The sequence below is a fragment of the Sparus aurata genome, chromosome 19 (assembly GCF_900880675.1).
Source record: "Sparus aurata chromosome 19, fSpaAur1.1, whole genome shotgun sequence".
NCBI classification, from domain to species: domain Eukaryota; kingdom Metazoa; phylum Chordata; class Actinopteri; order Spariformes; family Sparidae; genus Sparus; species Sparus aurata.
Genome location: NC_044205.1, coordinates 16,328,583 through 16,437,136, shown reverse-complemented (window position 1 = coordinate 16,437,136; position 108,554 = coordinate 16,328,583). Strand labels below are relative to the sequence as shown.

General features: G+C 41.8%; 3 protein-coding genes across 6 annotated transcripts; all 3 read right to left on the bottom strand.

Moving 5' to 3' along the window:
• Window positions 1–911: 911 nt before the first annotated feature.
• stau2 (staufen double-stranded RNA binding protein 2) lies at window positions 912–90,971 on the bottom strand. Of its 2 annotated transcripts, none has more exons than XM_030399026.1 (15): window positions 90,818–90,971; window positions 88,871–89,078; window positions 87,578–87,708; window positions 87,096–87,255; window positions 84,665–84,815; window positions 67,766–67,925; window positions 63,395–63,502; window positions 55,790–56,002; window positions 55,235–55,372; window positions 50,777–50,905; window positions 48,285–48,342; window positions 41,087–41,448; window positions 29,075–29,188; window positions 3,915–3,980; window positions 912–2,500 (listed from the first exon to the last, which is right to left on the bottom strand). In XM_030399026.1, exons 2-15 carry the CDS (start codon window positions 89,067–89,069, stop codon window positions 2,465–2,467), a joined length of 2,025 nt encoding a protein of 674 aa, XP_030254886.1. In that variant the 5' UTR covers window positions 89,070–89,078; window positions 90,818–90,971; the 3' UTR covers window positions 912–2,464. The 2 variants fall into 2 exon arrangements, with proteins under 2 accessions (XP_030254886.1, XP_030254887.1); XM_030399027.1 differs by having other exon boundaries at window positions 84,665–84,800; window positions 90,818–90,932.
• Window positions 90,972–92,883: 1,912 nt separating this feature from the next.
• On the bottom strand, window positions 92,884–104,500 carry ube2wb (ubiquitin conjugating enzyme E2 Wb). 3 transcript variants are annotated; one of them, XM_030398415.1, is made up of 6 exons: window positions 104,336–104,500; window positions 103,383–103,474; window positions 98,090–98,192; window positions 95,544–95,699; window positions 95,365–95,440; window positions 92,884–95,264 (listed from the first exon to the last, which is right to left on the bottom strand). In XM_030398415.1, exons 1-6 carry the CDS (start codon window positions 104,348–104,350, stop codon window positions 95,251–95,253), a joined length of 456 nt encoding a protein of 151 aa, XP_030254275.1. In that variant the 5' UTR covers window positions 104,351–104,500; the 3' UTR covers window positions 92,884–95,250. The 3 variants fall into 3 exon arrangements, with proteins under 3 accessions (XP_030254275.1, XP_030254276.1, XP_030254277.1); XM_030398416.1 differs by lacking the exon at window positions 104,336–104,500 and adding an exon at window positions 104,044–104,292; XM_030398417.1 differs by lacking the exon at window positions 104,336–104,500 and adding an exon at window positions 103,854–103,931.
• Window positions 104,501–105,226: 726 nt separating this feature from the next.
• eloca (elongin C paralog a) lies at window positions 105,227–108,082 on the bottom strand. The gene is made up of 4 exons (XM_030398418.1): window positions 107,952–108,082; window positions 107,411–107,438; window positions 107,043–107,186; window positions 105,227–105,682 (listed from the first exon to the last, which is right to left on the bottom strand). The coding sequence occupies exons 2-4, from the start codon at window positions 107,412–107,414 to the stop codon at window positions 105,492–105,494; spliced, it is 339 nt and encodes a 112-aa protein (XP_030254278.1). The 5' UTR covers window positions 107,415–107,438; window positions 107,952–108,082; the 3' UTR covers window positions 105,227–105,491.
• Window positions 108,083–108,554: the final 472 nt, after the last annotated feature.

The window sequence follows — 108,554 nt, the reverse complement described above, 5'->3', positions numbered from 1 at the left end:
GAGTAGTTCTTTCCTCAAGCTGTGAGACTCCTGAATTTAAATCATTTTGTTATTATCAGTAGCAAAAAAAAAAAAAAGGCTACAACATAATTTCATGGTACATGCCTGAAACGGATCCTGAATCTTGAACACTTGCGTTGTGTGAAGACAACTGGGAAAACTTTACCCGCTACTGAAAACTGGTTGATTTGGTTGAAAGCGCTGCAAAAAGCTAGTAATTTGACCTTGATTTAAAGGGCAACTCCACCAATTTTATACATTCACGTGTGTTTACGGGTCTTCGGGTCTACAGTCCTGCTGCTTGTGTGACAACAGTAGTATGAAGTCTTTTGTGGCTCCAGAGGAAGCTGCATGTGATCCGACAAAATGCCTCAGTCTTTAACTGCATTCTGGGTTATTGTAGGCTCAAGAAAGAGAAAATGTTGCGTAAAAAAGGAGATCATTCTGGTCTTGCTGTATCAATTTGGATCAATGTCCATAATGAGACCAACAGTGTTATAGGAGGCCAATGCTAGATGCCTACATTACCCACAATGCAACAGCCACAGAGCAACATCACCACAGCTTCCCCTCGATCCACACAAGGCCTTTGTCACATATGCAGCATTACTCCTGAAGACCTGTAAACACATGTTAAATGTGTAAAATCGGTGGCATAGCCCTTTAAGATTCCCTTTGGAGTGTTCAACAGCTGGTGTGGACAGCCTGTTTATTCTTTAACACTACATGCGTTGGTTGTCGACACCCCTTTTCTCACTTCCACAGACTTGCATGTATTTTCCATTCCATCTCATGCCCACAGAAAATGTACTAAAAAAACATTGATTTAATTAAGAAACAGTGCAAATCTCAGTTGTGTAAGGCGGGTTCACACCTGCACGGACGAGAAAATAAAGACACCAGGAAACAGGTTTTTTTTCCACATGAACTGAGGTGTTTTTACTGCATTTCAGTAACAGAAACAGCCTTTATTACACTTTGCACTCACAGCGAAGAAGAAACAAATCCTCCATGTCAGTGAACAAAGTGATTCCAAGAGGCCTTCGGGGTGGAGGGAGCCCGCGGCCTGGACGCAGGCTCTCTCCGCTCAAAAAAAGATGCACTCCAGAATGCAGGCATTAAAAGCACCCAGTTGATGCCTTGGCGGGTCAATACAACACACACAATGGGTGTAGATGTGATCGACAAAACTGTGGGGAGGGGGGGAGGGGGAGAAGAGAGAGAGGGGGACGATCCACTGACACAAAATCACTGGAATGGAGAGAAGGACATGCAGTCACGTCCGTACAAAAACTCTCTGGAGTTTGGACTTAAAACTTTACTGGCATCAGAGAATGTGCGCAAAAAACCATAGCTAGCCACTGTCAGCGCAACTGGCCTGTTTTTTTTCTTTCTTATTTAGATAAAAAGTACATCTGTCGGTGGCCCCTATTGCCTTCGCTGTTTGTCAGGTGATGCTCCAGTGATGCTATGCCAGTGTGGGGTCATGTTAAACGGGAAAAGTTAGACCCTTCAGGAAGTAAAAGGTTAGTCCAACCTTCCCCTCCTGGGTGGTCGACACTTCTACTGATTACTGCTAACACCAGTTTTGTCCTTTTTGTCCACATGAAAAAAAACTTTTCCGTGTTATTTTTCGGAATATGATACTCTTGCAAGTCATACACATCCATATAGATAGATGAACTCTTTTTTTTTTTTTATGTCAGCATACAAGGTAAGCTGGGTGACTATATATGAAGACAACAACTACAACTTTCACAGCACTGGCATTGGTTAATTTTAAATACAGTACTCAAGCATTGTTAGATTCATAAAATAACAAAAGAAAACAAAAGGAAAAAAAAAAAAAAAAAAAAAAAAAACAGAAACATAATACCCCCGAAAAAATAAGCTACTGTACGCAAGTTGGTTTCTCCCCTAAAATGTTTCTTTTGTATTTCAATGGCATGATGTACATATTTGATTTAACCATACCAACAGACATTGATCCAAAGGGAAAGTTGTCTATGCAGTGTATCACTTTGGATTTCCCTTGATTTTTCATACAGTACCATGCATTCATCTCATTAGTTTGTATTTTATGTATTTATTCATTTTCTTTTTTTCTTTTACGACTAAATTTTGACTGAAATCATCAATAAATGTGTTAGGATAGCGTTGTCTTCACATAGACTCAGGTAATGGTGTTTTAGTCGGTCATATCTCGGTGCACATCCACCCTATTGCATGTTGACAGGTTTTGCAGGATACAGTGGCAATCGTGGGTGGGTGGGAGGGGCGGCGGGGTGGGGTTGTGGGTAGTGGGGACACTGTGGGTTGTAGGTTATGGGAGATCAGGGTGAAGGGGGTGTGGTTGGTCGGGTTTGTGTACGCCGAAGGAGGGAGGGGGTTCGGGGTTGTCAGCTCCTAGACGACAGCCTTTGAATCCTTGCAGACCTGAGTGGTGGTGCCTGAGTTAGTCTGTTTAATGTCCATCCTCCCTCCCACATGGTTCACTGGTCTGTAAAGACAAATACAAGTGTGTTAAGGCAGAGATTTTGTCCAAGGACTAGCGCAATCAGTCCTACATGTCTGTAATTTGTCCTACTTTTTTTCCCCCTCAGAAAGATACCGGGATTCACTTTCAGTAATTCCTTCAAAATAAGATAAGTGATTCTCGTAAAAGAAAAGTCTTCTGGAGAAAATGAAAGTGCTGCCACTCTCGACACTTAACAAGTCCTTGACCTCAATCTGTTTCACACTGTGGCTCCTGTTTTGTTTTTTTTATCAGAATCGAGCAAGAGCGAGAGGTTCATGTGTGGGGGTACAGCCAGAAGAAATACAGCTGATTTGACGGAAAAGGGTGTAAAATCCAATCATCTTAAAGGGGCACTATGTCGTTTTGGAGAAGAAATTCAAACTCAGCGTTTCAATCTTTACAATATTAATGAGGTCATAATACAAACTCAGAAATATTTATTGTTTCTATAAGTGAACAAACAAGCTGTTCTCAGAGGAAAATAAGTTCCCCAGAACACTGTTTGAGGCTAGAAAGATGGCAGGGTCCGCCAAATATAAACGCAAGTAAAACATGAAATTGTGTGGTCCTCTTAGGTCAGTTTGTTTATTCAATTTATTCCGTGAGGTAAACGAAGAGAGTTTGTTTTTAGTTTAAAACTACATAGTGTACCTTTAACCCTGATGACCAAAAATGCATTAACGGCCAAGTATGGGTGAGTTAATCAGTTCTCGAGAAGCAGAGGGGAGGGACTGCAGCGAGCAATGAGTGATTAACTACTCAGGTGAAAGTGCAATTGCTGCCATATTTGCCCCTCTCTTCGGATAGTGACGTAAATTAAGCTAGGGTTGTCGTTCCTCTCTTTGTTCCTTTACTCTCTCTCTCTCTCTAAAGGAGAAATAAAACAGCCCTTCATAAACTTTATTTATTTTTTTTTCCCAGGGCACACCTACTATGAAAATACTCAAGAAATGCTTGATTTCCTCTCTGGTTTCCACGACCCCCCCCCGGTGTTCTGACTTTCCTACTTTATTCTCCGCTGTCATCCTTCCTCCTTCCTTTCCTCCCTTCCTCGTCGTGGAGGAGGAGACCGATCCTAGGTGCTGATAGCCATCATGCAAAGTGTGGAGCACTGACAGGAGGCTAGTGCATGTAAATACATACGCCTACTGTTGCTTTCCTTACGGAGGGAAAAATGTCGAGCGGAAATGTTGGGACGTGTGTGTGTGGGTGGGATGGGAGCTGATGATGGGGCTCGCCTGCAGCGCTGAGGATTTGCAATAAGCCAGATTGGCACACGCACATCTGGCTCCTCGCTAGACAAGCATCTGTCCGCCCCGATCGGCCGATTGGTTGCACATCCACAAGCGAGCGAGTGCGCAACGTGTGAGGTTGGCGTGATCGCTTCCTACCGTACCTTGATGGGGCCATCCACCGGGTCCAGTCCCTGCTCCGACAGCTGTTTCAAGGCACTTAGAGCAGCCTGAGAAGAGAGGGAACAACAGATGGTCGAGTGAGGGAGAGAGATTGGGTGGGAGGAGAGTGAGTGTCACCCTTCAGCTGCTTTTCAAATAACACTTACTCTGGGAAACCTGATGCCAGCAGGACACTTTCCTTTCACTCTCTGTTGTCTTTGGCTCCTCTCCGCTCACTGTTTATCTAAAGTTATTGGGTTAACATTTCCACTTTATGTTTTGGCTGCCCTGCATTTTCCTAAGTCAATCAGAGAGCGACATCTGTATTCTCAGTGACCACAGCTAAACAAATAGCAGCACGTCTGAAATACCCGTGAATCATAAGCGTAACTCAACACGGAGCTCATCTTCATAGCGCAAAACCCACATTAAATGACCGTAAGTGAAAATAAACGCCCGTGCACGAAACATTTGTATTGTTAATTGTGTAATGACTTCATTATGCTCGATTTGTGGTTGGGAAAAGAGGCTTCAAATGAAAAATGACACTATGAAGGAAATGGTTTCAAATCACAACCAGCCATGTGTGGCAATGTAATGCCCCGTCATTAAAAAAACTAAATCCCGTCCATTATTCCTTGAATTCACACTACTCAGCTTCAGTAATTCTCCGAAGCCTTGTGCCAAGCCTCTATCAAAAGTGCCATGATGTCATTTCCTTCCCGCTCATCGCCTGCCCGTCTGCGCCAGCTACAGGCGCTGCCGGTGATGTGAGGAGGGTCCAGCCTGCTATCATAATAAAAGCAACATGTGAGGGAAAACGAGAGGCGTAGTGTAGACTGACGCGCGCTATGTAAAGTAGGACCGGCCCCGACATTTGTGTTATTGCACGGCAAGTGTGACAACAGCCACTGAGCTGAACCGGTGCTACCAAACAATTAATGTCACAAACAGAAACCACTTGTGGACCACTACAAGGAAAGAGCTGTGTGAAGCCTGTTTCCACAAAACACTTTGAGTATAATAACTCTGAAACCAACATGTAACCTGTACCAACATGTGGGTAAACCCAAAAATATGTGTCGCTTTTCCACCACAGACGGTTGTCTCAAATGTAGGCAGGGTTGTTTTCTCAGCAGAGGGTTAACCAGACAGAATGGCGTGTTCCTGCTGCCACCATCCACAACTTTTCCTAATGTGGAATGAAATAAACTGAAGTGGAAAACTGGACTTAAAGGAACAGTTCACTCCACAATATGAAAAACATATTTTTCCTCTTGCCTGCAGTGCCAAGTTTCAAAATATCAGCCGTAGAGATGCCTGTCTTCTCTTGAACATAATCAAACTAGACGGCCCTCTGCATTTGGTGCTCAAAGTGCAAAGTCTCTTTCCAGAAATCCTGACCTGATAACAGGATAATCCTCAGACCTTGTTTTGAGCAGTTTCATGTAGGAGCTATTTTCTCTCTAGCGAACTGCACCTACCAACCGAATCACAGAGCAGAAGGAAGCGTACATCTACTCAGGAATGAGCGATATGCATTTCTGATTGTGGGGTGAACTGTCTCTGTGAGCACCAAGGTTAACTTGTCAATCCGATCTTAACCACGTCCGTGGGTCGGTCCTGAGACAGATCCTTCTACCCTCCTATAGATCGGCTCCAGATATGTTTGCCCTCTGTCCCTCCCTCTCTTTCTCTCATCATAACTCTACAGTATTCTCATTCAATCTTTGAGCAGCTCTGTCTTTTATTGTGTTTTCATGTCTAACAAGCATTCAATTGTCCTCCAAAAGCACCGCCAACTGTTTTAACCATGTAATTATATTTGTTCTGTCAAAGTGGGTGTTAATGTCTTTCTGATGCTTGACGATTTCTCATGGAAACATTTCAGTTGCTTGAGACTAGATTGATTTGTATCTAAGTATGATCAACTATGAATCAATATCCAGAAATGTTAACTAACTCTGTAGTGAATTATCTTGAACTCGTAAACGCACTCCATCATCATTGCAGCGGTGTCTGATTAAGTTCTAATTTGATTTGGATGAAGATTTGTATAAAGTAGAGCACTGGCTCACACATTCTGATACTGAGGATGTTGAATCCACCTTTCCGAATCATGCTGTGAGGTCTACTTATATAAGAAGTATGAATACTACTTATTATAAAGTAGACATTACCTTTAAAAAAAACAAAAAAAACAAAACCATCTATCATTAAAATAAGGAATTACATCACCACCCACAGTCCCACTTTATTTTTTTACGCACATCTGGTACTACAGTGGTCAGAATCAGCCTGGATCCTTCACACTCCATCACCGGTTAATCAGAGGCGAGATAAGGAATCCGTAGCTCTGCTCAGTAGATGAGTGAGATGTGACGACTGGCTGAGTTTTCCCCATTATGGAGCCCACCTACATCAATCTGCGCTTTATTCTTATTAGTTATATCAGCTAAGCGGTGCCAACGAATTAAACTCTCCTCATGAGAGAATCTGAATGGGAGACATTTTCCTGATACTTGCAGACACACAGACAGAGACGTCTCCGGGTGAATAACGATCTGTATTTAAGCTCGCGCGCGCCGAGGGGAAACATTCATCACGGTTTAAACCTGAGAAAATATAAATCCCACCGCATGGTGTATCAATGTGTCTGTATGGAATGCAATATATAGAGAAGGATGTTACACACTATTATCTGAGTGCTTGCGCCCGAAAATAATTTTCAAAGCGTTTAACTTGAGATTATGAGTAACATAAACCAGGAATCATAATTTATGACCGACAGGTGCAAGGGTCAAAATCTGGTTTGTATCCATCAAATTCAGAGAAAAAACAACTAACGCTTACAGGTACTGAAAAATCTGCAACAATATAGTAGGACTGGTTTGAAGAATTGATACTCGGGTTATTACTTAAGCCTTTCTCCAGAGACTCAGAAATCAACCGGAGCCCCTCTAAGTCTGTAACAGACAATTTATGGTGCAGTGTGTTTTTTTTTCTCTGTGAAGATCTGACAGCCAATGAGATTTAGGGCTTGAATATACTTGCAGAGATTTAAGGTGACAACCCTGTAGAACATGACAGCTGAAGGAATGTTTTCACAATTACACTGTTAATAAGCGTAAATCACGGGGGACTCTGCATACAACCGTTATCATATAAATATATGCAGTACCGTCATGCCTCCTCACAATCGCCAGGGCTGTCCACACATACTGAAGCGGAAAAAAAGTAATTAAGATAAGATGGGGACCTAACGCGGCCTGATTAATCTCGGACACATGATTAGGTCACACCTGATGAACAACAGCGACTGGATCTCCATTTTCTCCAGCGACCAATAAATTGTAATCACAACCAACTTCCCCATGATTGCCTCTTGTTTGTTGTACTTCATTGGTTTGGGACTTTTCTCTCCCTGAGTAAATAGCCAGAGCCCATCTGTTGGAGGGTATGGGGGGGTAGGTGACTAGAGATAAACAGCCATAAATCAGAGGCTTGACGGTGGCAGCGCTGATATACGACAGGCAGGCATGAGGGCCGTGGCAGCCAGTCACTGGGCCCAGCAGCTCAGCGAAAGAAATAGAGCCTAAGACAAATACTGGGCCTATCTGTGGGAATGGCAGCCAGTGAAATCATTATTTTTCTAATGAGATAAGTTGGCCACCATTAGGAGGCAACCGCTGCACTGATGCATCAACACCAGGAGAGTATGTTTAGTCTGAGGCCGTGACACGCAAGGTGGAGGTGTTCCATCTCTGTCATGGAACAAAGAGAGAGTAAGAGGTGGGTGAGGAGACAATGTGCAGAGAGGATGTAGAGTGATTAACAAATGGGAGACCTGTTGGTGGAGGCTTTGGGAACTGATGGTTAAAACGGAAAGAAATGGTTAAACGGCCACTGAGAGCTCTAACACCTCTCCGGGTCGAACTAGTTTGTTCTTTGTTATAGCCGAACAGCCACACTCGAAGGTCGGTATCTTCCATGCACTCAGCAGAGTGCTGTTTGGAGTGGGTTTTTGACGTTAAAGGAAATTGTCAACAGAGCCCACTGAGTGCTGGAAGAGTGAGTGCAAGGGGGTTTCTCCAGCCATTCGACCATCGACAAGCAGATCTGATGGAGGGAAAAAAAACAGCACCTCATTCACTTCAATGAGACCACTGCCTTGACACAGCAGGGGCACTGATGCAGGGGGTTCCAACAACAAAATGCAGGGTTGTTTGGCAAAAAGGGTTACCTGGGAGCGCTAATATGTACAAGCGAACATTCAAGGTAGAATAGCATGAAATAAGAGCAGCATTATGCAGCCGTTACCTGGCAATCACAAAGACATATCAAATAAGTATTCACTGTTAAAACTTTCCAGGGTTATAAATCACCTCTCTGATAACATTTCAAACTCAAAGCAGATTTCCTGGATCATCTTTCATCTTCACAGACGAACTTTTGACGGTACGCCCATACCACCGCAGATCCTTGAATTTGCTACGGAACAAATCACCCTCATCACTACGTTCTTCACCTATCCTGTCCTCGCCCCAACTTCTGATAACAAACCAGCACTCACCATCAATCCCAGACCAGGGAGCCAATTTGAAGCACCCCACAGTCACTTCACACATGGGCTCATTCATCTATCTACCTAGCTGTCCCTAGTTCAAAGGCTTGGACAAACAGCGGTCGAATGTGACGACGTCTGAGGAGGATCGGCGACCGTGGCCGAGCTCCTGATGTGGAGTGACAAGGGCGGCTCATTTTTCTGGGCCTGCTGCGATCTTAATGGCTTCTCCGACAGAGCCTTCGCTTCCATCAGCGGCTAAGCTAAACAAAGGCTCAGTCCCACAGGATTCCCTGGCATCAGCCTGATGGATCTCATGGATCGCTTGATCACACCGACCCTGACAAATCAGACCCCTGTGTCAGCTCTCATTGCTGGACTACTTGGTTCTTGGGAAGAAATTAAGACATTTTGGGGAATGGGATGCTGGCAGTGAAGAAAAGGTGTAAAAAGAACAAAGGGAAAGAGACAGCAGAGGGTAAAAAGAGAAAAATAAATGTTTGGTGGGAAAGAACCAGAGAGAAGGGAGGCTTCAATCATTCGATCTCCATTGCTTCACCCTCTGGCCTTTAGCAGCCATCAAAGACCTCAGGGAGGTCCTAATGAGGTGAAGACCACCAGCACATCATTCAGTCTCACATACTTGCATCTCCTTCTCTCCTCCTACTCTGTATCTTCAGAGTAGAAGAAGAAGAAAGGGAAACATTAGCCTAGTTTGCATGTTCTCTTGGCTTTATCAGATCAGTTGCTGTCTCAGCTCTGCTGGAGGCCTGATGAAAGCACAGACACCGGCTTAAGATTTAACCCAATGACCCAGTCTCAGTCATACAGTGTGGTATATTTCCCTATGCACCAAGCAGATCCAGGCTCCCAGGGCTTTCTCTGTACTGTCCAGCTGGACTACTCAAGCAGTTCTCTTATCTTAAGTCCAGGCCAGGAGCATCAGTAGCAGCCTTCCCTCTTTGATCCTGCGCCTTTGTCATGTGTTTGGATGTCCACATTATCCAAAGAAGCAACAAGGCAGCAGAAAGGGAACGATTGGTTTCTTCCTTGGAAACATTCTTAGTGTGGTCTTTGGCTGGACAAGAAACCTACCCTCAACAACAGGTGCACTAAGCAGATGCATGTGGGCATGTACACAAAAATAAAACAAAAAATAGTCAGAGTTGGACATTAACTTGTGAAGGCTCAGTGGTTTGGGGTTATGTAGTGTCAGGCAGTCCTACTTGTTGGATGGACAACTTCACGTTTTTTGTTGCTGCTGTGAATATTTAATAGCATGAGTCTTTTATTATGGCAAGGAAACGGAACATTGCATAATTTATGGAAACAATATTAGGCAAGACACACTTCCCCACAGCCAAGCACCACTCCACCACTGATATATACAAACCACAGCACTGTTTCACTACCACATCCATAAGCGTTTCCTCATAGAACTTGAGACAACGCTGGCTGGGGCGGATGGGCCGTAACCTGAACTACTTGCTTTTGTTTGCTCAATTGTACAATCACCATCCACCCTCTTATTCAGTAATAACACACTTGCTGTCAGACCTTAGTAATGCTAGAAATAGTTTTATCGTAAGAAAAGAATTAATGTTGGGTGGCTGATTCTTAGCTGCTGCGAGGCAGGAGGGCGGGGGACTCAGAACATGAAGGGGATGCAGGACGGCTGCAGATGAGGATGATCTAAGGGACTTCCACTAGACTAAACAATGACCAGAGTAGATTTCAAACAGGGTGTTTTACAGGGAGGACCTGGGAAGTTGGAAAAATGAGTGCTCTGTTGTCAGAGATGTTCTGAAGCTGGATATATTGTTCTGGAGAGGGCTTGTTCTGTTTTCAAAAGGCCACATAAAACCTTGACAGCGCTCCCTCTTTTTTACACTCACTCCCCAAAGCACAAAGAAATATGAGATACTAGGGAGGAGAACACCCCAGCCGTCTTTTTGTCCTGTGTTAACCCTGTTGTCACTGCCGTGCCATCACGTCCCATCTTTCTCTGATGTTCATGAAATTCTTTTAATCGTTATCTATTGCAGATTCTTTTCTCTACCTTTTTCCCTTCTGTCGTCTACGCTCGAGCTTCTTCTCATCCCTTGGCTTTCGTTTCCTCCAAATTCTTTCTTTTCCTTCTACCCACATCAAGACGCTGGACAGGGATCACTAGAACATTCCCGGATAGCTCGTGGAGAACACCTGTGTGTGCATGAGTGCTGGCAGTCTATTTGTCCATTTGTTAATGCGGTGCGATATGTACATGGATTCTTGAGTAACTACAGAGAAAATGTATTCAGATCCTCTTACTAAATCTCTTCTTCACTCCCTCTCCAGATTTCACATCCTCTCCCACATCAGAGGGATTGATAAAAGAGGCAGTGTGTGCCTGGCAGTGGCCTAGATGTAGCCTGACTTGACGTTAATTCCTTTGAAATAACACTTCATATGTACCACCCCGCTTCTTCTGAAACAGAGTAGCAACTGTGAATGTTGCACAGCTGAAAAAACTTATCTTTGATGACATGTATTTGATTTCTGCATACTTCTCAGCCATGTGTGCACACGGCCACATTTTGGTGATCAGAACTCCTACAGTGGATAGGGTGTGCATTCCCTTGTGTGTATCCCAGGCCTGAGATGAGCACTGGAGGCTGGCTTGGCGGGTAACAGCCATGGGGCTCCCCAGGGGAGCAAGCCTTCGCTGACATGGGAAGCCATAAATAAGGGCCCAGGGCGCAGCGCCATGTCATGCGTCATTTGGACCGGAGAGGCCTGCTTTATTCCCTCCCATCACTGAGCTGCTGAGGATGGCACCTCCTAGGGCGTAATACAAAACATATGGGCAAAGGGCGAGGGGCAGAAGCACCTCAGCATACCATACTCCTGCCTTGTCAGCAAAGCTTCTCGGAGGAAAAGCAGATACAGCTGAAGAAAGCCTCTATGCTAACACTGTGCTAGCATGCCACTATTAAACTTTTATCAAGAAGCAGTAAGCTTTTACTGAGCTCGATTATTTCTGATGTCATTACAGCACATTAAAACAATAAGATAACAGCAAAAAAACACTGACCAAGTTTCACACTCTTTAGTTTCTGTAACAACTATACAACCAATACATAGAATTTGGTTTGTTACACCCGATGCCACATCATAATGTAGCTGTAAGTAGAGTGTATATTTAGTGTATTTGTCATGAACTTTAACTCCTATGATGCATCATTTGTTGTATAATCAGTCACTTGGGCGTAACAATGACAAAAAAGCTGTTATATATATATCCCTATGGGTATTGCAGAGTTGGTAATTTCCTGGGAAACGCTTTAAAAATGTTGATGGCTCATCCTACACTCAGATGCTAAATTAGTGTCCAATAAATGCATTCTTAAATTTTATGTCGCTGCTATGAATGTATAAAAAGAAGGATGGGGAACATCTAGAACTACATTCACATATTTAGGTGTAACCGGATCATATTTTATGGAGAAAAAGTTATACTACCAAGGGGAGTGTCCTGATAGACAGATACCAGTAGCTTTGTTGCTTATGTAAATGCTAACCTAACTGCTGCTAAATGTAGCTGCCATAAGGTAGTAGGTTAAGTTAGCCATGTAACTATGTGAAGTAAGCGGTCCTTGGTCCTGACCCAGACCCAGAGTACCAGGAGCCAAATCCAGCAAGAAAGCCAGCAGTCCCCGACTGTACTGTATTATCTGTCGTCACACTCACCCCTGTCCTTCTTGGAGGCTGTGTTGTGGGGTCTAATGCAAATGGTGCTAAACTAGACATTTCATGGGAACCTAAATAATAAAAGTAATAGTTGTGTTCATACATGGTGATGTTTTAAGTACCTTTTAAGAGTATATATGTAAAGTTGTATGTAAAGTTTTCAACCCGCATGTAAATGTGCAGAAACAGCTATATAACACTGTGACACTATAGAATTATTATAAGCCATTTTGTACATCTGTTGAAATTGCCTGAAATTTACAATAGAATTAAAATGTAAATCACAACACAATAAATACTTAAGAATTAACGTCTAATTTTTATTTTTTGGTAGAGATTGGAACCATTGAGCTCCAGTGTTTTGCAGCTTTATCTGTGAATGCAGTACTTTGCCTTGACACCATAAAGCAATCTAGGTCAAGAGTGGTTGGAGCAGCAGATGACGCATTCTTTGACCAAGAAGTGTGTATGACACTTTCCCTTTTCATCCGTAGTGTAGACAATGAGACATTTTCATTGAGAAAGGAATCTACCGCCCACAGGAAGCTACGCAGGGGAACCCATGTTTGTCTATACGCCGTACTTCTAACTTATTCCAAGGTTGCTGGTGAATCAGTGGCTAAATACAGAATGAGATGAGATATAGGGCATGAAGAATGCATTAGTGATGGGACTACAGCCTGTGAAGATATTGGGTAAGAAGAGAAAAACAGCCTCAAGGCCAGTGACTCACCAACATGACCACTGACTAAGCTGAAATATTCAGGAAAAAAAAGAGAGGCCCTTGAATTCTCATGGACCCCATGCACAGGAGCAACCTTACTGATGAGACACAGTCTGGATGAACTATTCTTTATGACTCATCCAAATGAACCACAGTCATTTCATTCACAATTTAGACTTCGCGTGTATAGATGACATTAACAGAAAATAATGTTGCTTCATCACCAATAGTAACTCATCCAAAGGATCAAATATGCGTAACATGGGGAAGTCGAGAAGATCATCGAATATCCTCCTGAAGATTCACCTTCTGGGCTCTTAATAAAGTCATGGTGGAAGATTTGGGAAATACCCTCCTGGCCGTCTTGTATGGCTCATGTCTGTTTCGCTCAGGTTTCGCCGGTGACTCCGCAGCAGTGTTACATCACCTCATCTCCACCTGCAAAGATCCAACTTTCTATGCCGAAGGGAGAAGCTTCTATGATCACGAACAATCGGACTCAAATTGCCCAGGGGATGTATAAAAAGCTGTGGGAAGAAAAGCCAGCCTTCAGGCACTCGCGCTCTTATCGCCAAGAGATAGTGATCGGTCTCGAGGGAGGTCCCGTTTCTCTCTTTTCTGCTTCCTAATCTCCCTTTCCTCTCCACTTTTCTCTTTATGTCAAAGATCGACCACATGATCCTCTCAACTGCTCTTTTCCTGCCAATTTTCATTGTCCTGGATTCAAAATGACAAAATCTCTGCTTGCTTGGTGATGAAGTGCACAGCCCAGTTAAAGTGGGCAGTGGTACAAGCAGAGCCTGGGTGGGGATGCAAATGTGATGGCTGTTGTTGTTGCCTGGCTGCTACACAACCAGAAGAAAATAGACCAAGTCAATGCGTAGCTAGGAAGGGCAGCCCACACCAGAGGTAGGATCCAAGGTCTTTATAACTTTCACCCATTTGCATAGATAGTGAATTTAGTAAAGATACTGCAGTGGGCCATATCAATTGCTGGTGAGGATATCAGCCTGGATGTCAAAGACCATTGCTGGCCGTTATCAGCCCTTCTGTTAAAATTGGAATCCAATTATTTCTGCATCGTTGGGCAAGGGATGGAAGCTAAAATACAGTCAATTAGCAGATAGGTCCAATGAGTCATCAAAGCAGCAACTTTACAGAGAAGTTATTAAAACCCCCTATTACGTCAGACTGAAAACAGCTGCTTGTTGCCTTGAGCTCAGAACCTCAGTATGTGATCAGGCCTGGGGTTTGCTTAGAACAATGCAGTTTGTACAAAACGCAGCTTGAACGCGACTGAAGGAAAGTCTTACCTGTGCTGAACAGGAATACTTGATTCTATAGCGAGAGATGCGATGATGGGTGATACATTAATGGCGCAAAATACATTGGTCTCTCGTCAAAGGCATTAATCACATTGCAAATGTTTCGTGCTCAGAAAAATGTTACGGAAGCTTTTGTGTGAAGAATGCTTTTGATGGCTAGGTACTCTGTCAGACAGGTATGGGGAATGGGGTTTAAGACACTGTTCTGTGATTCAATAAGCACTTTGTTTGAAGTGTACTGACCCCTTTAGGCTAACAAAAAAGAGTGACATGATTTACAAGAGACTTACAGGTGTGGAAAGTCAAAAAACAAGATCTTGGGGATGTAGCATAGGAAAGGGTTAAGATGAATTGTGAAGGGAGAGGGGCTAAGTGTCTCACTGTGACAGCCGCCAGCTGCATGCAATAATCCCAGACTCTCCGTCACGAGCCCTTTATATTTTCTTGTCAGACACGGCGGTGTGTAAGAGAGAGTGGATGTCTGGTGGACGAGGACATCCGGTAACAAGAGAGGACGCGCAGTCAGACGGCGTTTTACACCTTCTTCCTCTTGTCTCTTCCTCCTTGTAGCTCCCTCAGCTCCTTTCTGCGTTGACTTTTAATCACCTCGTACACATGAGGGATACGCCTGTAAAACCTGTTGCAGTGTTTTATAATTTGCTATGGATCCCCACAAGGCCTGTGACTGTTTCTCATTACCCAGCATGCTCGCTGGGCCTATAAGACATGGATGGATATTTTGTCTTGGACCTAAATCCCAAGAAAAGCTGACTGGGGCTGCAGCTCAGTGTGTGATTGGAGTCGATTGAGACCCATCATACCTGGGGGAGCCCCTGAAGTGTTATGAAAACCATACTATGTTTCTATGGCAACTGGCAGTGTGTATCACAGTCAGATTATGTATAAGACATGTTTACTGAAAACAATAAATTCCAGTATGCTTATATCAAGAGGCAGGCCTTACTGGGTATGGCTCCTACAACCAGACTGGTTTTCTGATGAATGGGTCTGGAGGCCAACCTAACTAGCCAAAGATGGAACGCGACGGGGATAAACGTAATGATGCACACTGAAAACATATGTCTTTACAAAAATGTTTGCATAATGCCATTCCCTCAACTAGCTGAAAGGCGGCAGGGCAGGAACCCATCTCAGGAACAAAGCCAACCTGGATTCATTCTGCAAACACAGAATGGCTGACATGATGAGCAAAGATAGATTGTTGAGGCATGCAGAATGAAAGCAGCGTGACAGGATCTTCTCTTAAGGCGTTCTGGCTGCTCATATTGGATTTCAAAGTCACTGTTATGTCACTTAAAGCTTGACACACAGCGACGGAAGTCCATCACAGGGGCTATATGAGCAGAGCTGTATGGATGACAGCAGAAAGGACAATAGTCCGTGGAGCCAAGCTGAAATAAACCCTGCTTTAGACTTGACAGTGTGGTTGTTTGGAGGGGAAGGTGATGGATCTATGTTTCTCATGCTTTAATGTCTCAAGTAAAACCATGCCACCAGCATCCGTAGTGACTAGAGGTGTCAAAATTCTCCAGATCCAATTTGATTTACTACGATTTTAAGGTCACGATTCAAATTTTCAATAAAAAACAATCTCAGCACTGACAGCTATGCTATTGTTTTAATTTTGTATGAGGGGCACTTGAACACACCATGATGTCTCTGTTGTCGCACATATCCTTTGCACATATCCTTTCCTCGAGCATCTCAAACTCCAGCACAGAAAGACAGCAGAGGAGAGAAGCATAGCTAAATCTAAACCAAAGTTAGCACTTGGTCAAATGTGGGCATATTTTTCTCTAGCCAAATACATTTCTCTATTATGGCATAAATAAGGAGCAAAATAAAGTCTAATGGGATTCAAATTAAATGACTGGAACTTATTTTCCAATTTTCCCAGAATACTGTAGCTAGTGTAAATAGTTTAAAGATGCAACAATGTCAATCTCTTCCACTGTACAACCCATTATTTGTCACTGGTGCTGTGATTTTGTCCATTAAAGGAGAGTGAGTACTTAATCCTCTGTGGGTGAGTTTTTACGAGCCACCTCACACATTTTTACAGCATGGCAAACAGACAGTAAACACCAGGAAGGTGCTGCGCTTTAACACGTGATTAAGACACAGCTAATTAGATTGCGGACAGTAAAACTGTGAGAGCGATCGTAAAAGAGGGAGCGGGGATGGGCCTGAGCGAGGGATCAGGTACAACCAGCAGACGTTTAAGTCAAGACACCACAGGCCACTGACAAATGACCAAGCTTGGGTTTCTCATTTCTGCTGCCTTCTCAGCAGTGAAAATGTAAATAGCAGACTTTCTATGGTACAAAAAAAGAAAAGACCCCCCCCACACACATGCCCCCCATGTCCACCATCCATCCATCCCGCCATTCTTCTCCTCCCTCTCCTCCTATGCAGTGGTTGGTCCCATGAAACAGGGGTCAGGGTACTAATGGAGGACCTCATGGCCTTGTGTGCCTCTGGAAACAACCCCCCCATTCCCTGCTCTCTTATAAATCAAGCAGGCTTCATTGAGAGTGGCAGAGTCCTCTGATGTCCCAGCCATGTCTCATTTCAAAGTCCTCCTGAAGGCTCACACGGTTCCACGTTTACTCACTGGGCACAAGGGAGATGTGTATGTGGCGGTGAGACTCAAAAGAGAGAGAGACAGGCAGAGAAAACGGAGCGTAAAAAGAAAGAGAATGAGTGTGGGTTAAGTGAGAAGTAGAGGGGAATTAGGAATAGAGAAGATGTCCCAGAGGAAAAGGGGGCCTCTAAAACAAATGTTTATTTAGTAACTATGCAGCATTAGACCTCTCACTTGAAAGAATGTACAATAAATCACACCGTTTTGGGAAAGTCATTACAGCATCACTCCAACACAATGTGTGTGAGATGAAATGCCTTCCTCTGTTGCACATGTACAGTTTACACAGGACCTATAGAAGTTCATCAAAACATAATTTTCTTTCCACTTGTGGTAAATTGGGGTATACATTATATAGAAGGATAAAAGTCTGTGACATAATGGTGTTCTTTGGTTTCCTTTAGTTTATGCAGCCATGACAAAGCCAGATGACTTACATACGGATTTAAAATTAAGGTTTTCCTGACAAAAAGAATTGCTGTTACGTATACACTACGGTCTTTCTACACATCCTCTGATTGATGCTGAGAGCATCTAATCAAAACCAGTTACATATACAGACACTCCTGAGGCATTGAAAGGAACATGAAGACAATACTTTTCTCTGCAATCAATATAATTGGCACAGACTACCATGGGTAGAATTTCAGGAATCCTAAAATGGAACTTTGAGGGACACCCCGGTTAATTATCATTATTATGTTAAACCACTAACATTCTGGAAATACTGACATTCTTTTTCTTACAAAGAGTTAAGTGACGCCATTCTCACATCTGCACAATAGAAAGCGGAGGTAGCTGCTGCTTAGTTTAGCTTAGCACAAAGAGTGAAAACAGGGAGAAACCGCTAGAGGGTTTCTATAGGCTTATAGGTGCTTGTAGGCTATTTCGAAAAAATCTGCCTACAACCACCTATAAAGCTCATTTATTACATTTTATCTAATTTTTTGTCAAATTTATACTCAAAACAAATATGGGGCATCCTTACATCCTTTAGACCAGGATGGCCCGGGGCCTAGCTGCCTAGCAAGCTCACTTCAGTAGAGAGTACAAAGACATTATAATTTCATCACTGTTTATTATTCTTGTTATGTTGATCATTTCAGTACACTTTTGAATGTTTTCAACTAAAAATCTTACAAACTGAACCTTTATTTCATAAAAAACAAGTGCAAAACGGCAATTAAACATTTTATGGGGGGGGGGGGCATTTGCCAGACTATTTCTTGGCTTAAAGTAGTTTCCAAGCAACCAGCAGAGAGTCCAAGAAGTCCTGGCCAAGAAAGAGTAAAGCACAGTGACTCCCTGTAAAACCGCTGTGTTATTTTACACTTTGCATACTCATATAAAGGCATATAAAATGGTCTAACAATGAAATTCACATCAAAATGTATTAATCAAAACACAAAATCACATTCACGATAAATACTTGCTAAATCAGCAAAACAGTAAAGCTTGTGAGAGCTGTCATAGGCAACAGAAGAGAGCAGGACTGCCTATTCTTCAGCCAGCTAAGACATGCAAAAGAACAATAATAATCAAAAAATTGCAATGCAGCTCCTATTTCACTTGCTGTTGCGATTTCTTCCTCTCACAGTTAGGCAGTGACAGTGTGGTTTGCCTAATCCGCCCTTATCTCCACTGAATGCAAAAGGTTGGGCTGAATTTGCATGTAAAACAGAACACAAGCTGTCACTTGTGACTTTATTTACAGAGGAGATTTGGAAGATCATGAAGATACTGAGATACTGTTATGAGGCAGGCTGACACACACACACACACACGCACACACACACACACACACACACACACACACACACACACACACATACACACACACACACTGTGTGTTTACTTAAACCGCAGGAGTGTGTGACACCTTAGTCGTAACTGGTGTTACCCCCGATGTGGCTGTTGTTTTGAGAGTTTCAAAATGTCTGCTGTTTGAGGCCTGAGAATGCGTTAACATCCAGATGAGAGGAAGGTGGTTGTAGTGGGAGGGAGGTGAGGGGGGTGGGCTCAGACAGACAGAAAAACATTCCGCAGTCGCTACGCTCATCTCCATAACTCAGTACGCAGCCACAGAGCACTGATCCTAACATGGGACATTAACGACCTGACTCCCACCACTGGAAGCGTCGTTACCTGCCAGTGAACAGTAAGGGTCATTTAGGGCCCGATTCATGACTGCCATGAAACAAAGGCTCATCTTTTTGCCTCATGGTAGTCTTGGGGGTTAAATAAATCACTTGCAGTAATTCTGTGTCAGGCAGGAGGAGCCTCGTCTTGTACGGCTACGGACCTGTCAGCGAAATCTGAGTGATGGCCTGTAATTTTAGAAAGATGTACCCTAATCACATTGTGTTTGACTGAAATCAAAAACAACTTTTACAAACAAATAGCCTCTGAAGATCTGGGAGATCTGATTTCAGTAAGTCAGGAAAGCAACAAAAGAGTACAATTACATCTAACAATGCAGGTCATTGTGCAGTGTGTGTGTATATATATGTGTGGTTGTTTTTTATACTTGAGAGGTGCGTCTGCAATTACTGTCAGTGTGTGATTTGCTCATGAAGATTAATTCTTAGAAGTTTTTAACCACAAGGACGTGTGTCACATATCAAGTTAAAGGGCTTTTTAAAACGGAGTTGCACAATAGATGTTGGATGCATTGTGGAACTCTCTAAGGGTGGGACAAGATCCTCTGTTTAATCTACATCCACAAGCAGTGCGTTTACATGCACAGCTTAGTCGGATTACAGCCGTAATTCGACTATGCTGCTCAATCAGACAACTGCAATTGTCCGAGTATACATGCCGGTGAGAAAATCTGATTATTGGCCGGAGCATGTCATACCCCGGTATGATAGGTGGCGCTGTACCCATTTCAACTAGTGGTAACAGAACCACCTCCGGCTGACCTCTTTACGTCACAAGCAACAACAAACTGCCTCGGCATTCAAGAAAGATGGCGTACGAAGAGTGAGACGAAGCTACATCTTTGTACATTTCGTATATGGCGTACATGATAATTACACAAACTAGATGCACAATGGCGCTCTTTCTCACGGTGATTTCAGGGGTAAGACGCTGCCGTCGCCGTCCTTCTACTTCCAGCTCACGGCCCCGGGAAAGAAATCTCACGCCTGCGCAGAACGCAATATCCGATCCGATCTGATAGAACATATACATGCAGGAGTAATGCGACTATCCATCGAATAATCTAGGTGTTTTAATTCGACTATGAGAAATCCGATCCGGTCCGATTTTATTCAGACTAAGGTGTATACACGCATCTTAAAAATCCAATCATAGTCGGACTAACCCAGTAATTTGGTTTTCATGAGTGTCATGTAAACACACTGAAGGTGTTGTAGGGAGCTGCAGACACATATAGGTGAATATTCATTAATGCGCACTTTGATATCTTTGAAGCAAAGGGTGAACCCCTCAAAATACCTCCTTAACATCCCTCTACTGTAGTATAGTTTGTATATTAGGACCATAAAATACAATGGGAGACAGTTAACTAGTTTGCATAATGCTGATTATGAAACACAGGAGACATGTTAACCTTGTGAAAACCTAACTGTGTTAGAAAAGGTGTTTTCTCCACAGGTGACATATCTCACACGTTGTCACTGGGAGAAGGCAACGCAGAGGGAGAAGATTAAATACCGGGCCCTTATCTCTGGGACCTTTTCAGCAAGGCAAACTATCACTCAGTATCAAATGGCATTAAGTTAATGAGCCGGAGATGCTACAAAGAGCGGTAGGTAACGAATTAGCAGCCCAGCTCGCTGATGCCTCCCACGGGGACGATGACTGAAGAGAGGTGCGATTGGTTAAGGGACCTTTATCCACGCCAAATTTGTGTGTGTGGGAAATCACACACAGAGCTTGACAGCACTGAAGGTTGCAAGGCCACTGCCAAAACATCTTACTGCTGTTAGCATGGAGGCGATAATGAATGTAACGCCTTTGGATGCCTTAAGGCAATCACCCTGGTCTGACAGGTCTGAGAAACCAACAGGTCTTGAGGACACTTATTTTGAATGCAACATATAACTAACACCTTTAAAAAAATTCCATTTACTTTCTACAATAACAGAACTGGATTTAAATTATGTTCACAAATTAAAACCAAAACATCTAATGTCTTAATCAAAACTGGCAGGTAGCGTAACACTATTGGTCATGCTCTCCATATATTTGAGCGTCTGACAATTTTACACACCTCCAACTACTAGAAAGTGTCGAGTTACTTTGTAGCACATACTTTACCAACACAGGCCAGCAGCCTGGAGCGCAGATGCAGGCATTTCAGTTTTGTTTTCATAAGGACCGAGCAGAATCCTCTGTTATCATCTAGTCAGCCAGCATTTGTGGGTAAATATTGTTTCATGTGAGAGATGCCTGCTTTCACACATGGCACACATGCAATCTGGCAACCCAAGTGACATGCTTTCTGATGGTATCCTGTACGTCAGTGTTAATTCATGTGACAGGATGTCAGCGGCTTTGTTTCAAATTGTTAATGGTCATTTACCAATATCTTTGAACTGTATTCAATTAAATGTAATATTTTTTGTTAAAAGTAAATAAGGTTCAGAGTATGCGTGTGTTCACTTCACACCATGTCAGCTCTTAATAGACATGCTAATGTTCCAAGGGGCCACTTGGAACTATCAGCACATCCCCTAAGGGGCAAGTTCATGTTTATTCTCTCCCCGTTGGTCACCACAGGCGCAAAAAAGAAAGACAGGTACTTCTAGCTCCAAATTTTCCCAATCCCTGTCCTCATCAATCTCACGTATCCCCATTCAATCAATTTCCCTCTCTCTCTCTCCCTCTCTGAATCGTTTACCCCCTCTTCCTCCTCCTCCATCATTCTTTCACTGCTCCTCTCCTCTCCCGTCACACTCTAATCTCCCGGTCTGAAAGGTGTTTCCTGAGGAGGGCATGCGGGAAGACAGGCGGGAGTGATGGATCGCTCCGTGGATGCTTCACTTTGTCCTCTCTCCAGGGCGGGAACGGATTGGGCTTGGGTATGGGGAGCAGCAGGGGTTGGGTCGGTCTGACGGCAGGAGTGCTGGTCGAGGCGGTGTTGGGGAGGGAAGCAAGGTACAAGCTCCTTTGAAAGGTGGTGTTGAGGGGTAGCAGGGGAGGTGTCTGTGACTGCTCCTCCTCTGGTTCCCTATGATGCGAGCTAATTATAGTGAAGAATGAGGGCTCTACAAACATGTGTCTCCTGCTGCAAACTCTGATCTTTACCATCATATTATATACTCAATTCTTGTTTTTAAATTGATTTCTTTAAAAAAAAAATCCCTGAGGCAGACAGAGCAAGTTAAATGCTTCTGCTCAAACTAGGATTAAAGGTGCAGCATGTAAATTGAGTTCATATTACTCATATCATCAAAATGAATGCTAACTGCTACTTTTTGACGCTAACCTTAGTTAGGTAGTTAGCTAAGTTAGCCATGCTGCTAGTGGTCTGGTCTATGAAAAATGACGGGTCGGGGCAAGCTAGTTAGCATGTCAACACAATACATAGCCATCTTTGACATAATGTCAAAACTCTTACTTCTTCACAACATAATCCCAGTATTTGAGCTTCCCAACCTGAGCTGGATGTAAGAGGATAATGCACGCCATGTGAATGTGGTCTACTGTTATCTTCCGTAGACAATGCGGGGGAACTGTAAATATTTACAGTAATAGCTAGAGGTACATGATCTACAGCTATGACATTAAACTCCCATAATGAGAATAGAATAATAGAATAGAAGCAATTTCGGTGCTTTTACAGCAAGCCATTAAAAGCAACTGGTCCTACAAAGTTAATGAGCTGCACATAATGTTAAAAAAGTTCCAGTTTTTGTAATCTGGACTGTATTGGTTCTTTAATTTCCATTTATGACCTGTTGCCATGTAGCTGAGGAGCTCTTGGGCTGGATCAGCTCACTGGAGCACCAGATGAACGCCCCTACAGGCCAGAGTTTTGGATCATTACACTCAGCTGTGACTCAACATTAGCCAAATATTTATAATGTCCTTTCGAGCATTTGGCAAGTTATGTCCTGACCCAAATATTCCGGTCTTCAGTGTACTCAGAAAAGTCTACTCCACATTCACCGACAACCTTCAGGCCATGTCAATGCAGATTAGGTCTCACTCCCCTGTTTTCTTCACATAACGTGATTTAGGATATGTCCAGGTGCTGCGTTTGGTTACACAACACTGGCACATAAAGAGGAGACAGACAAGACAGATAAGAAGGGAGGAGAGGCTGTCCAACAGCTGCCTGCCTGGTTGGGTAACACTCCTGCGAGACCCCCTGAGAGGAGCCCAGCCTTGGGTAATGTCTGTGCCCCAGTCGGGAAGGAGAGACTTCAAACACGAGGCCCGTACACCCTCCACCCCTCTAGCAGCTCCCTCTCCTGCTGTTCTGCTGAGCTCCATGGGGGATCTCTGAAGACCATCCCAGCAGTCACCACGCCATGAATCAGTCCCGTCTACCCTCTTGCTGCCACAATGCTCTCCCACTGTCACTCTTTTGCTCTCTCATTTTTTGTCAAAGGAATCAAGTCAGGAATGCTGGCAAAATGTAAACAAATGTCCTCCTCACCACTGCTCCTCATTATCACTCCCCTACAGCCCTTCATCCTTTTGTTTCCTCATCACAACTCTGCTTGCAGCAAATTCCACATACCATGGACAAGGTCAGAAGCCCAATTAATTTGAGAGTTTTGTTTCTATAGGGAGGACTGAGTAACCCAATGGCATGGTTATTTTTGTGTGATGGTGATTCTGGTGTAAGATAAAAAAACAGTCAAGAGAGCAAGCATGTGACCAAATGGTGCTGCAGTAAGGTGAAAGGCCTTCCCACAAGGAAAATCATCTCAGCTCATAGGCAGTTATTGGAAAACCTAACCTTTCCTGAGCTAAATTACAAAATGCACATAGAAAAGGGACAAATTACATCTGGCAGGCCTGGTATAATTACATGAAATAAATCTAGAAAAAAAAATATTAAAAAATAGGCCTCATTACCTGAAAGCATGTCTACAACACATTTTAATCCTGATCCACTGTGTTTAACACGTCGGATCAAATCAGCCAAAATGTGCTCTTGCTGCAGGAAATCCAAGCAGCCACAGCTGACAATCTGGGAGACAGGGCCCCCGGGGCCTGGGGTGGCTCAGCTGAGGACATTACTGCACGCAAAGCCACCCCATACACACACACAAACGCACACAGCGTCTGGTGGCAGACAACAGTCACCCTGTCATCTTCGATTGCGGGCCGCTCATGTTGGACCAGCGACACCTCACACACAGCTCAGTGGGCCTCGGCCCCCCTGGTGTCCCACTGCCGCCATGGAGGGACTGCCAGAGAGTTACTTCAGCTCTGCAGAACAAACACAGAAATCAGCCTGTCTAAAAAGCATGTAGTCCTGTCGGAAAAATACGTCTAAATATATATCCCAGTGCGAGGGCTTTCAATTTGGTCTTGCAGCTCACAGATCAATTTGAGCGAGTGCAGATTTAACTGAGCAAAGCTGATGTGACCTTGAGATAGTTTGAGCAGGGAGCAAGTAGTAACCCGTAGCTGTACATTTGAGGGTGCTTCAAACAAGAGGTCACCTAAAAATAAACCTACAGCTGAATATGGGAGCTGAGTTCATGAGTCTGAGGCTGTGAGCAGGGTTAAACATATTGTTTGCACAGTGCAAAAACCCTGTCAACGCTGTGTTTTGTCCTTCTCGTCTACTTGGTTTAAGATACTAACTAAACATACTGTCATTTAGAGCTCACGTGGAGAACATGTTGACAAACATTTTTGGCTCTAGGCGAGTCTAGGCGAGCGTCACAGCCTACGGGCTCACATGTGTTTGGCAGATGGCACCAAGTAGATGGCACATAAGGTCAGAAAGAGCACTCAGCTGTATATCTCTCACACATACAGGCCCTCCAGGAATGTCTACACAAGGCCAAGGATTCTGGCAACTAAGAACTGTGATGTGTTTATGTGTGGGTGCTTCTGTGTGTGTGTGTGTGTGTGTGTGTGTGTGTGTGTGTGTGTGTGTGTGTGTGTGTGTGTGTGTGTGTGTGTGTGTGTGTGTGTGTGTTTGCACCTATTGATAAAGAGCAGACCATTGTAAAGGTTTCACTGACAACACTTCTGCTCTCAATCATTAATGTTTACTGTAAAACAGAAGGCTTTACCCTCAAGGTTTTACCCTGAGATAACCAACTCTGCACCCTCAACAGGTAGTTAGTTGTCCTTCACTGTTCACATCTGAGCCAGTGCATTAAAGATACATAACTCCATTTATATCCAAACTCATCTGAAACATTATTAAACACAAATGTACACAAAACACCACGTGGCTGATGGCCTTAACTTAACTGCAACAGGAGCTAGTTGCATTAGCATGAATTTAATCTAGCCTAGCTTTCAGTTGTGAAAGTTATGCTACCGTATGTAATACTACTGTGACTTTTGTGTTTACACAGTTGATTGTCTTTGATTGGACAGTGCTACACATGGTTTCTAGCAATGGATGTACTAATTCCTAAAGTCATTAATAGCCAAGACATGTGTTAAGTTTTGCTTCTGTCTCAGTCAGTTTAGAGACAGGAAACATGCAGATAAAAAGGGGTATGACAGGCAACAAAGATCGAGCCTTGGACATTAACTAATGGTGATAATGAATGGTTAGCAGGCAGAGAAAGAGCCAGGAGCACAGAGGTGGGAGAGAGCATGCTTTTTTGTTTTAACCAAAATAACAAGCATTACTCATAGTGAGCATGCTTACTGCTTTTGTTTTACAGCTGATTAACTGATCAGATTACATCCATTCTCTGATCTCTAACAATAAGTAAGAAGTTTGACACCATGTGTGCACTTTCCCTGCAACTCATTGTTTTATACTTGTTTGGAGGCTACTTAAATCCGATGATCAGTAACTGACATTTTTTAATTCGGATTTACAGCGCAGCATGTGTTGATAACACCTCTGAGACCAACAACAAAGGCTAAAACAAAGCTTTGTGTTGCCAAATGTAGACAAAACCACAATAGTACACAATAAAACAATTACAACACACAAGTAATCAATTAACGCACAAATGACAGTAATGCCTGTTAGTGTTTGCAAACAACAAAGAGTCACCAACCTGTAAATCAAACTCCTACATTTCTAACGACAGTAAATTAATCCACATCTTGCTTACTTTTCATCAAGTGCTGTTTTGCCAACAGTTATTACTTCTGCCACTAATCTGGAACTGCAGCCCATATCCTATACATCTTTTCCTTCATACATCATGGGCAGAGAGGTGTGCAGAGGATTTCCTTTGGCTGTTGATCGTTATCAATAACTCTGGTCTACCTGACATAAACCTCCCTGACAGCGCTGATAACGGAAAGGGAAATTCCCACACAGATGCAGAACCAAACGCACAGGAGTCTCCACATGTTACCATGCAATTTGTGTGCGAGACATGCTCCAGGAAAGGTTTTTATCACCTCTTAGCCAAGAGATCCCCCCTGCTCAATCTCATCAGATTTACAATGTCTAATTACACAGATAAAAGTGCAAGGTGTATGTTTGTGTGCATGGGTGCCAAGGCCAACACGTGGCACAGGAAACACGTGGAGCTCTGTTGAACTGATGGATTGATCTGAACATGTGCAACAGGATGTTTGAGGCCAATTCCCTTGACTTACAGGTAGCTCTATGGGTCCTATTAACAACCGATCCATCCTCACAGCTGCCAGCGTCCACGCAACATCGCTATCGAACCAAATGTATGACGCCTTCAGCCCTACTTTGTTCAACAAGTGTTTGGGTTTGGGGGGCTGCTGAGGGTGACCCCTTATTGTTAGGTGCTCCCTTTGTGGTCGTACTCCTCACTGTACTGAGAAGAGAAGAAGAAAGGCCTTCTCTAACAGTCGGTCATGCCCCAGTGCTCCTGGCAACAACAGGTCCCGAGGACGCAGACCTGCCTGGCCTATATTGGCTTGGCTCTCAGTTAGCGGTGGCGGCACTAGCCCCCGTCAGCTGTCCCATTCAGGGCCCGGGTCGGCCCTTTATTAAAGCTTTGAAGGCTGCTGAATAAAGGGGCGTCCTATGTTTAGATGATAGAATGTAAGCAACTGGTTTTCTGCTTGGGCAACACAAGACAAAGAGCCTCCTTCTGAATACGGGGAGTATGTGAGAGAGAGTGAGTGAGAAAACCAGAGAGGGAGGGAGAGACAAAGATGGGTGACACCACAAGTTGTAGAGGTACTCTCAAGATATGAGATACGAAATTGGTGGTTGTGTTTGGGCGTCACAGAGGCTTATTAAGAAGAAATACACTGAGAGGTGATCATCACAGGTGGTTCTGCTGATTAATATTAATCTCATGGAGCCAACGCTTTTCTTTTAATTGGCGGGTGAGGCCAAAGTCTCCTCACAACATGCCCTATATAAATACTCACACTATATGATACACTTCACTGAACCAGGATAAGAAGAAGAGTAGAGTCTGTCTAGTATCATCAACCATTATTGCTTTGCCAAAAATGCTGTCTAATGTATTTTTGGACAAAATGCAGCATTAATTGAGTTTTTATTTATAGTTATGACTCAAAAGCACATTAATATTTACTGTTTTTCAAATTTCCAATCAACTTATTACTTGCAGTACGTGCTATAGCACTGTGTTGTCAGACACAAATTTCAGCTTCTTGCGATTTGGATATTACACTTGGCTATATTGTTTCAATAGTACTTCAATTAATTGTGCAGCCCTACTTGACCCAGACATTTCTTTATTACAAAATGTTGGTTTACTTTATGTGTTAATGTGACAAAGAAATTATATTGGATATTATATCATTAGCACAGTTCAGCAGTAACACATTACTCAGTAATATATCAATGTAATACTATTACTTTTCCAATTTCAAAATTGATAGTAACATTACAGTTACTATATTAAGTAATGCAGTATTAATGCATTGCCATAATACAATTTGTTTGTTGTTCAAGGAAGGCTGTTTTATGATGATGTGGAGTTGGGCAGTTTAGCTACAAGCAAAAAATCTGAAGGATGGGGGATGAGGGAGAGAGGTGTGTGTCAACAAGTTTGACCCAGTGCTATAAACAAGAATACTGTGGTTTGTTGCAAACTTCAACCACAAAAAATGCAACATATCAATTACTGAAGCATGTGATACACCAGCACAGCAATGTGAAACTTTTTATTGTTTAAAAAAATCAACAAAAACAAAAAAACACACACACTGCTGCTTGAATTGAGGCGTCTACTGCCAGAAGCAGCATGCACTGGAGCTAAACAACAGAACTGGATTTCAGAACAGCGAAGTCAAGTGGACAAGATCTAAAGAAGCTTGTTGCCAGGTAAGTTATGTTGTGGAGGAGTTGATACCTATGTAAAAGTAATAAATTAGGATAACGAGCAATGCAACTAAGTACTTTTGAAACCAAGTAACCAGTTACATTATTACTTTTTAAAGGAGTATCAAGTGAAGAGAAACTCATTACTCTTATTGAGTAACTTGCTCAACACTGATTATTAGATTTGTATTACTCTAAAGTAACAGTATCAGTACTGGCCTTGAATATCAAGTACTGGCTATTGATCTACTAAAGAGATGAATAGAAATTTAATCTAAGTGACCTGGAGGACTTCCTGTGAACTATCCACAACAAAGGCTGCATCCCCCTATATAAGGTTAAGGGTTAAAATCAATTTAAAAAAAATACTTCCTGGCATGAATTTAACAATTTAATATATAATACCAATGTATGTCCTGTAACTTGAATAAATAAATAATAAATAAACACATTTCAATTTATTATCAACTTGTTACTTGGAAAAATTCTGTGAATTAGCCCAAAACTATATGAAATGTTTGCACCCAGCCTCATGCAACAGTCAAACTGCTGATACCTGGTGACCAGTATGTTAAAATCAGCTCACTGAAACCAATTCATCGTAACCTCAGTTTCTTATGTAGACTTCATCTCATCTACCATATTTGATATTTATGTAGGCAACATGCAACAAACCATGTAGCAGGTGTGACACTCACCCTCCCTTCACATGCATATATACACACTCTCACACACAAACCTGGTCATGGCTGGCTTGGAGGGTGCTCCCGGTGCCGTGGAAAGTCATTTGCACAGGGGAGAGGGTCAGATAGGTCACGAAATCCTTACCACTCTGCGCATCACTGTACTGCACCTGGAAGAGAGGGAAAGCGTAGAGTAAATACAGGAAAACATCAGTCAGAGCACAAAAGTCAACTGAAGCCTCTCAAGTTTACAGTGGGAAGGGCTTGGGTTGAGAGTAAATCTTGCATGTCTAATTGCCACCACAGAGCATTTGTGGAAATTACCCCACGCGGCTGTACGGGGATGGCAAGGGGAATTAATGCAAGGATGTGTAATTGAGGAGGGGGCATCTTGAAAGGGTGGTGATGACATCACTGGTGACCCCTCATCATTGAGAGGTGAACTCTGCAGGCATTCCTAAATGCTGTGCAATCAGGACTGTTATGACATGATGCTCCTCTGGGACCAGCTGCTCCTGAGATCCAAGGGCTTCAGTAATACAGCACACTTGTCTGCCCTACTTCTCACTGCTCTCACTCGGTACGCATGTGTGTATTCGCATGTTTATGTGTGCATGCGGTTGCCTGGCCTACTTATGCCCAGGACAGCTGCAGGCATCTTGATAAGTGACACAAATAACTACAAGAAGTGAAAGAAGATAATCGGACAAAGGACAGAAGGAACATTACTGATTCACAATGGCTTTCTGACGTCAGTGAGCTAATGAAAAAAGCGAGCTCGCAGGTATGGAAGGACACAGCTCTGAACGTAAGAGAGCTTCTAGCTACATCAGCACAAATGGGCTGCACTTCAATCTTAACGGATAATGTGAGTCAGGCATAATAAAAAAATATATATATATATATATGTTTTTAATGTTGTTTAATGTTTAATGTAATAATGTTTTTTGAGCCATTACAAGTTGAACTTGTTACAATGAATACCACAATCAAGATGCACAAATCAATTTTACATTCTTCTGTAGATCGATGAATGACTTCCATTACAAATAATATCATAGGAAGATGTGCTGAAAACATGTTGACGTCAGAAACTGCCGAATTTATATACAATGTGTGTGTTGGTTTGTTGCTGTGTATTTTTGTTGGCTGAGAAGGTTGAAGTAGTTACGTTTTCCTAATCGACAGAAAATGTAACAACACAAAAAGTGTGTGTTCATCTTATTTAGCCTACACTGTTGGCTACACACGCTGAACTCGCGTGTATGCGCACATGCAGGTTGTATACGACCTGTGACTGAAACCTTCCAGAGCGAGTGTGTGAATGTGTGTCTCTCTGAATGAGTTATGATCATATGTGGAAGTGTGTGTGTCTGTGTGTCCAAGCCAGCCAGACGCAATGGATGTCTGCCCATTAGGATGCGGCCCTATCAAAGCGTACCCATGGAGACATGAACATGTGCACACAGAGATATGTGATGTAACGTACAGTACATGAGTAGACACACATATATACTGGTGTGCATGGAGAAAGACACACACACACACACACACACACACACACACACACACACACACACACACACACACACACACACACACACACACACACACACACACACACACACACACACACACACACACACCTGCTGATGAGGAGATGGGCCCACAGTGATAAATTGTGGAATGCTATCTGTTATGTGTATGAATGATGAATGTAGTAAAGTGAGCTGTGGAAAAAGCCTTCTCTGACAAGTTAATCTCTAATAAATTCTCCAGACTTCAACATTGAGGAGAAAGAGAAGAAAAAACAGATGAGGGGGACGCTTTAGGGGTAAAAATATACTTGTTTGGCAAAAAGGAGTTTTAAAAAAATGTATAAAATGTGCTGAAAATACTGCTTCTTCCATAATCTTTTGAATTTACAGTGTATGAAGAACTACAGGACTATGTTTTACGATATGAATCTTTGTGTTTGTAAGTGTAACTTTCCACTATTCTGGTCCATGAAGGCCGTATAAAGGCCTATGGATGGGAGCCTGTGATGTATTGTGTAATCATGCTGCCGGATCGGCAGGCACTTCACTCGGTACATCCATTGCGAGCTGTCAGGACTCCAGCCGAGGGTGAGGCCCTTCCATGGCGCTGGAGGAAACAGACGCTCTCTCAGTCTCTCATTGTAAAGAGATATATGCTTGGATGTATCAAATTTCTAGTAATTTCAAACTTCCCCCATTGTCTGTGTGAGTGTATGTGCACACCAGTGTGTATGTTCAGTTGATGGAAACTACCAATTTCGACGTATCTTTGACCATGAGGGGGCAAAGATCAGGAGGTCTCGAACAGCCGTTGAAGCTTGTGTAACCCAACAACAATGAATTAATTATTACATAAGTTATTCAAAATGTATTATTAGACACTATTTAGCTACGCTTTACAAGTAAGACGTTTGAAGTCTGTGTTTTATGCATGTTTTTGCCTGAAAGCATTCAGTCTGAGGAATTTAGAGAGTGTTTTTGTCTACAGATGATTAACGTACTGTTATCTTACAGCGGGTTTATGATCCCATTACTGTTAGAGAAGCAACAACCGATTACGATTTCTGTCTTTTAAAAGTCTGAACTGCCTGCCTGTTATTGAAATGTCTGACTAAATTTTAGCTACCACTTATAAGCATTTACACAGTGTATACTGGTATATCAGGGACTCTTATTGTGAAAGGTAAAAAAAGAAGGAGTCTGTAACCAAATCAAATGATGTGTGAGTAATAAAAAAGTTGCTGCTATTTCTTAAGGTACCAGATCCTTATACTAGAAATAAATGCGCAATTCATGGATTGCCATGAAATACTCTCATATGCTCATGTGTCCAGTTACCATCATCAGTCAATTCTTTTAATTTGTCAAGACTTTCTTGATTTGAACAAATGTCTGCAAAGCTTCATTTCCCATCATCCTCAACTGTGCTTGGTGTTTAGTGCTAATTAGTAATGCTCACACACACGACTAAGACTATGAACATGGTAAACATCATACCTGCTAAACTTCAACAACACGTTAGCTCAGTTACTCTGAGCTTGTTAGCATGCCGACGTTAGCATTGTATTCAAGGCATCGCTGTGCATAAGAACAGGCTCAAAGGACTCCACTCTTAGTCTGGTTTCCTTATGTGCTCAAGTTTTTCTTTTCTTTTTTCTTCTCCTCTCACAGATCTTTAGATGGGTCTGGGAACACTGCTGTTATCAGCCTCTCATGCCCACTGACATACTGTATGTGATTTTGGACTATACAAATAAACACGACTTGCTCCAGCCACCAGCCAAATTCTCCGTAAAAAACAGCAAATTTGGCATGTCACCAAATTTCGCCTAGTATGGATGTCATACTTTCTTGGTGGCTTGTTGATAAAGATAGTCAAAGTCCCTGATTACTTTGGGGATTTTCCATCGACTCTGACATGCAAGCAGGAAAGACACTTGCCTGATTTGCCAGCATCAAAGAGCGTTGCGTCATCTGAATTGCTGATGATTTGTCGGAAACTAAAATAACGAGCATCTTAAAAGCAAACCGTCTTTTCGCTCATCCAGGCCGTCTGTTTTGAGTGCGTGTTTGGATGGATCTGTGAGTGCATGCATTCTAAAACAGGCCTAACTAATCATCCCAGGTCCCAACTCAGAAAAAACAGCCTCTAATCCACTTCCTTTAGAGACAAAGAAGCAGGAGAGTTACGCAAGGCCTGCGATTGATCGGCGGCACTAATGTGGAACGACCTCTGACATCTGGCTTCTAAAGCTGGATCGCTCCTCTTCAAATGCTCCTCTTCACTCGAACAAACGCGAACATGCACAAACTAAAAAGCAAATCACAGTCATAGCACTCACGTTAAGTGTACAAATATGCATGTGCACACCTAGCAAAGAGAACACAAGTGAGTACGCAAACACACAACTGACTTAGATGCAAATTTCCATATCATTAGGACCGTGAAACACAATGCTGTCAAGGTAACTGTAAAAACAAATACCTATTAGGCATGTTACTCCAGTTAAAACCAAAGAACACGAGCACTGCAGGATTTCAGAATAAGTCGAGTGCAGGCAGAGGAAAGTCAAAAAGCACGGAAATAACTCCTATTTTACTAAAATAAACAGGCCCCCTCAGCTGAGCGACGCTGTCATTGTTCGTGAGAAGCAATTAGAGGTCCAAGCTGAGCCACTTCAGTCGGGACATCAGGGGTCAAGAGTGTTTAAAACACACTGTTAATATACCTTTCACTACTCCAAATGGCAGGAGGTTCAGGGCAAACAAAGCTGCTACTCTAAAACCCTTGAGAGCACTCTGCCCGAGAGAACTCAAAAGAAAAAGGTCCAAGCTCTAAGGAAGCCATTATCTAAAATTCCCCAAATAGATTTTCTAGAGAAACTCTGCGCATTTCTTATGCAATCCAATCAAGGAAGCAGATAATTCCACTGAGTTGATTCTGTCTGTGTCTGTCTATTTTGGAGGCAATACAAGAATGCCAAAAGCAGGGATGGGTGTAAAAGTAATAAATCCAAAAGTAGCTAGTGTCACAAGTGTAGCAGAGTATGCGCTAAACTGTGGCAGAACAGTTGCCTAGTGCTACTTAATTTGCTGTCCTCATTTCTTCTGTAAAAAGATGAGGGTATGTTTTATAGTAAGAAATAGTAAAAAGTCTTCTGTCATCCTTATAAGCTACTTAATTGGCTTGATCCACCTGCACCTCGAGCTGCCTCTTTCTCTTGAGAAAAAATTCCCCTCATCAGGGAGGTTATATGTTTTTCATTCAATGTAATGTGTGGGTCGGTTGGTTTGTCAGCAGCATTACAGAAAAACTACAAAACTGATTTCCAAAGAACTTGGATGGAGGATAGGCCTCTACCCATAACAGACCCAATTAACTTTTGTTGTGGATCTGGATTAAGGGATGGATCCAGGAAGTGTTTTCTCTTTTTTAAGATTAGGCATTATTCAACACTTCTGTTAATTTCGCAGGGAATGATTCATAGATATTGATGAAAAAAAGCATATCTAAACAGCTGGTATCTATGATTAAGTACAAATTGATGTGGAGCCAAATAAAAATCTGGATCTAGTGGATTTAAACTAATTCATTTGATATTTGGTTGGAATGGATTAAAGGGAATTTTTGGTCTTCGTGGGGGTATGCACTCTTTTTTTTTTTTTTTTACCACTCTTGTATGTGTACATTAAAACTGAAGCTAGAACCATCAGCTTAGCATAAAAACAGCTAGCGCAGGTCTGTTAAAAGGACCAGAAAATGTTCCCACCAGCGCCTTTAAAGCTCACTGATTACCATGTTAAAGCTATTTTGTGTAATATATTCAACAACGTGTGTGAAAACTATAATTTGAGGTTCCACTGGGGGTGTATGTTTCTCTGAGGTTGCCAAGCCTAGTGGATTTATTTATCTTTGGACAGGGCCGGGCTAGCCGTTTTTACAGCAAGAGATAATGTGCAGATAATAAAGAGAGAACTGTTTGAATTCCATTCAAAGTGCCAGGTTAACACACCCTCCATCTGCCCATGCTGGCACACAGCTGTTATCACTGCCTTGTGTTGAGAACTACTTGAAATGTGATCAATACAATCAGAACACAAAGAACAAAAGCAAGTTATAAATAAATAAATAAATAAATAAAAGATTATGCTGCATATTCATATTTGCAATGTGCTGTGCTGGCACTTGAGGGTATTTGATTTAAAGACTTGCAAATGGGCTTGATTGTGGTGAAAAAACATCATCACTCAGTTTTGCCAAACATGCACAGACGCAGGCAGACGCACCGACACGCACACACAGGGCCACCATGTAAGCAGAGAGACCGTGCGCCGAGCCAGCACAGCATTAACGGTCTGATTTATACCACCGACAAAACTTGTTTTCGAAGATCGCTCTTCACACAAATATGCCGCGGAGCGCAGCTGGAAACCATCACGCTGCCGCAGAAATCAAACGTGGTGGGATTAGCCATCCCAAAATGTATTTTCTAAGGCAAATCCCAGAGTAAACAGAGAGTAGAGGAATGAAACGATGACAAGGAAGTTGGAAACAAACTGTTAGAGTCTTTGAACGTTTGTACCAGATCAGGCGTTTGATGTTGATACAGAGATGAGAGTCAGCAGCGGAGATCAGGAAAAGAGGAGGGTTTTAAAAAAAAAAAAAAAAAAGAGAGGGCAAAAACTGCCAGGCGGGGTACAAGGTGTAGTCGGCACCATCTGAAGGAGTTTTCAACACGGCCAAAGAAGGAAGCAAAGAGAGAGAAGAACAAACAACGTGAAAGTGTGAGAAATCCTGGGAACTGTACTGAATGGATTTCAACACCAGCCACCCGCCAAGGATAGTGTTTTCATTAACATGGGATTTCCAACATAGAAGTTCTGATTCCAGCACAGCAAAGAGTGCGGGAACCCTCCCTTTTTCTCTCTAAATCCATCTCCCAAGTTAAGCCTGTCATGGCTAGATAACATAGCTCAGCTGATCGCTATCTCTGCTGTGTTATTGCGTTTGGATTTAGCAGGTGGACAGAACTGATAGACACAGTAGATACCATTCAACTCTTCCAGACACAACCTGGGATGTTTACAGTACAGTATCTCTGATCGCCATATGCAAGAGGATATTAACAATTTATAAAACGTTGCAATTTCCTGTGTCACTAAGAGTTAACATCTAACCCCTCATTCATAGGATGCACCCTTCAGAATTATCCACATAACTTCACGTACACTCAAATAACACAAACTAGTCTATCAGGTTGCGCTTTATGCCGGTCATCAAAACTCCACAGGCTGCTTTAAATCTCTGCCACAATACACAAAGTGGTTCTGTCATAGTTTCCATTTGCAAAACCAGAGCAGCACAACCTCAGGAGGGGTGTTATTTCTAATTCATGCTGACAAAGGTGCTATATTCACTGTAGCTGCCAGTTACGTGGGAATATGGCTTATTGTATTGTGCTCAGCAAAAATAATGAGATACACGCTTCCTGTTCTGTGTCATATTGTTTTTTACTGTATGCACCTCTGTTTTCACAAGGTTCATCTAATATATGATCAGTAAACCAGAAGGCAGGGTGACATGCAATTTAAATGTCAAATCGAATTGTCGTCATCGTGGACATGTTTTAAAATGACCACGTAACTTTTGAAAGAAGGTGAGGATATTATCAATATTTACTATGTACTTTTGCAAAGTTATAATTCAGTTTAAACAGAGGTAAGATGAGGAGGACGGATATTTTAACATTAGAGGTTACGTTAGCACCCTGAACGCCATGCCGTGAAAATGTTATCGTTCATCAGACGTGACAAAAGCATCTTATGTCGCATGTGTTTAAGGCCAGAGACATCGTAACTGAGACAGAAAAGCCCATTTGTGGGAGCAGATCAGCTGGACACACAATGTTTTTATCAACCTACCAGTTGTAAGATTCTGTTTACATAGCGTTAAGTTAGCTACCTCACAAATGTTATTCTAAACCCAAAATTAGTGTTTTTTTTGAATTGCTACACAAGTGTTTTATTTCAGCGGTCCCTGCACTTTTCTGTCAAACTAATGGACAATGTGATGCGACTCAGAGTGAGATTCATTTGTATGTTAATTGCACATATGCAATATTTTACTTTTTATTATTTTATTATTTCTTAAACATTTGAAATATATTTGACTAATAATTCCAACAACCCTGACTTTTTTAATTTTTACACCAAAATTAATTTATATATGGGTTTGTTATTTTACCCGTTTACCTGATTGACTCCCATATAACTGCGAGTAAACAAATTTGCCTTTCTGTTTTTTACTTCTGGTGTATCACACTTGACATCAGGAACATGCAGTAATCTTCAGGGTAGAGTAGAAAGCAACATGGAGGCCACTGACAATTACGTTTTTTACATCTTTTTTACTTCAGTCTCTCTTCAAAACTTGCTGACTTCAAAATGTTGGAGTGCTGCTTGAGCGGAGACGAATGGAAAACAATTTACGCGCCAACGTCCTTAACTTCAGTGTGCGTCATAGCATTGTACTCTTTCCCATTGAAGACAAAAGCCAGATGTTCAGTGTGAAAGGGGTATAACACAATTTAGCGTTAATGCTAATTGCTAAGAAAAGCGCATTAACTTGTAGCCACAGTGACTGCTGTTCAGCAAAGTTACATAGTCTCATTTTAGAATTTGGGTTTTCACACCCTGGTGCTGAACCAACCACTGCGTGTCACTTTGGATGAAAGCATGTTTTATTACTCAAGTTATGGATGTAAACAAATTAGGTCCACTAATCCAAATCATAAATCTGGTTTAAAAAGAAAACTATGACTCACAAAGAGAACCAAAGATAAACTAAGATTATCTTTGTCTTTAAATCCCTTCTCAGTATTGGTCCACAAATAAAAGCAGCATGTGATCTCTGTCACACACACACACACACACACACACACACACACACACACACACACACACACACACACACACACACACACACACGGTCTTTCATCCACACTTCCTTTCTCTCTCTGCCCCTTTCACTCCCCTCTTCTTCATTAACTCGCTCATCCACAGAATCACTCTGCCGGTTCGCATTCAGACACGGACAAACAGAGAGAGCGGCTCTGATAAACACTCCAGTCTTCCAAGAACCGAGCAGGTTGGAAAAATAACGTGCGCACAGACCACTGTGAAGGGATGAGAGGGAATAAATCAGCTCTGAAGCGGAAGATTTGTCTCAGTCCAGGTGTGTATCATGGGAAAAAAAAATCATTAGATTTCCATCAATCGTTGATCTTCTATATAAAAATCTGCTGCTTGCCCAAAAGGGAAGTTATAGTTAATAATGCGAAGCGACGGCGGTCGGTGATGACTCTATTAAGTAATGTGATGGCAGAATAAATGGGCAGCTGGTGACTGCAATGCCGGGGTCAAACCCTTCAACTTCTTCAAATGGTGAGAGTTTTGTGGATGCAAAGAGGAAGAAATAAGAAAAGAGGAAGCGATCAGATGAGGTAGAGATGATGAAAGACAGCAAGGACAGAAAAGACGGGAAAAAGAATAAAAGGGAGAATCTGTTACGTGGCTCTTACTCAGTACTTCATCCTTGGTCCATGTGTTGTCTATTACCTCCCGCCTCTTTGTTTCTGCCCTACTTCCAGCGCACATACCCGCCGTGCCAACAACACACCAGCCAAATTAATAGGAAATACACACACGCACACATACATACAAATACGCCAGAGTAAGTGCCAGCATCCTTTCTCCAAGCTGGCACGAGTACAACACACTGTTGGTTATCCAGTCAGAGCTTCCACCAGAGGCTATTTTCCAATCAAATCAAAAGAAGGGCTTAGCAGGTAGGCCCGGGCCTTTGTCTGTGGAGCTGGATGGATGAAACAGACACTATGAGAATGTCTTCGGTACTTACTTAGCTGCTTTAATCCAGTGTTGGCTGGTCAGTGTAATCCGCTCACTTGGATAACATAATTACATTACAAAAACAAAGTTACTAATCAGACAAGGAGATTATTATCAAATTACTTTTAAAAAATTACTTACGGCGGTCGTTAGCGCTCATTTTTTGTCGAGTGTGGCCGGCTCGACACAAAGCGGCGCATGACGTGCGCAGTGGAAAAGCAGACAAGTGCATTTTTTGGCAAAAACATTTGAAATCTGTGGTGGTTTAGCCCACAAAAACACGTAAGAATACATAAGCCTTAAAAGGTCTGCCTAACATGGCTTTGTAGGCGACCAGAGGTTCTCATTACAAACCCGCATGATATGAAACATTCCCTCAATAGAACACATATTGTCTGCACGTCTCAATTACAGCCTGATTTCCTTGCTAAAGAAACACACACACACACACACACACACACACACACACACACACACGCACACACACACGCACACACACGGAAATATCCATGTAGTGCTTTGTGTGTGTTCACTCAGATAAATGCATGCAGAAGACGCACAGACAGTGAATTCACTCATATTTATGCAATATGGTTTGTACTCTATGAGAACGACAAGGACTTAAACTTCACACACAGGCTTAGCCCAACTCTTCCATTACCACTAAACAGAACCTGCTGTGTGTGCATGTGTGTGTGCATGCGTGTGTGTGTGTGTGTGTGTGTGTGTGTGTGTGTGTGTGTGTATGTGTGTGTGTGTGCGCATATGTACAAGTGTGTTTGGGCTTGGCCAGGCAGCAGAGCTCTCTCAGGTTACACACACACAGGAAGGCTCAGAGCAATAACAAAGGCCTTTCAAAGGAACCCTCAGCAGGTTAAGATAAAATGTTTTCGCTCAAACTGATAAAAAGCATCTGCAGCTTAAATGAACAGGCACTGGTATCAGTGGCATGGTATGTACTGCAGATCAGCCGGCACTGATTAAAAAAAGGCACTGGGCAGTCCTCAGAGTGCTAACAGCGAGTGTGTGTTTCTGTTCTGCGTGTGTGTGTCCAGTCTGGTAATGTCAGAAGCACCTGTGAGGTTTAGTTCCAGCTCTAAATCCATCGCCTGCCAATAGTGTCCACAGTGAGAGACAGAAAACGGATAGTGTGTTATCGAGACTCCACACGAGTCCACTTGTTCTGTTCGAGCACCACTTTCAGTGCCCTCTTCTTCTAGGAGAGGGGTTTTCTAAGCACATGTTTTAAACACAGAAAGCCTGCATCTCTTAAGTGGAGAGGTTTGAAGTGATGAGTGTGTGTGTGTGTGTGTGTGTGTGTGTGTGTGTGTGTGTACGTGTGTGTGTGTATGTGTGTGTGTTTTCTGCTTTATAACCACACAGGTTGAGCAGGACATTCTTATTTACAGCAATGGCCAAGAGGTAGATGAATCAGGACAGGAAAGTGTGTGTGCAAGCGTGTGCGCGTGTGTGTGTGTGGTTATATTTATGCATGGTCACGCTAACATCTGTGCCGTCACTTTAGCGTGTGTGCTTACTGTACCACAGGGTGTCTCATACTTTAACCAAGTTTAAATTATGACTTTTATTACCTAATTGATGGCAGTTAAAATGAAATACAAGCCCACATTCCACAAATGAAATAAATGTGAAATCTGAAACAATTGCACGCCTATCAGCAGGGAGGCGTCCTCGACAGGGCTTTATACCAGAAGAAACAAAGCACTACCACACCACCATACACCAACTACCTTACAGGAAAATTCTGATTTATTACAACTAAAGTCTCACCTTCTTAATTTTCTATCAATTCTCTTCCAGTTATAATATCATTATTAGTAATTTAAGATTACTTTTGTGAGTATATTGCTGAGATCTGAGGAAGGAAACACGATATCAGATGAGTGATTAAACACAAAATACTGCTATTTATGAATAAATGCACAGGAAAACTGTGAGTATAGACAACTACAGTAGGCACTGTTTACCGGCAGAGGTGCCCATCCATGCTTGAAATTAAAAGCAGCCCCCCTAACATGAGAAGAAATATCTACATTTTGGTGCAATACAACATCAGAGGTCTTAAGCTTCAGGGAATTACGCAGTGATGCAACTTCACACAACAAAGATAACGTTTAATGAGCGAGTAAGCTACTGTTTGAACAATCACCTCGCAACGATATTGATAAAATTAGATACATCAGGATCTGTCCAATTCAGGTCAGATCGATCACATCATACTTTTGCTTCGAAGTAGTGTAAAGGTGCAATATGTATGAATTGGCCACCTGTTGAATTCATACTCCAAACAAAGTATATCACCACAGTGACTGTAGTAGCTGCAGTTATCTCAGCCAGTGTTGCTGATGACACATCACAACTACTTATGCCACAGATGCTCACCAACAGTCCCGACATTTGGTGTTTCAGGGCTCCAATTGATATTTGTCAACTCTTAACTAGGAAACAGTTGTAAAATGGTGACAAAGTGTAAATTTACATTCACAATGGTTTTCTTTTGACAAATAAGTTTGCCTAACCTGGTAATCTTGCTGTGTTTCCAGTTCTCAGCAGTTTACTTCCTACCAGTCTGAATATAAATACACCCCTGAAGTTTCTTACCTGGAAGCCCTGGATGCGAGCCAGGTAGTCCAGCTGCTGTGCAGGCTGCACCGAGACGCCGCAGGCGAGGGCCGGGTTCTTCCCCTTCATGGTCAGGGAGGCGTCGGCCGTGGGTGACTGACCGTTAAGCAGCAGCTCCCTAGCCATTGTAGCGGTTGGGCTGGGAGAGGAGGCTGAGCCACTGTAGTACGGAGGGTGTCCTGGGGGCAGCGGTGCGGAGCAGGGCCCCATGTCTTTGGATGCCATGTAGTTGACGGAGCCACCGCTGCTGCCGCCGGGGCCTGGAGCATTGCCCCCCTGCTTCCTGCTAGCCTCCATCTCCTGGTAGACATCGGGGCTGAGATGGAGCAGACCCTTCTGGGCTGAAGTTGTTCAAGGGAGAAAGAAGAGAGAGAAGAGAGAAAAAGGGGTGCTATGATTCTCATTATTGACCATTGAAATGATTTGCAGACACATTCCTCTGTCTCTCGCTACCCAACAATGCCAGGGTGTGTGTGTGTGTGTGTGTGTGTGTGTGTGTGTGTGTGTGTGTGTGTGTGTGTGTGTGTGACAAGCGTGTGTGCTGGCTCCCAAACTGGCATTCCATCACTGAACGTAGATGACAGTTTCATGTGGTTTGGCACCTCTGAGCACTATCAAAGTCTCTGCTGGGAAACAGACACACAGCCTCTCTCTTTCTCTTCCTCAAACACAAACACACAGACACAAACGGAGCATCTACCAATATCAACAGAGCCGCTATGACTTCATCATTGATGGGAAACAGCGCTGTCAGCTAAGCGGCATCCTGTTTCACTTTGAAATGCAGACCCAAGAGAATCTCGGAAGCAGGTTGGGTCTCAGATCAAGGTTCTTGGGAGAATTTTTCGGTGGCGCTGGGAAATGAAGGGAGCAATTTGGATCTGAGGCACCTCTGACCAACTTTTCAGTCCAGCTGAGCACAACAGCGCTCCAAGACTGTGTTCCGATCCAGACCATTTGGACAAATCTCAGTCGTTTATGTTGGCTTCATTCACTCTGACATCACTGTCCCGAAATTGTCGTGACAGGTGGAAGCGGGAAACACTGACCGGTTTAGGTTCAACACTTTCATCACTTTGCGGTTGAGGTGAAAGTGAGTGGAAAGAAAATGAGATGTGAAGGAAGACGAAGGGAGAGAAAGGATAAAGAGAGATGAGCTGGGAACCAGTTCAGATGGAAGGCGAGGTGGAGATGAGTGGATGTGAAAACCATGCGGAGCCTCCGAAGCCCAGCCAAGGTCACCAGAGACAGGAAGACCAGCTGTGTGTGCGTGTGTGTGTCAGGGCTTTTGTCTGTGTGTGCTTGTTTGTGTGTGCGTACGGACCAACAGCTGGGAGAAAGCGCTGGAGTGAGCGCATGACTGACAGGCCACTTCCTGTTTGAGTTAACATTACCATCACACATAGATACACACATACAGGGACAGACACTCGGTCTAAGGTTTCTGGGAACCTGCAGACAGTATTTCCCATTATGAACAATGAAGTTTGCGTTCCTTTCCAGAAGAGCAGAGAAGCCGAAGGAAACAGCAATGAAATCCAGGACTTATTACTCATACTACAACAAACTGCCCCATGCCAGCAATGACACAACTGCTCAGTTTTTCCCCCCCTCCTCCCAATCATGATGACAACTTTAATTTGAATTTACGCAAGTAAAACTCGCAGGCTGTGCATTCTGAATCTATCGCAAAAAATGAAAGGTGTTAGCCAACATGACATCAGCTGTGGACACAGAAAACCGGTGGTGGTGGTGGTGGTGGTGGTGGGGGGGGGGCTGGGAAAAGGCAGTGAATGCAATCCATATGAGTGTGTGTGATTGTCTGCCGGAGTGTATGTGGGCGTGCCTGTGAGGATGTTTGCATGTTTGCATGTGATTGAGTGCTTCAAGCCGGTGTCAGCTGATGGCAAGCGAGAGCGTGACAGCAAAAGAGGGAACGGAGGGGGGAGAGGGAGAGAGAGAGAGAGAGAGAGAGAGAGAGAGAGAGAGAGAGAGAGAGAGAGAGAGAGAGAGAGAGAGTAAGTATGAGTGACAGAGTGCGTTTGTGCGTGAGGATGTCGGGTTAGGGATTGTGAAACTGTGTACATGAAGTTGGAGAGGGGAGAAGAGAAGCAGAGTAAGGGCTGAGGAGTGGGGATTGAAAGAGCGAAAGGGAGAGCGTGTGTTTGTGGTGCTGGTTCCAGGCAGTTTTTGGAGGGGTCCCACCCAGACTCGGCGTCCGGTGGGCCAGGGGAGCGCTGGAGGGAAGCCAGAGCCAAGCATGAGACTGATCGAAAACAGATAGGGCCGGAGCCCGCCGCTATAAATCACCACGGTGGAGCAAGACCCTCACATAGCTCGCACATGCACACGACGCACAGACACACATCCACGCACACACAAATATGCACAGCAGGAAATGAAATGTGGCAACTCGAGTGAAAAGCCCTGCTGCAATACCCATGGGGATAGAAGGGAGAAAAATCACTCTCTTCTTACTTCTTTTTCTTCTTTCTCTCTACTCTCCCTTCCTGTCTTCTAAGCTACCCTGTTTGTTGTAGCACTGCATCCCACGGCTCACACAGGGCAAAGGACAGGACTTCAATACACACACACACACACACACACACACACACAAATACAATGAGCGTCTGTGGGTTGCTTGAGGGGTTTGTGTGTTTTATGTGGAAGAGCCGGAAAGGAAGGACAGAGCCATGAGTAAACAGCCTGTGACACATTTACCTATTTTCTTCCACTTTGCCTTACATAATGTAGATAATGCAGCAATGCTCTTTTATGTGGTGTATGGCTGGCTAATCACACCACTGTAGACAGCTGGTACATTAGCTCTTGTACAACCGGCCACTATGACACAACTAACCCAGTTCCTGGATGTTAATTCACAACACCATTGTTTTCATACCTTTTTTTTTCAGAAAAAAAACCCCATTATTCATTGCATCCTGTAAGCGATTCTTTGTTGTAGTTTTTATGGTTACTGCCGGGTTCGCCTTCCCCGCACAGGATTTAAATGACATACCCAGGCGCAAGAGATTCACAATAAACAGAAGACAATAGCCGATGGATGCACGCAATTCCCATAAAGCAAAAGACAAAATTCAATCATGGGTGATGTTGACAATGTGACGATATGAATCCTCTCAGCCCACAGTTTGTTAAGGCACACTGTAAACAAATCATGGATGTATTATAACAACTGGATACCAGACTACAGGAAGGCGCCCATTGAATTAAATAAAATGTCTTCATTGTTTCTTTTACAATAGTAGCCTGGAAACTAGAGGAATCTGCAAATTCATGTTACATTTGCTCTTGCAGATGTGTCCGCCCCCATCCTATTCAGACTGATTGTGACTAGCCAATCACAACTGTTTATCTACTGTCGGGCGGGTTTGATACATTGACTTGGTTTGATCCAACACTCTTTGAGCATTAACAGCGGCACTGACAGCACCCGTTGAAAAAAATCTTAAATTAACTAGACTAGTTCTAGACTATTGCAATGCTAGTCAATGGGGAAAAAAGCATTTTGGGACGTAGAGGATGTTATATGTGGATCCGTGGTCAGCCACTCGAATAACTTGCTCTTCTTATGTTACATCTGTGATGGAGTGGCTGCTTGTCGAGTCTTATTCCCACGATGTCAAACAAAGATACTTTGGGGTAGCGTTTTGGGCCGAATATTGATCTCAAAGCGAATGAGACTCAACAATAAACTATCTTTCTCCTGAACTGCCTTCCCTACCATCACACCAATAACCTCAGATGGCTGAAAAACAACCAGGACTGAAATCTTGACGTTTAGAACTGTAAAGTTATTAAATAATACCTGGATACCTGTATCTGAATCTGCTGCATCTGTAACCACAGCCAACAATGATGTTGCATTGTACAAAAACAAGTATGAGTGCCAAAAAAGGAGTAAAGTCTACAGCTCTCTAGCAAGGTGAGAAGTTAATCCAAAGGAGGTCAGCAAAAAAAAACGGACCGTCAGCTGGTGTTCACTTGAACTTTAAAATCCCTGTAAAATGTTTTTAATAGGGAAAAGGAACTTAGCTGTGTAACAGCTTCAGTATTTTAAACACTTGTAAAGTCTGTCAAGAGCTGACTGTGAAAACATCAACAAGGAGGAGATACTAGCTTTACACTTTGATTGCACAATAATGACTCAAGACAAACAACTTTTTTTCTAAAAAAAAAAAAAAAAGACATTTTAGCAGAAATTACATATTTTTTCATATGAATGATGTCCCAATAATTCTGAAGCCACTGAGGTCTGCAAACCGATGTCGTTATTGCCACTTCTACTCAATAAACTGCATCATCAATCAAAACAACGGACAAACCCGAAACATCTTCCATTCAGCATTTGCAGACACACAGAAAACTGAGACCAGCTGTATCTGTTTGAATGAGTTGTAAATGGTGTTTATGCAATAAACATTATTCAGACATTAGCGTCATGTGAGTGTTGTGTGGTTTGGGCAACTTTAAAGAGGTAATTAGCAGATAGTTAAGCCTCATGCTGAGTGTGAGATAAACTATGAGTGGGAATGGCACCGGACCAAAGGCACGCTCCAAGCCAACAATAGGAACAGACTTTGTTTCCCAGGGGGCTCTGCTCTGGAGGTATTGGGCAACTCCTGGAGCTTGAGCTACCATAGAAACCACAACCACCAAAATAGTTTATCTGAGAGAACAATCATTTATCTGTAAACATCATTTAGATGATATATCTTTTAGAAAATTGGACTAAATCACACATGTGAGTGCTATATAAGTTGTGGCAAGGGCTCAGACCTCATCTGAACCAGCAATGAGCAAACACAAAAGTGAGTGATTAGCTTTACCAATCTGTTTAGTACTTTTCAACACAAGAAAGATGAAACATCACATTCATTCTCCTCTCCGGACTGAAGCTGGATACCCAATGTCAGAGCACCTAAGCCCTGCCAAAAGCCTCCATTAGGGCCGTGTGACGACAGCACATTCAGATCTAATAAGGCTATCTGTTTGTTTTCCACTCCGCTGCTCCACAACTCACACACTGTTCATTTGTCCCAGAAACTGCTCTTTCTCAAGCTGCTGGCATTTACTTTGCTGGCATCCAGAGTGAGACTGCTTGCAGCGCGTCCTTTTATCGAGCTGGGCCATCACAACAAATCACGCTCAGATATTACGATGCACGTAAATCAGCTTAAGCAACACCATGACGCAGAATTTTTGCATTTTTACACCTGTAATAAATATTAACTAATAACTCACACACCATGTGGAGTAAACGGAAAAATAACATTGCCTCTAGACTCTGGAAACCAGACACTGAAAATAGATGTCAAGTCTCGAAATAATGTTTGACTTTGGTGGGAAGACGGCTTTTTTTATTGTTTTTATTTTGATTACAGACAAGACGGCCAACTTGACAACAGATACAGCTGATAGAGAGCAGCTGTTTCCTACAAAATTGCATCCTTCTGCTTTTTAGTTATGAGACCTATCCCCCGCTATAAATGAAACGTCACAAAAGGCCATCACATTCCCATGTAAGTTCATACATACTATAAATCCTGTAATGAAACTATTTTGTGTTTGTCTACAGTTAAAAAAAGTACACAGGTATAGATTTTTTTTCCAAATGAGATGATGACTAAGGAGGCTGTCTTTTCATGACTGCATCTGGTTTCATATCTGACATACACCTGAATAGATGCCTGTTAAGTAAACAGGTTGCCGTCAGCTTACGTCAGCAAGTGGGGATCTGATTCACTGTAGCATAATCTAAACTAGCTTCAGCATGCTCTATGCTCACAAGGACAATGGTATCATGCTGATGTTTAGCTGGTATAATATTAACCATGTTTACCATCTTAGTTTAGCGTGTGCGCATTATAATATTTGCTAACTGGCACTTATGCCTTGTTCCAGTCAACTTCGAACATTGGGATTTCCCAGCTTTACTTTTTGTGGTCGGAGGTTGGACATTTTTGAGTTGTCTGAAACACAACATAAGCACATGGGATGGGAATGTCCTTACACTTTGCTAGTCTAGAACATAGAACCACTAAAGTCATGGTCTGGGGCGAGGTTAACAGGACCAAGGACCAACTAAAACGGCTTATGAGCTCAATTTTAAAAAACCGAGCCACGGTAGCTTGTTTTGACTTCTCCACTGGAGAATAACAAAAATTGTATCTGTGGACACCAAATCGAAGCAACAGTGGTCCGAGGACCAGTCGTGTTTGGATGCCAATGTAAGCATTCAAAAGCCAGGAACAACCCATGCAAAGAGTCAATGTAGTTCACCATAGTTGTTCCTAACAATGCTGGGAAATTGGAGGCATACACAGTGACTGAGTGATCTGACTCTATGGTGGCTCTCTTGCTAGTGGAATGCAAACCGGTTCATAAAAGGTACCAGCTCCAAACCAGCACTTGGCTTTGGCCAAAAGGGAGTAAAAGAGAGCTGCCTCTTAACCCGCGGCATCATGTGCGGTGAAATGCAAACCTAATCAATAAAGACAAACAGCAGCCACGAGCTGATCCAAAGGGGAATTGATAAAAATACAGAGTGCAGTACTATATAAAGTCTTACATACAGTAATTTAAACTACCTTTGTAGAGGAGTTTGTATTGATGATTACGTTTCTTCAAAGTTCCAGTACTTTTTCACAAGCTTGTTATCTCATTTTGTCTACAGCTGGTACTTGAAAGAGACATACAGCTACGTGAGATATTCTTGCTTCAGGATAAGATGTTTCAGAAATAAAATATAAAAATTACATCTTACCATCATATATCCTGCCACACCATTTTGCGTCTCTGTGTGCAGGATTATGGGTATGTGTGTGTGCATCCGCGCTCTAGTGTTCTTGTGTGTTAATCCTGAGTGAAAGGCTAGGTTTTTTTCTGCACAGGAAGGCAGTGGGGGGACTCCCCGGAGGGCCTCAGTGTGCCGGCCCTGTAAGCCCGTGTGAATGAGCCTGAATTCGCAGGCTCCCCACGAGGACGCACGGCCGATTAAGCTGACAGTCAGAAGCCCATTGACCAGTCACAGAGATTAAACGCCGGGCCATCTCGGCAGCTAAAACCACCTGCGGGATGGAGGGAGCAATGGAGAGCCGGAGAGGAGGAGGAGAAGGAAATGGAAAGAGACACGGGGAGACGTGCCGATACTCACTGTTACTTGTCGCTTCGGTAAATGACGCCTTTTGTCCGTTCCAGCCTTTGTTGTCCATCTGTAGTGATGCGGAGAGAAGGAGAGAAGGAGAGAAGGGGGAGGTAAGAGAGATGTAGATTCTTGAAGAGACAGCTTCTTCACGCATGTCAGACGAGTTCCTTCCTACTGTTTGGGCCACAAAGAGACGAACGCTCACAGGAGGGGATGCTTAAGGAGCCTAGTGTCTGTCTAGGCCAGCTACTTAATTAGGGGGGTTGTCAGTGTTTGGTAAGTAAAAAAGGCTCCTATTCAATGTGGTACTTCTGCTGTGGTATGCGTGTCTGCTTGCACAAACACACACAACCACAAACACACGTGTGTGAAACTGAAAAACAAATCATTTCTGATGTGTGTGACATGGCTGTAAACAAATCCGGCCTGCATTTGTTTTAACCCCCACCCAAGTCTCTTCACACTTTTTTCCACAGATCACCCACAATCCCACGGTGGGAATGTAGCACAACAGAGCTCCGAACAGAAAGGGAAACAGGAAAGGAAGAGAGAGATCTAAAGAGAGACAACCTTAGCTGAACAAACACCGTCTAATCATTCCAGAGAGCTCGGGGTCGTCTGAGGATCTAGTGAGAGGTCTAATAGAGATGTTTTCCAATGCAGAGCCGTCTATCAGCCACTAACTCCCTTTTGTCTAAATATTTCGGTGTTGAGTGTTACCAGAAAAGGTCTCACCTCTTGCCAGGAATCAGCTTAAACAGTAAGGCTGCTTATTTCCAGTGCAGCAGACTCTCATTTATGTGACACCTTAGACATCATAACATGGTAGTTTAAAATGGCTTACATACAGAGCATGCAGTGACGCAAAAATTAATTTGATAACTTGTCGACACATGCAACTGGAGTGTTTCCACGCTTTCAAGGACATTTGCTACCATTAGGGATGTACAAAATATATCAGGCCGATAAATTAATGGGAGTCATGTTATCCTAATTATCTAATATTATAAAACTTCATATCATCCGTTATTTATCAAATGGGTGAAATTATATCTGCAGAAGGAGGTGGGTGAGCATTATCAGGAAAAGAAGACAAAGAAGAACATGAAGAAGATGAAGAAGGAGAAGAAGGAGAAAAAGAAGAAGAAAGAAGAGGAAAAGAAGATGGAGAAGGAGAAAAAGAAGAAAACGAAGAAGAATAAGAAGACGAAAAAGGAAAAGAAGGATCGAAGAAGAATGGTTCATCCTTCGTCACCACATCTTTGCCTTTCTTTCCCTCAGGTGTGTTGGGTGGTGGGTTGTCTCTGTAGAAAACGTCCACAGTTATTCTGATAAGAGCAATGTGTCATCCTTTAGCTATATGGCACTGCTGTCTGAATAAGATATATGCAGCAGCACATATCTAACTAATGAGCTGTCTTGGGAGCGATGAATTCTCTACAGAAAGCCTGGTTATGTAACATCATCTCTATCTGAATCTGCTCCCCTGAGCTCAAAAGCCAATGAGGTGAATAAAGATGATGGAGATCAATGGTTGCTTGCAAAACACATTCGGTTCAGAGGAGAAGAACAGGTTGCGTAACAGGTCAGCAGCACTGGAACTCGTGATAAATCTGAGAATCTGTATATTTTGAATCCTGCTCGATGCCGTCCAGATCAGATAGCATGTAGACAGAAAAGGAGCGCTGCAGAGAATTTCTTTATGTAATCCTTCAGTTTACAGCTGGACAGGTAGCCTGCTGCCCTGCTGCCAGCGTGGCTGGAATACTGATTGCAAGACATCCTATATACACCTCAGTGTGTGTGTGTTTCTGCATTTGTAGGAACACTCATGCATAACCTCCTGCAATGGCCTACTTACTTTATGGTCCCTCTATAGTATGTGTTATGCATCAACTGTGACTTACATTTAACACTGTGAGTCACATGAATTCACGTTAAAAAACCCAGAGGCGTAATAATTAATGTTAGAGCCATTGAATCCTGCTCACTCATTAATACCACTACGTCAATACACCAGATATTTCCTCATCAGGATTTATTTTTCCCTGAGAAATTAATGAAAATGTCAAAAAACGCAATGTTAAAAGAAGTTAGGAAGTTAATGGGGTCTTTTCTGGGCCGAGAACCATCCTCCATCCCAGTATTGTTGAAATCTGTTCAGTAGTTTTTGTGTGACCTGACTCCTTAATAGCCTGATGTTTATCTGGCAGGTTAACCTCAACTGTTGCCTTAGCCGAAACAATATCTATTCAAACCATTTTTTTGTTATGTGCCAGTACGCTGATTTCCGCTGGCTGGCACCTTGAATCACTGTGCTCATACCTCATCGATAATGAAAGAAATTGAAAGAAGCAATCCTGTGATCACAAGTTTCTTTCCCTCAGAAGAGCAGTTACAGCACACTAAACATACAAACTACCCACACCTTAAGCACTAAAAATAAATGGCTTTGAAATATATAAGTTGGTGTAAGCAGGAGAAGAAAGTAGAGTTTGTACCTCGGTGGGGTTCTGAGGGACTGTGGAGGCCTTGTAACCCAGCTGCAGGAGCATCGCCTCGGCTGCGTTCCGCTTGGCCACCTTCTTGTTGGGTCCTGTTCCCGTGGCAACCTCGTTATTCACCTTCACCTGCATGTGCACGGATGCAAACGCATGCACAGAAAGCCATGAGATTGAAGACATCCGGACTTATATTACTTTCAGACTAACAATGAATATTATGGCTGAACAGAAAACAAACATAATATAACAGTGAATCACTGAATGAAAACACTTCTCTCACTGCTTCCCGCTTCCTGTCACACTTTCGTTCCCTTTTCAGCCGAGAACACTTTGAGCCGAGTCAGCCGTGCGATTTTACATCGCAACAAAAGGCCTCCGAGTGAAGTGTTTGTTTTTCAGCGATCCCAAAACATTAAATCTGTCTACACAGAATGTAAGCAGATATTTCCAAGAGAATATCAGACGTCGTTATGTTATGCAAACAGACAATTACACTCTACAAATAACATTCTCGGAGCCAAAGCCTGTGAACAGCGAGGCCTTGGTGCACTCGCTAAAAGCGGTCTGACATGCTCACTAAGTGCTCGTCTGAATGCTTCAAATGGGCGCACAACAACATACAATAAGACGCAAAGCCTTAATAAATCACCAAATTCCTAAAAATAAACACAATCAGTCATTTGTAAAAAATTTGTAAAAACTTGTGGGAGCCTTTTCCCTGTAACTGGTGATGGGTTCAGAAAGAAAAAGAGGAGAAAACAGAGACTCATTTCAGCCCGGCTACTTACTGAGGGAAACAATGTGGAAATTTTAGAAGAGCGAGTGGACTTCACAAAAGGATATAACACACACACACACACACACACACACACCTACACACACACACACACACACACACACACACACAGGACCTTATGTGTGTATCAAAGAGGCATGGAGAATAGGTTTGAGGCCGAGTTACTGACCGATGTTAAGAGAAGCTCTGTACTTCTTACAAAAGAAGAGGATTACGGAAAGAGAAACAAAGAGCGAGAGTTTGACTGAGAGGGATGGACACAGAAAGAAGAGTAGGAATAGAAAGACAAAGAGAAGCGCAGTTAAAACTTTGCGCATAAATTAAGATGGCCTAAGCAGCTGTGCTATGCATGTAACAGACTGCTGAGCGTGGCTGGACTTACACATGAACTAAAATAAACAACAACCAAGACAAAAACAAACAAATTAACTAATTTTAAATCTTCATTGTGCCACTATAAATGTTGTGCAACAGTCCTTCCGAGTTAGATAATGCATATTTTTGCATTTCTGCAGACAAAGACTATAAACGGTTTAAGAATAACATGAATAAACATCCCTTGAGGAAGTTGCCATGTCGAGACTGCCAATCTCTGCAAGTTTTGCACAGCTGTATTTACATTTATGTTGGCCAATCAAAGCAGCTTCTCTGCAATCATCATAAATACATTTACTTATGAACTCACCATATATTTTTTTTTCATTTACTTAAGCATTTCCATTTTCTGCCAATTTTTTAACTGTACTTTTTCGCTTAATTTGTTTGATAACTTAATACACAAGTTCCTTTTCAGACAGCATTCTGCATCAGAGCCAAAGAAGAACATTATTAAATAATTTATTTTATTTCATTGGGGGAAAAAAATGCTTTCTATATTCAGATACATGCTGAATATCAAATCTGATAACTGTTCAGATGACGTGTTAATATCAACAGTGATAGAATGTACATAAGTACAAATTTGAGATATTTGGAATTTTCCCTTGAATCTTTCAAATTCCTGCTACTTGCTGTAGCAATTCCACATAAAATTTGCTCTTTATACTTAAATACAAACATTTAGTTGCTTTAATTACTAGCTACCTTTCAGACTGCAAACTTCAAGCCAAGAAGGTGCATTTTTTAGATAAATTATTTTTCACAATTCGATAAAAAGATGCTGATGCCAATAATAATCAGAAACATGTTGAACATTGAATCCTGTAATAGCCCAGGCGAATTATCACTCGACTCACAACAAACAGTAGAACTAGTAGTGTGCGGATCAATACAGATATATCAATATACACCCGATCCCTTTATTCTAGAATTGATTTTCATATCAAAAGCTCGATATCTAAGCTCAGAAATTTGTGGTAAATGTGTATTATACCACCAACAGGGTTACTTCCACTTGTCATGCATGAACCAGGCTCTTAATGTGTAAGGTGCCTCTGACAGAGAATGAATGATGATGACTGATGGCAACTGCTGTCATGTACAGAGTTTTGCTGTCCTCAAAACAGCATGTGATGTGTAAGTGAGGTCTGTGACGTACTGTGGCAACATCACAAACCTTGTTAAGCATCTGAGATTGAATAACAATACAGAATGTGGTGATAGGCGAAACAGAAGTAATCAAGTTATCCAGACACAGAGAGACAGTGGATGTAGCCACTGGTGACTTTTATTGATGTCACTGACTCATGTCTGCCTAGGTTTCAGTATTTGTGCTGATGTTCGAACGACAGGAGTTCCCTGGGATGTTAAAACTGTTGAATGCCGTTTTATTAGGCTTTTTGGTAACATATCGGTATCATATCGGTATCTGTTTTACTTGGTATTGGATCGGAAAAGAAATCAGTGATTTTTTGTCCTCTAATTTTGCATAAACTGTATTATTATCATGCATGTGAGTGCACTAAAAAAAGACTAGCGCGGCAGCTTTTGACTGTAAAGCTGTAAACTGTAAAATCATTGTGATAAAAATAGTTGGGCAATGCCAGATTCAGGATGCCAAGATCCAACCAAAGACGAGAGAGATTTCTCTGAGAGAAATGCGCTAGTACCAGATCTGAACTGTAACGAATGGATCGATAAAATGTGATAACATGTTTTCATGTTGTGGTTCTTTTATGCATGACCTCCAATAGCTCAAGCAGCTCTGAAACTGCAACTGCGGTATCTGATGAGGATCTTTCTCCATACAAAGTCCCTGCTGTTCCGTTTACTGGATTAGTGATAAACAGCAAATCCTCTATAACTTAGTTAAGGGTTAAAGGTCGCAAGAGCTGACATTTTATTCTGTTAATGAATACGAGCTCCTTACTACACAGACCACATTCTAATATCTTTCTGTACCAGAAGACAGTTAGTGGGCTCTCTTTACTCGAAAACAGCTTGAAATGGCAATTTAGTAGTGTAAAACAGTTGGCTGGTCAATCAAGGAAAACATGGCTGTGAAGACTGATGTTAATCTATTCTGAGCTTAATATGCACGCTATAAAAATGATGACTATCTAACAGAACTTTTCAAGAGGGAACTGGGAGGATGAGAGAAGAGCCGGGGGGGGCGGTGAAGTGAGAGGCATGTCCAAGTGTCTAATAGAGTACAGAAGAGAATTTTCAATTGAATTATAAATCATTTACTCCATAAAGAGTGGTCCAGAGCTAAATTTTAAATCTTTGAGCTTTGATAAGTAGTGGAGAGTGGGAAGTGGACATTTGCTTGGACACTAATCATTAATATTCAGTGATGTAGAAAGTTCCTTACAGTCATAAAAGTAAGGATAATGTTAATTATTCCACTGGTAAAAGGGAATGTCACCTATATGCATAGTTACTGAGTAAAAGACTTAAAGTTTCTGATATTTGATGTACTTCAGTCTCAAAAGTAATGGGAGAGATCACAAGGAACATGTTAGCTAAACGAGAATAGATACATCGTAAAACAGAAAGAACAGTAACTGTCTCCGGCCCCCTGCTACAACATGAGGTTTGTTAGTTGTATGCATGACTGAACTGGGACAACACACATGACTGAAATCGGAAACTAGATAAGAGTCCCGGGAGAAAACCAAGAAACTCGTGTTCTAGTGTAAAGAGGTTATATAACGCTGCTGCTGAATGCCTTTCGCCAGACAGACGGAGGTTTCTTCTTGTTCTGCCATTGGCTTGCCTTTAGTCTTCTTGATCAAAAATATAGTCAGCAGTATACCTGCTCTTTAGCTTCCACTTGTCAAGAATACTCACTCATCCTTTGATTTGTCCGTTGCGGCATATTTACACAGGAGTTACATCTATTTTGCTCTCATCACTACAGTGATCGTGTGTTGAGCTTTAAGAGTTGCCAAACAGCTGGTGACCTACACCCAGTTCTGCACCTAAACGCATCCTTCGTGGGGACAGACGGCTTTGCTGCTGCTCACGCTGTGTAGACACGATGTGAGAGGGAACTTCAGCATGTGACTGTTAAGCTCCTCTTCTTCCTCTGAATACATAATCCCCATCCTTTCACCCTTCTCCATCTCAATCCCACCTCATTTAGATTAGACTACGTTAGCTAAAACTTATAACAAATCTCTTGAAGGAAAGTTTGTTCCGTGTAGCAGCGTACAAGTAGTAAGAAAACAGACAATGATGAGAAAATGAGGAGAACTTCAAACGAGACAATTGTTTACCTGCATGATGAACTCCCGGCGTCGGGGCATCCCCCTTTCAGAGAGCAGCAGGTACTCGGGCTCCTTCTCCTTCTTGGCCTGCTGGATCTGGGCCAGACGGCTGATCGGGTTCATGCCCTGGCCATAGTCTGGTCCCGTCTTGGACAAAACGATGAGACACAAAATGGTTGATTAAAATTATAGCATTCTCTTATCATGTTATAACAATCATCTGCACCTGTTGACTAAGCTATACTGACAATAATATACAACAGTACTGCATATGAGTGAATGGAAATTGGTCATCTGCAATGGTTAGATGAAAAAGATACGGAGGACACAGGAAATTAATTGGAACAGTATCTCGCAATATCGTATTTCACACAGTTTTTGAATGAGAGTGGCACTGGGGCTGTCAACTGTTACAAATGTTTCAGTCAGAAAATGGTGACAATGAATAATTCTGCCAAGCTGAGTGTATTATGACTCAGATGACTCCGAGGTGTCTTGAGTGCGTCTTAAGCACTCCGCATTTGAACACATTATGTCTCTACGCCTGGAGCCCATCTGCAATACCTTGAGGATGGTCTTGGTGCGTTTCTTGTAGTGCGTCTTGGGTTTCTCCACAGCGGGGATGAAGGGCAGCTTCTTCAGGTCCTGTAGGATGGACAGAGCGGCACGCTTCTTAGAGAGCTTCTTGCTGTTGCCCTCGCCCTCAGCGGAGAACTCTCCGACGGTGACACGGGTCAGGAAGCTTTTCATGTGTGGGGGGCCGCTCTCCTTTAACACCTGGGGGAAAGATACAGGATGGACAGGTTGGAAATGAGGGACTTGTGTAAATGTAACTTCCAGTTACATCTGTCTTGCACCAGGGCTGTTGCACAGACAGACACGTCAGTACAAAAGACCGAAATCTGAGTGATTTTGCATGATATGTGTGAGGGAGTGTGTGCAGCGTACTCTGCAAACAGCTAAACCAGGTGGTCCGAAACATCTGTTCTCGATGGTCACAGCGCTACCCACCCATATGTGTGTGTTATTCATATACAAAGGGCGCACACACACACACACACACGCAGACTGAAGTCCAAGCACACACATGAAGAGGAACATGTTCCTAGATGACAGTCTCCAGTGTTGAGGGCTCAGTTTCCTTCCTCTAGCCTCTGGTCACCTGGGAGACCTAAAACAAACACCGGCTGGCGTTAGGTCATGCTTCTGCAATCACATCTACTTCCTGTGAAGTCCGAGAACAGTGTGTGAGTGTGTGTTGTGTGTGTGTGTGTGTGAGAGTGTGTGTGTGTGAGTGTGTGTGTGTGAGTGCGTGTGTGTGTGAGTGCGCGTGTGTGTGTGTGTGTAGCAGGTGGGGTTCTCCCCAACCTTATTTAGGAAAACACGCTGGAGGAAGAATTAGGTTTCACACACTTACTGAGTCCAACAGTACATGTTCGGCTGATGCGGACGCCTTTTTCGACTAATGGCTCGCCGACTTTCTCCATCGCTCGCTCTCCCTCTAGCCACTGTCTGTAAATGTACTTTCTCAAACCCCCCCAACCCACCCTCTCCTCTTTTTCTCTCTCTCTCTCTCTCTCTTTTGCTCCTGCTCTCCTTTATTTGAGCTCAATTTGTGGTGCAGACAGCACAAATTGTAGCAATCAGATGCAATCAAGAAACAGTTCATTTGAACCCAGCGACCGATAAAACAGATTAAACTGATAAGCGGAACCTTGAGCATTCCTCAAATGCTTCACACATCAACACAGACTAATACCAGACCTTGAGGAGAACAAAGGATAATGTGGGCAAACCCCTCCACCACCACTACATAACTATACCCCGACAAACTTGTGTCTTGTTTAATAAACATCCTAAAATGACAATGACTATCAAAGTCTTGTGGATAAAAACCAAATAAAACAGACATAAACACTATACAATGATGCCAATAACTCCTACAACAATCAATGCTGAAACATATAATGCACATAGAGCGGTTTAAATCATTCAATTGCTGTGAAATTGCAGTCAAAAGGCAAAATAATAAGGATATATTTACACTTCTTCATAGTCAAATAACTGCAGGACACTCATCTTAACATGGCTGACACTAGCCTCATGTTTGCTGTCGATGTACCTGTTATCCTGTCAGCATTCCTGCACAATGACTTTAAGTATATGTATGGATGAGTGCTGTAAGGAAGCCTTGGAGCACTACACGTAGCTCTCCAAGCTCCAACAGTCAAACTCACTCCCACCCAGGGGATCTGCTCTGGTCTCGCTCATCACTAGAAAAAGGAAATGTAACATGTCAGCTTCTTGTGCATTACAACATTCAGTGGGACTAGATGCATCCCATTCTTGACCCTTTTACTTTGTGTCAACGGTGCTGATGATGACACTTCGGAATCAGCCACTGGTCAGCTAAGCTTATGTCACTTAGAAAAGGCAATCTATTAGCAGTATGAAGGGATAATTGTCGTGTCTAATGTGCAGGATGGGAAGCCTCTTCAGGTGTCCTCAGTTATGCAGCTGTACTCACTCACTCATTCTGTGTCCATCACAGGCTCTTATAAACATGTGTTACAATTCCACTTATGTGGTTGAGCAAGATGGTAAGCTGCCCAAGAAATAAACATATTTGCATTCTGGTGGGTGACCACAACATTCCTGGTTTGATTCATACTACAAACCTCTGTTTGTCTGTCAGGCAACCAGCGGATAGTTACTGGTCCCAGTCCAGCATAAACCAACTTCCAATTGTTGTCCAAATGCTGAAAAATATCGGCATAAATAGTTGTTGTTGTTTGCGACAAAATTAAATGAACATGATTCCAGTCCTTGAGCTAAACTAAGCAATCCAGCTTAGTGAACAAAAGGTGGCTTTAATCTTGTCCTCTTAATCGGGGAAAGAAAGTGAAAAAGCCAATTATCAATGTCAAAGTGCTCCATATGAAATATGTATAGCCTATATAGTGCTGTGGATGACAATTCTAGTCAAAACCTTTTGGATTAAGATGTAACACACACACACACACACACACACACGTTTTACTTGGGTGAGTCACCCAGGTACAGCTAAACATTTAATAGGCTAATTTCTTTTTTTTTTTTATCCGTCTGAGAGTATGACAACATCCACGACCAATTAACTAGTAGATAATGTGCTGTCCCTATTCCCCTACCATCAACTGTCAATCAAACATGCTCTGCAGAGTGTTACACTCTGGTGTTACATCCATCCTGGGAACACTGATTCTGATTGGTTTTAACCTGTCACATAATTAACAATGAGCTTCCGCCACATGCGGCTCACCTGCCGTTATGAAGACGAAACCCAAAACCCAACTTTATAACACTTTCTGCTGATGAAGAAAGCAGATAATGATGCTGTTTTACACCTCAAGTAATTAACGAAAATGTTTCATTGCTAAAGACAGAGAAACATTCCTGTGTCTGGATCTGCATCAAAGGTTAAGGGCTCTATTCTGAGCTCATGAGACTCATCCTCCAAGTTTTGTGGAAAACCGTTCAGTAGTTTTTGTGCAATCCTGCGGACAAAACAACCAACCAACAAACTTGTTCCTGTGAAAACAAATCTGCTTGTGGCTGATTAAATGATTAACATAATTTAAAGTTACACAATTTCCTTTACAGACACAAATGGTCCAGTTGACTTGTTACCAAATCAATTCTCTTTGGTTTTGGGCTTTTAAACATGTCTGCTTTCCTTTCTGCTCACGCTAAACACTTGTAAGGCTATGGTAGAATGAGTGATGGACTGGATGGGATGAAGTCTTGCAATGAGATGAGATTCCCTCGTGCTATCTAAAGTGAAAACATGCAGTAACTGAAAGGAAGCAGAAAAATAAACATGGCCTGTATAGATATATGGTGCAGTCAACAAAGTGTGTGATACCAAGTGTGTGTCTGCGCACTCATGTCACACACTCTTGGCGCAGGATGGCGGCAGACGAGCTGCAGTCAGTCTCCTGGCAGACGACACGGGATCTGCGCCACACCGATGGGATTTCAGCACTTCCATTCATTTACACGCACACCCACACACACATACATGCAAACAAACACACAAACACACCCGTCTACCACCTGATTATAAGGATCGGGTTGTACACAGGAAACACTCGGTAATTCAATGTTGATTTCCCACCCCCCCAATCCCCTTCTCCTCTTGTCTCCTCATCTCATCTTTTCTCTAACATGGGAGGCCTTCTCTTCGGCTTCTCATCGTGACATCAATACCCTGAGCAGTCGGGAGGATCCGTGCATCCAAGACCTCAGGTACTCTGGAAGAGGAGGCTATGGGAGCACGGTAGGACAATGGTGGGGACTGGTAGAGGGAAGAAAGGCTCTTTTGTGACGAGCGGTGGATGGACAAGCCCTGAAGGAAGCTGCTTCTTGTAAGATGGGTGGTTCTTGGCTCGGACCCTCTTCTCTTGTGTCCTCCTTGGAAAGGGAGCCTCTGATCCAACACACAAGCTGTGATTTATAGATTGGTTCCTCTTTGATGCTGACATCTGTTTGATATTGCCTGACGGGGGGATTAAATGAGCCAACTGGCTCTCAGGGTGGCGGCGACCCTCATCGTTGCAGAGGGATGGGAAAGCAGACACTAGTGAGCGGTGACTCACGGGTAATTTCATGCCCCAGTGAGAGCAGGGATGAGATGATGTGAAAACATGGCCGCTTGTGAAAGGCGCTCACATGAGACATGACCGTTATGGTTTTGTGTAGGGTGCATGTGTGCGTGAGTTTAAGAGATCGTCTGTTAGTGCGGGTGTGGGAGTGTGCCATTTCTTCTGGGCGCATCAAAGAAGACACGGTAAAGGGGATGTGACACGGCAGGCCAAACTCTGTTTAAGTATAATGTAATGGACCCAGTGGGCAAGAGAAGACCCACAGAGACACAAGTTATTTACACTTGGTATCCAGCCACAGTGTAGTGGCAGTGTGAGAGCAGATTGCATGCAACGCACTGATTGAGGATGAAAGTGAATCTGCTGGAGAGCCGTCAGGAGTATGGGGGAGAGAGAAAGGTATGTTATGCCATGAGAGGGAGAGGATAATTGCCTGAACACAGCCTGGCCTTCGGAAAGTTTAGTTTGATATGGCACCAGGGAGAATAAACGCAATCAAATCTGTCAGTCGCCTCTCTGAATTCTCTTTTTCTTACTTTAAATCCATTTACAGCACAGAAAAGGCCAAACACGAATAAAAACTTGTGCAATCGTCAAAGAATATCAACTGTAGATGGGCAGTGAAAGAAAGACAAAGTGGAGAGAGGTTACTGATTTACTGCCCATCAGACAGCAGTAATGAACGGCAGTCTCCAGAGTGACAGTGAGCAGAAGAGGAAAGAAGTAGAGGAATGTGGTTGTGGTCTGCTCTTAAAAACCGCCGCTGTCAGCTTCCAATTTTGAAGGACTGAAAATGAATGAATTGCTAACAGTGACACGTCACATGATGAATCACATCAATCCAGATTTAGCTGGCTGAAATTATTAATAGCAGTTCCAGGAAGGATCGCCATGTCATGCTCTGATGAGCACATTTTGAGAACAAAGAAGGGGAGGATTGGATGATCAATTTTTCCAATGTTGTGTAAACTTTCATTAGCAAGCAAAGTCAACAGACTGAGAGGAGTCTCCCTCCCTTCCTTCCATCCTCGCCTCTTATTTCCTCTCACCCGCTATCCGCCTGTCCCCCTAGCCTCAATACGCAACAGCCCTCTGTGTGATTTTTGGGAGTGATGGTAGGAGAGGTGGAAGGCAGGGATTCTGTGGAGGAAGGGAGGGGGCACGCAGAGTAAACTGAGCCTCCCTTGTTTTTGGCACCTTGCAGAGTGCAGTAGAAGAAGAGGCAGGCGATCAGGGAGTGAATATTGGATGAGTCAGCTGAGATTTGATGAAAGCCAAGGGGAACGGATCAAGCAGTTCATGTAAGGACACAGTAGACTTCATTGTGGATTTAGAAAAAGTTAGAGGAGAGAAATGGTCAAATTCCCTGTAAGGTCCAGAGGAAATCTTCCTAGATCAAGACAGTTGAGTCTCATCTTATCCAGTTGGGGATTGTAGCAGCACGGGGCAGCTCCCAGCTGAGTTTCTCAAGGTCGCCAACCTTCTGCCGCGGGAAGCTTTTCTCAGAGGCAGCTGTCAATACGAACATGTTCTTACCAAACAGAAACCACGATAGCAAAACAAACAGAAGTGCAAAGGTGGTTTTGGATTCATTTCCTCGTATGGTCAGTACATGCTGGGTGTTAAACTGACTAAGAATGTACTGACGTGAAAAGGAAAATCCCAAAGAATCCACAAAGCCCTGGGGTTTCAATATCAACATCACACACACTTCAGGAGTAGCTGCAGCTGTCCACTTCCACTGAATTGATGACCGCTTTTGCTCAGGTTTTTAAGAAGCTTATACACTAGGGCTTTTTACACAGCAGAAAACATTTTTCGACAATAAAAGATTAGATGCTGTTAGGATTTGCAAGACTTTGCTCAGCAGATGACAGTGATTGATTGGTTCGGAAATGTTGGAGTAAAACAGCTCAGTCACAGTCAGCTGCAGGTGTCTGTGACAAATAACACACGTGAGAGAGTAGAAGATGGAACTGAAGTCAGTTTGGTCTGACAATATCCAGCTGGAAATACTTTACATGTAATGCACTGAGATTGACGTAATTTAATGCTTGATATTGAGCAGCTGGACTGGTATTTTCATGTCAATGGCTCTGTATTGATTGCTTCAATGATTCTCATCAGGAGCTGTTAAAGGGATGACACGATTACTCTATGTCTGTCGCTCAACAGGACCAAGTGGTTAGAAACCATGATGGATCACAATGCTAAACAAAACAAATGTTAAAGGCAAAGTTTGAATTTTGACTTTTTCTTGGATTCAGTTGTACTGTAATACTGCAGACAATGGAGGGCAATTAAGACAGCACATTACGGTGAAATGGACATAAAATGTGTGATAGAATAAAGACATTAAAGGTGCACTGTGTATTTTGGGTAAGGAATCTTAACCAGGAGAGAAATAGCTTCATTGACTTATTTTTATGCCTAAACAAACTAAATAAACAAACTCTTTGTTTTCATGACAGAACAAACTTAATAAACAAACTGACCTTAAAAGGACACATTCATACTGTTTTACTTTGTGTACATGTGGCAGACCATGCCACCTTTCTAGCTTCAAATTGCTTGTTTATTCAGTTATGGAAAAAATAAATATTTTATATTTTATTAGCATAAAAGCCATATAAAACTTTGTCTTAGGTGTGAATATTAAACACAAGTGTGTATAGGCCCAATTTGTGTAACAGACCTTGTGATTTATTGGGGTCATCTATTTGATTGCATTAAATTGTACAGGTTTAATTTATCAATCTAGCAACTACTATGTGAGGTCCAAAAAAGTGCAAAAATAAAAGTTTTATCAAACTCTGCAGCTAAAAAACCCAAAACATATTAATGCAGCCTGATCTAAGGCTGCTTCTGGGTCATGTCCAGAGAGAAATAAAAAGGTGGCTCAGCATGACAATGACAAATAAATCACATAGAACTCGAACCTCATTTGTTAAATACAGGCTTAGAAAAAGGTCTGCTTGATTAATACGAGCTCTCTTCATTTAGTTTTGCAGGACCGTACAAAAGGCTGAAGATTACAGGAAACAAACTAGGCCCTTATCAGCTGAGTCATCGCCAGTCAATGAGACCACAACACCAGAACCCATACTGATGTCCTACGTCAATCCTATACACTTTGAACTTAACACCATGAGAATTTCCACAAGCCTTAAAAGGCGGTGCTCTATCGAAAACTTCCTGTGCGCACATTCTTTTGACACTCTTTACGATGAGTGAGTTCACTGAAGGAAAATTAGGCAAAACTGGGTAAACACACATGTCCCTATGCACTTCATATTTCATTATCATTAGGGGACAGAGTATCAATCACTGTGATTCGTTTTTAAGTTCTCGTAATTCTTACATCATTATGACAACCTCATAATACATCATGACTTCTCATACACCACATATCTACGCGGTCTTATCTTCATTCATTCTGCGCAGACGTCCAGGAAGAACATGAATAGTGGCGTCACATGGGCGTCTGGTGATGCGATGTTTTAACTCATGGTCAACATTTCCTCACCTCAAAATTGACAGATAAGTTCCTCTTCAGGGCAATTTCATAGACCAGGCTGATCTCTGATTTGCTGGCATCGCTGCCCTCATCAGTCTCCGCTTTTTCTTCTGGGCTCTGGAAAAGTAGGAAAAAAATCCAAGTCAAAATGGTTACACATGAGCGATGCACTTTCTTCATTCATAATGCGTCCTTTATTTCCCTGCGCCGCTTGAACCTTCACTGAATATTTTGAAGTTGTTGAAGCAGGTTATCTTAGTTTGAAAGATGGAAGCATGTTCCCAAATGTGTTGACGCTGATGCTGATTTGGCAGACTCCATACAAACTCAATACCCCCATAAAACCAGCAACACTCAATGTTTTTTCCATGAGGAAAGAGTGAGTGAAAGAGGATTAGAGTGTCCGACTTAGGACAAGCCTTATGCAAGACAAAACTAAAGAAAGACTTTACTTTACTCTACTGAAAAGTGTGAAATAAGACCTAACTTTTAAACAATTACATCAACTTAAAAAATTACAGGATCATTCATATAGGTATTTAAAATTACATGTTTAGTAGAATGTTAACAAAAAAGTGTCCAACCCAGGACACATTAACATTTGATATAAAAAAAAAAAAATGTTAAGGTTGGGCAGGCTCATATAACTAGCATTACTGGTTTCCTAAACTCAAATGAGAAGTGCTGACCCATTTAAATGTAAACTGTCTTGATATCTGTGGAAATGGCTACATTAAAGAAATTAACTCATTTAAAATGGCATCACCAAAGCTCGCCTGTTGGGCTGTAACAGACTGAGGTGTAAGATGATCTTGCCATAACAGTCTGAGCCAAAGCAATAATGAATCACACGAGAGATGAATGAAGTATATTCAGCTGTAGAGAACACAACGTGCTTGAGTCCTACAATGTTCTTTCATGTGCAGATATTTTTATTATCAAGTTGGATCAATAGTCAGATCCCATGTTTCCTTTTAGTTGATTTACTGATCAATGGCAAATGTTTGAGTTTAAAGCAAGATTTTTTTTTAGCGGATGGAAGGAAATGGAAATGTTTCTTTCGCCTGATTAAAAGTATGAACAAATACAAAAAATGTGACCCCAAAACTGTGTAATATATCAACCCGAGAATAAGACGCCTACAGGGTGGATGTCGGCCAAGCTGCTGCAACGAGAAGCCTGCCTGTTTTCTGGCTAGGATCCTTATCTGATATGGGATTGGGAACTCAGTATCCCAGGACATGACTGGTGGTCCTCTGTCTGTACAGGACGGTCTCTAAAAGAGGTGGTCCATTAAATATGAGAATATTTGTTTATTAGCTCTCTGCTCCAAGATAGACAAATTATTGTTCGTGAATATCAAGAACTGTCTTGGAAACATTGAGCTGATCCACCCAAAATGATTGAAGATAGTCAGTGGAAAGCACCAGCAGGTTTCACTGGGATAATCACACATTTTCCTTTAATCCCGACAGACATAAGAACATTGCTATGTTAAAAATTTTAAGACATCTTTTCCTCAATCCGCAAAATTTACCGCCCATGAATCTATGAAGTAATTCTGGACTTAGTACCAGATGACTCAGGTTTGAGCCTTGGATTGTGTTTCTAATTACTAAGTTAGTTGTTTAAATATGGACCAGGCAGACTGAATCTTTTTGAACTGATTTCCATTCACTTCTGAATAGTCCTGCCATTGGTCCCTTCTGCTTATAAAGAAACCGAGTTCATGGCATAGAGATCATATCATCAGCCATACAATGAGGACCTTTTTGGTGCCAATTGTCTATGGGAAGGCAAAGTGCTGTCTCGATCTTTATCTTCTCATGTCCACCTCTTTGTCTGATTAAGTCTGAATGGCTGCGGTCTTTCCCTTTGGGCTTCTTCCCTTCTCGTGCCTCATTGTGCGACCTGATATGATGCATGATTCATGCAGCGAGATCTCTTGGATTTCACAGGAAATGCGGTCACGTGGCGAGATGCACACCTACCGCACCGGGCCAAAGACCTCACATGGGCGAGGTGTGTACGTGTGTGCACACTGTGCTTTGTGCTGAGACATATATCCTCTTATATTATACATGCAAGAAGGTGAGTCCAAAGGGAATCATCGGTTGTTTTACGCTGAACTGCTTTCATTAGAACATATATGTATTCATGGTTTTCATGGTTATACTCCCACCTGCCACTATCAGTGATGTGTGTGATTAATCGCGTGAATCCCCTCTCATGGCTGCGTTTACAAGCTGCCGGGATGTGAGCATCTGCATGTGACTGTGGGAGTGAATTAGCGTGGAAACTGAATGACCAAGCAGATACGCAACCTTCCTGTGACAAAGACAAATAGAGGGCTAAATCTGACTTCCACTTATAGAAGTACTAGACAGAGAGTTCTGGGAAAAGCGTAAGCAGGCGAGGAACCCATATTACGCTTTGAGACATTTACTCTGACCCTGAATGAGCTGCTGTGAATGAACAACGACTGTGGGCGAACAGAGGGCTTCACATTCACAACTGTGTTCATGGGCAATTGATTTCCTAAGAGGGCGAAAAGGTTTACCAGATTAAACGATGGAAAGAAGGGGCTCCCAGTAGACAAACTAACATAAAAAACCTGATTACAAAAGGTAATAGATTTAAAAATCTCTTCCTGGAAGTGCTCTTGTTTGATATCAGATATCCTAATTACCCTAATTCTAATATTATTACCAACATCGAAACCAACTGACATGGATTTCAAAGTTAGTCAGCAGTTTCATTATATAATCTTTATTGCCTGAAGTCATGTAAAGTTGGGTGAGGTTTTTTCGTGTTTCCTTGGGTTACATATTGTTGCTGTACCGGTGTATAAACACAAGACAATTAAAACATCACTGCCATTTACCCGCAGTCTTCCTGAAAATAACGGTTTGACAGCCCATGGTGACAAGGAACACCTTTAGCCTGAGGGCGTCCACACACTTACATGAACAAGAGCGCACACACACTCGTGTGGAGACAGAAAGACAAACATATACTGTAGACACAATGTGCCTCAATTTGTAAAGCAAGACTCAGAAGCAGCAGCAAACAAAGAGCACATTTATGGAGACTGACGCCACAAGACAGCGAGTCAGGCAGGTGAAAGGAGCCAAAGCGTTTTGAATAACCATCAGCGATGCCAGGCCGTGAGGATATGGGGTAATTTGATTTCCGGTGGGAGATGATAACAACAGTTAACAGCCATGCCTGGGGGGAAACTCTCTGGAAAGGTACAGTGACATTGGGAGTAGGTGAAAATGAATAAAGACAAAATGAGGAGAATATGCACTCCTGCCAGGTGAAAACTAAACTGTCGCGACTGCATTAGAGTAATTAGAGCCGAGGTGGATTTGGATTCAATCTGGTTATGCATTCATCTTACTATCTGCAAAAAACACTTTTACACTTTTAACAGAGCCTCTGGGGAGCGCATCAACAGATCAGCAGCACAAATCCTTTGACATTTCATTAAGGGAAGAGTGTTCCAAGTAGAAGGGGCGGGAGTAGAGAACAGTCATGTGGCGTGAAAGCAGTTGGAAGGTGACTGAAGTGCTGAAAGGATGAGGCTGCAGTGATTGGAGGACAATTTAAGTGGAGAGTGGAGTGACCTTTTATGGACAGAATGAATGACAGGACGTCAGGCTGGAAGGAAACAGCTTTGTGCGGGGGCTGGAGGTTTCATAAGGTGCAAACATGTGCAGACAGTTCCCACATTCATACACGTATAATGAAAATTAATCTGCAACAAAATGCTTCATTGTGTAAGTAATTTAAAGTCATTTTCAAGCGCTTTACATTCACCCATTCACACACACATTCAAACACTGATGGCGGAGGCTGCCATGCAAGGTGTCGACTGCTCATCAGGAGCAATTTGGGGTTCAGTATTTTGCTCAAGGACACTTCAACATGCAGCTGGTGGGAGCCGGGATTTGAACCAGTGACCAGTGGTTTGTTTGTTTGTTTCATAATTCATAATAAACCTATGCATATCTGTGGATGGATAGGTGCGTAGGAGAAGACTTTCGGGGTTGACCAAAAAAGAACGAAAAGCTTCCGCACAGTGTCCTCTTCATTTGCAATCGTAAAAACATAATAACAATGTTTCAGTGCACAGACCTTCATTAGATTATTAAAGAAAACAGGGTACAGGGTCGAGGTGAACAATAATCGTTCCAAACAAGTGAGACATAAAAGATTGTTAACATTCATCTGTCTTAAATGGTCATTCACGCAGAGGATTTTACAGTAATGGAAATGTACTTAATATGATGTAAGGAATTCTCAGAGGGGAAGCCGCCGAGTGCTTGTTAGACAACTAACAGTAAGCCTTTTCTGTTTGTAAGTGCTTGTGTTTACCTGTGGTGGCCGTTCAGGGATGGGTTCATTGCGCAGGGCTTGCAGGGCCTTCATGGCAGCGCTGTGTCTGGCTGCTTGGCGGGTGCGTCCCTCTCCGATAAACTCATGACTCCCCACAGACAGCTGCACATAGAAGATCTTAGGAACAGGATAATGGTACCTGGAAATGAACAAAGCAACAGAGGGGAAAAAGGGAATGTTTAGTTTTGGTTTATTTGGTATATTTAAATAACAATATATGACATATATACAAAAAGCGACGGGAGGGAGAGGCTTGGACATTATAAGCCAAGATATCAATTCACACCGTTTACACCGTTCCCAAATTAAAGGCCCACCACTTCATCAGGGTCAATTACTACACAATAGACTGCTGGCCAACCACTTGACTAATGTCTTGCTATTGAATCTGAGCTCAGGGCTGCCAAACAAAGCACAGGGACATATATCCTCTGCTCTTTCTTCTGGCCCCGAACATAGATTTTCCTCTCTTTCTTTGGGCCCTGACAGAGCGGGACTGAGCTGTCACTGAGTAGATTTAGAGGTCTGCGAGTCCGCGTGTGTGATACCCCCTCCTGGGTCAGGGGGAGAAGGGCTGAGAATGTCTGCCGGATCGACGACAAGGAAAGAGAAATAGTGGGAAAGCTAACAAGAGGAGAGAGTAATCTAAACTTTTTTAATATCCGTCTCCCTGTACTCGTTCTTCCCTGCCAGACTACTCTCACATCACAGAAGGACATACAGAAAACATATGTAGTAGACACATACGGATAGCAGCAGCAGAAGCAGCAGCTGGGAGTTATGGAATCCTGCATGGAGTCTGGTGCCAAAACATTTTAAATATTTTTATATGTGATTAAGGCATTGGGCTTTTAATGAGACAAGGAAAATCAATAGTTTGTGAAATTCAGAAGAAAATGATAACAAGCTTCACAGAAATGCAGCTGTGTGTACTGCTATACCAAAACATCCTACTTGGCACAGCAGCAGCCATGAGATGTGAGATTTAATACTTGATAGGAATTTGGGGAACCAGCGACAAAATAACACCCTAGAAGCTTGGGTATGTAGGACGTGACGACCTGTATGCACTGAAAACACTCATAGTTTCTCTAACAGCAAACAGGCACATCATTAACTGAAGAGATCTCAAGTTGTGGTGCCATAACAGCAGCCCATGTCAGAAAGCACTCCTTTGTATATATGCTATTGTGCTAAATTTAAAGAGTGACGGCTACTCACATGGCTTAAAGGTGAGAACATTTCAGTATCTACTTTATGGTAAATGTGTTTTTAAGTGAAGATATTGCTAGAACTTCAGTGTAAGGTTGTGAAGTCTTATTTTGGTAGTTCATCATCATTTTGTTATCATTCCTATGATCAATAATAACAATGTAACACAACCTTATTGCTAACATCTGGAAATGGGCTCAAGACGATGCTCAGAAGGTGAAAGGAATTTGAGCAGACATGCAGATTTCAAACAAACCCCAAAAGTGAAAGAGAAAACAAGAGCGACAAGATAATTTTGAGCCAAACTATCCACTGTGAACTTACCTCAGACTTTAGAGACTGACTTACGTTCTATTTTAACACTGAATGATTTGGCTGAATTGTTAGCTTATGTAGAACCAATTTCAGCATCTGAACCAAGGGTGCTGAAACTTTTTTTCCCCTGAAAGTTCATAACTGACAATTAATGGTCCTTGAGTTGCGACTTTCCCTCAAGTGACTGACTTTGTACCCAGTGTCACTCTCACCACCATGCTCAGATCCTGAAAAAATAACAAATAACTAATTTGAGATACTAAGTGATTTTACCTCAAATAATGAAACGAAATTAGCAAAAAAATAAATAAATTAAAAAAATAACATTAAAAGTACAATATGTCTCTTCTGCCACTAGGTGACTCTATCAATGGTGCAGAGCTGCTGTTCATCTGCTAAAGCTGGCCAGAGATTCAGGTGAAGGACCTGACTCTCTAGAGAATAAACACCAGGAGTCACATTGTCTTGCTCTGGAGTCGTTTACAGATAGGAGGATAGCTAAGATATTACTTTGTAACTTTTGAGATAACTCCTGTTTATCAACCTGACAATGCAAAGTCTCTGTGTGAAAAGGTCTAGAATCTCTGATGAGTGGAGAATTGGGGAGCGCTGCTGCTCGCTATTGTTAGCTCATGGCTAATGTACAGTAAAGTAATCTGGCTGTTTGGGGTGGATACATTTTTATTCATGTTCGGTTTAGTTGGTTCACCAATATCCCTATTCCAGAAGTAGCGATGGGTAAATTCAACATATTATATCTTTAAATGTTTCTTTCACTACAAATATTTGGTGGGCCAAATGTAAGCTTATGGTTTCTTAGGGTAGTCCTAATCTAAACAAGATCTTGTAGCATTGTCCCCATGTTCCTGGATCTTAGGAGTTACTTTGATGAGTACAGTGTTATCACAACTGATAGAAATCATGCCAAACTCAATTTCCATACTTTGAAAATAAGACTGAAGTTGAAATAAATTGAAATCAACCGTCAAGTGGACAAAGTTCCCTAGACTATGACTCTTTACTAACAGTAAGTCTTAAAGCAACACAGTGTGACTGGAGAAAGCTGTCTGTTGAGTCACATTCCCGGGTCCTCAAATACTGACGCTTTGAGCCCAAGCTCGGGTATTGGTATTTATCTTTCCCAAGATTTGCTCTAAAAGTTACGTAAATTTGCTTTAACAGCACATCTGTTCCTTTTCTTAATATCTCCTCCCCTCTTCCGCTTACGTCTTCCTCAATCTCCTGCTCAGTCGGCCTAACAATGAGTCAGCGTTTTACTCCCAAAAATTCGGCAGGTCTTCCTCCGGCCCACAGCCCTCCTCTCATCCTGCTCTCAGCTCCTCCTGGCCACGGGAGCCTTGCCTGGGCGGGGGCCTGCCTGGGCGGGGGCCTGCCTGGCCCTCGCACGTCAAGTGTGGCCCCAGGGTCTCAGAGGACATGCCAAGTGCAACATGGGCTCCAGCCAACAGCGCTGAGCTGAGATGGGAGCAGCTGGGGCTGGAGCGCCGAGTACAGGTGCAGAGAGGAGGAGAGAGAGAGAGAAGGATAAGGGAGAGAGAGGAGGAGGGAGACTGAAGGGGAGAGAGAGGGAAGCAAAGAAAGAGAGAAGAGAGAGGGGGACATGGAGGGAGGCCTGTGGGAGACCCTACTCCACAACGTGGGAAAGTAGTGGCTTACACACAAGCGAGGCAGCCAAGAGCACAGGCGAGCACACGCACACACATCAAAATCGTGCAGATAAAAAAAAGCAGGGAAAATCACGTCAGCACTCCATGGCCAGTACAAAAATCAGCACATGCTGGCTGGATATGTCTGGGCTGTGTTATCAATTATTATTTTTGTTATCATTACTACAGAGAGGGAACTGGACCAGGACACCTGTAGGGAGGGTGTGGACACTGCTGCAAGGGAATAAAGAAAAAAGAAAAAAGAAAAAAACAAAACACTGCGTCTGTGTGATGATGTGAGTGTGTGTTTGGTGCATCTGCTGGGAATACCAGAACTCAATCAAATGATAACTCATCAGTATTTAGCCATGAGTAATACATTTGACTTTGAGATCACAAGCTTCCCTGCAGCTCTCTTTCATGTGGGCCATATTATTCAAGGTTACTGATTCATCTTAATCATTCAAAGACTTGTGCGTGAAGACACACAGAGACATTTAAAGGTGAGCCCACACACAGTCCTACTGGGAAACAGGAGATATGGTACTGCAATTATTACGGAATGACAGAGTGACATTTGGGCTGGAAAGTATTTTCTGCTGTGGCATCGAAAACTATTTCTCTTCTGAAAACAGCTCAAACTTTCTCACTGTATGTGTTATACTTGTTCCTAAACTGAGCAAGCAGATAATCTTGACTTTATCATTTTGCAGCATCTTTACATTCACAGCAGCAGGTAGTGACACTAGACCCATCAGGGATGTGTGCGATTAGTCAACTAGTTGATTAAACTATTACAGCTTTCGCTAGTCGGCACCATTATCTTATGAATGTCAACATGTTGTAATAATAATAATAATAATAATAATAATAATAATAATAATAATAATAATAATAATAATAATAATAATTATTATTATTATTATTATTATTATTATTATTATTATTAATTGCGGACATACTGTAATTTGCACCGAAAGGTCATGTGCTATGTTGCTTTATAAAAAATGAGCATCCACCAATAATATTAACGATGATACTCAACTGTTGCAAGTAAGATGTAATAAACAAAATATTTTACCTCATAGAGTAAACTGTACTTCTCATCTCATTATCTGCTGCTTATCCGTTAGGGTCGCGGGGATGTAAACACTATATCCCCCCCCCCCTTTTCAAGGCGTCGCGGGGGTTACTGGAGCCAATCCCAGTTATCTCTCTGGGCGAAGGCAGGGTACACCCGCCAGCTCATCGCAGGGCCCTTACTGATGGCAGAGATGCCAGCTGCACATCAGGAGCAATTTTGGGGTTCAGTCGCTTGCTCAAGGATACTTCTGTAGTAAACAGAAAACTGTATTTAATTTTTTTTATTTATCTCCTGCATAATTTACGGTAATTTCGGTACAGTGACATTCAATGGTTAATTTCTTAAATTACCATGACAGATGGCCGAGCTTTCCAGTCACGATTGGGGCAAATACAATAACCAAGACGCAAACACTAGAGCTTGTATAGTTCAATGGAAGCAACCAAAAATGTGTTGCCAGTAACTGAACACATGACATTCAGATGGAAGTGTATAGGAAGCGGTGAAGATTTCAACAGCTTTGGCTGGCAGAATTATGCCGACCGCAGCGATCAAAACCAAATGCTGCACTTCCCTTTAGTCATAAACCTGCCATTGTGTCCATGAGAACACATCAAATTCAGTTTTGTTCAGAATATATTGCCCTCTTTAATTTGCCAACTCAGCTGTGGTTGCTGTTAAGAGACCCCAGTGAGACCCCACTCATTATTCATTGAATTTCAAATAGGCTACTCCTTAAGGTATGTAATATATTAGCATTTCTTGTGCATGCAGCTAATTATTTGATGATGTAGCACAAAAATGTTAATACCTCCACCAAGGAGGTCATGTTCCCAACTGAGTCCGTTGATTTGTTTGTTGGTTGGTTGGTTGGCAGGATCACAAAAATAAACCTACCCTAACGTATTTCCGCAAAACTTGAATGGAGGATGGGTCTCGGCCCAGAGTAGACCACATTAACTTTCTTTAACATTGCGGAATAATGCATGGCTCTTGATTAACAATAAGGCGAATTCAAGTGGCCGGGATGTATTAGAGAGTACAAAAGGGGACTGTTATGTGCTCTACTGAGTGCCACTGCAGTTTAAAGTGCAAGTGATCTTTGAATGGGTGCGCTTGTGCATTTTATGGTACACTCTTGGATGTTTTGTCGTCAATCTCTCTGCCTTGGACTGGTGCTTTGATAATGGACTTCAAAATTGGTTGTGTGATGGTGCTGTCATTTTGTCTGGTCTGTGTTATTGAGTTCTTTGATTATGTGCCTCATCTGTTGTGCTTTGTTGGTGTACTCTACTTAGAAAAATCAATAAAAAACAAAATGTAGTGCAACAATAAAACACAGTGATGTTGCCACTTCTCTGAATGAAAACAAACTCAGAAAAAGAGAGGAGACTTGATCGCAGTCGGGGAGAATAAGTCGACATGAAAAGCATATTTTGCAAAGTTGGGAAATGTGTTTTTAGCAGAAGCACTATGTTAGCTGTCCAGTGCATTCTGATGGTGTGTAAATGAGGGTCTTCATAGCAGTCACATTGTTGGATATTGGGCTAAAACATCAGAATTTTAACATGGACTACATCAGAATTTCTCACAATAGGATCTAAACTATTTTCAAACCACCTTTCTCTAAAATATCAAAATTGTTCCGGATAGAGCAAAATGGTGCAATGTTAAGGGGCCAAACACAGTTGAGCTCATCACTCATCCACTTTCAAGATGGCTGAACAGTGTAAAAATTGACATTGGATAAATGTGTCATTCATATCTGTATAGTTTTGATTTCTTGATGTGTACAAATCAGTGAGAAACACTCATATTTCATTAAACATTGCCCTAAAAAGGGCAAACAAGTCAGAAAAAATGAATTCATTATGGTTGCATGTCTTTTCATGTGCTACTGGTAAAAGCCTTGAAGTAATTTAAGCATACATTTGTGTAGCTCTCGTATTGAGGATTGAAACATATGTACTCCACTACCAAAAAGAGCAGCCGACTGGAGAAACTGGGCCAACCAAACGCAGACAAATAACAGGACGGGAATGAGGGGGCGTACTGGCCCACTTCACCTCCCAGCGTCACTAAGCTTGACCACCAAGACATCCACTGGCCACACATGCAAACACAAATGCTTATATGCATTAAACCGTGATTACACACACACGCATAAACACGCAGAACTGAGAACTCAGAGCCTTGTAAAGGGGACGGGGCTGCGCTGGGAGCAAAAGGGTGACAAAGATTTGGGAAATGCAATAACTTGGACAGGCTCACTCCTCCAACAGCTGTACTTTCTTCCAATCTCCTGTCAGACCTCTACTTGTTTTCTCTCCCTCCCAACTTCCATATTTCATTCCCTTTGTCCATCACTGATTGCTTTCCTTCCCTTTTGCCTCACGCAACTGCTAATGTAGAAAATACATGGTGGTGTGAGAAAACAGCCCACGTAGTCAAGTAAACATAGTGCTCAAAACACCAACTGTCATGATGTTTGGAGGGGTTGTATTCAAAGTTGCTTGGACCCTGTCGGAGATCAGAAACCACTTATCCACATGGGAGGATTGGATTCAACATGATGGCGGAGCTGTGGTTTCATATAAATGATTTCTTTCTGAGTCTTTTGTTGAGCAATATTTTTCCATGTCATACACGAAACAGAAAGACATGGTAAAGTTGTTTCAACTGGAAAACGCACTAAAGTGCCCTTTAAGGTGCGCTCTAGGGCGCCCCAGCCCTCTCTTCAGTATAAATATGTCACAACTCTCTGTGCGTTGGAGCCCCACCGCAAACAGCTGGAGCTATTTTTATTTTTTGCCCCTGCCACTCAAACATACTCCACCACTGGGTGTAGACGTAGGCATTTTTGTACCTCCAATTTGTTGAGACCGTGCCACAAGCTACAAGGCCTTGCCGCATGTGTGGAAGGTGTCTTTTAAGTGGACTCCGGATGAACTAGCCTTCAGGTTCTGCCGCTGTATGTTTTGCGTTTGGGAGTATAATAAAAGCATCGGTGGTGTGCGACCTGGTAGTAATGAAATGTTGCCGTTCTCAGTGCAATAAATATTGTGGAGCTTTTATTTATGGTGCAAAAACTCTCATTGTTTTCTAAAAAGACCATGACAGCAACTTCACTAGGTCATATTGACACCAAAAGCATTTAGTGTGTCAACTAAACTGACAATCAATAGTACACTGACACAAATTGAATTATAGTATTAGATTGTAATAATTAATGAACTGTTACTGTACAGAAATAAAAAACTACGCTGGTAGTTAAAGTTACTAGAAGATGACGAGGGGGAAACAAAGTTTGTTTGCGTAAGTACATTACTGTACTATCAGACTACAGGGCAGCTTCTTACCACAGGCTCTGAAAATCTGCCATGAAAATTGTTTTTTGATTTTATGACTTGATAAGACCCGCTGACAGGCGTCAAGATTAACTAATGTAATTGTTCTGAAATTGTGGTCATGTTTGGGCAGTTTCAAACAATGTTAACCACCAGGTGATTATTATGCAGCAGTTCCTTAGAAAGACAGAGAAGGTGTGAAAAAAGTTTCTGAAAGTGGCAACAAACAGCTTGAGTGATAATGAGAAATTGTGTGTGCGATGTGAGAAACCACAGCCGTCCCCCTGGGGCAGCTCTGACTCAAACAAGTAGTGTTGGATTGCATTAGAATGTGAATCTTGTGGTGATTAAAGCTTTTTAGATCTTCAATGTTACCAACATGGATCAAATCTGTCAAGTGTAAAAAGTGTAAAAGTCGATATGTTGTGTTGACTCACCATCCAAGACCTTCCACCAGTCACTAATAGCTCTCATTTTACAGTTTAGTATAACCAAGCCTTACATTCTGTAGGTTTTCCTTAAAGCCTGCCATGGGAGCAATGTTTTTCCACCCCATATCCCTTCAGTGTAATGTCCTGCTGAGGTGGCTGACAGCTGGTGTCTACACTCATATCACTGCCTTTACAGACAACAGCTAATTATCAAGAATTGCCAACAGACGCTGGGCATAAACCAGAGGTTTCATAACTTATTTTAATTAAATTGTCCAATCTGACAGTGCTCATTGTTTTTACTGTTTGTTGTGGTTTCATTTTTCAAACGACAGATAAAAGCTCTCTTTGTGCGAACTCTGTAATCAGTGTGCTGCCTCCGTGTCCTCCTTCCATTGCCTGGCTCACGAGAAGTCACAGCCCCGTGTAAACTGACCCCGGCTCTCTTGTCACAATTTATTGCCGAGTCATGGCCGTACATCAAGTATTGTTTCCAACAATGATAGACTTTAAGTGCTGTAACTGACAGGTAGCACGTGATGGACAAAAAACAAAATGGGGTTACTACATGAAGAAAAAACAAGGGCTGATATCATTATGCTGCAATAAAAGCAGCCACTGGAAAAAAGCATTAATCTCTAATCATCTGACCAAAAACAGACACTGCATGAATATCAGAAAAATATCAGTGAGTAACAGACGACTTGCCAGCATGTGCAAAGCAATTACGCCATGTGTACATTTATGCGACACTGCAAAAGAAGAAAACACTTCTTAACCCTCATGCCCTTCTAGTGCCAACTGTTAAGACTTGGCTGGCTGAGCGGAACGGCTGGCTGGGGATCAGTCTAAAAATCAGACCCTGCTGTCCTCATTAAGAATATTAGATTGTGACCTGCTGTTTTATGTTCATTGTCATGAAGAAGGGAAAACGAGATTAAAAAAAACAAAACAACAAAAAAAAACTGCACCATTTTCTAAAAAAAAAAAACTAAAAAAAAAATATATGAATTCGTTATTGCCAAATTCTTCTGACTTGGTTTTCGTTGCAAGAAGTCTTTGTGCCTGCAACTTATTTTCTCTCCTTTTTTTTGGTCCTGCAGTCAGTTGCTTTCAATCAGTCCCTCTGAAATTAGTTGCAACAACATTACTGTGCAGTCCAGACAGAATGTGATGAATGCAAATCAGAAGATTGTATTTGACTTTTAGTGTATTTCTATTGAAAGATGAATATAACAAAGCTGGTGTACTTTGTGTAAAGCATAGCAGCGTCCAAGTGAATTTGATTCTTACTTTAGTCAAAAGAGTGCCTGTGGGCACTACAGGGGTGTGTCAACTTGCTGTTGGAAAAGCTGGTACGGTGTGTATCAATAACAAGTAAACAAGTATTGGAATCTTCTAAGAACAGCAGACATGGCGAAAAAAAAAGTGGATAAATAGCCAATTCAGTGACTCAACAATCAGCTAATTGGTCAGTTTATTAAGAGCTGCCACATTCTAGTTAATTTGCTTCAATTCTCTTTTCTTTTTTAGTTTGATTCATTCAAGGTCAGATGAGAACAATGCCACATAAGATCAGCAAGAAACTACCACAATGAAGCACCCTCAAAATGTGTCATTTAATTTTGAGCTGAAGTGCGGTTTTCTTTTGCTGAGAACGCAACACAAACCTATTAGAAGATGTTAAATACAGTTGCTCAGATTCCCCCTATTTCCTCGTTGGCTCTCATCTGGTAGGACCACCAAAGAAGAAGTGCAGCATCACTTGACAGAAAAAACTTTGTTTTGACTTTCCCCGCTCTGTAAAGTATTATAATGATGCACGATGACAGGCCTCCTAACAGGAATATGGCAGTATAAACTCTGAAAGGCATCCAACAGTGCGTCTGCTGCTGGGATGATGCAAACCAAAGTACACTAAGTACATATTTGTGATAGATTTCTTCCAGTGACACATCCAACCACACAAGACTGATTAGTGATCGTGGTGGGACAAGGGTTTAACTAAACTGTTTCCCAAGAAAAGGGAACCTGTCCTCCCTCTCAAAATTACAGAAACTGAGGCAGAGATCACAAACTCACAAGAACAGCTGCACAATTATGCCATTTACAGAGGGGCAATCCAAAGAGTTTGGATCACAAACCACTGTCTGAGCATCTTTGGCAAGTGCTGAGAAGCAGTAAAGGTACAGTAGGCAGGATTTGCCAACAGAGTGGATTAAGGTGATAAAATTGCTGCTTTGTTGCAGAGACGATGCGCCGGGAAATGTGAGATCGGTGTGTGCCGACAAGCTGACGTGCATTCTCTTGACAGCTCGACAATGATACTGCACAGCGACCCAGGCGGTGAGAAATTTCATTTTGAAAACTACAAGAAAAAAAGAAGGGTCGAATTTCTTGGTGCATGTTGTGTATTTTTTACAAACATACAGATTACGTACAGTGCTTAGAACCACACGTCGTCGTCTGACTTTCTCCCCTGATGCAACCTGCTTCACACGTAGTGGTCTCATTTTTACATTCAATACATCAAGGCAAAAGAGGAGGGGAGGACACACAGGGATACACAAACACCAAACTCCACTCAGAGGAGAGGAGATGAAAGGAGAGACCAGACTTCTGTGTCACTGAGTCTGTTAAGCACAAATCATTCTGAGCATTTGTTTATGTTGGACCTGTATTCCACTCCTCCACCCCCACCAGTGCACTCAATAAAACACAGCTTTATGAGTTTACACCCATTTGTACAATTTGGACAGATTATCCTTTGTTCTGGCATGTCGCCGTTGGTGATTTAGGAATGATCAGAGGAGATGCATCTTGATTTACTGATGCTCGCAGAAACTTTGCCATTTAAAAAAAATAATAATATGCAATGTAATAAAAAGTTATTCCCCTTAAGTTTCTACCTTGTGGTCTTTGGCAGCTCCCTTTTGTTTTTGGACAGCAGTGATGATGGGATGGATAAGAGAAACCATATCTGTGGCATGCGTGAGTGGACGCAAGAGCACACAGTGTCCTGATTAGGCAGCATGGGACTGTACGGCCGAACAGGGCCAGAAAGCTATATGCAAAAAATAAACCTGAGTGGGAGAAAGTGAGCAAAATGAAAAGAAAAAAAAAAGAAAGGCGAGGGCATGTGTGAAGGGGACCTCACAGTATCATCTGATATCTCTACATAGGAGGAGATGAGAGCAAGTTTTGAATATAGAAAAGCGCTCACGGGCAGATTTGCCTTTTTAAGTGAGCCAAGTTGGCCCAATTAGAGATGTAGATGACAAAGTACACCTGTGTATGTGTGTGCGCCCTTTTGAGAGTGTGTGTGTGTGCGTTTTTTGCCGTCTGGGGTGATTCTGATGCCCCGCAGGAATGAGAAGGGTATTCATTTTTCAAGGATAAGTATCTTTCCATGGCAACTGTCTCTTTTATATGTCTTTCATGAGCATGTACATACACACACAGCGTCACTAAGGCATATGTTCAGGTGTGATTCTTACAAGGTCACAGCCATGTAGTTATGAGTAGGGAGGAGCGATATGGCTGAAAAATGCATCACGATTTGTTTTCTAGTGTTTCTATCAGTCGAAATCGATAATTAGTGATTTTTTTTTTTTCAAATAAAACTGTAAGGGGGGTCAAGCACGTGAATAAGATTTTTGTATCCAGACTTCTCAACTGTTCTGAGCAGTAGCAAGTCCTTCGCTAAATGATACGCCACTGCATCCGTTATTTCTTTATAATTTGATGTTTTGTCGTATGGCACTGCTGCCGAGTACCTCTCCATGGTGTTCTGTTGCCGCTTGTGTGGAGTTCCACCTGCACCGGCAGATGACGATGGTTGTGGCTATTTGATGCTGCTGTACTCCAACAGATGAGAGAGGCTGAAGTGGTAAAATAAATGTGTAATTTCTCATACTGCCAGACTTGATAAGGACGACGACCTTGCACAGACTGCAGACAACATCGGTCTGACTCTTGTCGGACTTAAAATATCCAAAATATTGCCAAACTGGTGACGTGACCTTTCATCTTTTATCCACAATTTCCTCTCGCGCTGTCACACTCATTTTCTTCTTTCACTCCACACCGTTCTTTTTGTTAAAGCAGTTATGAGGCAGGATGGCGAAACATGAAAGTGCTACTATGTCACTCAACAGGTTGTTGCTAAGTTACCAAAGAGCGAGTGAGTTTGCTCATGCCACCAACCTTGCTTAGCTGGGCCAGGAGAGGTCGAGAGGCTATTCCAAACCCTAGCCTTAACAGTTCATTCATTCCCTGATTTTTTTCATTAAATGTGTGTTAATTGATTTTTGGCCATGTGGGAGCAGCACAACTAGCTGTAATACAACAGTGGCATATTACCATCATACAAAGTTGATATGACCAGTGTGTTAGCTAACACATTCAGATAACCTGGATGCATACATCTGCAGTCAGGTCTGATATTCACTCTCCTTTTTACTCTGGATTGATCTCACACAACTCGTAGGAGGAATCTTCTGTTTATTCAGCAGCGTAATGTTCCTCAATTACTGCTTTTACACCAAAATGAGTGCATATATTGAACGCAGGCAACCTCACTAAAAATAGGGGATGACCGCCTTTCTCCATTGTCAGTAAACGAGTTTCCCCCTCCGTTTGTTCGTTCAGGAACAGGAACATTATAAAACAGCATGGAGGCCACGGATAATTTTATAGTAGTTACTTCTTTCGATTAAGTCTCCCTTACACAAACTTACAGCAAATTAACAATGTTTTGAGTGCCGCTTGAACAGAGACAAAGTAAAAAAACTATTTACACACCAATGTCCAGAACTTCAATGCACATCATTGCATCGTGCTGAAATAGGGGTGACAGTAAGCACGTCCACCTAAGTGTCATGTTTCCATTATGGTGGAACGGAGCTGTTAAATACCTGTGACCACTGCAGTTAGCTGACAATTATGAATGAACACAGATTGGACCCTTACTAACTGAAGACAAAAGCATGGTGTTAGTGGGCTTTTAGGGAGTACGTTCCCTGGCCAGTTTCTACCTTTGTCTATCTGCTGTATGCTACTGGGCAGGTGGCATAAAGTGTTGGGTTTTTTTTTCCATTATCTAAGCTCCTATTGGTGTAAAATTACAGACTAGTCAATACAACATTATTGCAGCGACAGAAACCTCCTCTCGGTTTCCTGCAGAGAAAGCAGTGACGACCAGCTCGGTATCTCAACATCATCACAGGAGGAAATGTCACAGAGCAAAGCACCCCCAGTCATTCAGCCCACTATTCTTCCAGCTGACATAACGTATATGGTCATAACCAAATGAGGGCCCGGTGCAGGTGGGCGGCTTCTGACTGCTCTGCTTTGCTCCAACAGGGAAAGTCCTATCCAAATTCCAGCTCTGACAGAATGCAGGATGCAGGCGCCCCCACCCCCCTGGGATCGGAGCAGCAAGGGGAAACATGGGAGCGCCATGGATAGATGGCTGGGTGAGCCCAGTTTGAGTCATCGGAATCAGGTGTTCCAATGATAACACGCAAGTCTGGGATTGTCCACACACGGTTGACGTAACCACATTTCTTGATAACAAAAAATATTTCCCTGATTCAATAATCATTTATGTGAATCATTTGGGCTGAATTTCCTCATAATGTAACACAGCAGCTCAGTAACTGATTGAATGAGCTGAAAAACATCTATCATTCGGAGCATGTTCCAGAGTTTCTGTTGCCTGTCCCTGTGCTATCCCGGACAGATGTTAGAAATTCTGGTCAAATATTGTCAGTTCATTGAGCTTAACAACAATTCACAGAGCGCTGAGCATCAACAGATGTAAAGGCTCAGAATTTGAGAACCTGGGAGTGAGACTTAACAATCAACTATTTTTCTCAAGAATCCCTTACTGCCCTTATGCAATTCAAATTGTGCTTAAAGAGAATTAGATTCACTGTACAACATGGCTTGTGAGATTTAATTATGTTGGACAGATTTTACCAATTAAAAAACAGACAACAGAAACTCTAGTATTTCCAGTAGTTGAGCATGAACAATGGTATGGTTCTTGACTGCAGGACAACAGAGATGTATCTCTGATTTAAGCGCCGACTTGGAAGGCAAGAAATTATGCGCAGGCCCTTCGCCATAAATAAGATTCATTAAGACGCTGATAAATGCACATTTCATATTATCGCCATATTTTCTCATCAGGGCACTTTCTGAATGAATCAATACTGGTCTTGGTGGTGATTAGAGCGCTGATGGATCAGAGCCAGGCTGCCCTATTAATGGTCTGATTCTCCATCAACATGACTCCGGATCACTCTTATTCATCATAATAGGTAAGGACATGGGCATATGGAAACCTTCCTTTCCCCGCAGCATCATTAAGGTGACTGATTATAGAAATGGCCTGCCACTCCGCCACATAGTCAGTCGTCTGATGAACAGAATTCATATTCAGAAGGTCTCTCTTTCATTAATTCGGGGCTCGACTACACTGAAAGAAAGAGATCTGATGAAAACATAAGTGACCTTGGGATAATATATACTACTGGCTTTTCTGTTGCAGACACACACACATCCCCTCACCCCTCTCTCTTCCTTACAAAGTGGCATGAGAAAACAAAACAGACCATGAGAAATAGCCACAGCCTGTCTCTTAGAAACTCATCACTGTGACGTATGACATTGACAGACAGATGCTGGAAAACAGATTTTCTCCTCTACCCCACAGACATTTGTCTTTCACCCCCTGTTTGTTCCTGCATGGATCAAATAGTGGAAGATGTGAGCCAGATGCTAGACTGTCTGCTGACGAGACTCGCTGTTACCCAACACTGCAACGGATTCACTGACTTCTTCTGGCAACGTGTCTACATTTTAAAAATAAATCCCACACATTTGGCATCAGAATACCTTAGCACAGGACTTTAATGAGCCAAAGTTTACATAAAAAGCTAAACAGACATGCAGCCTTCGCTGTCTGGTCTCCTGGTTTTAGTGCGTTTATTGAGATAAGTTTTGTATGTAAACACTACGGATGACACTGCAGAGATCCATACTTATGAAAACCTATATCAAATTCACCATATTCATACCTTGCCTGTTACAAAATGGGTGCTCAATCACCTTAGAAAGGCAGCTACAGGATTTCTAAAATGAGGAAACACTGCCATCTGGAGGGCATCCTTTCATCGCCAGAAAATAAGTCCATGTATATAAACTTACACAGAATATTGGCTCTATGTTTGCCATGGCTCTGGAGCCACACTACTCAGCTTCTGTAAACTGTATTCACACAACTTATTTCACATTGCCTCTGTGTTTAAAATGACATCATAATATTTAGAGGACTAAAAAAAACACTATAAACTACTAGATGTAAATATTTATATTAGGCTGACATTTCATTAAACCAGTAACAAAATCTAAGCCCATCATTTCAAGACATGAAACTGTGAAAACATTTATGCCTGGCCTATTAAACACAGGGGGAAAAAAGGGACCTGTTTATCTTCCACAACACTCTTTAGATTAGTTACCGATTTTCTTGAAGTTGTCTCAGAGACACAAAAAGCGGCCACAGTGTACCTGATCACACGGTTAGGCAAGTCGACGCATCCAAATTCCTGAAAAACAATCCTTCACTGAGGGATCATTAATTGCACCTCTGTGGCATTTTTATGGAGTTTTGGAAATGGCTGGACGGCTCCAGTAAAGCAAAGAAAGAAGCCGACAGAGACTGAGTGCAAAGGGACCCCACGAGGGCACCACATTCATCAGCTTAGAAAACATATGGAGTGGAGGGCCACGTCTGACACACATCTGAGCCAGTTGGATCAAAGAAACAATGCAGGGCCATACAAAATATATCAAGACCATGTCCTCACATGTACACAGTAATGAATCTTAAAGCTCAACTCTTCCTCTGCGTTTTAGTCAACTATCAATTCAGCTAAGCCGGTGTTTCAGGCATCCAAAATTAAGTTTTTGAGCATGAGTTTGAGAACAGTCTTCTCAATGTGGTTGGGAAAACGAAACAAAAGTGACATAAGCTTTAGTAGCCCTTTAACTTCCATGTTTACAGACACTCCACTCATCTTTTTAAGGATTTGGTCAGTTATTCAGTCAATAGAACATAAATGGTTAAATTTTAGTCGCTTAAGCCGGAGCTGGACAGCTGACTAACAGCGAGATTGACTGTGCCCGAGGCAACCAGTGTGTGATATGCCACATGTAAACAAAGAATGAATGAGAAAGAAAAAAGTGTTTATCGTTTTGTTATGTAACTGAAAGGAGAGAAGAGCAGAGAAGATAAGGGAATTATTTTAAACTGATAATGAATAATAAACTGATAAAAAGTGGAGATAGAGTGTCAACACCCTCATAAATATGGTATCATTTCAACAGTTTTAAAAAGAAAATCTTAAGTTTATTATGATTCCATTAGTTTATTGATTTTTAATGGAAACATTTCTTGTGAATGCAGGATTGTTATTATACAATGACATTTTTATATGACATACATACGTTTATTATTGTGATTATATTAGCCTATTGGGTAGTTTTAATTAATGTCTAGTGAATTCATGATTATTTTTGAAATATTTTTCTAAATAATGCAGTTTTTTGTGATTTTTATATCATTATTATTGAACAGTATCATTTGTATTTCTCTAAATAATATTACCCTCATTATTATATGACATTTTGGTCATATGGCACATTCCCAGATGCAGTAGTGCAAAGTAGTTTGTCAACTCAATCTACCGATTGTTGAAACAAAAACTCAGTGTCACTGAATAGCTATGGGCAGATCAGTTTTTGGAGCTCACCTTTGGTTGAACATCCCTCTGAAGTTGTAGTTTGCTCTGTAGTTGGGCATGGGCTTGGGATCCAAAGGCCTGTAGATAGCTGGCTCCCCTCTCTTCATGGCTAGACCGTTCAGCTCCACTGTGGGTGTTATACTGCCTGTATAACAGAAATCTGTAGTTAAATACCAAGAGTTAAAAATTGGTCCAGCTCCACCACTTCTCGCACCGGTGCACCTAACTTTTTCAGCACATAATGTAGGTGCACCCAATTATACATTTAGATTGAATTTCTTTACAGATCCTGTTAATTAAATCACAACACACACACACCACACCATGAAATGGCAATAACCTCTATCATTTAAAAAAAAAAAAAAAAAAAAGTCTGCTTTATTTCAGTGTGACCAATGAAAATGTTAAATCTCACGTGACAGAATTTTAGGTGCATGTGCGGCCGAAATAATCTCACACTTGAGCTCTCTTATTAAGAATCAGAAAAAGAAAAAAATCTAAATCTCCAGATTCAATTTTTAAATTAGAACTGACTTGACAAGTTAAAGTATGAGGATATTTGTATTCAATCTGAAACTGCAGAACTCTCCTACCTGTCCGACTGCTAATCCCACAGCTCCCCACTGCTGTTGCATAACCTATCACAGGGCTTTCTTAATCCCATTAAGAGGTTGACTGTGAGGTCTTTCACTGCAACAATGCCATAGAGGGCAGGTGAGGTAAGACAGGCTAGTGGTATTAATTTGGACAGAGACAAAAACATCAGCCAGCACTCAGGCTTTATTGAGAGGGTCTGTACTAGCTTTGCTCTGATCATGGATTATCTAAATATATCCAATGGCTGGAGGGTTACACCTGGAAACCAAAGTCCTCCAGGTGAAACACATTTAAAATACTGAAGCTCTCCATTAATAATTCACCCATCGCCTTCACCCTCTTCTTTATGATTGCATAGGCTACCTCTAACTGGATATAATTTATTTCACATTTAGCTGTAGAAAAAAAAAGAGAACAGTAGAGGGCACTAATGCAACCTGAAAGAACAGTTCTGATATTCACGAATGCATGGACCATAACAAGGAATTGGAAAACAGCTTCAGGCATCCACAACATAACTCAAAATATTTAGTAAAACTTTCTGTATAAGATACTTTGTTGAACAGTTACATGACACAGAGAGGTGAGATGAGAATTAAGTTTTGTAACAACACAAAACATTTTTAATTCTGTGCTTTGGTTTGAGACGTCATTGAACCGTGGCCCAACATGTTACAGTTAATGTCTCTTAATGTCAGCTCAAGGCTAGCTGGAATATTTTGCACTGATAGCACTAACAATGACTGGCTTTAAGCAGCACTGTTGCTCTTAAACATCTCGTCCCAACAACTGCATGTCTACGGGTCCTCTATATGCTAATCTGTATTACACACTCACACACACATAACACCTTCCATGTTATATCTTATAGCAGCTTCTGTTAGCTTTCAGCGTGCGATTATGCAAACACAGTATGTGCAATTCCATAAATTACTTATTTTATCACCTCATCCACTCTCACACATTTAATTGACAGTGCTGCATAACATATGTGCTCTCTGTTCAACCCCTAGATCACACAGTAGTTTACATTCAATTGAACTGTCTTTTTCATGATGCTATTTCAAAGTGTATACATCTTTTTAATCAAAAATGCATGTCTGATGAGAACATTTTCACTTAATTTACATTGGGGACTTAATCCACCTGTTGGGCCACACACTAAAAATGATAGCTTCAGTTTACCTCAAACTAGCAGTTAGAGATGTCGTCGTGTAGATCGTGACACTCGCAAAGCAACACAGTTAATAAAATAGGTCAAGCAGGAGCATCGGATAGGTTGTACTATTGTGTTTTACTATTTATCTTTGAACATTACAGTTATGAATGAAAACATTTGCTGATTTCACAGATCCCCGCTATGCATATCGACTGCAAGTTGTCTACCTGGATGTGCCTGTTCCCATACTTAGCATAGTTATAATACAGAATGAATAGCAGGATTTGCAATCAACTTTCCTGTTCTGAAAATCATCCTTAATGAGAAGCTTAACACTTTTTTTGTGACCGGTCACTATATTTTGTTTTGCTTCTTCTGGCTACTGCTGCAAGCATCTGTTATCTGCTGCTGAAGCTGAGGCAGAGCATAAGCACAAAATAATTCATCAGTTTAAAAATTATTACACTTAAAGTAGAGATGTATTAGTGGTGTTTGCACTCTGGTTGCCCTCCATTTACACAAAATATTTCACACTTACAGCATTTAGAGCAACTTGTTTTGCTTTTACCATTTCTATCTGCCGTTAAATGCACCTGTATATTATCAGCTTTTAGGGGCCTAACACATTAGTAAAAAATGGTTTAAAACCAACACTACTATGTGATTTCATTGGGGTTGTAGTACCTGGGTTGCTGTTGATGTCCACTTTAGGGGAGCGGGGCGCTGGCCTGGGAAGGACACTCTCGTCCAGCGCTTTGGCGGCTGTGGAGTGCTGGGCCTTTTTAATGCTGGTGCCCTCTGCCTCCCACACCTGCTCCCCAAGAGTCAGCTGCACCGTGAAGATCTGGAACAGTGACACCCAGAGGGACAGACATCACCCGACAGAACATTTTTACCAACATCCCTATGGAACTGTATTCTGCATGACCGATATTCATTTGTGAAAAAGTACTCAAAATATGAAGCATCATCACAGTAGGGAAATGCTGTAAATAAACATGTATTAGCTCAACATGAATGTAAGTTCATCTACTGTTCCAAAAACAACTCAACATAATCCTGAGACTTCTTAAATAAGGTGTTTCTTTCACAAACTTTCACAATGGGTACTTTTGTTGTCGGGCCACCATGACTCACTTTATGAAAGAGATGTGCCCACTCCTTACCTTAGCATGTGCAGGGCCTCTCTCATTGAGGAGCTTGTACTGTGGTTGGATCCTATTGAAACGGGCTAACTCATTCACCAAACACATTGGAGTTTTCTCTTTAGGGTTTGCCATGTTTTCCTGGGGTGGGCCTGAAATGGAGCATGGTAGAATATATGGTACACTGAGCAGAAACATATACATGAACAATGATCATGTATTAAAAGGTCCACTATGTAGTTTTGGGGAAAAATCTAATCTAATCTAAAGAGAAAAATCTGAATTAAATGCCTAAACAAACTAATTGAAACTGAATAAACAAAGTGATCTTAATGAAGACATCATTTCAAATTGTTTGACTTTGTTTATATGTGGTGGACCCTGCCACCTTTTTAGCTTCAAACAGTGTTCTTTGACCTATATTTCTGACTTTTTATTATTACCTCACAAATATTGTAAATATCAAAATTCTGAGCTAAAATATCTTCTTCAAAACTATATAGTGCCCCTTTAAAATGATAATGGTTATATTTTGATAAGGTGTAACATCACATGTCTAGAATGGGATATTCATTTATTGTAGCATGCAGCTTTTGCAGCATTTGCATGACAGAAATATTGCGTAACACATGATATTTTTGCATCAGGTGATAAAATTCAGTAAAAAAAACACTACAAAAATAAGCCAGTTTTTAGGCAAGGCACAAGCACTTGTTCAAGAAATATTAATTCTTTAGCAGATGAGCAGGGAATATAGGTGTTCTTTTAATTTATCTGAAAGCTACAGGAGCTTACAGGCTAGTTCTTGTGATTCATGGCTCATAGTGAAGTCAATTTAATGATACAAAATATTACCAGGGTTATCAGTACTTTAAGATTAGAACTATGGGCAGTGGGGAGGACAGGAGCTGCAGGTTTGGCATCTTTTAAAAAAAAAAAAAAAGTCATTTCTTTTATAGGGCAACACGTTACACATGAAGCTATAGAGTGTAACACTTTACCACTAACAATTGACCTCTATCCAAAGCAGAAAAGAAAGGTCTAAAAATAGCGGGGTCTATTCTGATGATATGATTTTATTTGTAGTTTGAATAAATATTCTTTCTGGTCAGAGAAGTAATATACTAATATGACAACCATGGCTACACAGTACCTTTACAATGCTAGCACATTTACAGCATTCAAACACATCAGCTCTTTTACTTTTCGAACTAGAGGATGCAGATGAGAATAGTTCCTCATTCATTATCATTAAAATAAACTCAATATCATGTCTATTAATGGACCACTTAGACAATTTTTTTGCTGTTCTACCTGGCGATGTAGCAGACACAGGGGCGTCCCCATATCCGACTGCAGGAGCAGGGCAGGCGGGTGTGGGGGCCGGGCCTGTGCCGTTGACGGAGGGCTGCAGACCCAGGGATCCTGGGCTGGCCATGGCTGTCGGGGGAACTCCGGGGGAGAGGCCAGGACCAGCCAGGGGTGCTGAGGTCTGTACTTTCACTTGAGCCATGCTCTATTCCTGGAACCAATCAACAAGTGACAACTTTTATATGTTATAAGAGAGACACTGATTATTTCTGACTGTTATCATGTAACTCTAAACAGACTTTAAATGAGCAACATGTCAGTTGTTTGATAAAAAAGTGATCAAATTCAACATTTGAAGGTGTTCACTGTCTTTTGCAGATTTCTGCGGGGCTGGATCACAGACTTCAAACTGAGCAGCACTAAGGCCTATCTCACATTCTGATCCACTGGCAGCTAATGCACCCAGACAATGAAGCTTTATTTGAAGGAGCTTTGCTCATGTTACTGCTGCTAAGCTCCCCGGAAAAAGGACAGAATCCTGTGATAGCAGCCCGAACAAGACAATGGACGCTCAATCACATTTTATTTGAGACTAAAGAGAGCTACGAAGGCCGGCATGAAGCAGACGTCCAACAATCCTGGTTCAAGTTAACAAATCTCCCATCAACTTCTTTATCTTTGTGAGCATGCATGTAATATTTGTGGATGCAATTACACACAGGCCAGTGGCTATGCAATATTACTAACATAAATACCCTACCATGTGTTTTTCATTAGCAAGAAATGAAGACAGATTACATAAAATGTGAAAAACGTAATTAAAGGCGGTTTCACAACATCCTGCCAAGACGAGTCCACTACCGATCCACATTAATATGTGGCAGGAACCGAAGGGATAAGGAAAATTCTCCTCACGTCCGCATAGAGGTCAGAGCAAAGGGTCAGACACAGGACTGAGCCCCTGGAGTGTGGAGAAATTACACTTGGACACTATAAGAAATTCTGGCTTTGAACCTAGCGCCTCTGGGTGATATATATCTTAATATCAATATCTTCAATCAGAATGTCACCATGATAAAATCTATATGGGGGGAAATCATGTTGTTACGCAGACCAATGGAAATATGTCTCAGGAGTTTTCTTGGGCTTCACCCTGAAATCATGACAACAGGTGTTCTCCATGTCCATTGTTAAGAGATGAGGTGCATGACTGGGCAGGTGTAAACAACAGATCACTTGCATGTCCAGAGCACAACTGATACCTCAAATGCATGTTCTACCCTGATCCTGCATCTAAAGACACTGCATGCAATCGATTGTTTTCCCTGGCTATAATCCTCCTTGCATCTCGCCTTCCCCTCAGGTTCTCGGGGTCACAATCTCTCTCTTGCTTCTTCTTCTTCTCCTTCTTCTCCTCCTCCTCTCACAGCAACAGGCGCACAAACACACCGCAAAAACAGCGAACCCGCGGGCACGTCCGTCTTGCACAGTAAGTTGGCCATGGAAGTGGTGTTGAGTTAAGGTTGACTGACAGAGCTACAGGGCTGTCTGTAACCCCTCAACCTACATTGCAGCTTCGACTGTGTCCAGCTTAGCAGGAAGCTAACGTTCCCAACGAAGAAAACGCCATTTCCTGCAAATGTCAGCTCCTAAAAACAAACCAACAGAGCTGACAGGCATGCATACTGTCACGAATATGTCAGTGTGGTTTCTCCTGATGAATATACACTGTCTAACCGCCTCCGGTAAAGCTAGTTTAGCCGGTTAACGCTCATCATGGCTGATCGGCCGAGCACCCCTCTTGCTAGCATCTCCATACCGCCCCATCCTCCACGAAAGTCCGGGGGATTTCAGTCCGCCGCAACAGCATATGCGAACTGGCGACAGCGTGACGAATAATCCAGAGACTATCCGACAACAAAGGGGCAAATATTTTAGGGTATTTTTTACCTTTGTCCAGGGCCAGACCCCAGTTACACCTCCGACATTGGCAAACACTAAAGAGAACTGGATGGAAGAGGGAACAGACCACGTTATTAGTCTGGGGAATAAATACAAAATGTCCCACCACAAGCAACTGACAGTTCACGTTGATATTCCATGAATAAAGTTTGTGTTTTGTTTATTTTGTCAGCGTCATCTTTTGCATATCGCTAACCAAGCAGCATTACGGTTTGTAGTGAATCTTGAATGAATCAGCCACCCCCGCGATGATGGGAATGGTTCAGTCCGGGCTTGCTACCTCAGAACCTGGAACAGTGCAACTTTGATTCAGAGCAGAAATGAGCCTCTCTGCACACTGTGTGCATGAAGGGTTGATTTAATGACTGATCTTATATTTATAATATGATGCATTTTACAGGCAAAAGTATCACTGACACTTTACATAAGGATATGTGTTTATATCTCTGGAAAATTAAATCACTTCTCAGAGAAGCTCCTTCACTGAGTGAGTTTAATTACGAAGTTTATTACAAAACTGTTTTTGTTTTGTTGTCAAAGAATACACAACAACCAAGACAACCAAACTCCCTGCTGCAGGTGGGATTTACCACAGTTGCTCAAGGGCACTTCCGGGGCCAGGTGTTAAGTGAAGAGGCCTACCAGTTTGTGCAAGAAACCACATTCAGCTGATGCTGATATTTCAAAACTATGTGGTGGAGATGATTCTGGGGTCCCACAGCTGGAGAAGGCCCACAGAAATTCCAGTGAGAACCTTTTATCAAATTAGTAAAGGTGCACTATGAAGTTTCGAGGAAAACATTTTAATCAGAAAGAAAAATATCTTCATTGACTGTTTTTTTTAAAATGCCCAAACAAACTTAATAATTGAACTCACTTTGTTTTTGTGACTGAATAAAATGAACAAACAAACTGACCTTTAAGACAACACACTTCCATGCTGTTTCATTTTGTTTCTATTTGCCGGACCCTGCCGCCTTTCAAACAGTGTTCTGGGACCTTATTTTCCTCTGAGAACAGCTTGTTTATTCAGTTATGCTTTATCTTATTGCCTCATCAATACAAATCTGAGTTTGAGTTTTTTCGTGAAAGTTTTGTCAGTGGAAGGCAAAAAAAAACTACATTTTGACTCTTCAAAAGATTTGACAAGTCTTAGTGTGTTAAGGCCACTAGGTGGTGCCACTAAACCAATAATTCTTGTGTTATTGTAATGAGATGTATCCCACAGAGGGACCAGTGTACCCTTCTTCACAAAGACTAAACCATATATGTAGGAAGACTAATTTCCTCCTAGGTTGTTGTCCTTTCACACACAGGCATGCTGCAATCCCAAGTTTTCATGCATTAAAAACAAATCTCCCAAAAGGGCCACGACTGTTTTATAATCAAAGCTGTGACTGATTGTGCCTGGATAAATCATTTTAGCATACACAAAACAGAATGTTCACAAAGCCTAACTGGTGATTTACAATTTTTCAAGCTTTGCCAACAACATAACAACAGGCAAACAAGGTACAAAACAAGTTGTGAAACACACGTGTAGTTTGGCCTGTGCTGAACATTTTTTAAAGAATTTATATACCCGATATATCTTTAATGACGGGCACAAAATGCCTTTGAAAAATTATTATTTGTCAAATGTAATTTCACGTTTTATCATAGTGTGCGCCACATAATTAAAATGACAAGTGGTTATGTGTTGCAGTACAAATATTGCTTAATAGATTTTATTATTTGACCATAAAATATGTTGTCAGCAGTCTCCAAGAGATAATCTGTTTTCCCTGCAACACTGTGACATCCCTAATGAGACTTAAGCGTCCTCGAACATATTGTTTGAAAATTTTTTGGCAAACAATACAATTCTCTTTCGGAATTTGGCAGTCATCATCCTTTTCCACCTACACTCCTTCCAGAGTGGAAGTATTTAGTTTTAATTTATGTGAGCATAAAATCCATTAAAAAAATCAATTTATAAGCTGCAGAAAACATAACAAGAGTATTATATATATATATATATATATATATATATTCACACACTGTGCAAGCCAGGGTTGAATAAAAGTGAATCTTTGCTTTTATTACTGATTATGAAAATGAACAGGCACCTATTACATGGAGCTTGCACATCCCAGAACAAAATTTCAAATATAAATAACACACCCTCATTAGTGTTGATCACTCACAACAACCTGCAAGCTAAGAGTTCAAACCACATTGAAAAAGAAAAACAAAACAAAAAAAAAAACTAGGAAGAAAAGAAAAAAAACATGTCACATCCAAACCCTTGTAACATATTCACTCGCATGTTTTTTCAAATCTCTTCTGATCCACTGCCCACTGGGTGAAGGATTCATGTCCCCACACAAATGCTGCCATGGGCCATGACTGCATTTACATAATTAAATCTCAGTCCTATTGTCTTTTTCTCACAGCACGGAGACAGCAGACAAGACCATTATAAAGAAGCTAGTAATAATAATAAAAAACAAAAACAAATCATTGGTTAAATAGATGTCTTTAAGTTATCAATATAGTTTTTTGAGATAGCGGTGTGCTGTGGTAATCTCCTCTACAGTATAGAGCATCATCACATTCACTCATGTTCATTCAATAAACTCAGCTAGACCCTGGAAATAAAAAAAAAAAAAAAGTAAAGAAAAGCAAATGCAATACAAACAAACCCAAGATGGAAAATTCAAGTATCTCTGACTGGATGGCGATTACATTTCTTTAGGAATGGAGTGATTACAGCCTGAAATGACAAAGAGCCACACAGCCTCTGGAGGTGAGGTTTGTAATATCCATCCCATAAACCATTACTTAAGTTATGGAAAGACTTAAAAGTTGTCACGATGTCTGATGCCAATAAGAAAAAGCAGGGTTTAAAATTGCATGCACCCCCACTGTAAAACTACTAAACTTCTTTTTTTTTTTTTTTTTAACCAACAGTAGTGTTTGTTGCTGTCTGTACACATCCTAATTAGCAAAAGATGCAGGCTAACTTCCAATGAAATAAAGCACTCCTAATATCATTCGGCTATAAAGTAAATGCATCCTCTGCTAATTTCTGTCACATCATCCAACAATTCAAAGACTTATATACAATATGTTTCAGACATGTTATAAGTTTACAACATAACAGTCTCTTTTGGTGAAAATATAGTTAAATTCAAAATATCTGATAGGTATGTTTTTAGAGGTGATCTCTTTATTGAAAAAAGTACCTGAGCCAAAACTCTGACCAGGGGGAATCACAAAAGCCTCGTCTCTTAACGACTTCTATAAAGACTCTCCTATTCGTCATTCATTACCATTGTGGAGAACAAAGATTTAAATTAAATAACAAATAACAAAAAAAAAGAAAATCCCAAAACATATTGACCCATCAAAACACCCCCCTTTGCAAAGTATCAGCTAGTTGAAAAACAGTACAAAAAAAAGAACTCAAGGAAGTTTAAAACCAAACATTTTTAGAAGATTAAAGCATGAAGTTTAAAAAAGAAAAAATGTAAAATCGTACAAATAAAAATGGATCATGCGACAATGTTCTCTTACAGACATTCTTTAAATGGAAGAGAGGCCGCTGCACATCTTCGAGGCTGGACTAGTGAACACTACACGAGTTCAGCCCAACTTAACAGGGAGACGTACACCGTGAGGTCATCGGCTAAGAGATCGATCGTCATATCTGGTTTATTCCCATCTGTACCGACATTCTGTCCAACAGCTGGAAACACTGCACATAGGTCTCACGTTGGAAGATGAAGAAGAAAACTGTGTCTACTCTTGATTCAGTGTTGCAAACTAAAACCCTTTAAACCTGATAAATAAGTGGAGGACCGCTAACAGTCCAACTGCAAATTGGGATTAACAGACTAATATAGTGCCTCTTTAAACTAGATACTTTCACAGTGCATATAATTTTTAAAAAACAAAAACAAACGGATGAAGCATTTTCTTGGGGTTATGATGGTCAGATCCCTTCCAGAAAACGACAAGATTTGGATTTATCTTTGTAGGCCCAAGCATGCATCCATCAGTTATTATTGCACAACACGAGGACCTTAAAATGCACCCACACACAAACGAAAAAGTAACAATAATAATCTTAAAACAGGAATTATAATCGTCTCGCTATAAATCCACCTTGCTCGCCCGCTCGCTGCATCACTACCTTTTTTGCCAAAGAAACGTTCCGCCTTGGGTGCATCTAAACGTTCCGTTATTTTTCGTTCTCTAAATTACAGCCGATTAAACATGCATCCACCTGTCCGCGGGGGAAATGCAGTCAAGAGCCTCCAGCGCATGGTGTCCATTGTTCCAGTCCAAGGTCAGAGTTCAAAGACTGAATGATTAAAAAGTGCTTTACGTAGGTCAGTAGGACTTCTCTCTTCTACATTTATTACAAAGTTTGTACACTAGCACGTATCATCTGTGAAGGAAAAGAACAAATATTTAAATGACATCAAATCTGGAGTTAAAAGCTTTTGTGTTAAGGGAAAAAAAGGCATTAAAAGCTAAAAAATACTCACCATGATACCACCATTTTGTCTTCTTTGGATTTTTGTTACACGTTCTTACATAAAAGGAGTTATCAGGCGGTCGTCTCTGCAGAAAACAAAACATTTAGTTTTAACATTTAACAGGCGCATACTTCATATGAATCACTGCATTTTTCCCATGCGTGCATCATTACAGCTAAAAGGCCTACCTTTTCTTTGCAGCTGGACAACATGCTGATAATGCTAAGACAAACTGATTGCACTGAGAGGGCTGGCGACCAATCTTCCGTTAGAATGGATAGACAGATGTGACCGTTACTATACACATGAGGGTGGACAGGTATATTCTCTCCTGTGAACATTACCTGCAGTGAAACAAAGAAAAAACAGGGATCATTCATTAAATATGTCATCGTAATAAGCTTGTAAAGGTGTTGAGGATCTGATGCGTAAAAATAATAGATTTTGGATGACTTAAATAACCATTTCTATTTTTTTCCACTGAATTGAGGGCATTTTGTAGGTCAAAGATACAACTTGGCTGTGTCTGGAAAAAGTTGAGATTTTTTTCATTAATGAGAGAAAATAATGAGACTATCTGTATAAGCCCAGGCTTAGCCCTGTACAGCGACATGAGGCTCTGGGATTAGGACAGAGGGGCCGGGATGGGGTGAGAGAGGGGAAGGGAGAATGGGAGACTAAGAGGAGATATGTTTTATGTACCAAAAAAAAAACAAAAAACACAGGGACATAAGCCGATAAAAGGGTGTAAGAGTAAGGGAAGATACAGAAAGTGTGATGAGAAGGAATCCAAAACCGAGGTGCTAAAAGTGCAGAGAAGGGAGAGTCAGAATAGGTAATGAAGGGTAACAATGGGTTGAAGCAGTCTGGCACCAGATAGGGCCTCACAGGAGAGTGCAGCCTCCACATCACTGGGGCTGGAATGGGGGTGACAGGATGAGTGTTACAGATAGGAGCACAAAGTAAAAGGTGGCACTACACTCAAAACATCAAGACAAATGAGAGCTTGTATCACAGCCACTCTTGTACTGCTCATGTTTTTATCCTGCTGTGTGCTGATTTTTGTTGCCAATTTTCTTTCTGTTGTAAATCTCAGACCTAATTCTTTTTAAACTCTAAGTATACTTAAAACCACATCCACTTACATTAAATCACACTGTCTGTTTTGCAACCAACACAGGTTGGGCTTTTATATACACATATGCTGGCTCATATACTTTAACTGATCACACGCTCATCTTGAATAGTAAGTCAATGGAGCAGCTTTAACTACTCTGCTCTTCCTGACCGCAGTACTACTGAAGAATTGCTCCTGTGTTGATTATGAAGCAGCAAAATCCTGAAATGCTGGGTTTTCACCAGCAGTAACTGAACAAAATCCTCAGCAACAGCTGAAGGCAGACATTATGAAACTGTAAAATACAGTTCATGTTTGAAGCTACAAAACTTCTAGGAGCTGAACATACAAAGACTTTTAAAAGTGCTTTTTTTCAGGTTTCTGAACAGACGTGAGCCAAGTATTGCGTGGCCATGTTTGAGGTGAGGGGGTTGTCACGGGTTGGCCGCAGTCACAAGACGTCACCGCAGCCAGCCGCTGTAAAACTGATGAAAAGCAAATCGGCGTGGCATGGTTTGACTCAGTGCTTATGCAAAGTGTCAGAGGAAAACCCCAAAACTAGGTCGCCTATATCAAGGACATACACAACACAAAATCAAATGTGAGACAATAGGGTGTATGGTGGGAAAACCAGGAAAACAAAGCCTTAATAGACCATAGTAAAACTGAATCCAAAGGCATGAAATTGCCAACTAAAAGTGTATACCAACGTGTTGGACAAAGCCGAGTGATGCAGTTCATCAAAACTAACAACATAAATGTCTCCCAGTGAACATGCAACAGAAATAGTACAACAGGACTTCTATGACAGGCCTCTATCAAGCAGAAGCTAAAATGGCCATCTTTGCTGTGACATTAACATTTTTCAGCATACACACATACAGTATTATCACAACCACATATGTGCCATATAGATTTACCACTGGAGCTGCCCACACAACCTGTAATGTGCTGCAGCAGTCACCCCTAAGCTCATTGAGGGGCCCCAACAGAAGTATAACAGAGGGCCGATCCTGTCCTTCCTGTTTGAGAGGACACTAGCTAAGTGGCTAAGTTTATCTAATTTTCTCTCCACCAACTCATCCTCTATTTTTAGGTGGCCAGGCTCCTGATGAGTGAGTGAAACAAGATTGCTGAGTTAAACTAATCCCCTCAAACGTAGCATCAGTGCAAGCTCTGTATTGATGGCTGTCAGTGAATCCTGGCTCCAATGTTTCCAAGCCAGTTCATTCCCTGAACAACTGCAGAGCAGGTGCGTTCTCTGTGATTATTGCGGGCATTCAGACAGTGGATAAGAGAGGACTGTTTACACAGGTCTTCAGTTTTTGAATTGGTTTAGGAAAGAGCATCACTGTAGACTGCACCTGAATAACTGGCAGCGTGTGCTTCTGTTTTGGCAACCACTTTCATAATAAACTACTTTATACTTTTTGTCTAACTATCACAGAGAACTACTAGATAATTAGTTAGGAAATCCAACAGTATAGTTGAAACTTGGGCATTACGGGTGAGCAGATGGGATACAGTGAATGAACTGCACTTACATAAGCGCCTCACGTTTACCCACATAAAAACCAAACAAACACTGACGGTTGCTGCAGAGCTAGTTCTTCTTACCTGAGGTGAATCAAAGGGATATCGACTACTAAATTTGAAAAGCAGCTGAAATTTCTCTCCTTCATACAGTGTGCCGGGTGCTCCCTCCATGTCTACAATCCACCTGAAAAAGAAATGCACAATGTTAAAACATGTTCAGTGTTCAACATTTCACACAAACAGAAAGAGAAAACATACAGATCAACCAACAATTAACACAAAAAAAAGGTAGTGTCCAAAAAGTAAATAATATCCAACTTATTTTGATTTAAAATACTGTATTTTAATGGTGCACAAGAAGCAGTTTTGAGTACTTTGCCCTATGTTTACATGTCTGTTTGTGGACAGGTTGGAGTGTGAATTCTCATGTTATAAAAACATTACCAGCTGATGCAGTCACGGTACTCATGTACTAATGTAGTAATGACTACATGTGCAGGGTTGTGTCTGGTGCGATCCCATCACAAGATGGACTCTAGTTCAATTTTGTCATTCATTTTCATTTTCTAACCTTGTTAATACTTTAAGACTGACATTTGGCAAAAAAAAAAAAAAAATCAAGGAAGAGGAGCAGAGTTGTTAAATTCCTGATGTCAAGCCATAATATCAGGTTAACACTTCCTTTAACAACAAACCTTTATTGTGCTTTGTTAAGACATGGTTTTATGCAATTCAGGATTGTTTATTTTTTATTTTTTGCCAGCCATCTCTAGCAGCATGGCCCTAGGGACAACAATGTCAGTCTGCCAGTCCGACTGCACACCACTTTGTTCCAGACTGAAATATCTCAACAACTACTAAGTAGATTTCCAAAAGATTTAGGGCTGACATCCATTGTAATGTATCCAACTACTTTGGCAGTGCCTCGATTTTTCCTCTAGCCCCACATCTGCATGTAGTTTTGAGTGAATTGTCTTCACAGCTATTGGGTGGGTTGCAATGCAATGTGGTGCTCATATTCATGTCCTCTCTCCAGGTGAAAAGCTCTAACTTGAATTTTCATCTAAAATCCAAAATCTCTATTTGTCTCATTACCCAGAAAAGCGAATGGCATTCCCCATCACCCTCTGCTGTTCTTTGTTTCACCTGCTAATTGACAGCTGTTGTACATGTACTGTGCACATGTAAATGCCAACGCCTCACACAGCTGCTAGTATGGTCGTTGACTCTTATTTTGTTTCCAAATGATTAGTGACATGCCCTATGTTCTCAGCACTCTGGAGTACATTAGTTTGAAGCGTGAACAGCGAGACTTGCAAGAATCATACAAAATGTGAGCTGCCAATGCTGCAGTAAGTGTGTAATAAAAAGCTTTTAGTCTGACTCATTGCAGTGACATTCAATATTCAGCTGTGTTATGACAGTGGTTTAGTAATAATGTGATACTCTATTGATCTGGTGGACGAAATCTATTTTTGATCCTGTAGCCTGGCTACAGAACTGTGCTGACTGAGCTGTGAGGGATTCAATGTCCTGCTCAGAATGGGAGCTGATGACAAACAGGGGTTTGATCCTGGGTCTTTGGGATGAAGGACAGTCCACCTTCTCAATTTTGACCCCGAGGCTAGATGTTGTTTCACTGGTCACAACATTTAACTGTAGTGCAGAACATTTATGGGGATTGCCTGCTCACAGTGGAAATCTCGGAGGAGAAGAAAAAGGAACACTGATGGCAGCATCACAATCTCTGGCCTAATTTCTTCCAGGCATGAAGTGCAGATAGGGCTCCGAAGAGAATTGTTGTCGTTGTTCGGGTTCATAGCCTTGTGTCTCCTTCAAATGGAGCCTCGGGCACAGGATCATTCAGGCCTACATGCTAGGTCAATCCTTTTTTGAAAAATTCATCCTTAGAAATTCCAGCTCTCAGAGTGTCTGAGAGCAGCTTTATTTTTCTTCAGGAAGTAAAGCTTCGAGGCCGGCAGTATCACTGTATGTGATGCTGAATTACACCTGATGCAGCCCACGCTGAACACAGGCAAGGACTCCGAGGACATTATGCTGGACTTGCTCAAATTCCCCACGGCCTGGTGATTATATGATCCAGTCAACAAAAATAACATCGAGCCATTTAGTGAGAAGAGGGGGGGACTGAGTACACAGATGAGACACTGCAGTACTTTAAAGAAGCAATTTCCTTGTTTGCAACTGTTGACAACAATCAAGCCATCTGTATTATCACAGTCAACTGGAAGACTTTATAATATAACTAGCAAAGCAATTGCTGAAGATATTGCAGTAAGAATTTTGAAAAGCTTTTGCCAATACTGAATTGTGGGCATTTATTTGTTTTTAACGAGAAACAGATAAAGGAGTATGAAAAGTTGGAACATTTGAATTTGACCAAATTAGTCTGAATGTGATTTTAAGGCTGAATATAACTCATACTGTATGAAAGACAAAAGCGGTAGATCAAGTTGAAAGGAGTATGAATAGTCATACTGGGAGAACTTCGGTCGATTTAAACATGCAGCTTCATTGCTCAAGCTACCCTTGACTAGCCAGTACCGAAGACGCGAACAAATTTGGTCCAGCCATTACAGAGCTCCGTGAACGGAGATGTAGCATTGAACGCTAACAGCATGGGGTCAGAACTTCACACTGTGTTTTAACCGTCTTAACATGCTCCACATCTCACACCAAAAGTTATGCAACATCAGCAGACACCTTAGCACGCAGCACTGTAGCGTGTATGACTCAAACTGAATAAAAAAGTAGTTAAAACAGTGTGTTTGTGCAAGGAGCTACATACCTGTTTGTTGACATCCGTGTGTTCCGGTAGCTAGACCAAACTAGTCAATCCGTCGAGCGTGCACTTACTCCCTCACTGGCGGAGACGGAAACGTATTCCAGCATTTTCGTGTTTATGTTCATAATGTACATGTCCATGTTACAGCCTGTCATGAGCCATGAGCCTTACAATAGCCTGTTTAGCCTGTTAAGTGCACACTCGATGGACATGCTAGTTTGGTCTAGCTACCGAAACACACGGATGTCAACAAACAGGTGAGTAGCTGCTTGCACAAATACACTATTTTAACGACTTTTTATTCATTTTGAGTCATACACGCTACAGTGCTGTGTGCTAAGGTGTCTGCTGATGTTGCATAACTTTTGGTGTGAGATGTGGAGCATGTTAAGATGCTTAAAACACAGTGTAAAGTTCTGACCCCATGCTGTTAGCGTTCAATGCTACATCTCCGTTCACGGAGCTCTGTAATGGCTGGACCAAATTTATTCGCGTCTTCGGTACTCGCAAGTCAAGGGTAGCTTGAGCAATGAAGCTGCATGTTTAAATTGACCGAAGTTCTCCTTTAAGGGTGGATGATAAAGAATATGAAAGAAGTGTAAGCTGGGAGCTAAACTGCATTGCTGTTTTAACATTGTATTTGGACTCAGCTCATGGGGTATGAAGTAGGGGTGGACCGGTTATCAGTCTGTCTGATTATCTGGGCCGATACTCAGCATTTTAAGACGATCAGTCTTGGTCTTTTTTGTGTCCGATTGCCGATATTTTACATTTTAAAATTCAGTACTTTGGTTCTGGGGTCTCAGTCTCCATGACACTATCTGATGTCAAAAATAATAGCCAATATGCACTGAACAATTTTAATTTAAAAAGAAGTCTATAGGTTAATAAGTACAGCGCTTGAGTAAACTGTAGTAGACATATTCCATCACTGGCTTTTCTTGACTGTGAGATGAGTATTCCTGTATATGTATGTCAATTATTGGTCCCAAGAATTACCAATAATCGATATCAGCCCTAAAAAAAAAAAAACAACAACATACTGGTCGAGCACTTGCATGAAAAGCTGGTTAAGTTGGAAATGGACTAATCAATATGAAGGGAATTTAAAAGACCATTTTAAGTCCTACATTTCATGGGGCAAACTGCACCAGTTATCTCATCTCAATCCTGGTGTGCGTCCCCAGCTGTAATCAAGGGTTACCATGGTGATGGCAACTGCTTTGTGACTCCTGACTCACAGAATTAATTTCATAGAGATTTCAGCTGAGGCGTTCCTCTCATACTCCTGCTTCTTGCTCCAAGATCATAACTCATAACGCCTAACTCAAGATACCGTAAAACACCCTGCTGAACGGGCTGTACTCAATCTATGTGCATGTTGTCAAATATCTCAGATTATGGGCGGGTTGGAGAAGTGGCTTTTTCTTCTTGAAAATTCTGTTTTCAATTTATATTGGAGTCAATGAGCAGTTGCTTAGCACTCCTGTCATTTGGAAGTCCGCACTGCCAAATGTGTAAGTCTGTCTGATGCCATTTTTACATGGGTCGAACCAGCACACATTTCTGCATGTTTGTTTTTTTGTTGTTGTTTATGTTTTTTAACGGTTTAACTTGAATGTCAAACTGGGACATAGTCTCCCCTGGGACAACCATGACAACATTCAATCAGTATGACAGAAAACCCACCCAGGGTCATAACCTCAAAGGTGAAGACGCATCTACACATACCATCTCAACCCTGGGATGCACAATGAACATAGAAGCCAGTTAAACTGGTTGGGATGCTTGTCAGTCATGCAAAACACAAAACATTCATTCAGTCTGGCCAGGTGATTGTTATCTGACGTAATAAATCTTCCATTGTTGCAGGTATTCTTTAAATAACCAAGGCACAGTAACATGTAATGTCTCACCAGAATGGCAAATGTGCCAAAGCTGGAAGACATTCTGACAAAGTAATAGTGACCTTTAAAGTCAATGTCGGAGCTGAAGGAAAATTAGAATGCCAGCCAGAACTTTGTCTCGAGTCCAGTTACAGGACCACAACTGACTTCGTCCTCGCTGCTTATCAGACACAATTCGACTCACTCAGTTTACAGTATTCACGGGCATTTAAAGGAACACCAAGACAGACACCCAGACAGAAAGGTCAGCCACTGCTCCTCGATAACCTAGCCCAACTCCTGCACGCCAGCTGTTAAATATTTTATAAGGATGAATAGTGACACTGTGCATTAGAGACACTCTGCTGAGGAGGGGAGGCCGGGCTGACAGTCCCTGGAATGACCCCGATTCCTCCTCACTAGTCACTGCTGAGGCTACAAGAGCTTTGTGTCCTAATACCTCCTATCATTTCTATTGCACCAGTAACCTTTAATGTCTTTAAAGCATGCTCACCACACCGCCCCGTCATAGTGATGATGAGACATGGCGTTTTGAAAACCCACATTAGATTTGTGTCATTCAAACAGGCGAACCTTTTTCCAGTGCCTACTGTAGGTGTGAGGTGTTTACTGTGAACAAATGAATTGCATTCAATCGTAAAGAAGAAACAAAAACACTTACTGTGTGATGGTGTTCTGTACACTTTTCTCGTTTAGGGTCATTCCTGGGGGTGGATCATTTTGCAGGGCTAATAATTCCTTTTGTAGCCTTTTCTGTTGGAGAGAATGTGTTTGGGTTTTCTAGCACATTCAAACGTGTAAATGCAGCATCACAACTTCAACACAACATAATGAACAAAAACGGCAAAAGCAAACACACAAAACCATGCCTACTTGTTCCTTCATTGTATTAAGGGATACATAACAATACCGCAGCTTAAAAAAAAAATCTACGATTTTGAGATAACGTTGCTTAATGACGCGATGTAGCTAACGTAGTGCTAAGCTAGGTGTAAATTCAGTACAACTCCACCCTGGCTGATATGATCACTTTATCTTATACATAACTCAAACGGTTTGTGTTGGACGTAAGCAGCAAACCCATCTCATCGGTGGATTGATTCATGTAGTTGGAGTTTACGGTTTCTTTTACCATGAAACAATTCGACACAGCTGTCCCGAGAAAGCGATACACCTGTTCAGCTCAGGAGGAAACTGGAACTACTCAATCTGCGCACCGTCTCGTTAGCTTGCTAACGCCAGCGTCAGCCAAATAGCAGCTAGCACTCGTTTAAAACACACGAATTGATACCAACTCAAAACACCCCAGTCATTTGAGTTACCATCGACATAAATACATCGGCACTCAGCGACGTATAAATCCAGGAAGCTGGGGTCTGTGCTACCCCTTGGCTCGGTGCTGGTGGTGATGATGGCTACTTGTATTGCTAGCAGAAGAGCGAGCGCTAACCCTTGAGCAGTTAGGGACAAATCTCGTCGCCTTGGCGTTAATGTCACCGCTGCCTCGAACAAACGCGGGTACCCAAATTAAGTAGTCAACAAACAGGCAGGCGAAGCAACAACCGAAGGTCAGGTAAATTATAAATACGCGACCGCTATCAATTGTATTCTTACCTGCATCGACGCCATGATGGAAACCCCCCTGCATAAGCGCAGAGTGGAGGACTGTACGTCAGGGAGTCACGTGAGAGGAGAAGTTGTTTTGACAGACGAAAACAATCCAGTGATGCGCGTTGTCAGAGCCCAGAACCCGCTCACCTCCCACTCGTTTCACGTCCTCCGCGGACCATTTAGGAGTTTTACAACATTATGTAATAACGTCTAGGAATGTATGTCGCGTAACAAGCCGCTGAGGTCACGTATTACATCAGGGGAGGAGGGTCAATGACCTCTGCTCAAGGATGGAGCTTGACAACCGTGATCCAGTTCCACCAAACACTATTCATTTTATTGTCGTTTTTATTTACATTTTGCTTTGCTTTTCATTCATGTAAAATATTTAAAAACCCTTATTCTCTGATTCACCATATAACCATGCTGTTAGCTATCAATCTCTGATTATAGTTTAAATGGATGAATAAGACTGTATAAAGTCATTAGAAGCTAAAAAATGTGTAAGTTAAAACCTTGTGTCTTATTATTACACTTTGTACATAAAAAGCCAGATCATCTCAAGCACAGGATGGATATGAATTTATTTCTAATATATCAGCAGTTTTAGAACATTTTACTCAGCTCCAGTGTAATTTGACCTAGCCTTCTAAGGTTTTTGCAGAAATAAAACAAACCCTGAATCTTTTGGCCGATGTTAACTGTAATGTGATAGCAGCTCCCACCTGATATGGCTGACGCAAAGGGGCAACACGATAAGCGAGATAATAGCTCAAAAAGAGACTGTGTTCTGTATTTGTATTAAGATATAGGACAAAGGAACATGTCACCACACTGACATTTTTTGGTATCTAAAGTCAGATGTACTTCATAAGAAACAACATGGCAACAAAGTGCTCACCAAACAGGTTTTTATTCAGCTGGAGAGGTGAGGAAATATGTATAGGGCGGGGGAACATTTGTCACATTCTGGGGCAAGTAATGAAGCCTGCCATATCCATTTATAACATTAAAATTAAATGCTTTAATACTATTAAAATGATGACAGAAAAAGCCAGGTGCAAAACGAAAAAAGTTTCATGTGATGTAAATGGCAAAACAATTTAAATATTCAAAAAAATCTAAAAGTGTTGTAAGCTGCTACATTTTCTCCGTAACTTTAGCAATCCAAAAAGTTTGCAGCCATGAGCAGTTCCAGTGCGATCTCCGGAGCGATGGGGAATTCGGGTATTTCTGTGGAGCTGTTGGTGTAGCGGACTTTGTAGGTGAAGTACATGCAGACCTTGGACAGGACGTGAGACGGAATCTCCCTGAAGTTCACTTCGTTGGTTTCGTTCTCAGCAAACTGACCTGCAGCGGGAGAGTTACAGCGAGAGTCAGGAGTTGAAATGATGAATTGGATGTTTGATTTTGAGTCTAACGGAACAGTTGTATGGAGGGAGCATAGTGCCACCACCTGGACAGGAAGAATTAAGTAGACATCAATAAAACAGCAGGCTTAACCCCCTCCATATTTTAAATCTTAATAAAGAAAAACAACACCAATGTACACATTCCCTATCCAGCCGTATGCACACCATAATAGGAGGCAAGCCAACGTGTTTAAAATGGGGTTAGGGTTAGATGACATGATAAATAACAAACAATCAATTAAGAGAAGAACAGCTCTGCATTTAAATTGGCTCCAAGTACACGTCAGTACTTTTTACGGACTACACACTCCAGAATTCGTAAGCAGTGCAGTATATTTTAGCAACTTTTAAAATGCCCAGTAAATTGATCTACAGTAACACCACTCTACAGGATGTACAGTGTGTCAGGGGTAAAGACAATACTGCCCTAAACTATTTAGGATTGTAGTTACTGTCCTGTCACTCTTTAGAATCTTAAGAACAAACCTAGTTGACGGCCAATATTTGGCAAATTTCAGAGGGCGCAGAAGCTACTTCTCCCCAGAAATATCAAACACATTTTCACCATGCTAGTTAAGAAAACATTTTATCTGAAGTAAGCAGATTCATAAAAAAAATCCTATTTCTACAACTGTGTTTTGTGATGCACATCATGTGTATGTGTACTTTAAACAGGTTAAAAAGAATGATAGGAATCTGGATCAACGCTTTGAGCAATTCCCCACTTACTCCTGACAGCTTTGAACGGTGTGTCACTTTGCTGCATTTTGTCTAATTTCAGCTCAAACTGGACTTCAATAACCAATAAACACTGGGTGTGTTGAGGAGTTTATTTATCAGAACATTATTGGTTGATATTTACTGGTTTACCTAGATTAAGATGAACAATATAACTTTTTCCAGGGCCGACACCAAACTATTAGACTTCAAGGAGACTGATAACAAATATCTGGGACGGATATTCATTTGCACTACTTCTACTTCCAATTTCTGCTGCTTTCTTCTTCCTCTCCACTACATTTATTTGATAACTTTAGATTATTCAGTGTTTATAGGCTATGAAATGTGAAGTGTTTCCAATCAGATATTGTTGTGGGCAGGACATTGTGTGAGAGGATGTTGCATTAGAGCCAAAGTGGCACAGTTTTACATTTGTCTAGTTTATCTGCAATCTGATAGAAAACTAATAATCAGAAAACTCTCAATAGCGACCAAGATAATCGCTGTACCCCTTATACACGCAGCTAAGATGTTTACAACATTAGGGGGACATTACAGCTGTTTTCTATACTCCTCACCTGGCCCACTTAACATGGCTTTGATGGTCCCAGATGTCAAGGCGTGTTCTCTTTTCACAATAAACTCATGGCCATCCGAAGAGATCAACTTTACATACATGGCATCTGGCCCTTCACAGCCGCCGTAGGTTCTCTCTTCTCCATCTGTGAAGCAAACTCACAATCTCAGACAGGTGCAGGACAAATGCTTAAATGCCACACATGCACACACACATTTAACCAGCTGCTTGGGCGCCAGTAACTTTAATTACAAATGAAGGAGATTAACAATCGACACCCCTGTGACTCGAAACACTCTGATGTGAACAGAACATGTTACGAAATAGCAAACATCGTAATTAATTTCTGGAAAGGTACATATTACTCACCCATCCTGTTCTGATATTTATGTTAATCCTGAAGGGGAACATAAAAAAATAAATAAAAAAAAATCACAATTATGACACATAATATAAGTTGCGTAGGCTGGATATTAGCTGTGATACTGTTATGAAGCGTAAAACTATCTTTCTTACTTGAAGGTGTCTTGTTTTAAGTGAATTTGTGAAAATCGCCGAGTAACGTTAACGTTTAGCCAGCTCAAACAAATGGCTAGCTACCCAGCAGTTAACTTCAAAATACACCTGGATTACCACACTATATCATACACTATATTCTCTGAAGTTCGTATCAAGCTAAAAGATGGACTGGTAAGTGGCCAGGTCTTTCTCAATCAACTAAAATGTTTTTAAGGGAGTTCGCGGCCGTCGGCGTTAGCTAGCACGGGCTAAAAATGCTAATGTCTTGCCAAACGATTTCAAATTAATTTCTTTCATCGATTGTTTAGCGCTTCACGTTCATTTCGGATAAACCATCACAGACACACCAACACACGCAGGCATATAGCAGAAAGACAACGCTGTTTCTTACCACTCTGTTGAAGAAGGTGGATTGGAGATTTCTGCTAATGTTAGCCAACAGGCTTTAGAAACCCGGAACTAGTTTGCAGAGGCATCCGTCCGCGATAAATGTCTTCCGTAATTTTCATTTGCAGAGACAAACGGTCCCCTTGAACACATCACTCATCACAATAATGTATATTTGAAAAATAAATATTACTGTCTTTTATTGCTCAATCACACAAGGAGACAAAACCTTTTTTTTAATATAAAGTAAAATTTACATAAATAATGAACAAAGCAGAGGCTATTTCTGGATAACCTGCGCTGTCCAATAAGCCTGATGTGCGTCATTTCCACAAGATAATAAGTTAGAATAAGAGGTGGAAATAGGGTAATTAATTTTTAATTCTAATAAGGAGCAGAGCAGAGCATTACTTATATTTACACTGGCTTGCGGGCTTTGAATTGAAGAGATGAGATTGTGCTGTGGAGCCTATAGGGGGCGCCTGTGCTTCAGGTTACCCTCCATGACTGTCTGCACTGGCAGTGATGAGCGACAGCAGGTGCTGATTGGACTTGACAGAGACATTTTGCAGGTCCATAAATCTGGATTCAAGAAAGAATTCGAGAG

Excerpts from the sequence above, each read along its gene's own strand:
- stau2 (XM_030399026.1), bottom strand. The coding sequence starts at position 89,069 with ATGGCTCAAGTGAAAGTACAGACCTCAGCACCCCTGGCTGGTCCTGGC. Across the intron at positions 87,256-87,577 it reads GAGGCCCTGCACATGCTAAG|ATCTTCACGGTGCAGCTGAC; the intron begins GTAAGGAGTGGG and ends TCACTGTTCCAG. Across the intron at positions 55,373-55,789 it reads GCACCAAGACCATCCTCAAG|ACGGGACCAGACTATGGCCA; the intron begins GTATTGCAGATG and ends GTTTTGTCCAAG.
- eloca (XM_030398418.1), bottom strand. Across the intron at positions 105,683-107,042 it reads AGCCATGTTAAGTGGGCCAG|GTCAGTTTGCTGAGAACGAA; the intron begins GTGAGGAGTATA and ends CTCCCGCTGCAG.
- ube2wb (XM_030398415.1), bottom strand. Across the intron at positions 98,193-103,382 it reads GTACAGAACACCATCACACA|GTGGATTGTAGACATGGAGG; the intron begins GTAAGTGTTTTT and ends TTTCTTTTTCAG. Across the intron at positions 95,441-95,543 it reads TGTCCAGCTGCAAAGAAAAG|AGACGACCGCCTGATAACTC; the intron begins GTAGGCCTTTTA and ends TGTTTTCTGCAG.